General features: G+C 33.6%; 12 protein-coding genes across 28 annotated transcripts in view; 7 read left to right on the forward strand and 5 right to left on the reverse strand.

Annotated features, from left to right (window-relative positions):
* Nucleotides 1-1,067, reverse strand: part of NDPK1 (nucleoside diphosphate kinase) — a 1,802-nt gene extending 735 nt beyond the window's left edge. Inside the window, exons 1-3 of the mRNA XM_068622139.2 lie at nt 945-1,067; nt 490-538; nt 1-212 (exon numbers count right to left, since the gene is read on the reverse strand). The exon at nt 1-212 is cut by the window's left edge and continues 20 nt beyond it. Coding sequence (XP_068478240.1) covers nt 1-212; nt 490-538; nt 945-998 — 315 coding nt within the window. The 5' untranslated portion in view covers nt 999-1,067. The remainder of the gene's footprint in view (nt 213-489; nt 539-944) is intronic.
* A 12,103-nt stretch (nt 1,068-13,170) lies between these two features.
* LOC137818632 (Tetratricopeptide repeat (TPR)-like superfamily protein) lies at nt 13,171-16,311 on the reverse strand. Of its 2 annotated transcripts, XM_068622166.2 has the most exons (3): nt 15,818-16,311; nt 14,798-14,876; nt 13,171-14,693 (listed from the first exon to the last, which is right to left on the reverse strand). In XM_068622166.2, the coding sequence occupies exons 2-3, from the start codon at nt 14,810-14,812 to the stop codon at nt 13,437-13,439; spliced, it is 1,272 nt and encodes a 423-aa protein (XP_068478267.1). In that variant the 5' UTR covers nt 14,813-14,876; nt 15,818-16,311; the 3' UTR covers nt 13,171-13,436. The 2 variants fall into 2 exon arrangements, with proteins under 2 accessions (XP_068478267.1, XP_068478265.1); XM_068622164.2 differs by lacking the exon at nt 14,798-14,876 and having other exon boundaries at nt 15,818-16,305.
* Nucleotides 16,312-17,614: 1,303 nt separating this feature from the next.
* Nucleotides 17,615-39,844, reverse strand: ALG12 (homolog of asparagine-linked glycosylation 12). Of its 5 annotated transcripts, none has more exons than XR_016516294.1 (19): nt 39,626-39,783; nt 39,500-39,541; nt 39,351-39,396; nt 38,542-38,628; nt 37,931-37,986; nt 37,729-37,846; nt 36,791-36,849; nt 35,364-35,435; nt 34,210-34,273; nt 33,985-34,088; nt 32,596-32,671; nt 31,303-31,389; nt 31,141-31,208; nt 27,248-27,316; nt 27,093-27,175; nt 25,653-25,749; nt 18,938-19,003; nt 18,106-18,199; nt 17,615-18,013 (listed from the first exon to the last, which is right to left on the reverse strand). XR_016516294.1 is itself a non-coding variant. In XM_068621861.2 (19 exons), the coding sequence occupies exons 1-19, from the start codon at nt 39,842-39,844 to the stop codon at nt 17,930-17,932; spliced, it is 1,587 nt and encodes a 528-aa protein (XP_068477962.2). In that variant the 3' UTR covers nt 17,615-17,929. The 5 variants fall into 5 exon arrangements, 4 of the variants coding, with proteins under 4 accessions (XP_068477962.2, XP_068477963.1, XP_090152571.1 ...); XM_068621861.2 differs by having other exon boundaries at nt 32,596-32,667; nt 39,626-39,844; XM_068621862.2 differs by lacking the exon at nt 38,542-38,628 and having other exon boundaries at nt 32,596-32,667.
* A 7,346-nt stretch (nt 39,845-47,190) lies between these two features.
* Nucleotides 47,191-50,733, forward strand: LOC137818456 (pentatricopeptide repeat-containing protein At1g71460, chloroplastic-like). 2 transcript variants are annotated; one of them, XM_090296519.1, is made up of 3 exons: nt 47,191-48,714; nt 49,183-49,258; nt 49,361-50,733. In XM_090296519.1, the coding sequence occupies exons 1-2, from the start codon at nt 47,283-47,285 to the stop codon at nt 49,209-49,211; spliced, it is 1,461 nt and encodes a 486-aa protein (XP_090152645.1). In that variant the 5' UTR covers nt 47,191-47,282; the 3' UTR covers nt 49,212-49,258; nt 49,361-50,733. The 2 variants fall into 2 exon arrangements, with proteins under 2 accessions (XP_090152645.1, XP_090152644.1); XM_090296518.1 differs by having other exon boundaries at nt 47,192-48,948.
* Nucleotides 50,734-53,491: 2,758 nt separating this feature from the next.
* Nucleotides 53,492-55,922, forward strand: LOC137813452 (pentatricopeptide repeat-containing protein At3g26782, mitochondrial). Its single transcript, XM_090296051.1, is given in 4 exon segments — nt 53,492-53,928; nt 53,930-54,056; nt 54,097-54,799; nt 54,802-55,922. Coding segments are annotated over 4 exon segments (2,388 nt in total).
* A 1,434-nt stretch (nt 55,923-57,356) lies between these two features.
* Nucleotides 57,357-62,456, forward strand: LOC137818890 (elongator complex protein 4). Of its 6 annotated transcripts, none has more exons than XM_068622532.2 (9): nt 57,357-57,485; nt 58,347-58,512; nt 58,645-58,865; nt 58,950-59,025; nt 59,796-59,952; nt 60,852-60,930; nt 61,171-61,330; nt 61,417-61,508; nt 62,069-62,456. In XM_068622532.2, the coding sequence occupies exons 2-9, from the start codon at nt 58,383-58,385 to the stop codon at nt 62,234-62,236; spliced, it is 1,083 nt and encodes a 360-aa protein (XP_068478633.1). In that variant the 5' UTR covers nt 57,357-57,485; nt 58,347-58,382; the 3' UTR covers nt 62,237-62,456. The 6 variants fall into 6 exon arrangements, with proteins under 6 accessions (XP_068478633.1, XP_090152630.1, XP_090152631.1 ...); XM_090296505.1 differs by having other exon boundaries at nt 57,428-57,485; nt 58,645-58,809; nt 62,069-62,455; XM_068622533.2 differs by lacking the exon at nt 57,357-57,485 and adding an exon at nt 58,099-58,204 and having other exon boundaries at nt 62,069-62,455.
* Nucleotides 62,457-63,099: 643 nt separating this feature from the next.
* LOC137819388 (pentatricopeptide repeat-containing protein At1g15510, chloroplastic) lies at nt 63,100-67,061 on the forward strand. The gene has a single exon (XM_068623222.2). The coding sequence runs from the start codon at nt 63,260-63,262 to the stop codon at nt 66,908-66,910; it is 3,651 nt and encodes a 1,216-aa protein (XP_068479323.1). The 5' UTR covers nt 63,100-63,259; the 3' UTR covers nt 66,911-67,061.
* Nucleotides 67,062-69,143: 2,082 nt separating this feature from the next.
* On the forward strand, nt 69,144-75,150 carry LOC137818892 (elongator complex protein 4). Of its 5 annotated transcripts, none has more exons than XM_068622535.2 (9): nt 69,144-69,268; nt 70,144-70,309; nt 70,440-70,660; nt 70,746-70,821; nt 72,942-73,098; nt 73,998-74,076; nt 74,317-74,476; nt 74,563-74,654; nt 74,753-75,150. In XM_068622535.2, the coding sequence occupies exons 2-9, from the start codon at nt 70,180-70,182 to the stop codon at nt 74,918-74,920; spliced, it is 1,083 nt and encodes a 360-aa protein (XP_068478636.1). In that variant the 5' UTR covers nt 69,144-69,268; nt 70,144-70,179; the 3' UTR covers nt 74,921-75,150. The 5 variants fall into 5 exon arrangements, with proteins under 5 accessions (XP_068478636.1, XP_090152634.1, XP_068478639.1 ...); XM_068622538.2 differs by lacking the exon at nt 69,144-69,268 and adding an exon at nt 69,298-69,338; XM_068622536.2 differs by lacking the exon at nt 69,144-69,268 and adding an exon at nt 69,479-69,611.
* Nucleotides 75,151-76,801: 1,651 nt separating this feature from the next.
* Nucleotides 76,802-77,761, forward strand: LOC137813460 (uncharacterized). The gene has a single exon (XM_068615726.1). The coding sequence runs from the start codon at nt 76,802-76,804 to the stop codon at nt 77,759-77,761; it is 960 nt and encodes a 319-aa protein (XP_068471827.1).
* A 12,469-nt stretch (nt 77,762-90,230) lies between these two features.
* Nucleotides 90,231-93,372, forward strand: ECB2 (Tetratricopeptide repeat (TPR)-like superfamily protein). Its single transcript, XM_068623076.2, has one exon. The coding sequence runs from the start codon at nt 90,360-90,362 to the stop codon at nt 93,015-93,017; it is 2,658 nt and encodes an 885-aa protein (XP_068479177.1). The 5' UTR covers nt 90,231-90,359; the 3' UTR covers nt 93,018-93,372.
* Nucleotides 93,373-98,485: 5,113 nt separating this feature from the next.
* Nucleotides 98,486-105,160, reverse strand: LOC137818709 (Nucleotidylyl transferase superfamily protein). Its single transcript, XM_068622279.1, has 11 exons — nt 104,770-105,160; nt 104,576-104,695; nt 103,517-103,702; nt 102,929-103,046; nt 102,475-102,561; nt 102,107-102,199; nt 100,365-100,445; nt 99,656-99,727; nt 99,444-99,512; nt 99,228-99,338; nt 98,486-98,781 (listed from the first exon to the last, which is right to left on the reverse strand). The coding sequence occupies exons 1-11, from the start codon at nt 104,988-104,990 to the stop codon at nt 98,731-98,733; spliced, it is 1,209 nt and encodes a 402-aa protein (XP_068478380.1). The 5' UTR covers nt 104,991-105,160; the 3' UTR covers nt 98,486-98,730.
* Nucleotides 105,161-109,003: 3,843 nt separating this feature from the next.
* Nucleotides 109,004-124,821, reverse strand: OVA5 (Lysyl-tRNA synthetase, class II). Of its 2 annotated transcripts, XM_068622307.2 has the most exons (14): nt 124,502-124,821; nt 123,798-124,016; nt 123,229-123,340; nt 117,886-117,994; nt 117,405-117,462; nt 116,362-116,430; nt 115,407-115,514; nt 114,849-114,941; nt 114,180-114,284; nt 112,331-112,537; nt 112,043-112,137; nt 111,648-111,738; nt 110,067-110,237; nt 109,004-109,289 (listed from the first exon to the last, which is right to left on the reverse strand). In XM_068622307.2, exons 1-14 carry the CDS (start codon nt 124,721-124,723, stop codon nt 109,197-109,199), a joined length of 1,752 nt encoding a protein of 583 aa, XP_068478408.1. In that variant the 5' UTR covers nt 124,724-124,821; the 3' UTR covers nt 109,004-109,196. The 2 variants fall into 2 exon arrangements, 1 of the variants encoding a protein (XP_068478408.1); XR_016516344.1 differs by lacking the exon at nt 111,648-111,738 and having other exon boundaries at nt 124,502-124,799.
* Between the last annotated feature and the right edge of the window lie 19,358 nt (nt 124,822-144,179).

The raw sequence follows: 144,179 nt of genomic DNA on the forward strand, positions 1-144,179 counted from the left end.
GTCACCACGAATAGTTCCAGGCTCAGATTGAGCTGGGTTAGTGGCCCCAATTATCTTTCTCCCAGTAACCACAACATTCTTACCCTCCCAAATCATGGCAACAACAGGGCCAGAGATGATGTAATCCACCAATCCACTGAAGAAAGGCTTGGCAGATAAATCAGCATAGTGCTTCTCAGCAAAAGGACGCTCCACAGTAACAAGTTTCAAACCTGAAACCAAATCACATTAAAACAATCATTTGCTAATAACAATTTCAAAACTAAAAAAAATTGTCATAACTCATACTAAGACCAAGATTGTGGTGTTGGTAATCATGTGTCTAGATATAAGAATTCAATCGAATATGATGTCTAAGCAAAAAACACAAGCATGAACTCTAGCTTTTTAGTCTATATCAGAAACAAAACAATACGTTCTGATCTGAGGTTGCTCTCACAAGTCACAACAAAAATTCAGTATACTATGAAGCAGTTAACTGAAGATTACCTTTCAAGTAGAAACCTTTCTTCTCAAATCTGGCGATGATCTCACCAATCTGAAACAGAATCACTAATCAGTCAAATAAATCACATGCATGAACCTTTAAATTAAAAAACATCGACATTTAAAATCGAATTACCGACACAAACAAATCATTGCCAAAACAACAATCAGCAAATCTTCTAAAAACTCAAATTTCCCAAAGCCCGGAAACTCGTCACCAAACCAGTCAACCCATTTTCTGAAAAGACATAAATAGCAAACCCACCTTCACAAAATTCCGCAAAACCCAAAAAAAAATCACTAACAGTCATTGACCCATTTCCTGAAAAGTCATGGATAGCAACCCCATCTTTTCAAAACACGCAATTTCCTAAAACCCAGTTCAGAATAAACAACAAAAATTAAAAACAAACACTATAAAACCAGAAACAAAAAAGTTAAGAGAAAACTAAACGCACAAGGCCTCTCTGAACGCCATCAGGCTTGATCATGATGAAGGTTTGCTCGGCCATCTCTCTCTTTTGATGTTTTTTTCGGTGTTTTGGTAGTGAGTGAGTGAGATGGAGCGAGAGATATACGGTAGAGGAGTGAGAGAGAAAAGGGGTATTTATATACGGTGCTGATGAAGAACACTCCAACCCTAACCCTAATTTTCACGAACGAATATTCTCCCTTTGGCCTTGGGAATCATTTTCATGTTCTTTTACTTCTCTTACCTAAATATATTCTAATTCTCTATTTTAGAAGACTTTTGTAATACCTACATAGTGATTCTCTCCTTTTTTATAATTCCCAGTAAATAAGTTTGTATAATTTTCTTTTCCAATAGAAAAGAATAAAGTTAACACAAGATATTTTGATTATATACTTAAAAATATATAATCCTAATACTTGAAATACATGAAATATAATAAGTTTAATGTGTAATACATGAAGAAAAGGTATGTTGTTAAACAAGATGTTTTGATGTCTTAAAATTCAAGTTAAAAACTTGAAGAACTTGTTCATAGAAGTTAGTGTTGTTTGGTTATTTTGAAACTTGTTAATAATTTACTTCTTAAGATGATTCAAGTTCAATTAAATATTTACCTTTTTTAAAAGATGGGTTTTTTTAAAAGGATGTGAAATTTCAACCTGTTGAACTGAGTGATTTTTAAAATGGTTTGGAAGAGCTTAGCTTTGTTTTGGCTTTGCTATCAAACAGATTCAATAAGTTGTTTCAATAAATCAACTAGTTATTTTTTTGAAAACCTTAAAAGAATTATGTTAAGTGATTTTAATTAGTTTTAAATGATTCTAATAGCTTTTGGTTTTTTATTTAACTACTTTGACTATTTGATTGGGGTATATAAATGTTGTTTTATGCTCCTATGCATTAATTAAGAAAGAGAGATTAATCAAAAATAGTTTTCCAGATTTTCAAAGCTTTGGATCATCTCAAGTGTGTGGAATAGGATTGGATTTTGTACTTCTGAACCTTAAGCTTTGATTTACCCAGATGTATTTTATTCCCTTCTTTCTTGAACATTCTATTTTTTGTGTGTTCTTGTGTAAGGCAGTTTAAAAAGGTGTTCCTGGAAACTGTGTTGTTTGCCAAAGAATGGTGTGTGTTCTTGAAATGATCAAGATCATCACTCTTGGTGTGAGTTTTGTAATCTAGGGTTGATTACATAGTGAATTCTCAGAAGTTAGCTGAGGACTGGATGTAGCTATTGGATAAGAGTGAACCAGTATAAACATCTTGTGTGATTCTCTCTCTTCCTACACTAATAAACTATTTTAACATTGTTTTTCAATTCTGCTTGCTGGTATAAACAACCGGTTGTTTCGTGAAAACAACTGGTTGATTTTCTGGAATCAAACTTAAAACGGTTTTTTATTGGTTGAACAGTATTTTCAATTGAGTGATTCTTCATAACTTTTCACTCTACCTTCATTTTTTGCGAAAATCATTCAAAAATAATTTTCCCCCCCTCTTGTTTAGGCCTCTAATTCTAACAATTGGCAACAGGAGTTGAGTTCTTGAAAGTTACTCAAGTTTCGATTCTAAAACCTTTTTTAAAATGGCTAAAAAAAACTACCCTTTGGGGAGGGTGCTTCTATAAACAAACCACCTTTGTGTTTGTGGACTGAACTATCAATTTTGCAATGTTAGAATGAAAATTTTTGTTGAATCAATTGATGAAGGAATCTAAGATGCTATTGTAAATGGCCCTTTTATACCCAAATTTAAAAATAGGAGATGTGGAACATTCTTGAGGTTACCCATGAAGACACAAACTGATGAGAGGAGGGAAAGGAAGCATGCCTAGGTCCAAGAATATGAAATGTTCAGAATGCTTAAAGGGGAAACCATCTCAGATGTGCAGAAAAGATTCTCCCACATAGTGAATCGCCTCATCAGCCTTGGCAAGATCTTTGAAAGGGAGGAGCTGAACATCAAGATCCTCAAATGCTTGGATAGATTATGGTAACCAAAGGTCACTGCAATTTCTGAATCCAAGGATTTGACCAAGACTACAACCTCCTTATTTGGTAAGCTAAGGGAGCATAAGCTTAAAATGAACCGGCTAAATGACCAAGAAAATGAAGAAAAACATGTGAGGAGCATCGCTTTAACAGTTGTTGGTTACAAGGATGGTTAAGACTCAAGTGAGTGCAGTGATGGTGAGACTTTCAACTTGCTCAAAAGGAAGTTTAGCAAGTTCTTGAAGAAGAAGAACCGGGACAAGAATCAACCATCAAACAGGTATAATAGTAAGAAAGTGAATTTATTCAATTCTACAAACTATACTTATTTTGGATGTGGTAAGCAGGGTCATATTAGGGTTGATTGTCCAAATAATGAGAGCAAGGAGTGAGGGTCAAGCAAGAAGCTTGAAAAGAAGGGCAAAACAAGAAGATTGAAAAGAAAGTCAAAACAAAAAGAGCCTACATTACTTGGCAAGATAATGATGATTCATCCTCTAGCTCATCATTAAAGGAAGATGAAGAAGTCAATTTGTGTTTGATGGCCAAGGAAGGAAGAATCAGAAACCAGTAGTGTAAGTTCTAGCACTTCAATTAATTTTTTGAAAATTATAGTCAACTTCTTGATTCCTTCAAAAAGACTCATGAAGAAGCAAATAGATTGGCCTTTTTGAATAACCGGTTGAAAGGTTTAAACAAATGGTTGGAAAATAGAGTCAAGACCTTGGAAGAAAAGTTGAACAATTCAAAAACTGATTTTGAAAATTTGGAAATGATTTACAAAGTCTCTTTTTGCAAGTGTGATTCTAGCTTTTGTGAAAACTGTGAAGTTCTTCAAAAGAAAGTCCATTATCTTTTAAAAACTATGGACAAGTTTTCCAAAGGCCAATCAAACCTTGAAACTTTTCTTGCATCATAAAATTGTGTTTTTGGAAAGGCTGGATTGGGATTTAACTAAAACAACAAGAATATATCAGTTTCAAAACCCTTTTCTAGTTTTTTTGAAAAATAATTGATTGTTTTGTCGAAACAACCGGTTGAAACGTGCTTTTACTGCATGAAAAGGAGCCATACTGTTAGATTTTGTAGAGTAAGAAGGTTTTATGTTTTCATAGGTGTTTTAAAGTGGGTTCCTAAAAATTCTAAGGTTTCTAATGTCCAGTTAATGCCCATTGACCCAAATTTGTAAGGGGACCAAATCTTGCTTCTTGATCTTATTTCTTGCAGGGTTCTTTGATGGCAAACCAACACCTATGGTACCTGGACAGTGGATGTCCCAAGCACATGACAGGAGATAAAAGCAAGTTTGTTAATCTACCTCAAGCAATAAGGTCACGTGACATTTTGGGGACAACAACAAAGGAAAAATTCTTGGAAGAGGAACCACTGGCGACAAAGAATACCTTCTTGATTAATGATGTGCTATTTATGGAAGGTCTAAAGCATATCCTCCTAAGCATAAGCCAGTTTTGTGACAAAGGTTATCAAATAACCTTCAAGCCCAACACATGTGAGATAAAGTTGTCCAAATCATAGGAAGTTTTGTTGATTGGTAAAAGGATCAACAATGTCTATTTACTTGATATCTCACATTTTGCATCTATTGACTGCCTTCTAATCAAACATGAGGAATCATGGTTATGACATTGAAGGATAGCATATATCCACATGCATCATCTAAATAAGTTGATCTCAAAAGATCTTATAGTAGGTTTACCCAAACTCAAGTTTGAGAAAGACCACATATGTGAAGCATGTCAAAAGGGGAAGCAAATCAAACACTCTTTCAAACTGAAAAATGTTGTTTCAACTTCCAAACCCCTTGAATTGTTGCACATGGATTTGTTTGGTCCTTCAAGAACCATGAGTCTTGGTGGAAACTACTATGCATTTGTAATAGTTGATGATTTCTCTAGGTTCACATGGACACTATTTCTGGAATCCAAGAGTGATGCATTTTCTACATTCAAAAAGCTTGTCAAGAGATTACAAAACAAGTGTTGCAGTAACATTTGTGTCATTCGTAGTGATCATGGGGGAGAATTTTAAAATGAAAAAAATCAGTGGTTTTTATGAAAAACTTGGTATTTTCCATAATTTTTATGCTCCTAGAACTCCCCAACAGAATGAGGTTGTGGAAAGGAAGAATATGTCTCTTGAGGAACTTGCTAGAACCATTTTGAGTGAGTCTTCATTGCCAAAATATTTTTGGGCTGATGTTGTTAGCACAACTTCCTATGTGATGAATATAGGGTCCTCGTTAGACCAATTTTGAAAAAAAACCCCTTTATGAACTATTTAATGGCATAAAACCCAACATTAGTCATCTAAAAGTGTTTGACTGCAAATGTTATATTCTTAATAACGGAAAGGAAAACCTTGACAAGTTTGATGAAAAAGCAGATAGTGGTATCTTTCTTGGTTATTCCTTAACTAGTCATGCTTATAGAGTGTATAACAAAAGACTTATGACTGTGGAAAAGTCCATTCATGTTGTCTTGGATGAAACTAACCCTACAAAACATGACTTTATGAAGAATTATGCAGAAGACGATGATCAGAACATCATTTTGCAAAAGCTAGAATCCTGTCCAGAAAAACAACTGGTTGATTCTGCGAAACAACTTGTTGAAATTCTGCATTAGGATGATCTTCTTAAAGAATGGAGAATTCCAAGAGACCTTGATGTGGACAACATCATTGAACAAATTGATAATGGGACTCTCCACTCGAAACTCTATCTCTAATTACTACAAACACATGACTTTTGTGTCTCAAATTGAACCTAAATCCATTTATGATGCACTTAAAGATGAAAATTGGGTTGTTGCCATGCATGATGAGCTGAATCAATTTACTAGAAATGATGTGTGCTTTCTTGTTCCTAAAACTGATTGCATGGATGTCATTGGAACTAAGTGGGTGTTTAGAAATAAAGTGGATGAATATGGTGTAATAACTAGAAACAAAGCTAGGTTGGTTGCTAAAGGTTATTATCAAGAAGAAGGCATTGATTATGATGAAATATTTGCACCTGTGGCTAGATTAGAAGTTGTGAGATTATTGCTTGCATTTTCTTGTATGAGTGGGTTCAAACTTTTTTCGGATGGATGTGAAAAGTGCATTTCTCAATGGATTCATCAATGAAAAAGTCTATGTTGTTGAACAAGATGCTTTGATGTCTCCAAATCCAAGAGAAAAGCTTGAAGACCTTGTTGTTGGGTGTGTCTGTGTTGTCTAGTTGTTTGAAATTTGTTAATTCACTCCTTAAGATGATCTAAGTTCATTTGAATCTTTAACCTTTTGAAAAGATGAGTTTTCTAAAATGCTATTAAAATTTCAACAGGTTGTTTTTTCGAAACTACAGGTTGTTTTACCTTAGCAGTTTTTGAAAAGGTTTTGAAAAAGCTTGACTTTGCTGTCAAGTCAAATCAATCGATTGTTTCGACAAAACAACCGATTGTTTTTCTGAAAACCTTAACAAAATTCTGTTAAGCGATTTTAATATGTTTTAAATGATCCTAACTAACTTGGCTCCTTTATTAAATGCTTTTGACCACTTGATTGGTCTATATAAAGGTGGTTTTACGCTCCTAATCTTGATGTAAGAGAAAAATTTTATCAAAACAGTTTTTCCAAGATTTGAAAGAGCTTTGGATCATTCTTAAGTGTGTGGAATAGGATTGGGTTCTAATTCTGAACTTTAAGCTTTGTAATACCCAGGTGTATTCTATTCCCTTCTTCCTTGATTATTGTATTTATGTAGTTGTGTTGCCAAGGAGTGTTGTGTGTTCTTGAGGTGTTCAAGATCAACATTCTTGGTGTGGTTCGCCAAAGGTAGTGTGTTTCTTGAGGGGTTCAAGGTCACTACTTTGGTGTGTGATGTTTGTAATCTGGTTTTGATTGCATAGTGGATTACCCAGTGGTTTCTGGGGACTGGATGTAGCTCTTGGTGTAAGAGTGAACCAGTATAAATCTGTTTGTGTGATTCTCTCTTTCCCTGATCTCACATATATCTATTTTAAGTTGTTTTTATTAACTGCTGATAAAAACAACCGATTGTTTCGACAAAACAACCGGTTGATTTTCTGGAAATCAACTAAAACAACTTTGTGCATTGCTTTCCTTGATTCCTTTCTCTATAATTCTTCATTGGCTTTCATTATACCTTCAAAGTTTGCGAAAATCTCTTATAAACAATTCACCCCCCTCTTGTTTAAGGCCATATATTCTAACATATGTCTCATAACCTCCCGGATTTGAAGATCACCAACATCTTACTCATGTGTAAAAAGGCTTTGTATGGACTCAAGCAAGAACTAAGACAGTGGTGTGAGAGGCTTAGCAATTTTCTCTTATCTCATGGCTATGAAAGAGGCAAATTTGATAAGACTTTTTTTTATTAAAAAGTCAAAATCTGTCATCATCTTGATACAAATTTATGTTGATGATATCATCTTTGGAGCTACTAATGATTGCCTATGTGAGGAATTTGTTGAAGCTATACAGGGGGGATTTTAAATGTTTATGATGGGGGAGTTATCCTTCCTCTTAAGGTTGCAGGTCAAGCAATTAAAGGATGATATATTCTTGAGTAAAAACTAAGTATTGCAAGAAAATTCTCAAGAAGTTTGAAATGGAAAACTACAAAGAAGCATCCACACCAATGTCAACTAGCTGTTACAAGGATGCTGATTTGGCTGGAACAGTTGTTGATCAAACCAAATTCAGAGGATTGATTGGTTTCTTTCTTTAGCAGGCTCGACATCATGTTTTCAATTTGCCTATGTGCTAGATTTTAATCAAATCCAAAAGAATCACACTTCAAGGCTGCCAAACGAATTCTGAAATATCTCAAAGGCACAACCAGTGTTGGTTTATGGTATCCCTCTCACTCTCCTATAAATTTGGTTGGATACTCTGATTCTAATTTTGCAGGGTGCAAGCAAGATAGAAAGAGCACAAGTGACATTTGTCATCTTCTTAGAGCAAGCCTCATATCCTGGCATAGCAAGAATCAAGCTTGTGTGGCTCTCTCAATTGCAGAAGTTGAGAATATAATTGTTGGCAGTTATTGTGCACAAATACTTTGGATCAAAGAGCAGCTAGAAGACTTTGGCTTGAAGGTTAACAATGTGCCCTTGCTTTGTGAAAACACAAGTGCAATCAACCTCATTAAAAATCAAATTCAACATTCAATGACTAAGCACAATGAGATTCGCCACCATTTTATAAGAGATCATTTTGTAGAGCATGGGAACTTTGATGTTTCAAATCCATGATGAAGCTTGAAGTTGTGTTGCTTTTGGTTTGGGTTTAGATTAGAATGTTTAAAATCTATGTAAAGATCAATTTTTGACACTTGCACAAAGCTTGCCTAAATTTGTTTTAAAAAAAGAAAAGTGTTTTTCTAAGAAAAGAGAAAAACAACCGGTTGAATTATCGAAATAATCGGTTGTTTGTCACCTAGCTGGCTTATAGGTTTTAAAACTGTTTTTGACTTGGTTATGTAATTGCCTAACCAATTCAACCGGTTAAATCGTCTTTTCAACTAGTTGATTGTGACTTTCTCTAACATTTTTTTGAAAAACTTGTTATTCTATTTTGGGTGTGATCAAAACTGCTTTAGGTCATTAATGTTGCCTTGAACGGCTAGTTTTTAAGTGCTATAAATATAGCCTTTCTTTTAAAACAAAAAACAACAAGTTTTTACACAGTTTGAAATCAAAGAGAGATTGAGATTAGTTTTTTAAAGAAGTTTTCAAAATATTTGCAAGATTGTTGTTAAGCTTTGCACTGGTACAAGATCTGATTATAGGACTTCCTGGTTTGTGTAATCTCATGTGTTTTCTATTTCTTTCATGATTCTTGTAATTGTACTTTCATAAACTTGTAAGTGTGTGTGAAATCCTGCAAATTCAGAGAGTGTTCTGACTTAAGGTGTGCGGTGTTGCAAAGAGGGTGAGTGGGTCTTGTGGTTTTCAAGGTCACCTCTTTGTGGTTGTGTTTGGTGTAATATGTAAGTGATTACTAGTGGAACTCAGAGGTTGTTCTGAGAACTGGATGTAGCTCAAGGTTGAGTGAACCAGTATATAATTTGTTGTGTAAATCTTTCTATCTCTAACTCCTTATAACTATTTGTTTTAATTCTGGTTTTGTTGCTGATATAAACAACCGGTTAAAACGTGATTTTAACCGATTAAAATTCTGAAAACATTTTTTGTATCATTGGTTGATTGCTTTCCTTAATTACTTATATGTGATTGTTTGATAAAGGTTCATTCTTAATCAATCTTTGACAAACAATTCACCCCTCTCCCCCCCTCTTGTTTAAGCCATCAATTCTTACACATGTGAGCAATGGGGATTATGAAGTTCAGTTTATTGAAACTGAAAAAGAAACTTACAGATATCTTCACTAAGCCACTGCCTCGAGAAAGGTTTTTCTTCTTAAGATATGAGTTGAGTATCCTTGATTCTTAAAATCTTTCTTAATCCATTCTCTTATTGTATTTGTGAAGACAAATAGGGGGAGAAAATGTGGTTTTGTGTTGTAGTTTTGCTACTCTATGGTGCTATATTTTATCCTGTTGTTGTAGATATAGCTTTGATGGTTCTGCTACACATTTTTTTGCTGCCACACACATTGATTTTCTGCATATGCATGCGCAGATTTGTGTGTGTCTTCTCAACTTTGTGTTATCCTGTTGCTATATATGTTTTGTATGCTATACAATTTTGTTTTGCAGGATCTTTCAAGTTTAAAAATTACAACACCAGCAAACCAGAAATTTGTCTTCATCAAATAGGGGGAGATTGTTGAAGAAGATGCTTTGATGTCTCCAAATCCAAGTGGAAAGCTTGAAGACCTTGTTGTTAGGTGTTAGTGATGTTTAGTTGTTTGAAACTTGTTAATTCACTCCTTAAGAGGAATCCAAGTTCAATTGGATCTTTACCTTTTTGAAAAGATGGGTTTTCTAAAAGGGTGTGATTTTTCAACCTGTTGAAGTATCGATTCAATCTGTTGTTTGACACTGAGTGGTTTTTAAAATGGTTTGGAAAAGCTTAGGTTTGTTTTGGCTTTGCTGTCAAATAGTTTCAACCGGTTGTTACGATAAATCAACTAGTTGTTTTCGTGAAAACCTTAACAAAATTTTGTTAAATGGTTTTAATCTGTTTTAAATGATTCCAACAACTTTTGGTTTTTAATTTAACTGCTTTGACCATTTTATTGGGGTATATAAAGGTTATTTTACGCCCCTATGCATTAACTAAGAAAGAGAGATTAATCAAAAACAGTTTTCAAGATTTCAAAAGCTTTGGATCATCTCAAGTGCGTGGAATAGGATTGAGTTTTGTACTTCTGAACCTTAAGCTTTGATTTACCCATATGTATTTTATTCCTTTCTTCCTTGAACATTGTAATTTTGTGTGTTCTTGTGTAAGAAAATTTCAGAAGGTGTTTCTGGAAACTGTGTTGTTTGCCAAAGAGTGATGTGTTTTCTTGAAGGGTTCAAGATCATCACTCATGGTGTGTTTAGTAATCTAGGGTGTTGATTACATAATGAATTCTCAGTGGTTAGTTGAGGACTAGATGTATCTCTTGGATAAGAGTGAACCAGTATAAACATCTTGTGTGATTCTCTCTACCCCTACACTCATAAATTGTTTTAACATTGTTTTTAATTTCTGCTGGTATAAACAACCGATTGTTTCGTGAAAGCAACTAATTGATTTTCTGGAATCAAACTTAAAATAGTTTTTTATTGGTTGAACAATATTTTCAATTGATTGATTCTTCATAGCTTTTCACTTTACCTTCAATCTTTGCAAAAATCTTTCAAAAACAATTCATCTCCCCCCTGTTTAGGCCTTTAATTTTAACACATGTAACAAACATTAAATCAAATCATAAATACATATGGTTTATTTGATTGACGATAGGGTTAAGTTTCATTTGTCCATTCAGAATATAAGTACAAATCAAGGCTTCTAAAGTTACATGCATAGGAAATATTTTAAAGCTTAAACATGAAGAAACAAATAATGTTTTTTACGTTTGTACCAGGTGAATTCATGTCAAACAACAAAATACAAAAATGTATAAAGATATTAATTAAAGTTTAGATTACCAAAAACTTCTCTAACAAAGCTAGTTTAAACTCTAACTTAGTTGTCTATCTCGTAAAGTGTACACTTTTAACCAATATTTAGTGTAAAAGGATTTGTTACCGAAGAAAATAAGTATTGTCAGCTATCAGAGAAGTTGTGTAAAGAAGAAAAGAAAAATTAAACGTCGTGCATTTAATGTTTCCCAACATAAGGGCTCATGATGATGATAGAAGAAAATGAAAAGAGTTAAAGTTACTAAACGACCAAAAATTATAATGCAATGTAAAGGCTATAAGAAAACATGCTTTGAAGAAAGATTACGCAAGAAAGATAGGCATAATTTGCAAGTACGACTGTTGAAATTTCTTTGTGCCCTATTGTTTGTGTTCATCTCCTCCTATGAATAAAGAGCTTAAACATCATATACATCAAAAGATGCTACATTCTCTAGTGAGCAAAACCAGTGATCAATTGATTATTTAGATCTTGTATATGTGTTGAGCTAAGAGTGATTAATGTCAAGAATACTTAGTAGTGGCTTGATCAAAGTAGTCATTTGTACTTTGCAACGGAAGACGGCTTAGTGGAACTTGACTAGTAGGTCAAAAACTAAAAGTAGTCTTTTTTTTTTCTTAAATCTTTTACTTTTATTCTTTTTAACTAACTAAAGAATGAAGGAAAAAATAAAACAAAATTTTACAAAGATTTCTCAAACCTTCTATTTATAAATTTATCATCTAACAACATATAAAAAGACTATATTAGCGAAAAATTGCAAACAAAATTCAAAACACAATTCAACACCACTTTCTTGTGTTATTTTCTGTTTTTCACAAAAATAAATTTATATCTAAATTAAAATAAAAGTACTTAAGTTAATTTATATCATTTTTTGTCCATAATCTAAACTTTAAATTATCAAGGTACTTGTAGTATGAAAACTATTGGAATAAGATTGACAATAGACGACGTTAATTTTGTTTTGATGTGGCAAATGGAATGTTAACGTGAACTATTTTTTGACTTCCACAATATATTTACAGGGAGAAACGAAGGAAAAAACAAAGAGTTACAAAGTTCATCCCCTTTTGTCTTAGTTCACTATGACATTTGGGGACCAATTCGTGTTAAGTCTATCTTGTGTCATAGTTTGTTTTCATATGAAATATGAGTGTAGTCTTTGAATTGCACTTCCATTAGTTTCCTTTGAAATAAAATTTGCAAACCAAATTATTTGAGTATCTTTCTTATATTACGTTATACAATAATAAATATTTAATTTTAAATAAAAATAAAATTCTCACAAAATACATCCATGGAGACCAAATATACAAACTAACAAGTGTGAAAATGGTATTTACAAAATAACTTTTTTACCTTTGAGATAAATAAGTTAAATAGCTTACTTGTAGCAAAGTAGAAAGAAAGAAGTAAGGATTCTAATACATTTATAACAAGTGTACATGAGAAGAAAAATAAGATTTAATTTCTAGAAGAAAAAAACTATAGATTATAAACTAATTTTAGTTTATGAAAAAAAATATTTATTTTTCACATAAATTGTTTCAATTTTTAATTTTAACTTACACATAAGTTAATTTTATCTTAAGAATGAGTTTATTTTATTATTTTCTCCTAAAATTCTTTAGAGAAATTTGTTTTAAAGCCCATGGTTTAAAGCCCAATCCATCATTAATGATGAACCTAAACTACCATAGGGTGTTTCTTACTACACCCCATCATTTTCATCCTTCATTTTCCGAAAAGACTATTTTACCCCTCTTAAAAATGACTTTCAAATTATTTTTTCCTAAATGTTTCCGAAACATACTTTTCGAAACACATTTTATGAATTATGGATTTACAGAAATTAAAAAAATGTGTTTAAAAAAATATTTCAAAATGATTTTTTTTGTCTTTCGAATTTCCTGCTGAAACACCTTTTGCTCACACCTTTTGCTTCCACAACACTCCTATTCCAGAATTACCCAAAACTGTTATGGGTAATTTGGGTATTTCGAAGAGTGTAGGGTTGTAGGAAGAAAAATAAATGTAAAGGTGCAGGAAGAAAACACCCCTACCATGGTTCAAACACATACAAAATCAGATCGAAAAGGACAAAAATTCATACATATCATACATAAAGGTGACTTCAAGATCACATATATCATTGATACAAACATCAATTCGTATGAAAAGCAAAACATCACATACCATTGTAGCATAAACATTCCAAAATAAGCTACACTTTCTAACAATTATAATGAGACAGAGAATCCATGAAACTTTACTGAGATCATACTCGACCAAAATCCCTTGCATCTTCTAGCAAACCATTTTCCAATACTAGAAAGAAAGATAGTTAAGTATCAAAAGCTACTCTCTAGTTCGTTCAACAACATTTCAGACTCACCATCCATGTCTTCTCTGTCGTGGATATCATCATTTCTACCTATTGTATCAATCTTGCTTGATAATCCATCACCAGATGAGCCAATAAGTGATGCATAAGTTTTATGTTTACTAAATTTGGACAGCTTCAACAGTACAATAAAAGTCTCAGCACTTTCCATGTCACCTTGTTCTTGGCAAAGCTCAAGGAATGCAGACAAGTTCAAGGGCTTTGGTCTCCAACTCCTTGAATTATCAGCAACCATAAAAGCGTCTTTCAAGCAGGATAAGGCCTCAGAAATCCTCTTATCTGCAATGTAGCCCTCCGAGAGAATCTCCCATGTATTTGAATTTGGAAAACCACCATCCTCCTTCATCTGCTTGAAGAAACTCAAAGCCTTATGAATATCACCTGCCTCAACATACCAGCCTAGGAGAAGGTTTCCTACTCTAGGATCATAACTTGACTTTACAGAAACCCATTCCTGATAAAGTTTTTCGGCACCCGCAATATCATCCAATTTAACCAGAGAAGCAATAATAGCATGGTATCCCAAGTTTGGTGTATTTTTTGGAAAAACTGTTTTGTACGAATTCCAAACTCGATAAACTTCGTCTTTGTTTCGAACACGTCCATATAAACTCAGGAGATAATGAAAAGGTATTCTATCACGACCTTTAATTCTACTCTCAACCTTTCTTAAGCACTCTTCTGCTTTTTCAGTCTGATCCATCCTAATGTACATTGAAGCCATTGTGCTGAATGTAGACCAGTTAGGGATAATGGTAGCATCTTTTTCCATCTGTTCAAACACTTGTTCCATCTTCTCTATAGATCCTTGGGATCCAGAAGAAGATAACCAGATATTATATGTATAGATATCTAGCTGTATCTTTTTTTCCATCATTTCAGAAACCAGCATATCAACTTTAACATATTCCTTTACGTTCATGTACAAAGTCATCATTACATTAAATGGTAGTGCATGTACTACATATCCTTTACTCCTCATTGTGTCAAATAAAGATTCTGCCTTTTCCTTCAATCTGGAATGCACATATACATTCAGAAGGGCACCATAAGTCCTCTTATTTTTTAACTGATCTTCCAGACTCAGAAAAAATACTTCTGCACTAGAAAACCCACGAACCTTTGCAATTAGATCTAACTGAATTGCTGCATCACTCTCAGAAACTCTAAACCGCTCTGGTCTATTGTTTATCCAATCATATACCTGAACATTTGTTCATTGGTTTAAAAAATTGTACATGGCTGATATTAAGACAATTGAAGCAAATAAGAAAACCCAATCAGAAAGAGCAATATTTTCATAATAACCTCCAAAGGAAGCATGCCATTAAATAGAGTAGTGGCCCAAAAATAGTTTTCCAGATTATGCAAATTTTACTGACAGTATCTGCAAATCAGGAATTAACAATTAAGGATGTTATTATAGATGTTATTGTATACTTATCCCATAAAACCAAGTGCTAAGTAAATAGTAAATAGTAAAAAGGCAGCCTAGCTGAGATGTCAAGTAGCACATAACATGAAAGCTTTTTATAAAAAAAAATAGTAAAAAGGAACATTTCTAATTTAATCAAAGGTGAAACTTCTCAACAAAATAAAGGAAAAAGCTCTTGAACATCAACTATGCCTAAAATCTGATGAAATAAACTCAAACAGCTAACACTCCAACCTCCCACTGATAACGCATTCCACCACTAATAACTACGTATCACAATCTCTTCGGTAAAAAGTAAAACCACACAAACTCACATAAAGAGATAAAAGCACCCTAAATGAAAAAGTGGTTGAAAGATAGAGTTTTAACCTAGAGTACAATTTAAAACCCTGGACCAAACAATTAGCTTAACCAAAAAACAAAACCACAAATCACAACCTCTTCCGTAAAAAGTAAAAAACACACACAGATAGCCCCCATGTTGGAAGATAGAATTTTGACCACAGGTGGAAGTGCAATTTAAATCCTTAGACCAAACAAAAAAAAAAAACTATTCAGTTAAAAAACAACACAAACACACACAGTGTAGGATTGCAGACCCCAAATGAAAAAGTGGTTGAAAGATAGAGTTTTGACTTCAAGTGAAAGTGCAATTCAGATAACTAGTTTCACAAAAAAAAATATCATTATCTCATCAACCAAATGAAAAAGAGATTGGAAGATAGAGTTTTCACTTCAAGTGAAAGTGCAATTCAGACAATTGGCTCCCCCAAAAAAGTAAACTAATATCACTATCTCTTCAGCAAAATGAAAGAGTAAAAAACACAAACACATAGAGAGCGAGAGATTAAAGCACCCCAAATGAAAAAGAAGTTGGAAGATAGAGTTTTGACCTCAAGGGCTCTCCGAAACTTCTTGTACTTCCTCAACTCCTTGACGACTCTGGAGAGTTCCCACTTGGTGAGGTGTTTGCCTTCGTTCTCCCACCGGTTGAGCACCTCGGCGGAGCTCATGTCGGGGTCCGGGTTGAGCGTTATCCGGCGGTACACTTCGTTCCACCGCACAATGGGGCGACGCTCGTAGTCCACGGTGCCATAGCTGTGGACCTTGGAGACGGAACACGTTATCAGAGGGAGGCACGTGGCGCGTGTAAGAGCGAAGGGGAGAGTGGAGGAAGAGAGCTTGAAGGGGAAAGAGTAAGAGAGCGAAGAAGAGAGAGAAAGGGTTTGGTTGTGAAGAGAAGATTCAAGTCTAAGAACACTCATTTTTCTCTCTCTCTCTTTCTCAGTCAGTGAAATGAAGTAGTTGCAGGGAAATGGTGGGTTGAAGATAACGGTAACACTCTTTTACGAGTTTCAACCATGTCAATAAATATATATCTAAAATAATTGATTTTGATAAGTTTGATTTGCTTTTAATACAATCTACTTTTTTTATTTTACTTTTGTGTATAAATAAATTTTAATTTTAATACTTATTTTTTAGAGGTTATTAATAGTTTAAAAACTCTTATATGACAATTTAAAACATTTAAGTTATTGTATTAAATATATTTTATTTATGACAAATTTTAGTTATAATAAATTTGACAGTATATGTTTATTATGAATTTTAATTATATGGAACTAGCCACTTTAATTTTTTTAAATTTAAGAGTTGGGATATGTTTGTTGGTAAAATTAATTACAAATTTGCACTTTTATTAAAATTAATTAAAAAAATATGATTTATTTATTTGTAAATTTTAATCGTTTATAATTAAAATATTGTTTCAAGTATTATCTAAGAATTAATTAACATGTGAAAAAAATATAAATAATGTATAATTGTCAAAACATGAAAAATTATTAGAAAATGTATTATTTCAATTAAAAAATTTAAATTTGTAAGTGTAAAAGGATGTGCGTGAAAATTTGGAAATACATTTAATTTTAATAAGTTAAAGCGAAATTTATTAATAAAGTGCACATGGAACGAATATTAAAAAGAGTACATTAGAATGAAGAATATATATATATATATATATATATATATATATATATATATATAAAGCTCATTATAATAATGTTCTAGAAAATAATAAATATACTCAAATATTTATCATTTAAAAGAGTGAAAAATTATGAAGTTCATTCGTCTTAATTCTTCTATGGATCCTGTGTACTGATATTCATAAGGTTATAATGGACCTATATTAATTGTTGTGATTAGCTCCACCTCCATATGTTCTTATGTAATATTTCGAATTATATAATTTAGAAGTCTTTTTTTAAATTTGTAATTTTAGATTTTTTTTTCAGATACATGATTATTTTCGAGATTACATAATCCAGAAATCTTTTTTCAAATGCGTGTCCGGATTACATAATCCGAAAACTACTCTATGGGAGTGACACAAGAAGGATAAAAAAATATTTTCATATTTTGTATAAGAGTGTTTTGTATGGGGGTGGCAGAAGAACCTATAGAGGAGCACGAGAAACAATCATAGCCTTTGTATCCTCGCCCCTACTAGTACAGTTGATTAACAAAGGAAAGAAATAAGAGACTTAAGGCTAAAGTATATTTTAATAATTAACAGCATACAGAATTATATTACTAAATAATTAAAATGTGTAACTAAATTAACTACCATATCTACCTATGAAAAATGTGTTATTCATATATGCATGTTTATATGGCACCAATGCTTTCAAAAGTTATTTGTCATGTACTTCATTGATAATGAGAATGTACATACGAGTACAATAATTTTTCTTGTAGTATTTCGAACATTGATTCCTCTGATGTAGCTATATCAGATTTTTCAATTAGAGTAGATTCATACTGGTTCAACAATCTGATATGGAATAACTTGAAAGCTTTTGTTAGTAGGGGTCACAATACCAACTTTAGTCAAAATTACTCACCGCTCTTCCTCATTGGTATCTAAGAAAAAAAGGACAAAAAGGATACCCACACCCTTCAAACCTGACGATCTCAAACAGACTAACATACCAGACAAATCATAATGAGCAGCCAGACCAATTTTGGCTGACAATATTCTGGTTTTCTAAACTTCCATGGACATAAACTTTGGGCTCTTTAACCTGCAAAGGGTGAAAACAAGGATCAATAATTCTGGAATGAACAAAGCATTCATTGTTTGAGCTGGTTGTGAATACTGATAGCAACTGCCAACCAGTAAAATGGGTGGAAAGCCAGATTTCAAGCGGACTCTTGAGAATCCATCTTCAGTAAATAGGCACTTGAATCCATTGATCACAGGATGTTCACTGTTAAAAGATCAACAAGGAAGTCAGATAAACCGGAAAATTTCTTGCAATCAGGCAATGCACTGACATATGAAAAATCTATATAACTTGCAGTTCAAGATTTCCAAACGTTCATTTCATTCCTCTCTATCACGGGCACTTCTACACAGAAAGATGACCGAAGTCATAAAGAAAATTTATTCATCCAAGCACCTAATGTTAAATATTATGTCTGTTAGAGATGTAATACAAAATCATTCATGCATCTTCGCTTAATTAGCTTAAGCTTTTGGGATAGTAGGTCCATAACATGGTATCAATACTTCCAAACCAAGTGTTACAGATTTCAGTCCATGCTGCAACATTCTTGCAATAAATATTAAATAAATTTCAGCACAACGTTGGTGGGATTGCACACTGTTTATGATTCAAGCCAAAAGAGATGATGCAAGAAATGTATTCTAGATGTAATATAAAATTATTAACGTGCCTTTAAACTATACATAAGCTTCAAGAAAGTTGGTTCATGGCAATGACCATTATGAACACAACATATGGTGATGAAGTCCTTGCCAACACACATACTCTTCAAGGGGATCTAATGTATCAAGTTCATCAATTTTATTTCACACACTTGCTCACTTGACAATACTATCTTTTGGCAATATCTCTCATCATAAACATAGCATGTGCCATACAATTTATGTTTGGTCAAGTACTAGTCTAGAAGTAATATACCAATCTGTTAATATAACTCACTTTATAAGAAAAGTAAAATTTCTATGGTGAAATTCTTCCAAACTAATTTGTTCTTCTTTAGAATACCTGCACCAAAGAATTCAAGAAAGTACATTAGAGTCCGAAAATAGTGGGAAGCAACATGGTCTGGTCATCACGAATTGCAAGCAATCAACATAACAATAATAAAAAGTATACTAATAATACCTTGTTAACACTTAAATCTTTCCCATTACTATCATAGATCATGTAAACAGCATATGCAAAAAACAATCTGCATAATCATCATGAGTTAATAAATGTTAGGAGGAGTCCCCCTCTTAACATTCAAATCCAGAATTGGACTTGCTACAGCAACAAATAGTATAGAAGGCTGTTAGGAACCCAGAAAAAGAAAAAACGAGACACAGAAAGATAGAGATAGGATGCTGAGAATTCCTCTGTTTATTGAGATTCACTGTTACAGGAAGTCAAACCTTCAAAGGGAACAACCTCCCTTTCTCACAGGACTATTCCTGTTGACACAATCTAATCCTCTCCAAAAACTCCCCTTCCCAAAACCTGTTGGTCTTTATTTAAAGACCAACCATACCCCCACTAACCACTAACCGCTCCCTTAGCGGTTCCTAATGTTTCTCCTATGGTACACCTTTCCTGTCATTTTCCTATTCTTATTTTCTGTCCTAACATTACTCCCCTCTGATACAGCAACCTTGTCCTCAAGGTTGAATTCAGGAAATTGTTCTTTGATTGTTGTCATGTCCTCCCACGTAGCGGTGTCCCTCTCTCCTTTATTCCATTTTATCAATAGTTGTGGAATATATGCTCCTTGGGTGAACAATCTTCGTCTATCCAGTATTTCCGTTGGATGCCATTCCTCTGTCGGACCTTGCAACTCCCTAGGGAGCTCGGGTTGAACTTCTTGTGTCCCTATTGCTAACTTCAGTTGCGATACATGGAAGACCGGATGGATTCGAGCTGTTTCTGGCAGCTGTAGGCGAAAAGCCACCTTTCCTACGGCAGCCTCCACTTGAAACGGGCCGTAATACTTGGCTGCCAGCTTTGGATGTAATCTGTTTGGCATTGACAGTTGTCTATGGGGCCTGATTTTTAAGTAGACCATATCACCTACTTTAATTGGGGAAGGTCTCCTATGGCGGTTGGCGTATTTAGACATCATATCCTGCGCCCTTTCCAGGTGAAATTTGAGTTGTGAGAGAGCCTCATCCCGGTTCATTAGATCCTGTTCCACTGCCTCTACCATCGTCTCTCCGGGAATAAAGCGTGTCAAGGATGGTGGGGGACAACCATACACTACTTCAAACGGTGTACACTTGGTCGCTCCATGAAAGCTGGTGTTATACCAGTATTCCGCCCACGGAAGTAACGTCGCCCATACATTAGGTTGTTCCGAACTAAAACAACGTAGGTATGTTTCCAACGTTCGATTCACCACTTCCGTTTGACCGTCTGTTTCGGGGTGATAGGCCGTGCTCATCTTCAACGTCGTCCCTTGCAACTTAAACAATTATTTCCAAAACAGGCTTAGAAACGTTGAATCCCGATCACTGACTATGGATGTGGGAATGCCATGTAATCTCACTACCTCCTTAACAAAAACCTCCGCAATAGATCTCGCCGAATATGGGTGTTTAAGGGCGATGAAATGACCATACTTGCTAAGGCGATCCACTACCACCAGTATTGCGTCCTTCTCGCATGATTTCGGAAGCCTGACGATGAAATCCATACTTATCTCCTCCCACACCGTTTTCGGAATAGGTAGAGGTTGTAGCAATCCTTGTGGTGAACACGCCTGATATTTGCTCTGCTGGCACACTGCACAGGCGTGGACGTAGTCCATCACACTCTTCTTCATGTTCATCCAGTATAGCGACTGACCTATCCTTCTGTAGGTGCGGAAAACTCCTGAATGTCCACCCAACGGAGTCGTATGGTATTCGTGTAGTAACTTGGGTATCCAACTGGAAGACGCCGGCAGCACCATTCTACCCTTGTAATGAAGTCTCCCATTTTCCAGGGTGTAATTCCCATGTGACTCCGGGTCGCTCTTCAAGTCCTCCATGATCTTCTTTAGGGTAGGATCTTGCTCGTTTTCTTCTTCCACTAATTCGATGTCCCTCCAATAAGGTTTGGACAAGATATTCATCTCCTTAACTCTGTCTTCCTCTTCCTCCAGCCTTCGAGACAGCGCGTCTGCTACCCTATTGGTCGCTCCCGGTTTGTACACAATATCAAAGTCGTACCCCATCAACTTTGCTAACCAATTTTGTTGGTTCTGGGTGGTTATTCGTTGTTCCAAAAGGTATCTCAGACTCTTTTGGTCAGTATACACTGTGAACCGCCAACCTATCAGATACGGTCTCCAGTGTTGAATAGCCAACACTAAGGCCATTAACTCCTTTTCATATACAGATTTGGTGAGTGAAGTCTCAGCTAAGGCCTTGCTGAAGAAAGCAATAGGTTGTTTGTTCTGAGATAACACTGCTCCAAGTCCTGTCCCCGACGCATCACATTCAATACATAAATCTTGACTGAAATCTGGCATCTTCAGCACCGGAGCTGTGGTGACTGCTGCTTTCAACTTGTGTAACGCTTTCGTGCTTTCTGCTGTCCAGACAAAAGTTCCTTTCTTTAATAGTTGTGTCAAAGGCCTAGCCATTTTTCCATAGTTATAAACGAATCTCCTATAGTACCCCGTGAGACCCAAAAAACCCCTTAGGGCCTTCAAGGACTTAGGTATTGGCCATTGCAGTATAGCCGAAATCTTCTGGGGGTCCATTTGAACCCCTTGACCAGATATGACGTGACCCAAATATTGTATCTCCCGCTGGCCAAAATCGCACTTCTTGTGGTTGGCATAAAACTGGTGGTGCTGCAGGGTTTCTAAAACTTGCTTCAAATGGTCCAGGTGTTCCTCCCAAGTTTTGCTGTAGACCAAAATATCATCAAAGAAGACCAAAACAAACCTCCTTAAATAAGCTTGTAGAATGCTGTTCATGGTGCACTGGAAGGTGGCAGGCGCGTTTGTCAACCCAAAAGGCATTACCAGTGACTCATAATGTCCATGGTGGGTGCGAAAAGCGGTCTTCTGTATATCCGATTCATGCATGCGAATTTGGTGATATCCTGCCCTGAGGTCCACTTTAGAAAAAAATTGCGCCCCATATAGTTCGTCTAACAGTTCTTCTATCACCGGAATAGGGAATTTATCTGGAATAGTTGCCTTATTCAGAGCCCTGTAATCCACACAAAACCTCCAGCTGCCATCCTTCTTCTTCACGAGGATCACCGGACTAGAATAGGGGCTGTTACTGGGTCTAATTATTCCACTCTTCATCATTTCCTCTACCTGTTTTTCTATCTCTGTTTTCAGCACATAGGGATATCTATACGGTCTTACATTGATAGGATCCGTTCCAGCTTTGATCGGAATCTTATGGTCAATTTCTCTGTTGGGTGGTAGCTGTTTGGGTTCTTCAAAAACCCCTTCATACTCCTTCAGGACGTTCTCCAACTCTGCTGCTTGTGACCCTGTTAATTCAGCAGAATCCTGGATAATTCTGGATTGGTCTAAGACTGAAACTTCAGCATTTTCTATTCCCCACACAAGGGATACTGCTTCAATTTCTTTCTCTTTTTTTAGAGCTTTTGGCGTCACCAACATTCGAGCTAATTTGGGCTCTCCTCGGATGTGCACTTGCTTTCCTCCCCTGCAGAAACTCATGGTCAAAGTCTTCCAATTAATTTTCACTTCCCCCCGAGTCGCCAACCATGCCACTCCCAAAATCATGTCCACCCCTCCTAGCTCAAATACGAAGAATTTCTCCTTGATTCCATAAGTTCCCAGCTGTACTTCCACCTCTGGGCAACATCCGCTTGCAGATTTTTTGTAGCCATCCCCTAGCCTCACCGTATAAGTTGGTGTTGCTTCAACTTTTAAACCCAATTGACTTACTAACTCTGTTGAAATAAAGTTGTGACTGGCCCCACTGTCAATTAGCACCAGTGCGGTTCTTCCCTCCACGGTGCCTTGTAATTTCATGGTGTGTGGTTGTGTTAAGCCCTCGGCCGAGAAAATGGACAGGTCCATTTCTGGGTTTCCCCTCTCTTCCTCCTCATCATGACCATTCTCTTCACTCAAATCCCCCTCCTCTTCCGCACAAATGATCACCCTCAGATTTTTCTCTGGGCAGCGGTGGCCCGGGCTATATGCCCCGCCACAGTGGAAGCACCTGCCCTCTTCTCTCCTTCTAACGTACTCGGGGTACGGAAGCGTCCTCGACCCACGGTTCCTGGTGCTCTCCCCTGGCCGAGCCTCCCTGTTAGTCGTGATCGTCTCCTTCCTGGCGTTACTAGCCATGCTCGTTGCACTCGATCCACCGCTTCCCCTCGTCACGTCGGCGCGACTCACTATTCCCGATCGACTGAAAGTGGTGGCGTTCCGATAACCGCTAATCCCCTTAATTTCCTCGTTGAACGCTTCCTCTACATCAAGAGAAATCTCCATTGCTTTCATCACTTCCTTCGGATCATGGGGTCGGATTTGATTTCTAATCCTAGGTTGTAGGCCCGCAAAGAAATAGCCCAGCAACTGTTCTTCTCCGGTTTGTGGGGCTTGAGATACCAATCCTTCAAATTCTTGGATGTACTCCTCCACTCTCCCCTTCTGTTTGAGCTTGGCCAATTTCTCGAAAACGGAGCTCCGTTCTTTTCCCCCCAAATCTGCGAATCAGAGCTAAAGAAAACTCCTCCCAAGATTGGTTCTTGGAATTCTTTCTCCAGAAAATGAACCACGAACTAGCGCTGCCTTCCAGGCTGATGAACGCTAACTTTAATTTTTCCCGTGCTGAAATATTCTGTACCTCAAAGAACTTCTCGGCCCTAGCCAGCCATCCAATCGGGTCTACTCCCTCAAACATCGGAAGTTCTATTCTCCTCGACCATGGTCTTCCTTCGCTTTCGTCCTCATACTCCGATTTGCTACTCTGTTTTACCCGCTCATCCCTTCTTTCTTCCCCATTTACTGAACTTTCTCCTCCGTCCGATAATCGGTCCCCCTTCTTGAGGTTCCGCAGCATTTCCTTGATGTCTATGATGTCGTCCTTCAACCCATTGATATCATTTCTTAATTCCATCATCACTCTTCCTTGATCGCTGGTCAACTTCTCCAATGCACTCGTCCTCTGTTCCATCCTCCACCTCTTCTTTCTCGCCCCCAAGCTTCCCTTCGGATCTGGCAGGTCGGACCAATTGTTAGGAACCCAGAAAAAGAAAAAACGAGACACACAAAGATAGAGATAGGATGTTGAGAATTCCTTTGTTTATTGAGATTCACTGTTACAGGAATTCAAACCTTCAAAGGGAACAACCTCCCTTTCTCACAGGACTATTCCTGTTGACACAATCTAATCCTCTCCAAAAACTCCCCTTCCCAAAACCTGTTGGTCTTTATTTAAAGACCAACCATACCCCCACTAACCACTAACCGCTCCCTTAGAGGTTCCTAATGTTTCTCCTATGGTACACCTTTCCTGTCATTTTCCTATTCTTATTTTCTGTCCTAAGAAAGGCACTCACAAGTAAATGTTTAAAAATGTAAACCCTAGAATCACAATGATGGCTCATCAACTAGAGATAAGGTGTTAACTAATAAACTTGAATATGGTGAGCATCAGGAAAAATAGATCAAGGTTCATTGTGTTTTCATTAGTCCAATGAGAAAGACATTCACTAATCATTCTCACTATGCTCAGAAAAAGCCTGCAGTCAACCAAATACCTACATACTTCAGCAACATTATCAAGGCCTCCATTACATGCCTTCCCACAGGAAATTACCTCTATGTCATACTCAATTACAGTTTCAAGATCCAGAAGCAGCTTGACCTTGGGTCCACATGAGTATCACTTGGAAGACAGTCAAGCATACTAGTCTTAGTGAAGATGTCCAGTGCATATTTTCTCAGGGAAATGACAACGTCATCATCTATGATGATGTTGTCATCAACATTCACACCAAATAAATGCATAATCAGGTGAACAATGTAGGGAAAACAGAGTAATTAGTCTTACAATGACTCATACCAAATTGGATTAAGGTAGAGTTAAAGCATTCAAACCAGGCATGGGGAGACTCTTTCAAGTCATTCAGAGGGTGTCAAAGGTGGCATACAAGGTGAGATCCACCAGAGATGATGAAAGCTTGATATTGTTACATGTAAACCTCTTCTAGCAACTCTCCATGTAAGAAGAAGGCATCCTTAATGTCTAGTTGGTTAAGCAGCCAATAACCGATGACAACCATTGCAAGAATTAGACACACAAAAGTTATTTGGCAACAGGGGAAAGATGTCACCATAGTTGTTTACAAAGATCTAAGTATAGCCGTTAGCCACGGAGCGAACTTTGTACCAATCAATATTGCCATCCAGTCCAACCATCAGAATATACACCCAATGACAACCAACAACAGGCTTCATGAGAGGTAAGGGAACCAACTCCCAAGTAATTGTGCATTACGAGCACATACATGATTCTCTATTTAAAAGGAAAAGAACAACACAATGAAAAGAAACAAGAAATATAAAATGTAATCCCTAAATAAAATTAATGCTGTATAATATTTCCTTACATAATTATATCTTTAACAGGATCCATGCAATTAACTTGATGCATTATTAGTACAGCGCAAAAAGAATAGAAACAAAATATACCTCCATGGCAAATCACTTTCACAAAAGCGAGATATCCCATTCATGGCTGAAAATGTATCAATGTGCACCAACTGTTCATCTGTGTCATTATGAAAACCTGCAACAATTAAAAAAATTAACACATACATCAAAAGTAATGACAAGGAGCCATATGAAAAGGATCATCCATGTAGCATTCAATTTTTTCATCCTTTGTTGAAATTTCCTTTTTTTAATTTAAATGAGAATATTTTTCTGGCTTGGAATTATTCTAGGTCTCAAAGACTGCTCCTTTGACTCCTATTAAGATGAAAGGAATTTGGAGCAAGAAAATCAATTGTACACATCAAAACAATCGTGTTACATCAACCGAACACCAGAAAAATATGCTTAAATGATACATTGAGTGTAGAAATAATAATAGTTTCTTTCTAACACAACTCACCAAGCTAGAACATTAGCTTATTTGTGACAAAGGTAGTTTAAGAAGATATCATGCAATGACTTGTCAAGGGCCAGGGACCTCAAACAATATTTTGTGAAAATATCTGCTTGTTGAGCATTTGGATTGACAAAACAAGTTATCATGTCTGTAGAATGGATATTTTCTTATAGTGACAATCTACATCATTGTGCTAAGTCATCCCCCTAGAAAACAAGATTGGAAACAATATGGAATGCTTCTTTTGGTTATCACAATAAGTATCACAAACACTGCCTTTGTATTGTCCTTGAGAACCACTATTGCATCTTGGTCCATGAATAAATTACCAAAAGCTCTGAACGCCAAAAGGGAAAGCTTAGGCATATTTATTGTGACTATAATTGTTAAATATTTTGCTCAAACCCCTGACCAAAGAACCACACACAGTTTATTCTAAATATCCTTTTGAGAATTGGGATAGAGATTATCATTATTTTTTTGGAATACTAGTAAGAGAATAAGTCTCAATAAAGCACATCAAAGTCACACATCACTTAATTTAATCCAGAAATGTCACATAAGAGTGTACATGCAGGAACTGTGTATCAGACGACACATACGATCCTCTATTTATAATTACTAGTAACTATACAATTGGGTAAAGAAAGAAATATCTAACATAATCCCCAAATGTAACCTATATATTTTTTCCATATTTACATTATCATATCTTTATCATCATACAAAATGAACCATACCATGAAAATAACTTCTAGAAGAATAAACTGTGACCAAAATATCAAGCTCAGTGACCCATATTAAAAAAAACGATACTTAGTAATCCTATGAGAATCCAACAGTCCAACAATATTAACAACTTTTAACAGAACTTGCCACTGTTAATTGTGAAAAACAGAAACTACAACACACTATTTTTACCAAATGAAGGATCAAACAAGAAGCAGTTTCTCTCTAGGAAAATTCTAGCAAAATACTTTGCAGCCAAGGCATGGATATTTCAGGACTTATGTACTCACCAATTCCGTGCAATTCTTTTAAGGCATACCCACTAGGATAGTTCCAGTATGATGCCATGAAACTTGTGATGGTGCCTGCAAGACTGCAAGATAGAGAATAAGTACAAAAAAATTATATATCCACTACCAATGAAACAAATGACTATTGAACCAACCTCACTAAAAGTAATGCCAACAAAATGAGGAAAAGCAAGTTCCAAATCATCTTTTTCCTATTGTTGTAACTGAAACATTTGAGGATGCATATTAATGAAGATTAGCAACTTAAAAGGGTAAGAAACCAAAAAACAGATATAACTACTAAAAAAGTGAAACATCTGCAATTTTCATCTCTGTTTATACTATATAGAATGTAAATACAGTTCAGTTCAATCATCACTTCAAATATACCCTGCATTTCTCATCCTGATTACAACTCCTCCATTCATTCTTCAACCAATCTCATCAACAAGCTACACAGATAAGCAAAGTCATGGGATTTACAAATATATTGAACACAAACTGGATCCAGACTAAAGTTATGTATTTTGCTTCTCTTTTGGCACTCAACTCAAATTGCAGCAGCTTCAACAGTTTGTACCTTGCATAGAAAAATTGACCACCTGTGCTGCTTTCTTAGTTTTCTCTTTCCTATTCTCCTTTGGTTCCAGATTTCTAGTTTAGCTGGATCAATTGTCCTCGTAATTATTCTTTACTTGTTTTATATCTAGTTAACTTGTTTCTCTATAAAAATGGCTAGATGACAATGAACATAATAATGTATTCCATACTATTTGCATCCCCAACTAGTAGGTTAATGGTTTTTTTGTTGTCATTGTAAAACTATAAACATAAAGACAATCATTGAGCTGAAACTGTGTTTCTATGACAGCATAAGTGGTTTATTTATATCGAGAAAAAGAAATCAATACAGTGAATAAAGGAGATTTCATATCCTTTTATAATAAAGATAAGATCCTAGAATAATACATCTTGATATTTCTGATGGTCCTAATATCTGTAATTATTATAAAGATATGATTCTTATTTCTTTAATCATAACATTTTCCCTCAAGCTGGAACATATAAGTCATATGTCTTCAACTTGCTACAAATGTGATTGATCCTTGTTCCTCGTAGAGATATAGTGAATATGTCAATCAGATAATCACAAGAGTTGACAAATCAAGATTAATTCATTAGTGAAATGCTGTCAATTTTGTGCCATTCTCACTCTTTACCTAAACTCTCTTAGGAATAGGCTTTTAATCTTCAAACCTTCACCTACAAAGGGAGTAGGCCGAACCACTCCTACTCTTCATACTTCTCATGCACCACCTCCAAGGCTATCACAACTCCTAGGAGAGCTTTGTTCCACCATCAAACCATGGAGCTTCCGCATTCCTCAACAAAAACCGCAAGAAAGGAGACACAAATCCATCAGATATGATATCTCCAAACTTCAGTTTTTTCCTTGTGAAATGATAATCTACCTCAATGTGTTTGATTCTTTCATGAAAGATAGAATTAAAGGCAATGTGTAATGGTGTCAAGTTGTCACAACACAACATATAAAATTTTCTACAAATTTAAGCTATTTCATTCAGATGCTGCTTCAACCATATGAGCTTCCAGGTGCTAAAGTCATTGTCCTGTATTCTGCTTTTGCATTTGATCTTGCTACAATATTTTATTTCTTACTTTTCCAAGATATTAAATTACCTCCAACAAGAACACAATTTCCTAAAGTAGAATATCTATCAGCTTCAAAATACCTAACAATTTGAGTACTCCCCTTATCTTTGTAAATGAGGCAATTTGCTAAGGACATTCTTAATATATATTAGGGTTTGTACAACTACATTTTGACAAGGAGAACTCAAAAAATGACTTGCTTCGCTCACTGCAAAGGCAATGTCATGACGAGTCAAAATGAGATAATTTAGCTTGCCAACTAACCCTTTATATATCCTAGGATATAAGGCTCTCTTTGGCCTAGTACCAGTTTGACTCTTTGGATCCATTCGTGTGTCTAGTGGCTGTATTTAACATCATTGTTTCTTCTAAAATATCCAAAGCATATTTCCTACGTAATGGTGTCCAGTTGTCACAACATATAAGTTCTTGTAATTATCACAGTCATGTTGAATTTGAAACTAAATTACATGAGAAAAATGAAATTTCACACATAAATGACCTCAAACCACCTATTGTTGTAAGTGCAATCAAAATGTCAAATGCTTTGGGTTCATTCAATGATGTTAATTGTCTTGTTGCCTTCACTTGGCAACTAACAAAATGAATAAACATATATATTGTATTGTTAGAACTTATATTACTGAAGCACTATTTGTGAAGCAGAAACATGGCTCAAAACATACACTTCCCCATGTTGGAACCAAATTAGACATGACACAAAAGTAGCATGGAAGCGGTGTCGGACATAGCCTAGTCAATGACCATGTCGATGATGACACAACCCAACCTCTTACACGGACACAACCCCTCATTCCTTTGGTAATACTCTTTCAATCGTTTTTTGCTTCTACCATGTATCTTTTACTCTTGTTGAAGTTGTTTTGCTAAGAGAAGCAATGTAAGCAAGACAAATAAGGAGAACTTTCTTATCATCATGGAGGTTGGACCACAATCACGACTCTCATGAAGAAGCTCTCTAATGGCTACTGTGTCTTTGGAAGATCCATGGACAATATTGTTTTTGTCTCTCAAACCAAGCTTTGGGCTCTACGTTTCTCCTCTCAATTTGATGATTACCAAAAGATTTTTTACTCTATTGAAGCTTCACTCAGTTCCTCAATTTCAATTCTATAACTTCTGTACCTCAACAAGAGGAAAAGCAATGATGTTTGGCACTTGAGGCTCGATTACTCAAGCATCTTTGACAGATTCAGGAACCTTGACATTGTTGTGCCTCTCGAGGAGCTAGTTGATGATTCTATAGAGAAAGATAGCTTCCCTACACAAGAAGTTTGCTTTGTAAGTTTCTTTTTTCTTTCATTTTTGTGTTAGGGTTTTAACTTTATGTGACTCGGAATAATGAATGTGCTTTCATTTTGGTGTTTTACTTAGAATCCCTATTCAATTCAGGAATTTTCGTTCTTTGAACTAGCATTCAATTCCGAGTCTCTTTCCCTTTTGAACACTTTGTCACTTCATGAACCAAATTTAGGAGTTGTAATTTTAAGTAATGACCAACAATTCATAGTATTTATCTTTTTGTAAGGCTCTTTATTATGATGATTTTCGCTAGATTTTTGTTGTGGACTATGATGGAATATGATGCCTCTTACTAATTTGTTTTTGAGACTTAATAAGTTACTATCATATCCTTTGTCATTTTCAGATTATATGTGTGTGTGGGTGTGCATGTCCTATCTCTCTGTCCTATGTTTTTTTATTTTGTTGTGTCCTTGTTTCCATGTAGTGTCTGAATTAATGCTACATAGAGCGTTATACCAAGCCCAGTCCAGAAGAACCAATACATATAGAGGATGAGAAAGAAGCTTTGTAAATTGAAATAACTTGCTCCAATGTATTATAGCAAATGCTAGTTATTCAATTTTTCAAGCTACAAAGGATAATGAACCTCAACCCAAATTTTACATAATTTAAGCAAGGAATATGCATGATTCTTGATAAACCATACAATAACCTCATACAACCACCCGTAAGGCAAAATTCAAGTTTGTCTGAAATAAAAGGGCAACTTCCACTCAAGTCCTCACAGTCAAGAATTGCCATTTGTGACCCAAGCTTAATGCCTTGGTCTAATGAGCCTCGCGACAGGCTGACGCAGCATTAAAAATGTTGAGAATATTGTTCATAATCCAATAACAAATGACAGAGAATACATGGTAATGCCATAGAAATAAGGAAGGGATAGCAAATTCATTCATGTTTTAAAATCCCAATTACTTGTTTTCCCCTAATATCCATTTTTGGTTGCACTTTAGTATCCGTGATCACACAGTGCAATAAGTTTAGAAAATAAAAAATAGAACCCAATTAAATTTTAAAGACATGTATAATACTCATAAAGAGAACTTACATTCTATTAGAAGCAATTGAAGCAGAGACATTAAATATTGGAACTGAACTAATGATAAAACGAAGCTCCTGCAGTATGCGTCAGAATAATATTGAATATATGTTTCAGTTTGAAGACAGACACACAAATTAAGCATCGGATTTCACATTATAAATATAGTACCTTGTGAGGAAGCTTAGAATAAAGCAAAATAAAGGCAAGAACTGGAAAAGTGAAAGTTCGTACTCTTCTGTCTAGAAAAAGGCCAAACTGCAAACAAGAACAGCATGTCAAGAAACTCAAATTAGGATGTAAGAGAGGCTTTCTTCTTTTTCTTTTCCCAATTTTTTTCTTTTTACTTTTTCAGTTCGAGGAAGGTAGAAAAAGTGGTCTTTTCTAACAATCAAGTGATATGAATCAGTTCACCTCGTAAAAGATCTTATATGATATTTGTAAATAGGGAAACTTGTAATTTTTCAGATTTTATTCATGTATTCCTTATTTTCCTTTAATTACAAATAAAGATTAAATATGTGTAGCAATCATACAATTCTTGTAATCCTTTTTTACACACCTAAAGCACTCTTCTAAGGCTATCTCTGATTGGGTTTCAAATATTCTCTAAACTAAAGAAAATAAAATCTAAATATTGTTCCAAATAACATAAGAAACTCAAAAGATATTATAACCCAATGATAATTAAAATCCAAGTTAAATATAAAATCCTGGCTAAATACTAAGGAAATATTAATTTCCTAAAATGTTAAATCCTAATCTAACTAAATTAAATAGGAAAGCTATGAACTCAAGAAAAAAAAATGAGAAAGAGAACAATCTTAAATAAATAGATAAATAAATGTTAAAACAAAAACTCAATTAAAAAAATCTGATGTATCCCACAAGTATTAACATTTGAAACACAAATTAATTAGTTGCTCAACGTGAGATAGGTTTATGTACAAGACAAGTATATAAACTATGAAAAAGGAAGTCCAAAATAATTAAAAATGACACAATTATAAATCCATCCTTTATCGCCAAGTATGGCCCAACACATTTGTCTAGAAAAAGTCTGATCTTCAGTGCATTTACAATGACTATCCACAATCCAAATATCCTGTTATTAAACTAGGTTTTAAAGAAGATACATGGTTAAGTATATGCATTTTAGATATTTGAACTGACTCAAAACAAATAGGGAACAATGCAAACAGGTAAAAGACATTCTCTATTAATTGATAGCTCAAGCATAAATCATTGGAAAAAAATTAATTTTAAGTGGTAGCTCAAAGTAGACAGCAAAATTTGGGTGCTACCTTTAGACAGATTTGATTTTAAGGAGAAAACCCAAATTATTTCATACTTAAGTTACAAATTATTAACATATCAATGAAAGTAGAAGAAACTATGTCAAGCTAGAAATCTACATAAGGAACTATTCAATCATTAGAAGATATTGGACAATCCAAGACTTACCAGTGAAAGTGGATATGCAGCAAGTAGTGAACGAGGAAGTGCTGAAGTGAAGTACCAGTGGAAAGCATTTGTCTAACAATAACCTTGTCAAGGAACGTAGTAATATATGAAATACAAATAGGACAGTGTTATCAAAAGCAACAAGCAATATGCAGATTTTATATGATGATGAACTCATTATGCCTTGTCCCCAGGAAAAACAGATAAAATTCACAAAGATCAATGAAGATTAGAAGAAGTATTAGCCACTGAACATCCAACCATCCAAACCCTAATCCCAATACACCAAAATCCTTGTTGTTGCAGAAATTTACTAATTCCTCCATCTCATATTACTTGTGTTTTAAGAGAATACACATTTCTTAAGAAAATTAATAAAGACAAATTACTATGATAAAAGAAAAAAACTTTTTGTTCAGAACCTAATCTTATTTAACAAGTAAGAATGTATTTGTGAATTCATTCAAGTATTTAGGAAGATACCCATAAATGAAGTTATTGATGAAAAAAAGTAATTAATGCTCTCTTGATTCCTGAAGTGACAAATATTTTGAAACAAAGTACAATACCCAAAGAGACATGCACTATGAGACAAAGGGAAGTACATATCTGTTCGAAAAATCCTTATTGGGTCACAGATGGCTTTCAGGTACTCACTTCAAAACAAAGATCTTAGTATTCCCAGGATTTCCAAAAGAAGTAGTAAATCATTACCTCCCAATAGAACTCCCAAAACAGTGAAATTTCACAACATCCAGACACAATTATAGCTATCCACATTTAAACAAGTCAAACCACTTAGAAGAAGTAACCATCAAATCAAATATGTCTTCCAAAAATATAATATAAAAAACATTCACAAAGCTATCATTATCCTCTAAAGAGAGAATTGTATGATTGTATCATCAGCAAACTTAAAATAAAGACCATAAACTCTTGTAAACAATAAGCCACCTCTAATATCCTTAATGATATTCCTATCCGCAGACAGCATCTGAACGAACTCAATTCATAACATCAACCTCTAAAGTAAACAACAAAGGTGACAAAAGATCCCCCCTCCTAACTCCCTACTAAACCAGGACTTAACCTCATCATTCAGCCACAAAAAAAGGGTAGCAAAAAAGGCCTGCTTGGTAAAAAATATTTTATGCAAGAAATAGTGAAAATGGATTTTTGTTCTCAACTTTCCTGTAGAAACAAACCCTTCCAAAAATAAAAGAAAGTGAAAAAACAAGGTGTCCTTTTTGTAATTATTCCCAAAAACAAAAAATGGTTTTTCAAACCAATCAGAACCAGAAGAAAAATAAAAATACCCTGATCATGAAATTTGTATAACATATTTTCCATATTCTACAGCCATATAACATATCACTTGGTGAAGGATACTCCCCATTCAGAGCTTTTGTTTAGTACAGAGTTAAACCAAAAGACTTCAAATTCAGGCCACAATAATCGTTTCCACATAATTGAATCAACTATTATGGTTAGACCTGTATTCAGAAGACCATAATGTTAGAATCAAATTTAAACAGCACAGTCTCCTATCATGCATAATTTTTTTTATTTAAGTTACAGATTAAATTTAAAATAAAAAAAATGTACATCACCAACCTATGCAGAAGAGGGCCATCCCAGTGCAGTGTTTCAGAGCACCCCATACTGAAATTTTGTTTGTCTTCCCTTCAAGAGATGAATTTTATTAGGCACAAAGCATGATCATGTTACCATGTCAAAAATAAATTTCCAATTTTATAATAACTCAACCAAAATAGCAAGGTCCGAAAAAGGATAGAAAAAATTCATCAAACAGCATAATTAACTTCAAATGCCAAATATAATAAACACTGTTCTCAAAACATTGATAAACCAGGCATGGTTAAGCAATGAAGTTCCACATTTAAATGTTAAATGAACATTAAATAATGTCTTGCGGACTGGACTGAGAAGAACCTAAATCAACTCTACAAAAAAGGCTTATAAGGTTAGAACTGTACAAGCTTTATAAACTCTGTTTAAGTAATATCTAGTCAATGTGGGAGTAAGTACATCCCAAGGCTGCAACTAAGGCAGCCCAAAGAGGCCACAAATAAGGCAGGCCGGGAGTGACTACAATTAAGGCATTTTCCAACATAGGAATTTTATGGTGACCCAAGTGAACATTTCAAACACCTTGTTGATTATTTTATAACCTCTAAGACAGAGACAAAGCAACAGAATTTCTCACAAATTGGAAGCCTTAAAATTGAAATACTCAATAAAATAAAAGTCCAAAGCAGATTTAATTTAAATTATGCTGAGAAATGTTGACATCAATATTAGAGCTGTTGCCATGACAGCTCACAGATTATGTTCCCTACTAATAGTAATTTAGGAATCTGTTTCCCATTATTTGCTCTATTTCATAACCCATTATTCAATATTTCCTAACTATTAGTTTTTATATCCGTTCCCATCTAACTAATTATCAGGTCCATAAATTTAGAGAGTAATTTTACAAAATATATTATGTATATATTCGTAAAAAAGTGAAATAAAAATATAAATCAATAGAATTTGTTCTCTATATTTACAGGAAATGTGATCTTTATTATAAGTAACGGGAAGCATCATAACTCATTGGATATCCTTCAAACCAAACAAATTAAAGAATTGACTGATATCTTACATGGATGTTAAGCACAATGGAAACCTGACAATATCTATATCAGTAGCTCAAGCATTTAAGGAGAAAAAAGAAAAGCAGGTTACAGAAAAGCACAACATACCAAAAGAAGTTGCAGCCCAATGGAACAAAGAAGCAACAGCATGTCACATCTGAATACAGTTGTAGCAAAGATCTGATGATCCGAAAGTACAAAGAGATTATTTTGAGAAAAGGCAAAGTATATCAAGCATACTATGATATTTAGAATTAAAAGGGGCCACTAACTCCAGAAACTATTCTAGGTATCAATAATCAATGGTAAAAGGATTACAGTCCCTCCTGTCTCACTGTGTGTAAGTGCATACATGAAAAAATAATATATTAAACTAGTACAACTATGAAAAAAAATATTACCATTTTCATAAAATGATTTAATTTCAAAATCATTGGAAACAAAATGATGCTAAATAATAGTAACATAACATATTATAAAAGCTTGATCACTTGAATCAAAGAATGTTTCCAGAATTGATATGCACTTTATAAAAATTCCCACATCTAGTTCTAGTTAAAATATATAAACATACATATATTATATATATATATATATATATATATATATTTCAGGAAGGTTATAATCCCTGATAATTCTCATGTTTCAGCTAAATACATTCAGAGTGAAGGAAGGAGGTGGGTTTTGTTTCGTTATCAAAATGGAATGTAAGAGACATCACATCATTGATCATCCATTATCACTTACTCCTCCACCCTAACCACACACCACTGCCACTACTGTCTTTGCACCGCAACTTAAACTACTCTAACAGCCCTCTTAAGGAACTCGTGAAGTTTTCTCTCAAAGTTGATTAGGGGCAAGAATAGCATTCATAGAAATATTCTCACAAGATAATTTTGCCCTTGCATGCTTTCAGAAACATGTAAGTCCCATGTACAGTCCACTTTCGTCACCCCTAAAAATATTATAAAATGTTGATAAATTGTATGCTTCCCTCTATTCTGGTCAAAATGGACCAAGAGCATCTCATTCTCACCTTAACTATTCTTCACTCCTTTCTTTTTTAATTTCCCACACAAAAAAAATATAATCAAGGGCACTGAATTTGTCTCTTCTAAGCAGAAAATGACAAACACACATGTCCATGGAATTCCCATGTGTTATTACATGGGCAACACATTCACATACACATACAAACGAGAAATGAGAAATTTCGTCAAACTAATAGAATTGGTTCAGAATCAATATTAAGTAAAGATCTCTGAAAAATAAAGAAATAATATCCATGTAACTGGTCCCAACTAATGGAAAAAAAAAAAACTTTTTTTGCAAACTTGATAACATGAAAAATTAAAATTTTCTCTTTAAAAATAGAAATCTTACATGAAGCCTGGTTCAAAAAACTGATTCCAACATCTAGCATGGCAAAAGATGTATATGATAAAAACTGGAAAATAAAAATACAGAAGAGTTCGTGATATTCAACAGAGGAATGCTGTATTGAGATGAACCTTAAGCAACAATATACATACCAGAGAGTTTAGAGCTGCATAAAAACGTCCCTCAAACCAGTATCCATATGCCAAATTCACTGCAAAAATAAATCCAGAGAAAATCCAGCACCATGACATTGACTAGAAAGCAAGAAAAATTATTTAAAAGAATTCTAGATGTAAGTAAGACAGAAAACTAGAATAGGGTATAGAATATAAAACTCAATGAATTAATGCAACAAAAAGTTGTATTTAATAATTTATAGAATTTTCTCAGTGTCCTTCTAATTTATTTCCCTATCAACATGTTATAAAAATTTCTTGCTAACTTATCAAAAATCAATCTAATCTTTTAAAAATACACATCCACATGTTGCATATTTGAAAAGAAAAGAAAAAAAATCTCATTAGGGTCATTTGTGTCTGTTATTAAATTAACGTGATGTCAAAGAGTAATCAAAGTGTACTCCTGTATTAGCACTCTGTTAGTCCTTGGTTCTGCCATCTTTCTGTTTGTATTAAGGAAGGATTAGTTTTTATAATGATTCAGTTACATTAATCACTATCATGTAACCAACTGCTGAGTCAACAACTGGATAATCCCTGGGCAAAATTTATCAGAATTTACAGTTTCTAATTCTGGCTTTCTCAAGTCAGAATCTATCCTCTCTCTACTCTCCACTAGAATCATAACAATGTTGTGTACTTCAACTTTATTCCATTCCATATTGTATTTGTATATATCATTTTTTCTTTGAAACATACAAATTCTCTGTAGAACCATTATGCCTTTATCTACAATCAGATAGCGACCAAGGCAATGATTTCCTTCCTTTCTGAGCTAAAGGTCCCCATATATAAATCCAGCATTCTGGGTCTGCCCCCTGGTGTTATCTAGTTTCACACTGCCTTTCATCATTAAAAACAAGAGAAACACTATCAAGAATATAAAGAAGCAAGACAAGCTAAGTAGTTACCTAGGCCCAGTGCAAGAATGTTAGGAAGCGGACGGGTACAATAGAACAGAAAATGAAACTGTATGGCAGTTAATATTACAAAGAAGGCCTCTACTTGATGCCCAAATTTATTCCTTATCTGCATATCAAGATTATTATTAGAATATCTTCTTTATTGGTCATGAACAGATATCAATAGAAAAAAAGAGACAAAGGTACATACCTGGTGTCGGAAGAATCTTAGTGTATATAGTATGATGCACCCTAGAGCCATTCGAACTAGATATCAACAAAAAGATATATTAATGTACTTCCCACCACGTTCTCAAGAAACAGAGAATGCGAGAATGAAAATTGAAGGCATTTTGAGATATTTTAGCATTTTGAGATCACCAATGATAATAGACTCAGCTATGAATTCCAAATTACTTTATTTGATATGTCAATTCAATTATGCACATACAACACACACATTGGTCTCTAATAAATGCCCACAGACTAACACAATTATGTAGTGAAACAAGAATTTGATCAGAACTATTTTTCAAGCATTTTTTTCCAGCTAAAGATAGCGTTTTATACTTCAAACTTCTTGTAGTGTGTTTTTTTTCTCATCCACACAATTTCCAGTAATCCAAACAGAAAACTAATAACTTGCTTCTTAATGCACTACCCAGTAGGAAACACACCACGCTTTATCATTAGTACTAGTCTATCTCAATTTAAACCAAAAGGAAGGCAAAATCCAGAGATAAAGAAAAAGATAAACAGCATTGAAAACTATGATGAGCAAAAATCATAATGCACTGATTGTCAAGTATGAGAGAAGGATACCAATGACAAGAGCATAAAACTTTGGCAAATGCAGCAAACTTGCAGTCAACACAAAAGGAGCTGCAATGATTGACACAAGCAAAGCACCTAAAACAAAATAACAATGACAACAGCACTATCAGATAACATCTAATAATAAAATAAAAAGAAAGCTACGCTGGCAGGCACCAATTTATACTAACAAAGCATGGCCATTTGACAATCCAACTAAACATCAGAACGGTTAAATTTCCACAGCTAAAACTAAACAAACTTGAATCACGTTAACAACTCATACATAACACATGGTACTCACAATCTCAGATTATTAAATGGAACCATTCACATTAGGCACACAACCAATGCAACTTTATAAACAAGTCCTTAATCCTCATTTATTTAATTCTACATAAAAAATTATTATCTTCCATAATAAACCACAAATACCTGCCTAAATACCTGCCTAGTGTTAAGGGTCTTTTCCGACAAGATTCTCCATAAACTAAAATTAACTTATGTATGCATAAGCAAATTTGTATAAAAAATAAAAATAAAAAATAAAATAAGTTTTTCCATAAGCTAAAATCAGTTTACGTGTAAGCTAATTTATAGAAGTTCACTGAAATAGTTTCTCTAAATTATTATTTTTAACATGGACATGAGCTAAACTTAGCCTATGCTCATTTCATATTTTCTCTCTTACAAGTGTTAGTGAAAAAGTTTGTACAAACAGAGCCTAAATGCGAAAGCATAACAAAAAAAATCTTTATGACCAAACAAATAATACACATATTTTGAAAGAAATTGCCAGAAAATACAAAAAAAAATACCTAAGAAAGTGCGAGGAACCACCCCAGGGAATTCCAGATGATCATACTATTAACAGAAACGTTAAAACATCATCAATTGAGTCCAATAACATATCAATTAATCAATTAATAAAGTTTATAAAGTTAACAACAGCACAAAGTAAACTCACATTCTCTAGGTTAGTCCAGTGATAGAGAATATCGTGCATTGCCTTTAAGAAACAAAGATAAATAATAAATAAATAAAAATAAGCAAACAAATTGAGGAAGAAGAAGATGAAAAGAGAGAGAGAGACCTGAACATTGAAGCTCTCTTCGACCTTAGTGTAAGGAATGGTGAGAACGTATAAAGCAGCGATTGACGCCAACAGCAAATCGTAACCATATCGCTGCAGAAAAGTCTCCGATTTCGAATTGGAAGCCATTGTTGTTCGGTTTGTTGCAGAGTGAATGCAGAATAGACTAGACAAACATGAAATGAGCTTGTGGGCCTTTCTGAAGAATTGGGCTTTCATTTCTCACACTTAACCTCGGCTTTTGCTTCCTGCACCTCCATAATTTCTTGGCGCACCCCATAATTTTTAAAATGATATTTTACCCTTCTTTAAAGTCACTTTCAAATTACCCATTTCAAAAAATTTCCAGCTTTTTACAATTTTCAGAATGTGATTTTCAAAACAGGATTTTCAGAATAAGATTTCCATAATTTCTGAATATATTCCAAAACAAGTTTTTAAGAACTTATATAATATACTTTAGAATGCATTTTCTAAAATGAGTTTCCAAAACGAGTTTTTTTACAATGAGTTCTCTCTTTCTTCTTCTTTAATGATTTAAAATAAACACTTTGTATCGCGTTTTTTTAGCGATGCACTTAATACTAATAGGGTACAAGAAGCAAAAGTTTAACTTTTGTTCTCGAACGGGGTTGGAACTCAGAGAACTATTGAGACTCCTTCTTGGTCGGTCGATCGGCGTGCACTTCAGTTACTCTCCCCACAAGCTCCTTCCTCTTCTCTGCTCGCTCCGTTCCTTGACCTTCTCATAATTCAGACTCACTCGGATCGTACCTGCACTCTAACGCTCAAGTCAGTAAAGGTATTCGATACTCGGTTGTCAGAGCACTGTACCTGATGATGATCCCCTGATTCTTGCAATGTGTGTTATTTATATTACCTTAGTGTGTCTTCCTTATTGGTTCAGATTACGGAGTTGGACCGTGATTAGGGTTACATTACCTAGCTCTTAATCATGGATTAGCTTCGCTGATATTGTTTGAGCGTAATTGGACTTATGTTGTCGGTCGACCTTATAGACGTGGGTCGTTAGGTCTCGGTCGGCCCAGTGATGGGACCCGAGACATGACATCGGTCGTACGACCTTACCAATACAGTGGGCCTTCCTTATTGGGCCAGATTAGGGAGTTGGATCGTGATTAGGATTCCATTACCTAGCTCTTAATCGTGGATTAACTTCATTGACTCTGCTTAAGCGTAATTGTCGATCAGCCCATTACGTGGGTCATGACATTGTCGGCCCATTACGTGGGTCATGACATCGTCGACCCGTTGATGTGGGTCATGACATCGGTAGGTCCAGTAATGGGGACCGAGACATGTCATTAGTCGTACGACCCTTACCGGTACACTTGCCCTCCAGGCTCGATGATGATTAATCCGAAGAGTCTTTGAGAGTAATGTGACGGTCGGGCTCCGGAGATTTGACGCGGAGATCTAGTTTTTAGTTTTGTTTCCTTTGACCGAGATGTGACCCTTTCTTTTTATCCTGAGGTCGGGGTGTGGCCTCCACCGGCCGAGATAAACGATAAGTTTTTATGCATTTACTTGGACCAAGTTTTTAGGGTGTCGGTAGGGTATGCTAGTTAAGGCTACTTCCTTGACCGAACCAAGTCTTCATGGTGTCGGTAGGGTATGCCGGTTAAGGCTTCGTCCTTGACCGAACCAAGTTGTTGTGGTATCGGCAGGATATATCTGTTAAGGCTTCATCCAAACCGAACCAAGTTGTTGTGGTATCGGCAAGGTATGCCTATTAAGGCTTCATCCAGACCGAACCAAGTTGATGTGGTATCGGTAGGGTATGTCTGTGAAGGCTTCATCCAGACTGAACCAAGTCTTTAAGGTGTCGATCGGCAAGATTCATCATCCATCTCTAGTGTGAATGTCAGTCGGCCCATTGATGGGACCATGATGTCGGTCGGCCCGTTGATGGGGATCGTGACATGTATGGCATGTCGGTAGGCAAGATTCATCATCCATCTCCAGTGTGAATGACAGTTGGCCCATTGAGGGGATCATGATGTCGGTCGACCCATTGATGGGGACCGTGACATGTACGACTTGTCGATCGGCAAGATTCATCATCCATCTCCAGTGTGAATGTCAGTCGGGCCATTAATGGGACCATGATGTCGGTCGGTCGTTGATGGGGATCGTGACATGTACAACTTGTCGATCGACAAGATTCATCATCCATCTCCAGTGTGAATGCCAGTCGGGCCATTGATGGGACCATGATGTCGGTCAGCCCGTTGATGGGGATCGTGACATGTATGACTTGTCGGTCGGCAAGATTCATCATTCATCTCTAGTGTGAATGCCAGTCGACCAATTGATGGGACCATGATGTCGGTCGTCCCGTTGATGGTAACTGTGACATGTATGACATGTCGATCAGCAAGATTCATCATCAATCTTAAGTGTGAATGCCAGTCAACCCATTGATGGGACCATGATGTCGGTCGGCCCGTTGATGGGGACCGTGACATGTATGACTTGTCGATCGACAAGATTCATCATGATGTCGGTCGCCGAGCACGACTCGACCCTGAAGAAATCACGACTGGCGTTCGCCATCAGAATCGAAAACTTGTCCAAAAATTCAGCGATAAAGGTCTCGATCGTAAAGGTGGAGGTGATCCTAGTTACCCTAAGGTCCACCCAGTCAATCTTTGGTGGGGAGACGACCTGCTTGAGGGAGTTCGATCGGTCAATAGCACCGCCCGGGTTGTCCCCCCTAACCACCTCCACAGGGGGCAACACTTGGATTGCGACGACCGATCTAAGCTCGGTTGTGGAGGATTCGGAGGCAGAAGAGGAAGTGGACGAACGAAGACGAAGACGAGGGACGCGCAAGACAAGGGGGATGAAGGGGACGAGAACCCGAAGAAGAAGAGGAGGTAGGTCAATACAAAGAAGACATGACTAACCTTACGAAAGCCGGAACACAGCAACTTAGGATGATGATAACCGTTCAGGTCTCAGAGCAAATGTTTGAGTAATAGCGCAGTTTCTCGACACTGTTGGGACCACTATTTATAACCCCAAAGGTCTCGGGAGGCGAAACTTCACAACCATCTCAACTATTAGATTTTTTCAATCCAACGATTTTTGTCAGCTCCTGCACAGAAAAACCCCTCATCAATGCAGGTCATGTCAATCGCCGCCTGCCATCACGTCAAACATCGAGAACCCCAACCGTTACACCAAACCCAGAATCTCGACCGACATATCACTCTCATAAGACTCTTCGGATTAACCATCCTCAAGCCTGGGGGGCAAGTGTACTGGTGAGGGTCGTACGAAAGATATCACGTCTCGGTCCCCAACATCAGGCCGATTGAATGTAGTCGCGACACATGTCCGTTGGACCAACCGATAGCTCAAGTCCAATTATGCTCAATCAAGGTCAGCAAAGTTAATCTGTGATTATGATCTAGGTAATTCAACCCTAAACACGATCCAACACTTAACCTGGCCCAATAAGGAAAGCTCATCACAGGTAATATAAATAGCGCATACTTCAAGAAACAAGTATGTCATTATCTACAGTACTCTGAGAACCGAGTGTCAAACCCTTTTGCTGACTTAAGCGTCAGGGTGTCTTCTGCAAGTACCCCCCCCCCCCCAATTCGGTGCTTACAAGAAGACCGAGAACCGAGGCTACGAAGGAAAGGTGAGGAACGAGCAAAGGAGGTTGAAGAGCAGTACGACGACCGACCAACAGGAAGGAAGAAGGTAAATCCTCTCAATAGTTCTTCAGGCCCCAACCCTCACACGAGAACAATTTTTTTTCATATGTCCATCAACTTAATGTTTCAAATTTACCTTATGTTGTTCAATTTAAAATAAGAAAACAATATGTATTTAATTATAAACTTTATGACACCTTAAAATATAATTAATGAAAATGTAATTGCCAATAAATATTCTCACTATTTTTACTCTACTTGTTTTACTAATAATTTGTCTCTAGTTCTTAAAATTATTCTCAATTCTATAATATCATAATTTAAATTGATGTTTTCTATATATTGTATTTAAATTGTTTTATTGTTTTCAATTTACTATTCCCTACAAAGGTCCAGTATAAATATTTTATTGTTTTCATTTCTTTTATTTCCAAAACTATTTTAAAAATTAAGTTAAATGATAATTTTTTATAAATATACAATTGAAAATTTATTTTAAAAAATTGATAAATTTAAATTTTTTATATATTTATTATTCAAGAAAAATATATTAATAGTGATAGAAGTTGATTTTAATCCTTTAAATGATTATTGATTTATTGTTCACCATTGTATATGTGAGTGTGGTGGCTAAGAGAAGTTATTGAAGATAAAAATGTGTGTAGAATAATCACTCTAATACTGCACTAAGTGTAAAGAAAGTGAAAGAATCATCAATATGCAACATTATTAAATTAAGCAATTTTGTCCAAGATTTTTACATATTTTTAATTGAAAGTTACTTGATAATTGGAGACTCAAAATATTGATAACTTTTTGCTTTCAAAGTATGATACAAATAGTGATAGTTGGTTTTTTTAACTTATAACTAATATAAACTAGTCTTCAAACAACAACAAAAACTTGATAATACAAGCAAGTTTTCTCATATATCAATGTGTCAATTACTCAACAACATCTACAAGGCTCTATACAAATAGAAACTCCTAGAACAACATGTATTTCCTTTCATTCATTGGTGATTTGACTAGGAATATATGGATATATTTTATTAAAAGGAGTCATAAAGTTCTCAAAGTTTTAAAGAAATTCAAGAGATTAGTTGAAAAGAAAAGTGGTAAGATGATTAAGATCCTAAGAATATATGGTTTGTGAATTCATAAAATTATATGAAAGTGGGGTATTAATTCATGAAGTTACGCATTCTTAGACACACCCTAAGACTATGGTGCAACTGAGAGAATTAACATAACTATGTTAAACATGGTGAGATGCATGCTAAAAAGCAAAAGCCTTCTAAGCTTCATATAGGGAGAGGCAGGTTAACTCTTGTAATCAAATTGAATAGATCTCCCACTAAAAGATTGGAAGATATCACACCAAAAGAAGCATAGATTGTAGCCAAACCAAATTTTAATAAGAATATTTGGTTCAATATGATAGAAACATGTCTGTAATCAACTAAGGGGGAGCTTGATAATAGATGCACAACACATATTATGATTGGTTATCATTCAACTAGAGGTTACTAGATGTATGAACTAGAAAATGGTATAATTATTTATTATTAAAGATGTTGTATGTGATGAGAACGGAAGCTAGGATTGGAATTCAATCTTCGATGAAGCTCAACTAGACCTACTACCGGCAGGTCGGCCCATAAACCCACTAACATTTAGGCAGGACGGGCAAGTCCGCTAGCTCACCCATATTTATTTTTTATACTTTTAAATAGGAATGTCATGCTTTTGAAATCAAAATTGGTGATGATCAACATTTTATATAAAATTTTATTTACATTAATTTTTTTATACATAAATTTATTCATTGAAGTATTCTTGATATTTATTTTATTTTGTCATATATTAAACCTTCTTTGATTAGAATATTAAAGTTTGATTCAATTTTATTACTCTTTCTAGCATTTTTATTGTCTAAATAGTGATATCAATGGCTACAACTAAATAAATAGATCCAAACAAAAAAATTACAAAAACTTTAAAAAGTGGCAGGCTTGCCAACCCACCCCATGACAGGACAAGTTACTAATTTTAGCCTGTATAGTCTTGGCGGGTCAGTCTAGTCCACCCCTCTTTTGGCGGACCAATGGCAGGTCAGACCAAAACGAGTCGAGCTGACCTATTTTACCACCCTTACATTTGAGTGATTAAATAGTCAACTCAAAAGAATAATTGGTTCATTTTGCACTTATGGCAAAAGCTAAACTTGTTAAGTTAGACAAGCCAATGATTAAGGAAGAATGACTAACAATTATGAAGGATCAGATACAATCTATATAGAAGAAATTCATGAATCCTCCTTTAAATAAGAAACCTATAACACTAAAATGGTTTAATAAAGTGAAAGTTAACAAAAAAGGAGAAATGGTTAAGCTCTAAGACCAAACTTGTGGCGAAATAAATTTTGCTAAAAACAAGAATCAATATGATAAAATTTATACATTGTAGCTAGAATGGAAACTATCAAAATGGTTGTAGCTATTGCAACTAATGATAATTTTATGCATCAACTAGATGTTCAACCACAAGGATTTGTAGTTAAGGATTCCAAAAATAAGGCATACAAATTGAAGAAGACATTGTATGGCATTAAACAGACACCAAAAATTTGTAATAAGATAATAGATAATTTCTTGTCTTAAATTATCTTTGAGGAATGCACCTCAAAACATGGATTTTATATGAAATTCTCAAAAGATAATGTGAAATAAAAAAAATTGATCATATGCTTGTGCTTTAATAATATTTTGATTATTGATGGTAGTGAGGAAGTAATTGTTGACAAGACAAGTGATGAATGAGTTTGAGATGAGTAAATTTAGACTTTTCTTTTACTTTTTGGGAATTGGGTTTAAAATAACCTAGTATGGGACAATTTTGCATCAAACCAAATATGTAAAGGATCTATTAAAGAGGCTCAATATGCAACAAAACAATCCAACATGAACACTAATAGAATACTTGTGTCGTATAATGAAACAAATGAATATATAGTTTATTCTGAAGATTGTTGGATGTTACAAGGTCAAACTTGAACTTCACGGACTGTAAATTATCTCACTTGTTAGTTGCGAAAAGGATATTGAAGTATGTACAAAGAACAATTTATTTTAGAATCTTATTTCAAATGGTGAAACTGATATAAAAGAAAAATTGATTGAATATTTTGATTCAGACTAGTGTCGAGACAAAAGTGATAGAAAAAACATTGTTAGGTACATTTTCTATAGACGAGCTCTAATCACTTAGTTCTTTATAACGAATCATTTTGTAAAATTATCATCTTGTAAGGTTAGACATACAACAACATCTAAATGGCATGCCAAGCAGTTTGGTTAAATGCTTTGATGCAAAGATTACAAGTGAAAACATTAATCAAAGTAAAGTTGTTGGCAAACAATAAATCTAACATTGATTTAACAAAACATTCAACCTCTCATGAAAGGAACAAACATTGAAGCAAAAATTTACTTCTTAAGAGAGCAAAGTCAAAAACAAAAAACTGAAAATTAAACACAACAAAACTCAAATTTAACTTATAGTCATACTTACTAAGACTTTAAAACTATAAAACAATAAATGTTTAAACATATAAGAAAATTTGTTAAAATTATTTGTTTAAATACAACTTTTGAATAAATGAGAAGTGTTAAAAATAATTCAAAGTTTAAAAGTTCCTAGTAACTTTATAAGCAATACTAAACCCTAAACTTTATAAATTTCACTTTTAGTGCAATGCACATATTCTATCAAATATACAATTTATTTATTTATTTTCATTTTATGAGTAATAGTTAACACCTAAATCGATTTTTATTTTTTAAATAGGTTTATTGAAAATAATAATCCACGTACATGGTGCGACCAAATCAAATGTTTTATTCCAACAAAATAAGCCTAACTATTTGCGGCCATTGTTGGTAAGGTTGTCCCAAAACCGCGACAATGTTCAGCGCGTGTCCCACCAACGCGGCGACGCGTCCATGCTTCAAATATTCTTCTGAAATTCAATCCTCTCTCTCTCTCCATCCTCACTCGTTCCTTCTAAATCCCGCCACGCGCCACTCTCTCTCACTCTCCACGCGACAAAACCACGCGCCTCCCTTGCCTCCGCCGCCGCGTTTGGATTACACCCCTCCCAACGAGACGCGTCTGAACAACTTGTACCTCAAGCGCGGCAAAGTCGAGTTTGCGCGCCTAGTGTTTGATAAAAGTCCCAAACGAGACGTTAATGCATGGAGGTGGAGTACCATGATTACCCGTTTCGCGCGCAATGGAATGATAAAAGAAGTTTTGGGGTATACGAGGTTGATGTTGGTAGAGGGAATAAATCCAAGTTTGGTTTTAATGACTGTTATTCTTGATGTTATAGGGAAAGCTGGTGCACGAAACTTGGGTAGAGAAGCTCATGGTTTTGTGGTGAAGAATATGTATTTCAAGGAATTGTCGATTCTAACCGCATTGATCGATATGTATCATAAGTGTGGCGATGTTGGGTCGGGGAATCGAGTTCTGTTTAGTGTGATGAAGTGGAAAGGAGATTTTTGGATTGGATTGGTTTCGGGGAGACTTGAGGTTCAAATGAGATCTGTGATTCGGTTGAAGAGGTTCCGACCTGGTGCTGGTGCGGTTGCCTCTTTACTTCCCATTTGTGCACAGTTGAGGGCTCTGAAGCAAGGGAAGGAGATTCATGCTTATGCTTTGAGACATTGGCTTTTGCCTAATGTGCCAATCGTGTCTTCTTTGATGGTGTTGTACTCTAAGTGCGGTGAGATTGAGTATTCCATTAAACTTTTTGATAAAATGGAGTCGAAGAATGTGGTTTCTTGGACTGCCATGATTGATTCATGCATTGAGAATGGGGGTGTGTGTGAAGCCCTTGGTGTCATGAGGTCAATGACATGGATGACCGAGCATAAGCTGGATACTGTTACCATGGCTAGGATGCTACATGTGTGTGGGGAGATGAAAGCTTTAAAGCTTGGGAAGGAAGTTCACGGACAAGTATTGAAAAGGGGTTTTGCATCAGTCCATTATGTTGCTGCGGGACTCATTGATATGTATGGGATTTGTGTAGATATTGATAAAGCAAAGTTGGTATTCAGTGTGGTTCCTGATAAAGGTTCAATGGCATGGAGTGCTCTTATAAGGGCCTATGGGCATAAGGAATGGTATCAGGAGGCAGTTGATCTTTTTGATGACATGATTTCAAATGGTTGCTCTCCGAATCGCTTCACTTTTGAAGCTGTTCTATCTATATGTGATAGGGCTGGATTTGTTGAAGATTCTTTTAGGATCTTTGATTTGATGTCGAGATATAAAATTGAAGCATCCAAAGAACACTGCACTTGCATGATTCGACTCCTTACCCGCTATGGTAAACTAGACGAGGCTCTAAGATATTTAGAAATGAGTTCTTCCTTATAGCTGAGGGCAAGAGATAATAGATTGTTCTTTGGATGTTTTATTAGATTGTTAACATTCTTAAGCTATGTTTATTTTCAACATACCGAACAGCTGTTAACTCCAAACTCTGTTTAATAAACAATGATCACAAATGCAGAGAGTACTAGAATCCCTTCCATCTGAAAGAGAGTCCTCTTTCCCACAGGTACTACTCATAAAGGGCAAATAAAAAAACTATCAATTTTATATGTTAAATTACTTAATTATAATCAATAATTAAAACTTAATTTAATTTGTAAGTGTTTTTCGTTCTGTTTTCTCATCCATAATTTTATGATTGTTCTATCTGTACATTGGTACCTTCTGCCTCAAGTAAAGTGCATTCCTTCATTTGCTCTTCCCCGTGTACTCTGATCTCACTGTTTTTGCTTTGTTGCAGAAACTGTCCAGAATTTCGAGTTCAGCTAACAACTAAAAGCAGTCTATATAGCTTCTCTGAAAGAAATTAACACCTGGTGATTGTCTTTCTGTGCCTCCATCTTCCATTACATATTTTTGGTTGAATTTGGGATCTTACGAGGTTGCATGATTTGTTGGCCTGGCATTTTCATGTTCAGGATGCAAGATGCCACTGCTGACGATTGATTTTTGTTCGCTGATGGACTTCTCAATGCTATTAACATTAAGTGTCAACTAATTTGCTCTGGCTTTTGGAGTCTGAGCAATATAAGTGTAGTTTCTCAAGCGATGGTGTTCGAATTTGAAGTTTAGCTCTAGCCAGCAGGGTCATGGTAATAATGCTATGCATCAACATTCAAATGGCAGAAATGGATATTTGCAAGGATATATTCTGCTACTCATCAATTCTACTCAAATTTGGACCAATGGTGAGAAACGATAATATCTAAGTGACTCCTCTGTTTCTATGTCCACTAGGATGGTGAGGAATGAGAAGATGACCCTTGTGTTCTATCTCCACAAGGAAAAGCCTTTATTTTTTGCAATTTACATGCAAGTGAGTTGCTTTCTTCCATGTATAGGCTTATTGAAATAATACAGAAAGAGGGAATGCAAATTCAGATATTTGCCATTTTACAAATCCAACATTTAGGTTCTCCATTTGATCATGTTCTATAGTACAATAATTTATGCAACTTGATTAACTTTGTTTAATGCACTGTAAGTTAGGGTTTGTCCCTGTTTATCTCCTTAAAGCCAGGGCTGTAGAGGATTTTATTAACCCTATGAACCCAAACACTCCACAACACAAACTCAGAAACAGCGTTGACCCTAAACCCTACACACAAAGCCACCAATTTTTATCCCAAAAAAATGAACAAAAGATGCATTTGTATGTAGATTTAACCCAAAAAGTGGAAAACCCAGATGGATGTACATGTAAATTAACCCTATGAACCCAAACACTCCAAGCACAAACTCAGAAACAGCGTTGACCCCAAACCTAAATACAAAGCCACCAATTTTTAGCCCAAAAAAAATGAACAAAAGATGCATTTGTAAGTAGATTTAACCCCAAAAGTTGAAAACCCAGATACATGTACATGTAAATTAACCAAAAAGAAAACAAAAACAAGAAGCATGTAGATGTAAATTAAGAAGCCCAAATTAGCAACAACCAACCATGATTAAAATTTGATGGTAAACAGTAACATAACATCAGTAGTGATTGATTACACACCAAACAAAAACCCTTCTTTCTTGGATCCCTGGTTTCACCCCACCAAAGGGTGTCGTAAAGCTTTTTCAGTGGTGTTATTCATGAGTCCTTGGAGGAAGGCGTGCCTTGATCGGAGGACTTGGTGATGGCGGCGGCGGTGGTGGTGGCGGGAGGAGGAGGTTCACGGCGGAAGCGGGTGGCCAAGATGTTTAGGAGGCTGTAGAAGTGGTAGAATAGCTGTGCACTAACCAGCACTACCAAGCAAAAAACGACGAAGTCCATTTTGGAAGAAGAGGAACAAGAATATGCTTGGATCGATCGAAGACGAATATGAACAGAGGAAGAAGATGTTTTAATATTGGGAAAATTACATCTTTAATGAAAGGGACATGTTGGTCTTTTTCCCTATTTCATGTCACTTTCATTTCTCACATTATTCTTATTATATTTAAATATTACTTTACTTTTATTATGATTAGATGAATGATTATATTATAATAATTAAATAAAGAGATTAGTACAATAAAAAAATTAGTGAGGAGGAAAAGTTATACTAAGATTGGATAATAATTTTGTTATTATTGTAGTTCAATCTCTTATAGAATAATAACACGTTACATAAGAAGTGTGTTATAGATACAAGTTTCAAATTTATAATCTTGATTATAATTTTTTCTCCTTTAAGTAGTTCAAATAATTTTCGGAGAGATGAGATTTTATAACATCATTTTGGATGGATTAACAAATTCATAATAGTGTCATAAATTAAGTAAATTTAAAATATTTTTTTGGTTATTGTGCATTAAAATCAAAAGTGATACTTATCACAAGTTTATATTTCAAAAATGTTAAAAGTGAAATCAAGATTTATGGATTAAAATGTTAAATTATTGTTTTGAAGATGATGGTTTGGAAATAATTATTTTTTTAATCATACTCTTATATATAAATTTGTATTTAATTGAAGTGTCATGATTCATGTGAGAATTTTATCTCTTTTCTTATCATACCTTATTGAAAAAGTTGTTCATTCAACGTGATCCACAATTCAACCTACAAAATTTAAGATTTTATCTTATTAACTACTAATTTAGAGATGATATTTTATATTTATACTGAAACTTTGATAAAATATTTCTTAGGTGCTCAAATGAAAAAGCCTTTATTATCTTCAAAATCATTTATCAAGATAAAATTTTAATTTTTATTAAAAATAAGATCATTTTTTTTCCAAGTGCATCTTCACGTAGACATGACCACATCGTTATAATAGAACCTCTAGCATTATTTTATATGTGTGTGGTCTCTCATACTTGTGTGGACTCAATCACATCCTTATGGTCGCATGTGTAATTTTGTATGTAAGTGTGTTTCCCAAACTAATGTGGACACACCCTTTGATGACCATCAATCACAATTTAATATATTAGCATATCTTCTACATGAGGGTGGACACAACCACAATCCTCCGATCAAATCTCTCATGTAATTTTTCATATATAAGCACGTGTCTACGTGTCTCGGTATCAACGTGGACATAGTCACACCCCTTGAACCGAAACTTTGACATTAATGTGAATTCATGTGAATATGACAAGTTAGACAAAAATTAAAAATTACATGTAACTTTAAAATTTATTTAAAATTTTTTTTTTCATAAAAAAAAGAGAGGTCAAACTTAATAAAAACAAAAGTAAGAAATTACATAATTTAGTTATTATTTTGTTATTCTCACACACTAAATGTTAACTCAACTTTTTTGGAAATTCTTTTTACTTATATTAGAGGGAAACATATTTACATTGTGAGCAATTTATTTTATTTTATTAGAGGGTAAGAATTTACCATGAAAAAAATATTTATTTTATATGCATTATGAATTTATATCCTAAAAAATTGTTTTAATTATTCATTTAGCTTAGATTTACAAAGACCTAATCACATTTTTATTTCACATGATGTAACTGTAGAACTATCTTTCTTATGCCCATATTAATGCTGATAAAAAAGTTTATACTTTCTTTTATTATTTCATAATTTCACATGAAATACAAGAATCATTGACTACTTTATTTTTTACTTACAAAAACCAAATGATTAGAAATTCATAATAAATTATCAACATGGTTAAAATTCTGAATTGTTTACATTGCATTTTATGTCATAATTAAATACAAGATATGTGAATTTACACTATTTTCAAGAATTTCTCCCCATTTAAATACGAAAATATAACAAGTTTTTTTCAATAGTATCAGTGAAATTAATTCAAGAACTCACTTGAAAAAAGGAAGAAAATGTAGAAAGAAGATGACTTGAAAGTCCTTTTCCAATATAATTATTTATAATAATAATAATAAAAGCATTTTCTAATCACCTTCTTCTAAGGGAAAGGTAAAACGAAATTAAAAATGACTTAGTAAAAGGAAATCTGTTTCTATAACTACTAAATTAATTTAAGAGAATTTTTAAATTTAAAAAGAGAAATATCAACCTTTTAAAATATCAACAATAAAAGAAAATACGCATTACACATTATATATATTCAAAAAAATTATACTTTCACAACTCAATTAGTTATATACAACCCCTATATCACAGTTTAAAAGATATATATAAAAAAGTAAATTTATAATTAAATAATTTAAAAAATAACATTAGAAGTTGTAGAACTGAGTAGAAAAAAATTGGTAGTCAATGTATTATGGTTGTATATACTCTTATCAAAGATGAAAATAAGAAGGGTTTATCCTCTCTTTCTTATCTATTTTCTAATGCATAACATGATAGTGACCACATGAATGAACTTCTCTGAGATTTAACTCATAACGAAACACAAATTCTTCACTCTTTGTTACTCCTAACACTCCATTCCTCATCTTCTCCTTCAGCCTCATTTCTACTCCCCTATTAAACCAACATCATCACTCATCTTCTGTAGTGGAAGTTTAGGCTCTTTCAAGAGATTGGTGTGTGGGGGGTGAGAAAGCTCCATATGAAGCTTGAGTTTCAATGTTCAGTGAAAGAAATGTAAAGGGATGTGCAAAACCTACTGAATGGTTAAACTAAGATGGTTACAACCAATTCCTACCTCTTTAGTGCTCCTTCTTCTCTGCTTCCAATCTCAATTCATAAGTTTCCAAACTCTAGTAAGCACCACTCCCCCACTTTGGCATTCACTCAACTTAAACCAAAACCAAAACCAAATGTGTCTTCCATCAAACAACACATCAACCTCAATGAAACACAACAACTCCAAGGTCACTTCATGAAAACCAATTTCAATTTGAGTTGTAGACTCCCTTTTGCAGCATTAGAATATTATTCTAGCAATGCAGCAATTCATAGCTTCCTAATTACATCTTACATAAAAAACAACTGCCCTGCAGATGCGGCAAAAATGTATGCCTACATGCGTAGAACAGACACTGAAGTTGACAATTTTATCATACCCTCGGTTCTCAAAGCCTGTTGTCTTATCCCTTCAATCTTACTAGGACAAAAGTTGCAGCTTTGTAATGAAAAATAGATTTCATGGGGATGTTTTTGTGTGTAATGCTTTGATCATGATGTACGGTGAGGTTGGAAGCTTGACATCGACACGACTGTTATTTGATAAGATTGAAAATAAAGATGTTATTTGCTAAGATTGAAAATAAAGATGTTATTTCTTAGAGTACTATGATTAGAAGCTATGATAGGGGTGGTTTGTTTAATGAAGCATTGAACCTTTTTAGCGATATGCTTGTTATGGGAATGAGGCCTAGTGAAATTGCAATGATAAACATCACACATGTCTTGGCAGAATTTGCTGATTTGAAAATGGGGAAAGTCGTGCTTGGTTATGTAATAAGGAATGTGAAGTATGGAAAATCAGGAGCTTTTCTAAGCCCAGGTTTGATTGATATGTATGTTAAATGTGGAAATTTAGCTTGTGCAACAAGACTTTTTGATGGCTTGTATGAGGCTAGTATCATTTCATGGACTGCTATGATTGCAAGCAACATTTATTGCTATAATTTGAATGAAGGTGTAAGACTCTTCATCAAAATGCTTGGAGAGGGTATGTTTCGAAATGAGATTACAATCCTTAGTTTGGTCAAAGAATGCGGCACAGTAGGAGCTCTAGAACTAGGAAAATGGGTGCATGCTTTCACATTAAGAAGTGGATTTACAATGTCTTTGGTTCTGGCCACTGCTTTTATTGACATGTATGGAAAATATGGTGATGCTAGAATTGCAAGATCTATATTTAGCAACTTCAAGAGCAAAGATTTTATGATGTGGAGTGCCATGATTTCAGCTTATGCACGAAACAATTGTATAGATGAAGCCTTTGATATCTTTGTTCAGATGACAAGTTGTGGAATAAGGCCAAATAGATAACCATGGTTAGTCTCCTTAGGATATGTGCAAAAGATGGATCACTTGAAAAGGGGAAGTGGATCCATTCTTACATAGACAATCAAGGAATTCAAGAAGACATGATTCTTAGAACATCTTTGGTGAACATGTATGCCAAATGTGGAGACATAGACGTAGCTCATAGATTGTTTGATGCAGCAATGGACCGCGAAATTTCAATGTGGAATGCCATGATATCTGGTTTTGCAATGCATGGTCATGGTGAGGTAGCATTTAAACTCTTTGAAGAAATGGAAGCACTAGGGGTTGTCCCTAATGACATTACATTCATTGGAGCTCTTTATGCTTGTAGTCACCCAGGATTGTTGAATGAAGGGAGGAGGCTGTTTCACAAAATGGTTCATGAATTTGGGGTTGTCCCAAAAGTTGAGCACTATGGTTGTATGGTGGATCTTCTTGGTAGAGCTGGAATGCTTGATGAGGTAAATGAACTAATTAAAAACATGCCTATGAGGCCAAACATGGTTGTGTTTGGATCTCTTCTTTCTGCCTGCAAGCTTCACAAAAATCTCAAACTAGAAGAATGGACAACAAAACAATTTCTATCATTGGAACACTACAAAAGTTGATATAATGTTCTAATGTCAAACATATATGCTTCAAAAAGTAGATGGGGTGATGTTGCACATATAAGGAGAGGTATGAAGGATAAGGGAATTGTTAAAGTAACAGGTGTTAGTTCCATTGAAGTGAATGAGTCACTTCATGAATTCACAATTGGAGATAGAGATCACCCAGATGCTGAAAAAATTTATGAAATGATTGATGAGATGAGAGAAAAACTGGAAGATGTTGGATACATCCCATATGTATCTTGTGTTCTGATGAACTTGGATAATGAGGAGAAAGAAACTGCACTTAACTATCACAATGAAAAACTGGTAATGGCATATGGATTGATTAACACTGCTCCTGGTGTTCCAATTAGAATTGTGAAGAATCTTAGAATTTGTGATGATTGCCACAATGCAACCAAGTTGCTTTCCAAGATGTATGGGTGGGAGATCATTATGAGGGATCAAAATCGTTTTCATCACTTTCAAGAAGGATCTTGTTCTTGTTGTGATTATTGGTAGGAAAAAGTTTAAAAAGAGAAGACTCTATACTTAGATATTCAATATTCAATGGTAGGAATCAAAATGTAAATTTTAGTCTCACATCGATTGATGGCAAATAACAAAGTGCAATAATATATAGAAAATCTATGAATACAATACTTTTAAGTTTTAGATTAGAGATTGTGTTATATATAAATAATTTTTCTAAAATACCCAACATTAACCAATATTTACAACTTCTTCCCCAAAACAAAATTAACAAATGTTTTCCATGGTATGTTGCTACAATAAAAAACAACTAAAATATAATGTGTTCTTATATAGGTGTGAAGGGGTACTTCTATTGCTGTTAACTACACTTATCTTTCTCTATAACACTATATTCAGTTTCGGACAGTTGGAGTGAGTACCTGCAAAATGTACTTGTCTAAATTAGAATTCAATGTAGGATAGGTAAAAGTAACAAATATTATTAAATGATACGTACCTAGGTGTAGTGTATATTTATAAAATGGATCCTCAATTCTGGACCTTTATTAGGATAAGTCGCAAAGTTAATCTCAATTCTAAAATATGATTCCATATCTTTGATGAGATTAATTGTAACTTACGAAAAGTTAGTTGTTAGTTCCTTAATCATTAGATTCGACCATAATACTCTGTGAGGTCCGATCTTCCAATTGAGTAGAAATTCAGCCACCTCACCTTCTGATGTCATTTAGTGATTGTTACTTTCAAAAAATATTAATTAGAGTGAGTCATAATCATTATTTAAATTTTTTGTCCTTTCAAAATCAAATACAAATCTTCTCCAACAAATTAATTAATGTGTGCTGTAAATTGAATCACTATTAAATAATTTTATCAATAACTTAACTATAAATAGTGGAATAAAATTTATATCAAATACTTAAATTTAAATAAACCCTTTTCATAATATTTTAAAAAAATGGCATGAGTAAGCAGTAGCATGGGCATTGAGACAATTGTTTTAATTTGTCTGAGTATAAGGATTTTCATTTTTTTAATATTTGTCTAAGCATAATGAAAAGTGTGTTATTTGGATTTGCCTTATATTAATTACTTTAACAATTTGTATTAATTATTTTATTTATAATTAATTATCATTTTGGCTATTAGGTATTACTTTTTGCTCTAAGTAAACCTTAAACTAATGAAATTATATAAGTGATTATTAAACATTGAATATCAATTTAATTTTAAATTGATATTTTAAATAATGTTTATGAACTACTTTAAAAAAATTCATTGATTTCTAATAGTGAAAGATTTCATTTTAGTTCCGAAAAGAACTTAAAACTTTTAGTCTTTATGTATTAAAAAATTACATTTCTTCAAATTTAAAGAATTTAAATGATTTATTTTCAATTTGAAGATCAAAATTGAGTTAACCTAAAATTTAGATACTAAAAGCTTAATCAACCCTTTTGTAAATATGATGAAATGGAATTATTGAGTTATTCTTGCATATAAGGAGTGTAGTGATTGTGTGAGTGAGACCCAACGGAGCCATAAATTCCTTCGCTTTGCACAAAAACTCAGAACTCACTGCTTTTTAAGGTGACCCTCTCTCTCCATCTTTCACGTTTCATCATTGTGTTTGGATTCTTCAACTGCTTCATATTTCTATGTGTGTGTATTTCTGAATTGAGAAATTTAGATTGGTGTGCTACGTGTAGGGAAAACCGAAGTTTAGGTTGCTTGCACGACACGTGTTTGATAATATGCCTGCACAAAGCTTCATTCGTAGTTTTGTAAATTTTTTGTGTCTGAAGTTTTGTCTGACTTGGAAGTTTTTGGATATCTCCGTCGGTTTGAACTTACATGGAATTGCTTCCTCTAATTTCTTTCGTGTTGTAAAATGTGGATACTTACTACTGCTTCTAATTAATTAGTGTGTCTGTAAGCTGTTTGTTATATGGTTGTGAAGGCCTTCTTACTTCTTTTTACTGCTATTTGATTATTTGTTGTATTCGGGCTTAAATGTGTTTTTTGTTCCCTCTAAATATTACTATTTTTTCTTCGTTTGGTCTGTAATTTTTGAAAAAGTTGTAAGAAAAGGCATCCCTGTGGGTTAAATTTCCCTAATCTTGTTTGGACAAAAGCACTATTGAGTTTGGTCCCTTTTAGTGATTGCAATTGGCAGACTTCAATTTCTTATTGTGTGGTTTAGACTCACTTTTTAGTTTTGAAATCGAAATTGAAATTTGAAGGAAGCTCACTTATGCATTTTAAACTTTAATTGCGAGTTTGAGCCTTCATATTAATTCCACTTTTGGGTTAGTATATTTGTTTAATTTATTTGTGGCATTTATAAATCACAGTTTTTATGATGTTTCATGTGGTCTTCGAAACGTCCTTTTGACATGAGTTGCAGCCTATTCAGTAGACTCACGTAAACATGTACTCTTGCTTCCTCAGGTCTCTGAGTGGCATATTATAAAGTTTTGATGCAGAATGACCACAACTAGGGCTCGAGTTAGTAGTTTCTCTCGCAATGTGTCAACTGTGACATCTCAGAATCCTGGACTTAAGCATGGCCCTAATGGGACAATGCTCATTTCATCTGGGATTCCTGATCTTGACAGTAATTATCTCTTTGACTTCCTTTTAACTGGCTGTGTAGTAAATGAATTAGTTATATTGTTTTATTTGATTCATGTGGAGTTTTTTTTTTCATTGAAGATTCTCCTGCTTGCTTTTCCCCCCTTTTGAATAGAGATTTTAGGTGGTGGTTTTCCATTGGGTAGCCTTGTCATGGTTATGGAAGATGAAGAAGCACCTCATCATATGCTTTTATTGAGAAATTTTATGTCTCAAGGACTTGTACAAAAGCAACCACTTTTGTATGCTAGTGCATCTAGAGATCCTAAAAGATTTCTTGGTACGTTGCCTAGTCCGGCATCACCCAAAGGGGATAAATCTTCAGATCTTAGCCATGTACTTTTGTTCATCCTTTTCTCTTTGTGATGTAATACTTTTTTTTATGGTAATTTGGTTTATTTATTGTTCTTATAATTACAGGAGAAGGATATAAGAATTGCTTGGCAATACAAGAAGTACTTTGGTGAGCCTCAGCTAAATCTCAACTCTAATAATGGTAAGTCTGTACATACCCTTCTCTCAATTGTTTGTTCTTCAATTATTACTGTTTTACTATAACTTCTTCTCTGTATTAATTTTTTTTTCTCTTTTGGTAAGTATGCAATACATGCCTATCTCATATCAATACATCATGCCTCTTTTTCTTTTCAACAATCATCATGCCATCTGACCAATTTTCCTATCCAGCAGCCTCCGTGTCCTTGTGCTTTTTTTTTTTGCTTTCTGGTAACTACCATGCCCTCTGATCATTTTGCTCTCTGTATTAAAGAAATCACTTGTTATTATTTACTTTATTAACACCAACAACCAATTGACTTGCATGATTCTCTTAAGGTTCTTGTGTTACTGACATTTATAACAAGCTTGTTTCATATGATACCTGTATTCCAGGTTGAGGGGGAGTGTTAGAAATATGAATTGATTACTTTAAATCAGGAGATTTGATACGGGAATATCTTATCAAATCTTTTCCATTGTTGATATTGATTTTGTTTACTATTGTATCTCTTCTTCATTATAAATTAGAATACTTATGTGTACACAACATACGAAATTCATTTTATTCCTTCTCGGTCTTTCTCTTCTCAACATGGTACCGAAGCGATACCATTCTCCATGACTTGTTTTGTCACTAATCCTTTCAACAATTAATAGGCATTTGTGATCAATTTTTACAGTGTCCTATGGAAGAGAGGAATTTGTAAATTATTGAATATGCCAATAATTTAATGTAAACTACTGAGTTGAAGCTTACTTACATTATAGGTGGTCAGCAGGATTACTGTAACGATTTTGATTTGAGGAAGCCCCTGGATCGGCATTTTTTTAGTGGCAACAATGTAGATTGTGCTAGCATCAAAGATTCTCCAAACCTTAGTTCCCTTCAAGACCATTGTGCTGGATTTCTGGGTAAACTCTCAAGGTGAAGTGATCTATACCCACTATGTTATAAATGTATTCTTAGAGATATAAGGTGATTCCTCCTAGGCCTCTCCACCTAAGGTTCTTGACAGTATTGAACTGTTTATTCATATTGCCACACCTGGTTGAGTCAAGTTTTTCTGAATAGAATAAAATCACATGAGCTTAAATTGGACATGATCTACTGTTTGGATTTGATCATAAGTGTATAATGCTTTTTCTAAACCAAACTTTATTAAATCTTTTGATAGATATATTTTAGCATATGCAATTTAAGATTTGATAGAATACAATGGTGTCATTTGACCAAGGTAGCTGTCTCCACCCAGTGGGTAAGGGCTTTAATTGTTGTATTCAATTTAGGATTTAAATAAATTTTCTCTATTCTTAGTACTTTTTTGCTATAGTTGGCAGTTCATTGTTATGGTTGATGGTCTTACATAGGTAGCTGTTAGTTATTCTTATTTTTTTTTTATTTTGATGTGCATTTTGTGATCATAAATACAATATAGGGATTATGCATCTAGGAAGCAAGAAGTATTTGCAAGTTTTGCAAATGCATGCAATTGTGATAATTGACTTTGGAAAATATTTTTTTATCACCATCCCATTCTTTTGAATGCTGGAGTAAAAGGGATGATGAAGATTGCAGTATTGTTAATTTTGAACTATATTTGCTGTTGCTCCTGGACCATCACATTAGATAGTTTGGCGCTTTATCAAGGCAATTAGAGTTTGACTATTTCTTTAGGGAATTTCTTAATTCCCTCTGAATTTCTTGTTTTGCATCAATTAGGTTGTGATAAAGACTATGTTGATGTTTTTTTGAAAATTTTTTCTTAAGGTATTCTTGTTTCTGCCCACTTTTTCATTTACAAACATTATGGATGTCATCAACAGAAATGAAGGCAACATTTCCTCTGCTGGTCGTATTGCAATTCAATCATTTTGTTCTCCACAATGCAAGTATTCAACTGAGGTGAGTTAATGTATTTCCTTTTTTTTATAGTATTTTGAAATAAGTTTCTCCTTTGCCTTTGAGCTGTCCACTTTTTCTTTATTATTTTTATATCCTTCCTCTATTTGAATTAGGATATAGTTTACCTGCTTGCGGATCTGTCTTGCGATCGTAGTTGAGTCTCAGACATTGATACCGTTCTTCATTGTATAAAGGTTTAATATTTTTCTAATACGAGATGTCTTAATATTTCTTTTGTAGGAGTGGCATATGCTTTCCTTTATTAGGTCCCTAAAGAGCATGACCCAGTCTTCAAACGCTGTTGTTGTTGTAACCTTTCCACCTTCACTTCTTTCTCCATCTTGTTCACTAAGATTGCAGCATATGGCAGACACCTTACTTTCTGTCAGAGCCATTCCAGGTTCATAGACAACTCTCAGGTCTTATATTTCATGTGTTTATTTATGAATTATCTCAAGCTTCAGTAGAAAACTATATTTGTTTCAGATGAGGACAAGGAACTGGCAAAACTCCTCACTGGTTACCAGGATATGATTGGGCTTTTAAACGTACACAAAGCTGCACGGTTAAATACACAGGTTATATTCATACATTTTCATTTATCTTTGAATTACTGCTTTTGTGCACCCATAGTTCCCCATATGACATGCAGACAACTGTTTACGTCCATTTACCTCGATTGTATTTGTACCCCATTTTGACATGTTTTTACTCTACCTATCCTCCTTTCTTCCTCATGCAGTCTTAGCACCTGCAATCTTGCATTTATGGCGCACGCACACGCAAGACTCTTTAGCAATAGCTTTTAGCACTAAGTACATTATCGGCCTTTAATAAATGTGTGTTTGAATTTAAATGGAAAACCTGCATAAGTCCATCTTTTCAACTCAATTTCACTAAATCAGAGAAGCTTCTGGGAGCTGCTTTCAAATTTGACAGTATAAGAATTTGAACAAAAGACGCAGTAATTTGTTTGATAAGTATTAGTTTTTGGTACATGCGATAGATCTTGCCAGTCTTCTTGTAAAGTTCATCGGATTGAAAATTTTATTGGAGGAACAATGCATTTGTAGAAGCTACTTTTTCTTTCATTCTTGACACATCTGCCTATGCCAATTGTCTGATTTTCATCGTGCAGGTTCCAGTGATTTTGGAGGCTACAACGTTCTCAATAAAATTGCACAAACGGAGATTTTTGGTCTTAGAATGTCTAAATCAAGCCCCAGTTGACGGATCAAGTGGAAGTTCATATGGCACATCTGGCGGTTGTTCTGGCTCAACTAAAGTTGGGACACTTGATTTTTAGATTATACCTCATTTATAACTCAACATTTATTGTTGAAGCCAAAGATAATTATTTTTTTATTGTATAATTTGAAAATATTTGTATTTATTTATTGAAATTTAGAAAAAATGTATGGAGGTGGAAGAAGAAATACCCGTAAATAAGTTAAACTTGAACCAATGTGTTTGATAAGAGATCCATCAAGGTTGAGATGAAGAAGAAAAAGGTTTTTATTTCCTGCATCTCATGATTATTGTCTAGAAAGAAAAAAAAGATTTATGTTTATACAGTGTTCATGATTGGTTATTCCTGAACACTTTTTTCAATTATCCCATCTAAAATATATTTTCGAATTATAGATTTTGAAAACATTATAATAAAACAGTCCGAAAAGCATATTATAGACTTTAGATTAAGTATATATATATATATATATATATATATATTCTATATATTCTATAGAATTTCTTCTAGAAGGTTTGTAGAATAAGTAGTCTGACAGTTATTATTGAAATGATTGTTGACAGGATTAATTAATCAAGACAAAAAAGATAAAAAAAAATGGAAACTTTCTTAATTTCTGTCACCAATGGCTTCATTCATTAATCAAATGACTAAATGGCTGCAGGATAAAATGTTTAAAAACAGAAAAAAAAAAGACAAATGGTTTATTTTTGTTCTTTTAAAGGAAGATTAAAAATAAAAATTTATGAAAAAAAAAAGTTGTTAAATTAAGGAATAAAATTTCTTCTATACGAAAAAAAAAAACACAATACAAATATTCTGGTAACAATCTAATAAATTAATATTATAATTATATTTATTTTAATTTTTAATTTAAAACATTATTATAAAGAGAGCAGTTAAGATTGCGGTCTGAAAGAATGTTTATTCTTAGCCGAAAATGTTATGGATAAGATGGTGCTTATCGTTGGCAATGGTAATGACAATGGCAATGGTTGATGGTAATACTGCAACACCACACAGCAGAATTTGACATTGTCGTGTTGCGTTGAGTTTGGTTTTAACCATAAACTCTCATTCATGTTCTGTAACTCCCAAATGGCGGCGTTTGCTAAATCCTCCCAACTTCATGCTCAAAGGGATAATCCCCTTCTTCCTTCTCCTACTTCCACCAATTGCAACCTCAAAGCTTTCACTTTTACGCACAACCTGCACACCCTTCATCCCCCTCTTAGAAAAGTTAAACATGTTTCTGTTTCAAGTTCTGCCGCTGCCACTACCTCCCTCAGCAACCACCACAGCCACGACGCAAACTCTGATATTTCCCAACTGTGCCTTCTTGGGAACTTGGACCGTTGCATGAGCTACTTAGACTCCATGCACCAGCTTCGAATTCTCGTTGAAGATGATACTTACGTTGCCTTGGTACGACTATGTGAGTGGAAGGGAGCAAGGAAGGAAGGGTCTCGTGTTTATTCCTATGTTTCCATGTCCAGGACCCTTTTGAGCCTTCAACTGGGGAATGCGCTTTTGAGTATGTTTGTGAGGTTTGGGAACTTGGTGGATGCTTGGTATGTTTTTGGGAGAATGGAGAAAAGGAATTTGTTCTCTTGGAATGTTTTGATTGGTGGGTATGCTAAAGCTGGCTTCTTTGATGAGGCTCTTGACCTCTATCATAGAATGTTGTGGGTTGGTGAGAGGCCTGATGTTTACACTTTCCCTTGCGTTTTGAGGACTTGTGGTGGCATGCCTAACTTGATGAGGGGTAGAGAGATTCATGTGCATGTTGTAAGAAACGGGTTTGAGTCAGATGTGGATGTGCTTAATGCATTGATAACTATGTATGTGAAATGTGGGGATGTCAGTACTGCTAGGTTGGTGTTCGAAAAAATGTCTAATAGAGATAGGATTTCGTGGAATGCCATGATTTCAGGGTATTTTGAAAATGGGGAGTGTTTGCAGGGATTGAGACTGTTCGTGATGATGATTGAATATCCTGTTGATCCAGATTTGATGACCATGATCAGTGTGATTACTGCATGTGAGCTTCTGGGTGATGAGAGATTGGGGAGGGAGATTCATGGTTATGTTCTTAGAATGGGGTTCGGGAGAGACCCTTCAGTTCAAAATTCCTTAATTCAGATGTACTCATCTGTTGGACATATTCAGGAAGCTGAAACAGTTTTCTCTCGAACAGAATATAGAGATGTGGTGTCATGGACTGCAATGATATCAGGTTACGAGAATTGTTTGATGCCTCAGAAAGCACTTGAGACATATAAAATTATGGAAGCAGAAGGTGTCATGCCAAATGAAATCACCATTGCCACTGCACTCTCTGCTTGTTCTGGTATATGCAAATTAGACATGGGGACAGACCTTCATGAGGCGGCCAAACAGACAGGTCTCATCTCTCATCCGATAGTTGGAATGAAAGTCACCAAACTCAAGCCAAAACCAAATGTGTCTTCCATCAAACAGCACATCAACCTCAAAGAAACACAACAACTCCAAGGTCACTTCATCAAAACCAGTTTCAAATGGAGTTTTAGACTTCCTTTTGCAGCACTTGAATATTATTCTAGCAATGCAGCAATTCAAAGCTTTCTAATTACATCTTACATAAAAAACAACTGCCCTGCAGATGCGGCAAAAATGTATGCCTACATGCGTAGAACAGACACTGAAGTTGACAATTTTATCATACCCTCGGTTCTCAAAGCCTGCTCTCTTATCCCTTCAATCTTGCTAGGACAAGAGTTGCATGGTTTTGTGGTGAAAAATGGATTTCATGGGGATGTTTTTGTGTGTAATGCTTTGATCATGATGTACAGTGAGGCTGGAAGCTTGGCATCGGCACGACTGTTATTTGATAAGATTGAAAACAAAGATATTGTTTCTTGGAGTACTATGATTAGGAGCTATGATAGGAGTGGCTTATTTAATGAAGCATTGAACCTTTTTAGAGATATGCTTGTTATGGGAGTGAGGCCTAGTGAAATTGCAATGATAAGCATCACACATGTCTTAGCAAAACTTGCTGATTTGAAAACGGGGAAAGCCATGCATGGTTATGTAATAAGGAATGTGAAGTATGGAAAATCAGGAGTTTCTCTAAGTACTAGTTTGATTGATATGTATGTTAAATGTGGAAATTTAGCTTATGCAATAAGGCTTTTTGATGGCTTGTCTGAGGCTAGTATCATTTCATGGACTACTATGATTGCAGGCTACATTCATTGCAATAATTTGAATGAAGGTGTAAGACTCTTTGTCAAAATGCTTGATGAGGGTATGTTTCCAAATGATATTTCAATCCTTAGTTTGGTAAAAGAATGTGGCACAGTAGGAGCTCTAGAACTAGGAAAGTGGTTGCATGCTTTCACATTAAGAAGTGGATTTACAATGTCTTTGGTTCTAGCCACTGCTTTTATTGACATGTATGGCAAATGTGGTGATGCTAGAATTGCAAGATCTGTATTTAGCAGCTTCAAGGGCAAAGATTTTATGATGTGGAGTGCCATGATTTCAGCTTATGCACAAAACAATTGTATAAATGAAGCCTTTGATATCTTTATTCAGATGACAAGTTGTGGAATAAGGCCAAATGAGATAACCATGGTTAGTCTCCTTAGGATATGTGCAAAAGCTGGATCACTTGAAATGGGGAAGTGGATCCATTCTTACATAGACAAGCAAGGAATTAAAGAAGACATGATTCTTAAAACATCTTTGGTGAACATGTATGCCAAATGTGGAGACATAGATGCAGCTCATAGATTATTTGATGCAGTGATGGACCGAGACATTTTAATGTGGAATGCCATGATATCTGGTTTTGCAATGCACGGTCATGGTGAGGCCGCATTGAAACTCTTTGAAAAAATGGAAGCACTAATGGTTGTCCCTAATGACATTACATTCATTGGAGCTCTTTATGCTTGTAGCCACTCAGGATTGTTGCATGAAGGGAGGAGGTTGTTTCACAAAATGGTTCATGAATTTGGGGTTGTCCCTAAAGTTGAGCACTATGGTTGTATGGTGGATCTTCTTGGTAGAGCAGGAATGCTTGATGAAGCAAAGAAACTAATTGAAAACATGCCTATGAAGCCAAACATGGTTGTGTTTGGATCTCTTCTTTCTGCATGCAAGCTTCACAAAAATCTCAAACTAGGAGAATGGATAGCAGAACAATTTTTGTCATTGGAACACCATAAAAGTGGGTATAATGTTCTAATGTCAAACATATATGCTTCAGAAAGTAGATGGGGTGATGTTGCACATATAAGGAGAGGTATGAAGGATGAGGGAATTGTTAAAGTAGCAGGTGTAAGTTCCATTGAAGTGAATGGATCACTTCATGAATTCATAATGGGAGATAGGGATCACCCAGATGCTGAAAAAATTTATGAAATGATTGGTGAGATGAGAGAAAAACTGGAAGATGTTGGATACACCCCAGATGTATCTTGTGTTCTGATGAACATGGACAATGAGGAGAAAGAAACTGCACTTAACTATCACAGTGAAAAACTAGCAATGGCATATGGACTGATTAGCACTGCTCCTGGTGTTCCAATTAGAATTGTGAAGAATCTTAGAATTTGTGATGATTGCCACAATGCAACCAAGTTGCTTTCCAAGATTTATGGGAGGGAGATCATAGTGAGGGACCGAAATCGTTTTCATCACTTTCAAGAAGGATATTGTTCTTGTTGTGATTATTGGTAAGAAAAAGTTTACAAAAAGGAGACTGTATACTTAGATATTCAATGGTAGGAATCAAAATGTAAATTTTAGTTTCACATCGATTGAGTGCAAATAACAAAGTGCAACAATATATAGAAAATCTATGAATACAATACTTTTATGTTTTAGATTAGAGATTGTGTTATATATAAATAATTTTTCTAAAATACCCAACATTAACCAATATTACAACTTCTTCACCAAAACAAAATTAACAAATGATTTCCATGGTATAATGCTAGAATAAAAAAAACTTAAATAGAATGTGTTCTTGTATGAGTCGGAAGGGGTACTTTTAGTGTGTGTAACTGCACCTGTCTTCCTCTATAGCACAACATTCGATCTTGGACAACGGGAGAAGAAAATGTACCTGTAAAAGATACATTGATGTTTAAATTAGAATTCGGTATAGGGTAGGTGAAAATAATAAATATTGTACAATGATGCGAACCTTTGCATTAGATGTAGTGCATACTTGTAAGATTCTAATGAGTCATCGATTCTAGACCTGTATTAGGATAGACCAAAGCTAATCTTAATGTTAAAATATGATTTCATACCTTTAATGAGGTTAATTGTACCATATAGAAAATAGTTGTTGGTTCCTTAATCATTAGATTCAATCATAGTATCTGCATGTGTGAGGTCCGATCTTCCAATCGGATGGAGATTCGACCACCTCACCTTGTGATGTAAGTCAACCATTGGTAAATGAAAGAAGTATTAGTTGGAGTGGATCTTAATCACACTTTAAATCTTCTGCCTCTTCAAAATCAAATACAAATCAATGGTAGGAATCAAAATGTAAATTTTAGTTTCACATCGATTGAGTGCAAGTAACAAAGTGCAACAATATATTGAAAATCTATGAATACAATACTTTTATGTTTTAGATTAGAGATTGTGTTATATATAAATAATTTTTTCTAAAATACCCAACATTAACCAATATTACAACTTCTTCACCAAAACAAAATTAACAAATGATTTCCATGGTATAATGCTAGAATAAAAAAAACTTAAATAGAATGTGTTCTTGTATGAGTCGGAAGGGGTACTTTTAGTGTGTGTAACTGCACTTGTCTTCCTCTATAGCACTACATTCGATCTTGGACAACGGGAGAAGAAAATGTACCTGTAAAAGATACACTGATGTCTAAATTAGAATTCGGTATAGGGTAGGTGAAAATAATAAATATTGTACAATGATGCGAACCTTTGCATTAGATGTAGTGCATACTTGTAAGATTCTAATGAGTCACCGATTCTAGATCTGTATTAGGATAGACCAAAGCTAATCTTAATGTTAAAATATGATTTCATATCTTTAATGAGGTTAATTGTACCATATAGAAAATAGTTGTTGGTTCCTTAATCATTAGATTCAATCACAGTATCTGCATGTGTGAGGTCCGATCTTCCAATCGGGTGGAGATTCGACTGCCTCACCTTGTGATGTAATTCAACCATTGGTAAATGAAAGAAGTATTAGTTGGAGTGGATCTTAATCACACTTTAAATCTTCTGCCTCTTCAAAATCAAATACAAATCTTCAACAAATTAATGTGTGTTGTAAATTGAATTACACTATTAAGTAATTTTATTAATAAGTTAACTAGAAATAGTGGAATAAAATTTATCATCAAATACTTTAAATTTAAATAAACCCTTTTCATAATATTAAAAAATTAATAGCATGAGTAAGCAGCTACCATGGGCATTGAGACAATTCAATTGTTTTAATTTGTCTGAGTATAAGGATTTTCATTTTTTTAATGTTTGTCTAAGCATAATGAAAAGTGTGTTATTTGGATTTGCCTTATATTAATTACTTTAACACTTTGTATTAATTATTTTATTTACATAATTAATTATCATTTTGACTATTAGGTATTACTCTTTGCTCTAAGAAAACCTTAAACTAATAAAATTATATAAAAGATTATTAAACATTGAATATCAATTTAATTTTAAATTGATATATTTAACTAATGTTTATGAATTACTTAAAAAAAATTCATTGATTTCTAATAGTGAAAGATTTCATTTTAGTTCCTAAAAAAATTTAATAAAAATATGTTTTTAGTGTTTATGTATTAAAAACTTATATTTCTTCAAATTTAAAGAATTTAAATGATTTATTTTCAATTTGAAGATCAAAATTGAGTTAACCTAAAATTTAGATATTAAAAGCTTAATCAACCCTTTTGTAAATATGATGAAATGGAATTATTGGGTCATTCTTGCATATAAGAAGTGTAGTGATTGTGTGAGTGAGACCCAACGGTGCCATAAATTCCTTCGCTTTGCACAAAAACTCCGAACTCACTGCTTTTTAAGGTGACCCTCTCTCCTCCATCTTTCACGTTTCATCATTGTATTGGGTTCTTCAACTGCTTCATATTTCTATGTGTGTATTTCTGAATTGAGAAATTTAGATTGGTGTGCTACGTGTAGGGAAAACCGAAGTTTAGGTTGCTTGCACGCCACGTGTTTGATAATATGCTTGCACAAAGCTTCACTCGTAGTTTTGTAATTTTTTTTGTGTCTGAAGTTTTGTCTGACTTGGAAGTTTTTGGATATGTCCGTTCATTTGAACTTACATGGAATTGCTTCCTCTAATTTCTTTCGTGTTGTAAAATGTGGATACTACTGCTATTGCTTCTAATTACTTAGTGTATCTGTAAGCTGTTTGTTATATGGTTTGTGAGGGCCTTTTTACTTTTTTTTACTGCTATTGATTATATGTTGTATTCGGGGTTAAAAATGTGTTTTTTGTTCCCTTTTAAATATTACTAGTTTTTTTTTTCTTTTGGTCTGTAGTTTTTAAAAAAGTTGTAAGAAAGGCATCCCGTGGGTTTAATTTCCCTAATCTTGCTTGGACGAAAGCACTATTGAGTTTTGTCCCTTTTCGTGATTGCAATTGGAAGGCTTCAATTTTGTATGGCGTGGTTTAGATTCACTTTTTGGTTTTGATCGAAATTGAAATTCGAAGGAAGCTCACTTCTGCATTTAATCTTTAATTGCGAGTTTGAGCCTTCATATTAATTTCACTTGTTTTTTGGTTAGTGTACTTGTTTATTGTTTTGTTGCATTTATAAATCGCATTTTTTATGATGTTTGCAATTTGGTCATGTGGTCTTCGAAACGTCCTTTTGACATGAGTTGCAGCCTATTCAGTGGACTCACGTAAACATGTACTCTTGCTTCCTCAGGTCTCTGAGTGGCATATTATAAAGTTTTGATGCAGAATGACCACAACCAGGGCTCGAGTTAGTAGCTTCTCCCGCAATGTGTCAACTGTGACATCTCAGAATCCTGGACTTAAGCATGGCCCTAATGGGACAATGCTCATTTCATCTGGGATTCCTGATCTTGACAGTAATTATCTCTTTGACTTCCTTTTAACTGGCTGTTTGGTAAATGAGTTAGTTATATTGTTTTATTTGATTCATGTGGAGTGTCTTTTCATAGATGATTCTCTTGCTTGCTTTTTTTCCCTTTTGAATAGAGATTTTAGGTGGTGGTTTTCCATTGGGTAGCCTTGTCATGGTTATGGAAGATGAAGAAGCACCTCATCATATGCTTTTATTGAGAAATTTTATGTCTCAAGGACTTGTACAAAAGCAACCACTTTTGTATGCTAGTGCATCCAGAGATCCTAAAAGATTTCTTGGTACTTTGCCTAGTCCGGCATCACCCAAAGGGGATAAATCTTCAGATCTTAGCCATGTACTTTTGTTCATCCTTTTCTCTTTGTGATGTAATGACTTTTTTTTATGATAATTTGGTTTATTTATTTTTCTTATAATTACAGGAGAAGGATATAAGAATTGCTTGGCAATACAAGAAGTACTTTGGTGAGCCTCAGCTAAATCTCAACTCTAATAATGGTAAGTTAGTATATAACCTTCTCCCAATTATTACTGTTTTACTATTACTTCATCTCTGGTATTAATTTTTTCTCTCTTTTGGTAAGTATGCAATAAATGCCTATCTCATATCAATACAGACCATTGTGTATACTTGAAGTTGCATTGTAGTTATTTTAATTAAGTTGTTTGTTGAAATTACATGGTCGTAGGTGTTGAGGGAGAGAAGAGAGACTTTGTATGATATTTTATTATGTAATGAAATGCATTCTAATGTAGTAGTATTTGTCGTTTCAATAAAACCTGGAGTGCTATCCCTTCTTTAGATTAACTGTAGCCCTAACTAATTAGGAAAACAAATCATGATGAAAAAAATATAATAAACGATTCTCTAATAGATAATAAGGATTTAGGGAAGCTAATCCTTAAGAATAATATGAAATGTGATAAGACATTTTGTATATTTTCAACACCATAATCTTTTTTTTCTCTCAAAGGCACTAAAATTAAAGTAAATGTTAGAGATATGATTTGATTGTATTAGAGACATGATTTGATTACTTTAAATAGGGATATATTATATGATTTGATAGAGAAATATCTTATGAAATATTTTTCATTATTAGATATTGATTTTGTTCCTTATTATTGTAGCTCTTCTTTATTATAAATAAGAATACTTATGTGTACAGAACACACAAAATTTATTATATTCCTATATGTTTCTCTATTCTCAGCATGGTACCACAGTGGCACCATCCTCCACGGTCTATTTTGTTATTAATCCTTTCATCATGGTATCAGAGACTAACAAGATGGGAACCCTAATCTTAGTTTTCCCTGTGGCCCCACTGCTCATAGGTGTAAATTTTTTTAGAAGCTGTGTATATTTCTGGTTTCTATTTTTTAAGAAACTGGGTAAGTATTTTTTTAGACTATTCATCTTCAGTGTTATTTTTCACTATTGGTGTTTTTTGGTGATATTTTTCTGGCTGGCGATTGCCACTACTAACATTTCCTAGGTGTGTAGTGATTCACCTTTTGCTTTTCAACAGTCACTATGCCCTTTGACCAATTTTGCTTCCTAGCAACCTCCATGTCCTTTGTGTAATTTTTTTTCCCTCTCCTCCGGTAACCACTGTGCCTTCTGATAATTTTTGCTCTCCGGTAGCCATTGCACTATCGAAGAAGTTTTTGCCTGACTTTTGTAGCAAGCTTGACTCATGCTCCAACATGAAGGGGAGTGTTAAAGATATTGTTTGTTATTAATCATTTCAACATGGTATAAGAGCCTAACAAGAAAGGAACCCTAATCTGAGTTTCCCCTTTGCGCCCACTGCTCATAGGTGTAATTCTTTTAGAAACTGTCTACATTTTTGGTTTCTGGTTTTTAGAAATTGTGTTTTTTTTACTATACACTGTTGGTGTTACTGTTCATCATCATGTTTTTCTGGCTGGAAACCACCATCTCTCGGACATTACCTAGCTTTGTGATGACCATTTTTTGCTTTTCAACAATCATCATGCCTTCTGACCAATTTTCCTTTCCAGCAGCCTCCGTGTCCCTGTGCTTTTTTTTTTTTTGCTTTCTGGTAACTACCATGCGCTCGAATCATTTTGCTCTGTGTGTTAAAGAAATCATTTGTTATTATTTACTTTATTAACTCCAACAACCAATTGACTGACATGATTCTCTTAAGGTTCTTGTGTTACTTACTGACGTTTATAACCAGATTGTTTCATATTATACATGTGTTCCAGGTTGAGGGGGAGTGTTAGAAATATGAATTGATTACTTTAAATCAGGAGATTTGATACGGGAATATCTTATCAAATATTTTCCATTGTTTGATATTGATTTTGTTTACTATTGTATGTTTTCTTCATTTTAAATTAGAATACATATGTGTACACATCATACAAAATTCATTGTTTTATTCCTTCTTGGTTTTTCTCTTCTCAACATGGTACCGAAGCGATACCATTCTCCATGACTTGTTTTGTCACTAGTCCTTTCAATAATTAATAGGCATTTGTGATCAATTTTTACAGTGTCCCATGGGAAGAGAGCAATTTGCAAATTATTGAATATGCCAATAATTTAATGTAAATTACTGAGCTGAAGCTTACTTACATTGTAGGTGGTCAGCAGGATTACTGTAACGATTTTGATTTGAGGAAGCCCCTGGATCGGCATTTGTTTAGTGGCAACAATGTAGATTGTGTTAGCATCAAAGATTCTCCGAACCTTAGTTCTCTTCAAGACCAATGTGCTGGATTTCTGGCTAAACTCTCAAGGTGAAGTGATCTGTACCCGCTGCATTAGAAATGTATTCTTAGAGATATAAGATGATTCCTCCACCTAAGATTCTTGACAGTATTGAACTGTTTATTCATATTGCCGTACCTGGTTGAGTCAAGTTTTTCTGAATAGAATAAAATAAAATGAGATTAAATTGGACACAGTTTACTGTTTGGATTTGATCATAAGTGTATAATGACGCTCTTTCTAAACAAAACTTTATTAAATCTTTTGATAGATATTTTTTAGCATATGCAATTTAAGATTTGATAGAATACAATAGTGTCACTTGACCAAGGTAGCTGTTTCCACCCAGTGGGTAAGGGCTTCAATTGTTGTATGCAATTTAGGATTTAAATAAATTTTCTCTATTTTTAGTACTTTTTTGCTATAGTTGGCAGTTCATTGTTATGGTTGATGGTCTTACGTAGGTAGCTGTTAGTTATTCTTATTTTTATTTATTTTGATGGGCATTTTGTGATCATAAATAAATACAATATAGGGACTATGTATCTATCTAGGAAGCAAGAAGTATTTGCAAGTTTTGCAAATGCATGCAATTGTGATAATTGACTTTGGAAAATATTTTTTTATCACCATCCCATTCTTTTGAATGCTGGAGTAAAAGGGATGATGAAGATTGCAGTATTGTTAATTTTGAACTATATTTGCTGTTGCTCCTGGACCCTCACATTAGATACTTTGGCGCTTTATTCAAGGCAATTAGAGTTTGACTATTTCTTTAGGGAATTTCTTAAATCCCTCTGAATTTCTTGTTTTGCATCGATTAGGTTGTGATAAAGACTATGTTGATGATTTCTTTAAAATTTTTTCTTAAGGTATTCTTGTTTCTGCCCACTTTTTCATTTACAAACATTATGGATGTCATCAACAGAAATGAAGGCAACATTTCCTCTGCTGGTCGTATTGCAATTCAATCATTCTGTTCTCCACAATGCAAGTATTCAAATGAGGTGAGTTAATATATTTCCTTTTGTTATAGTATTTTGAAATAAGTTTCTCCTTTGTCTTTGGGCTGTCCATTTTTTTTTATGATTGACATATACGCTTCCTCTACATGAATTAGGAAATAGTTTACCTGCTTGCAGATTTGTCTTGCGATCCTAGTTGAGTCTCAGACATTGATACCGTTCTTCATTGTATAAAGGTTTAATATTTTTCTAATACGAAATGTGTTAATATTTCTTTTGTAGGAGTGGCATATGCTTTCCTTTATTAGGTCCCTAAAGAGCATGACCCAGTCTTCAAACGCTGTTGTTGTTGTAACCTTTCCACCTTCACTTCTTTCTCCATCTTGTTCACTAAGATTGCAGCATATGGCAGATACCTTACTTTCTGTCAGAGCCATTCCAGGTTCATAGACAACTCTCCGGTCTTATATTTCATGTGTTTATTTATGAATTATCTCAAGCTTCAGTACAAAACTATATTTGTTTCAGATGAGGACAAGGAACTGGCAAAACTCCTCACTGGTTACCAGGATATGATTGGGCTTTTAAACGTACACAAAGCTGCACGGTTAAATACACAGGTTATATTCATACATTTTTATTTATCTTTGTTGAAGCTACTATTTTCTTTCATTCGGACACTTCTGCCTTTGCCAATTGTATGATTTTCATGGTGCAGGTTCCAGTGATTCTGGAGGCTACAACGTTCTCAATAAAATTGCACAAACGGAGGTTTTTGGTCTTAGAATGTCTAAATCAAGCCCCAGTTGACGGATCAAGTGGAAGTTCATATGGCACATCTGGCGGTTGTTCTGGGTCAACTAAAGTTGGGACACTTGATTTTTAGATTATACTTCATTTATAACTCAACATTTGTAACAACCAAACAGACGCTAACAATAGTGAGTCAGGCTCAATGTTTTTCTTAATGCTTGAAATGTTAAATTTTTGTTACTTGTATCTTTTTGTTCCTTTGATATCACTATTGGTTCGCCTGCAATGTACAGATATTTTCCTTAAAAGATACTGTGAGTTCAATGTTGACTGTGGTTTTCTTTAAGGATGACTATAGTCGAAGAAGATAGTTAAGTTGGTGGAAATTATTTGGATTGTATAATTCCAAAATCAAAGATAATTCGTTTTTTATTGTTGAAGCCAAAGATAATTATTTTTTTATTGTATAATTTGAAAATATATTTTATTTATTTATTTATTGAAATTTAGAAAAAATGTATGGAGGTGGAAGAAGAAATACCCGTAAATAAGTTAAACTTGAACCAATGTGTTTTGATAAGAGATCCATCAAGGTTGAGATGAAGAAGAAAAAGGTTTTTATTTCCTGCATCTCATGATTATTGTCTAAAAAGAAAAAAGATTTATGTTTATACAGTGTTCATGATTGGTTATTCCTGAACACTTTTTTCAATTATCCCATTTAAAATATATTTTCGGATTATAAATTTTGAAAACATTCTAATAAAACAGTCCGAAAAGCATAATATATTCTTTAGATTAAGTATTTCTATATATATATTCTATAGAATTTCTACTGGAAGGTTTCTAGAATAAGTAGTCTGAAAGTTACTATTAAAATAATTGTTGACAGGATCAATTAAACAAGATAAAAAAGGATAAAAAAACACATCGAAACTTTCTTAATTTCTGTCACCAATGGTTTCATTCATTAATCAAATGACTAAATGGGTGTAGGATAAAATGTTTAAAAACAGAAAAAAAAGGACAAATGGTTTATTTTTGTTTTAAAGGAAGATTTAAAATAAAAATGTCTGAAAAAAACAACAGAAGATGTTAAATTAAGATTTAGCTAAAGAATATGATACCTTGACCCCAAACACATATAACAAAGAGTCTCGATATGTTGACACCCTCTGCACATGACACACATTTGACGCCGCAGAGGTGGCATAGACGTGGCCGAGTGATATAGCATTGCGTGACATGGCAAAGTGAGATTGCGTTAAGTGATCTGGCAAGTTTCCAACGACGAGTGCTTTACATCGGTTGGTAGTTTCAACCGATGTAATATTTGTAGTTTTTTTCGACCATAGTTCTACATCGGGTGGTTGTGACAACCAATGTAGTATTGTAGTTTTTTTCGGCCATAGTTCTACATCGGGTGGTAGTGACAACCGATGTAGTATTTGTAGTTTTTTTCAACCATAGTTCTACATCGGGTGTCACTACCAACCAATGTAGTATTTGTAGTTTTAACTTATACGCTTACATCGGTTGGTAGTCACAAACAGTGTAATATATTGTAGTTTTTAATCATATGACATATTACAGTTGTGTTTTCCATATAACTGATGTAAATATTAAATGTCCTCTGTCCAATCGCTACCACCGAGCGACCTGCTCTGCTCGATCGCCCCCGCCACACTCGTTCAGAGAAGACGCACCACCTCCGCACAGAGAAGACGCAACGAAGCATCCCTAGTTTAGCGTTTGGCCAGCGCCGCCGTCGCAACTCTCTGCGACGCCTAGTTCCTCCAACGCCAGGCCAGCAGTCGCAGCCTCCAACGACGCCTCCACCACTGGGAAGCTGGCCGTGAAACCAGTGGTCGTCGTCCAGCTGCGAGAAAGACGGCGACGAACCCTAATAGCAGCAGGTCCAGGTTACGTAAATTAACGAAACTGAAACCCTAAATTGAAGATTTGGGGGTTTTAGGGTTTCCTACTACAGGTTCGGACTTGTTAGCCTTTTAAAATGGCGGAGGGCTCTGCGGGTTTCCTCATTCCATGGACTTGTTTGATCGATCGAAAAGTCTGTCCTGATAATAAAGTATATTCCATGTCCGGTCAAAGGAAGACTTGTGCTCAGGCTTTGGGAAATACATGTGACATTCCCTTGTTCCAACTACCTACCCCTTGTATTAAGGGTGACATGATTGCTGTCCAGATTGATGAGGCAGATTACTTGGCTGGTCTTGAGGATTGCAAAACCTATCTCCATGGTCGGGTTATTCTATCTAAGGGGGATAAACCTCTCACACACCTGGATTTAACTAAAAAGTTGCAGCCGGTGTGGAAAGCTCTTGGACCATGGAAAGCAATTCCTCTTGGAAAGGGTTTCTATGAGTTTGAGTTCGCTTCTATAGAAGACATGAGATGGGCCCTCGGAATGGGTTCCCTCAAGTTATCTCCTGGTTTATTGAGATTGTTTGCCTGGACAAAAGACTTTGTCCCAGCTACCATGAAGAATACCAAAACTCAGACATGGGTTAGAATCTACCATTTGCCTTTGGAGTATTGGAAACCAAATACAATATATTCCATCGTTAGAGGCCTTGGTACTCATTTGTCTTTGGATGAGCATACTATGAGAAAGAATAGGGGTATGTTTGCTAGAGTGTTGGTGGATATTGATCTTCTGTCCCCTCTCTCCGATCAACTTTTGGTTGAACGTCCAGACTTTGCTTTTGTAGCTGGTGTGGAATATGAATGGCTCCCTCCTTTTTGCTCTCATTGTAAGATGATTGGGCACGAGCTTGCTCAGTGTCGGGCGATCCATGACCAGGGTCGTGTTCTTGGGCCTCAACATAAACCTTCTCAGAAGGCATTTTCTGATGAACGGGACCAAGGGAGGATCGTGATTCCTAAACAACGTAAAGAATATAGGAAAAAAGATCCAGAGACAAAACTCGTGGAAGGCCTCATTGATAAGTAGAAAGTTGATGAAACAGGTGGAGGGGAGGATGTTTTTGCAGATATGCCTCCTCTTGAGGATGCTTCAGATCATGATAGGTCCTCACCCAAGCAGGGGTTATCCACTCCCACTTTGGATTCACTTGCTGTTATGCAAGCTAAGGACTCAGAGTCAAATTCAACAACTTTTATTGATGATCATCATGTGGAGGTATCTGTTCCTGTGATTGTACCATCTCCGTTGCGTACTACCTCTCCTCGAAGGGTTAAATCACATGCGGATACTAATGCACCAGTTCCTAATGTGGAGGTCTCTGCTATTGTGACTGTACCATCTCAGTCGCCTCATCCCTCCCCTCGAAAGGCTAAATATCTTGGGGATGTTAAAGCAATATCGTTGGTCCTTCAAAATCACTTTTCTTCTCTTGATGGTTTGGAAACTACAGATGTGGGAGTTGATTCTCATATTGGAGCGTCAACTATTCCGCCTACCATTATTGGAATTAATTCTGATCATATTGAAAATCAGGTTGTTTCAAAATTTTGGACTGACTCTAATGACATGGAGGAGGATGACAGTGATAATGGGGAGGAAACAGTTTGCACTAAAAGAAAACCAGGGAGACCACCTAAGGGGACTGGTAAATCCAGGAAAACTGCTAAGGCAGTTCTCTCTACAACGTCGCAATGAAGGTCTCTTCATTTTTTTGGAATGTCAGAGGATTGGGGAACCACAAAACTGTGGAGATGTTGCTTAGTTTACTTAACCTACATAAACCTCTCCTGGTTTTTCTTGCTGAACCCATGATGTCGTACACTAATGCTTTCGACGTCCTTTTCAAATCTGTTAATATGCATTTGGTGGCTACGTTTCCTATTGTTAATAAAGTTGCTAAGCTTTGGTGTTTGTCGGTTCCTAATCTTGTCCAAAATTTCTTGGTTAATGATCAATTTATCTTTGTAACTTGTCGTCTGCAGGATAAAAGTTTTAGCTTTGCAGGTGTTTATGGTGCTAACACATACTTGTCTAGACGATTTTTATGGAGGGATCTTAGTTTCTTCACATGGCCTTGGTGTATTCTGGGAGATTTTAATGTTGTGCTCTCGGCGGATGACTGTAAAGGGGGGGTGGCTCCTAATCAGGTTTCTTGTAATGAATTCCTGGACTGGATTAATACTAATGATCTTTCTTGTATGCCTTTTACTGGATCTTGTTATACTTGGTGTAACGGAAGGAGAGGGTTGCATAGAATTCACAGAAGACTGGATAGGGCTTTATGTAATGGAGTGTGTCTGGATGAATGGGAATCTTGTTCTTATCAGGTTCTTGTTAAAAATTGTTCTGATCATTCCCCTATTCTTGCTAGTCTTGCTAGTAATTCTTTGCGGAAGGTTAGCAATTTTCGTTTATTTTCGATGTGGCTTTAGGACACTTCGTGTCTAAAGCCTATTCTTGATTCTTGGGCTAATCAGGTTGTTGGTTGTCCTATGTTTATCTTGCAACATAAGTTAAAAAGGTTGAAGCTTGAGCTCCGTGACTGGAATAAAAATTCTTTTGGTAATGTTCATAATGGAGTTCTTCTTAAGCAGGGCATCCTTCTTGGTATTCAAAAAAGCTTAGAGACTGCTAGTTTGTCTGATAGTGATGGACTTCTCTGTCAAGAAAAGATTGCTAAGGAGGAGCTTGATCATGCTCTTCACTGTCAATATTTGTTTTGGAAAGAAGGGGCTAGGATGTTATGGTTCAAGGATGGAGATCGAAATACTGCTTTTTTCCATGCGGTGGTCAAAAGGAGATATAATTCTAGTGGGATTCATCGTCTACGGATTGATAATGAGGTTACGGAGGATCCTAAAATCATTGAGGATCATATTTTGGACTTTTATAAAAATCTTTATGCTGAGTCTATTTCTAATGTTCTGGATACTGATAATATGGAAGATTTTATTGGTACTTATATTCCTGCGATGGTTTCCTCTGAGGAGAATATGATGTTGATTAAGTGTCCAGATTTCTCTGAAATTAAAAATGTTGTTTTTAATCTTAACGATAATAGTGCTCCTGGTCCTGATGGTTTTGGTGGTGTTTTCTATCATTCTTGCTGGGAAATTATTGGGACAGATGTTTGCAATGTTGTTCAACAGTTTTTTAAACAAAACTGGGTTCTCCCTGGAATGAACAGTAATGTGGTATCTCTTATTCCAAAGGTTCAGGGTGCTGATTCCATTAAAGATTACAGGCCAATTGCTGTTGCTAATTTCAAGTTTAAGATTATTTCCAAGATACTGGCGGATAGGCTTGCACTTGTGGCTGCTAGAATCATTTCTCCTAATCAATATGGATTTGTGCAGGGTAGACAGAATCAGGATTGCATTGGTATTGCTTCTGAAGCTATTAACCTGCTTTCTAAAAAGGTTAGAAGAGGTAATGTGGCTTAGAAAGTTGATATTCATAAAGCTTTTGACACTCTAAGTTGGAAGTTCTTATTATTAGTTTTAAAACGCTTTGGTTTTCACCCCTCATTTGTCGGTTGGATTAGTACAATTCTCCGTTCAGCTATGCTTTCTATAAGAATAAGTGGTAGTTTGGTGGGTTTTTTTCCTTGCAGTCGAGGGGTAAGACAAGGTGATCCATTGTCTCCTTTACTTTTCTGTCTTGCAGAGGAAGTTCTTAGTAGAGGTCTCTCTAAGCTTGTGAATGATAAGAAGATTTTAAATATGGCCATTCCGCACGGTTATCTAACTCCCTCTCATATTTTGTATGCTGATGACATATTTATTTTTTGTAGGGGGGATATTAAGTCTCTTAAAAATTTGAGTTCTTTTCTTAAAACATATGGTGATTTTTCTGGTCAATATATTAATAACTCTAAAAGTAGTTTCTTCACCATGGATAATTCTCCAAGATTTGTCACCAAAATTCAAAATATTCTTTCTTGTAGTCATGGTTGTTTGCCTTTCCATTATTTAGGAGTGCCTATCTTTGTTGGTGCTCCAAAGTGTCGGTTTCTTCAACCTTTGGCTGATAAAGTTAAATTGAAGCTAGCATCTTGGAAAGGTAAATCTCTTAGCATGATGGGTCGAATTCAGCTGGTCAATACGGTGATTACTGGATCTCTAGCTTATAGTTTTAATATGTATAAGTGACTTGTTTCACTTATTAAGCAAGTTGAGCAGTGGTGTCAGAATTTTATTTGGACTGGTGATATTATGAAAAAAGGTATTTGTTCACCTCTTGAGGATGGAGGCTTGAATATCATTAATTTTCATCATGAAAATAATGCATATCTTCTTAAGCTTGCTTGGAACTTTGCTTATAGCGACAAACCTTGGTCTTTACTCTTGAAAGCCAGGGTTCTTAAATCAAAATATGAATTTCGAACGGTTTATAGATCTTCCTCTCTCTGGCCTGGAATTAAGCAATTTTATTCTACCATACTTGACTATACTTATTGGACTGTTGGTACAGGTTCTTTTATTAATTTCTAGAATGATAAATGGTGCTCTACTACTTCTTTAGCAAATATTGCAGGGTTATCTGATGGTGTTAGCATTCCGGATACAGTCTCTCAATTTTGAACAGGTTGTGATTGGAATATTCCCTTCTCTTTACAGCATATGCCTCTTTTTTTTAATCATATCATGATTAGAGAGGAACAGGATATTCCTAATTGGATTCTAAATGAGTCTGGTCGTTTCACTCTTAAATCGGCTAGGACTTTTTTCTTGGAACCAGGAGTTCCAGGTGGTTGGGGTAAATTCATTTGGTCTTCATCTATTCCGCCTTCCAAAACTCTAGTACTCTGGAAAATATTTCATGGGCGACTTCCTACAGATCAACATATTCAGAATAAGGGTTTGCATATATGTTCTATGTGTTCGCTTTGTGAAAAGCAAGAGGAATCTATTCAACATCTATTTTTTGAATGTTCTAACGCATTGCATATTAGGAGTTGGGTACGACAAATTTTTCTTACTTCTCATTTCTCTAATAAGGATGATCTACTTTCTTTTATTAAGAGTGATGGTAGTCCTTTGGTTAAATTGATTAAGCTTGCGGTGATAACCTTTTCTATATGGATGATATGGCGTATGAGGAATTATGCTAGATTTCAGGATAAGATTGGGGTTTCTAAGGCTATTTCGATAATTAAAGATTTAACTTGTCTAGTGGGAAATTCGTCTAAAGCTTCAATGAAGAATGATATGTTGGACTTCAACGTGATTAAGTTTTTCGGTATTAAGACTCGTAGTGGTAAAGTTCTTCGTCCTCTTCCTATTAGATGGGAATTTCCTTCACCAGGCTGGGTCAAAATTAATACTGATGGGGCTGCTAGGGGGTATCCTGGTCTTGCTACTTGTGGAGGTATTTTTCGTGGGAGTATGAGAGAATTTATTGGTGCTTTTTCAGCGTTTCTTGAAGTTCAAACTGCTTTGGTTGCTGAGTTTTATGGAGTTATACATGCTATGGAGGAAGCTCAAAACATGAGACTTACTAATGTCTGGCTTGAATGTGATTCTGCCTTGGTTTGTGTTGCGTTTACTGCTAGGACTAATGTTCCGTGGATGCTTCAGAATCGATGGAATACTTGTCTTAATTTTTGTGGGACAATCAGGTTTAGGGTAACTCATATTTTTCGTGAAGGGAATGCGTGTGCTGATAAGTTGGCTAATTTAGGATTTATTCATAGAGAATCTTTTCATTGGTATAATAGACTCCCAGCTAGTCTGTTCTTAGAATTCTTTATGAATAGGTATAATCTACCTATGTATCGTTTGTGTTAACATATGAGTTTTGGTCTAGTCCCCCCATATTTTTGTATTTTCTTTCTTTTTTCTTTTTTTAATAATATTTTTTTTCATGTGATGACAGATGATTGTTGTTTCTTGAGGTGTCAGCTTAGCTGAGATGTCAAGTTGCATAGTGATGCCTAACACGAAAACTTTATAAAAAAAAAATATAGTTCTTCAATGCATACACCAACAAGGTGATCAAACGTTCAATGAATGTAGTTGTTGGTTGCCTTCACAAACGCTTTCCACACACTCAAAGTTTTGCTGTGAGAATTATTGTGCAGTCAAAGTTCTTGGTGAAAAAGAGCAGAAGTGGTTTTCCAATGGCTGAGAATCATTCGCAATGAATGTGTAGAGTGAGCACTTAATTTTCTTCTTACATAGTGTTTCACTTTAACATAATACGAATTAAATGGGGGGCAGAAACAAAAAAGCACATGTCACTAAAATTTAATGCAGTCGTGCCTTACAAGTTTTGGATACCTGCTATAATGTCATTTCTACTTAAAACATGTGTTAAGAAGTTCTTATCATATTACATCGGTTATTATGCATAACCGATGTAAAATATTAGCCCGTACTAATATTACAACGGGTAAGACATCCAACCGTTGTAATGTATGACATTGTAACATGTTACCATATGTATACAACATAGCTGACCACTTATACTAACACAAATAACCATTTTCATGACCCTAAACCAACAAAGTTTTCCGCAGACCCAAAAGTGCGTCTGCTCACATACAAAAGCACAAGTCAATCAAATCAAATTTAATGCAGTCGTGCATTAGAAGTTTCTGACACCCAAATGTCATGTCCACTTAAAGAATTTATTATTTAATTAATGCATTTCAAAATTTAAGCATTTACAATAGATCAATTATGTAAACTTATTCAATTTTTAAAGTGTATATAAATGAACGAAATTAGAACGAAAGAAAATGTTGAGGCCAAACTTAAAGGTCATTCTACTTGAACTCATCCTCCGTAATAACGACTAAGAAGGTGATGGTTTTCTCAAACATCTATTTTTTGAGTTTCATATAATGAGTTCTTCGTAAAAAAATGTCATGTGAAATTATTTTGATTTTTAATTGTTATTTTATCTTATTTTGTATTACACAATGAAAGGTGGAAAGAATGGAATCCTGGGAGGAACTTGATATTGACACCAGCGATCTTGCTGCCTTTGTACAACGTTGCAACACAGACATAACCACACACTTAATTCCAGGACCGACTTGCAATGTTCAAGCTGTTATACTAAATCGGAATTCAACACAACCACAGAACACACAATAATTTATGAACGAAATTACTTACTCAAACCATGAATGTGATTTCAATACCAATCTGTGGCGTTGAGCAGAACAATTTATTCAATTTCATGGTGAGAATAAATTAATTTATAACGCAAAAATAGTGAGATCTTTTTATGTTATCCCTCAACATTGATCGACTTTCAACGTAGAACTCCTTGAAAAGTACACAAGTATTGTCATTGATAAGTTGTATTGTCAAAGCCTGTCAACCGAACGACCTAGGAGACATGACAATAACTATCAAGGTTAGAAACTATACATGTATATAAACCTTAAAATATTACAAATACTATACATCTTAATGAAGAAATGGAAATGCAGGATCCAACCGAAATTTGTAAAGCCAGTGTTCATCACAAAGTCTTGCAAGATAATGAAATTTGATGTCTTAATCTTGAAAAAGGTTATTTTCAATTACATGTGCAAGTTTTTTTGTTCAAAATAAATAAAAATTTATTAACTACTTTCTACAATAACAGGTCGCGGTTTTCAGTCTAAACGACATCCAACACTATATGAACATCACAATAAACAACATAGTGAAGGTAAACTGTACTAATCATAAAACTTCACAATACTATTAACAACAATTTGAAATAACTTGGTACTTGTAAAATACATTCAGGTATTCAAACATGACATTGGTACACCGAATGAGGAAAGGCCAACACCAGTAATATGTGCATAAATCATTCTCTCATGTCATTATCAAACATGAACACCTACCCATAACACAAACTTACTTGTGTTTTTATATCTATGCAGATCCAAAATTAATGGCCATGTTCAATGACGAAAATAATTGATGCCCATATCCAGTAACAACAACAATGACAATTAATTATGATTACTTACCTATTCTTCTATTGTACTCTGGAATTACTACTAAAATGATGTAATTAAGCTGACATATGCCATTAAGCATGTTTTTGTCTTTTCGACTAATAAGTAGTCCAAGGTGTTTTTTAATGCACGACTTTTAAACCGTTGTCTAGGATCATTCTCCCTTCGTGTGTACATATTACTTCTTTCCTTCACCGCAAACGATGAACCTTCCATATCATTGTAGCATTTTTGTTCTTCGTAACCGAACTTCACATGCGAATAATCCACTGAAATTGGTTCAATGATTGCACACTCATCATCAACATGATTTTCATTGTACATATTAGATACATCACCTTTTTGCCATTTTTGTCTCTCCGCTAACACTTCTTCCAAATGACTAACAACTTTCTCTAGCGTACCAATGACTGCCACTTGATGATCAAGTGCGCGACTGAAGGCCTCGTTTTCTTTAAGAATTTGTGCTATTTCACGCATTTTTTTCATGTTCACCTTTTTTCGAGTGGAGGGTTCTTTCAACACCTCTTCCACAACTTCTTGACAAAGGTCTTCCTTTGTCAAATCGACCTCAACAATAACCTTTTCTTGAACATCATAAGGACTTCAAAGAAACCAACACAAAAAATGCAACATATTATATAGGCTTAAAATGAAAAATGAACTCACTAAATTTTTGTTCAGAGCATAACCAAGTGTACTGTGAGAAAATTTGACATCCTTCCAAAACAAAATTCGGGGGAACGTGCCACTCCTACTTTAGCTTTTCATCTTTGCGATTAACACGTGCTCCAATGCCCATATCTAAATCATTTCAAATTAACGACAAAATATTGATTACCACAAACATTCATTATAATACAATGGTTCTACTTAATATAAAATATGATACTTTCTATACCTGCAACAAGTAAACACAGCCAACAATGCATAAATAGTTTGAATGTCCTGTGCTGGTAATCGACGTCGAAGCACAACACAAACTAATAACCAGATAGTCATAAACTACACGACCCCAATCGTAATGATGAATACACTCAATGTTATCAACTATCTTAAACAACCCTGAAAATATTGTCCCCGTTTTATTTGGCAAAAGAAACTCTGACAAACTTAACAAAAGTATAACCTACAAAATTTATCAACACTAATTCGTTAGAACCATTCAATCGTTTCATTAGTTCATCATAGATAATGCAAACACTAACATTTCTACTACGAAATATGGTGCTAGTATGACAATCGTTATCTTCGTTACACAACTCAATGTTCTGTCCAGCAACCCTCAAATCCAAACTGACACACACATCTAACAATGTAAATGGAACAAATACATATCAAATAAAAAAAACCACCCCTCCTCTCAACCCATCTCAAACATAGCTCTCGCAACAAAGTGTTACTCATTTTCACTGTCTTTCTCAACGACAACAACCACGCAAAAGGGGTTGCTTCAATACAACTTTTTTGTTCCTCCCTTATCATGGTATTGATAACCCGTAAATACTTTGTTCTACAAAAGTGTCGCACTGCAACCTAAATACACTAACCACAACAAAAAAACAATTTAAGACAACCAAAATAAAAGGGTAAACAAATGGACTGAATAGAGTGAAATAAATATTGACTAAAACCTGCTCCTCACAGTCCGATTCACGGACATCACTTGAATTTCTTCTGATGTCCAACCTGGAACCAAACACAAAATTAAGGCGCTGCACAAAGGACCCAAATTCAAAAAACTGGTTACCTATTCAGAAAACTAAGGGGGTGCAATCTGATTCAGGGTAATGGAACCCACAATCCCATAAATCATGAACACACACGCACACAATGCACAATACAACACAACACAAGGCCACGCCCCTACCGAAGGGCAGCCCATGCACTCAAAATGAAAACTGGTCACCCAAGTTCACAAAATTGGTTACCTATTCACAAAACTAAGGGGGTGCAATCTTTTTTATGGTAATCCAACCCACAATCCCATCATTCATCAACTCGAATGCAAGCCCACCAAAGTGTAAAATTGGGCCAACCATTAGAGCCATGGCTAAAAAGCTTCAAGAAGATTGGAATACTGCTACTGATGGTAGAGAAACCTTCTTATACATGTTCAAGACGCCATAGACTCTAGTGTAGAGTAGCATTTAAATTCTTGTCAAAATTAGCATAGGAAATTTCATTTGTAATTTTTGTTAAAATGAATTGGTACCTAAAATACCAACCTAGGTTTAATTAGGGTTTCTTAAACTTCTAATTAAACCTAGGTCGGTCCAAGGCAAGCCCATTAGGAGTGCACGTTCTAGATCCTTGAACATGCCTTCCATGTGCTTCCATTTTAGGTGCCAATTTCGAAGTAGTGTAGTTTGAATTTCCCTCCTTTTGCTTTGATGTAAATCAACCCTCACTTTCTATATAAGGAGTGGCTTGGCTTATGTTTTCACAAGATTAATATAATAGTGAATTGCTGCCAAATTTGAGCCAATATCACTACTTGTCAAAAACCTATCAAGGTTAGACTATTGATCTTCGAATTCCATTCTACCAAAGAGAGAGATGGCCTCACCACTCTCATTTCCTACCTAACATGCACCTCCAAGGCATCAACATCTCCTAGGAGAGCCTTGACCGTAGACCTCCATTGAGCTTTCGCCATTTCCACCAACAAAACTCTAAGGATGAAGGCACTCTTCCATCAAATACACACGCACACAATACACAATACAATACAGCACAAGGCCAGACCCCTACCGAAGGGCAGCCCATGCATTCAAAATGAAAACCAGTCACCCAAGTTCACAAAACTGGTTACCTATTCACAAAACTAAGGGGGTGCAATCTGTTTTATGGTAATCCAACCCACAATCCCATCATTCATGAACACAAACGCACACAATGCACACATAAACACAACACAAGGTCACGCCCCTACCGAAGGGCAGCCTATGCACTCAAAATGAAAACCGGTCACCAAAGTTCACAAAATTGGTTACCTATTCACAAAACTAAGGGGGTGCAATCTTTTTTAGGGTAATCCAACTCACAATCCCATCATTCATGAACACACACGCACACAATGCACAATACAACACAACAAAAGGCCAGCCCCTACCGAAAGGCAACCCATGCACTGAAAATGAAAATCAGTCACCCAAGTTCACAAAATTGGTTACCTATTCACAAAACTAGGGGTGTGCAATCTGTTTTAGGGTAATCCAACCCACAATCCCATCATTCATGAGCACACATGCACACAATGCACAATACAACACAGCACAAGCCCGGACCCCTACCAAAGGGCAGCCCATGTACTCAAAATGAAAACCGGTCACCCAAGTTCACAAAATTGGTTACCTATTCACAAAACTAAGGGGTTGCAATCTGTTTCGGGGTAATCCAACCCACAATCCCATCATTCATGAACACACATGCACACAATGCACAATACAACACAGCACAAGGCCACACCCCTACCGAAGGTCAGTCCATGCACTCAAAATGAAAAACCGGTCACCCAAGTTCACAAAACTAGTTACCTATTCACAAAACTAAGGGGGTGCAATCTGTTTCAGGGTAATTCAACCCACAATCCCATCATTCATTAACACACACGCACACAATGCACACATAAACACAATATAATGCTAGGCCATGCATTATAAAATGAAAAGTGGACCCCCAAGTTCCAAAAATCACTAACTACGGCCAGCCCATGCATTGTAAAATGAAAAGTGGACACCCAAGTTCCAAAAACCATACATTGCAAAAAAAAAACACTTCATTACTTTGTCAATAGACAAAGACATTTACGTTTACCTCATGTCGAACGCCGTAGACAAGAAATGACACCTTTTAGGGTTCTTTCACCCTCCCTCCAACAACAGTACCGTTATTTCTCCCTCCCTCTACCAAGTCGACAACGTTACGAATGTTTCTTATGTGCTTTGATTCAAACTTTTGCGGTTCTTTGTCCCTCCCTCTAGCGCTATGGTTCTTCTTTGTCCCTCCCACCTCCGACAATAATGCTCTTAGTAAACCCTTTGCCTCCAAATTCTCCCTCTTCCACAACAAAGTAAAAACCAAAACCCACGCTCAAACCCTAAAGTTACCATTCTACCCTCATATAAATGAATTTTTACACCGATTTCCCTTACAAACTGATCTAATATAACAACACAACTAAACTGCCCTCAGTTTCAAATACATGTATTACATTGGTTTCTTCTACAAACCAATGTAATATTCCAACGCCTTCAAATTTTAAATGATGCATTACATTACATCGTCCTCTTCTACAAACCGATGTAATATTCCAACGCCTTCAAATTCGAAAAAGATGCATTACATTACATCGACCTCTTCTACAAACCGATGTAATATTCCAACGCCTTCGAATTTGAAAAACATACATTACATTACATCGACCTCTTTTACAAATCGATGTAATATTCCAACGCCTTCGAATTTGAAAAAGATGCATTACATTACATCGACCTCTTCTACAAATCGATGTAATATTCTAAGGCCTTCGAATTTGAAAAAGATGCATTACATTACATCTGCCTCTTCTACAAAACCGATGTAATATTTCAACGCCTTCGAATTTGAAAAAGATGCATTACATTACATCGGTCTCTTCTACAAACCGATGTAATATTCCAATGCCTTCGAATTTGAAAAACATGGCTTACATCGGCTTCCTCTACTAAACCCTAAACCCCACGAAACCACCATTAGTTTAAGAGCTTCACATACGGAAGGAACAACCAGGGGGTTTTTTCTTATTTGGCACAACGAAGACGTTTACTAAGTCCATCAGTTTAAGAGCTTCACAAACGAAAGGAAAAACCAGGGAGTGACGATGACACTATGCAATTTGGCAAGGACAAACAAATATGTTTACTTACATCAGTTGGTTGTGACGACGTTGTCGTATTCGGTACGTGCGAATCACTATTACACCTATTTCTTAACATATCTGCATTGTCCTTATTGTCACATCACTACCAGGACAATTACCATAAACCCCATTGTCACATCGTCAATTACTTCCACGCAAACGGTGTCAACTATATGTTAATGGTAAAGAGTGTTAATAAAACATTTTCGTATAACAAAATATTGATAACTACATAGTTGACATAGATTTACAACTATGATATATTTCAATGTAATTTTAAAATTATTTAATTTTTTTAATATAAAATTCATATTTTAATAAAAAATTATTTATTATTTAAGTTGTAATATGATGTAACATATAATTAAAACAATAATAATATATTTACAACCTCTTTCAATATTTAATTTGTGATTCATGATATATGAAAAAATGATATTTTTATCATTATACGTAAAAAAAAAAAACTAAAAGAAATAGAGATATAAACTGTGTGGAAGTTGTTAATATATATTTTTATAATTAAAACATTATCTTGACAATCTATTAAATTAATTTTTAATTAAAAATATTATAATAAAGAGAGTTGTTAAAGAATGTTTTCTCTTAGCAGAACATGTTATGGATAAGACGGTGGTTATGGTTGACAATGGTAATGGTAATGGCAATGGCAATGGTAATACTGCAACACGACACAGCAGAATTTGACATTGTCGTGTTGTGTTGAGTTTGGTTTTAACCATAAACCCTCATTCATGTTCTGTAACTCCCAAATGGCGGCGTTTGCTAAACCCTCCCAACTTCATGCTCAAAGGGATAATCCCCTTCTTCCTTCTCCTACTTCCACCAACTGCAACCTCAAAGCTTTCACTTTTACGCACAACCTGCACACCCTTCATCCCCCTCTTAGAAAAGTTAAACATGTTTCTGTTTCAAGTTCTGCCGCTGCCACTACCTCCCTCAGCAACCACCACAGCCACGATGCAAACTCTGATATTTCCCAACTGTGCCTTCTTGGGAACTTGGACCGTTGCATGAGCTACTTAGACTCCATGCACCAGCTTCGAATTCTCGTTGAAGATGATACTTACGTTGCCTTGGTACGACTATGTGAGTGGAAGGGAGCAAGGAAGGAAGGGTCCCGTGTTTATTCCTATGTTTCCATGTCCATGACCCTTTTGAGCCTTCAACTGGGGAATGCGCTTTTGAGTATGTTTGTGAGGTTTGGGAACTTGGTGGATGCTTGGTATGTTTTTGGGAGAATGGAGAAAAGGAATTTGTTCTCTTGGAATGTTTTGATTGGTGGGTATGCTAAAGCTGGCTTCTTTGATGAGGCTCTGGACCTTTATCATAGAATGTTGTGGGTTGGTGAGAGGCCTGATGTTTACACTTTCCCTTGCGTTTTGAGGACTTGTGGTGGCATGCCTAACTTGATGAGGGGTAGAGAGATTCATGTGCATGTTGTAAGAAACGGGTTTGAGTCAGATGTGGATGTGCTTAATGCATTGATAACTATGTATGTGAAATGTGGGGATGTCAGTACTGCTAGGTTGGTGTTCGACAAAATGTCTAATAGAGATAGGATTTCGTGGAATGCCATGATTTCAGGGTATTTTGAAAACGGGGAGTGTTTGCAGGGATTGAGATTGTTTGTGATGATGATTGAATATCCTGTTGATCCAGATTTGATGACCATGACCAGTGTGATTACTGCATGTGAGCTTCTGGGTGATGAGAGATTGGGGAGGGAGATTCATGGTTATGTTCTTAGAATGGGGTTCGGGAGAGACCCTTCAGTTCATAATTCCTTAATTCAGATGTACTCATCTGTTGGACATATTCAGGAAGCTGAAACTGTTTTCTCTCGAACAGAATGTAGAGATGTGGTGTCATGGACTGCAATGATATCAGGTTACGAGAATTGTTTGATGCCTCAGAAAGCACTTGAGACATATAAAATGATGGAAGCAGAAGGTATCATGCCAGATGAAATCACCATAGCCACTGCACTCTCTGCTTGTTCTTGTATATGCAATTTAGACATGGGGACAGACCTTCATGAGACGGCCAAACAGACAGGGCTCATCTCTCATCCGATAGTTGGAAACACACTCATTGACATGTATGCCAAGTGTAAATTCATTGACAAGGCTTTGGAGGTTTTCCACTCTACTCTTGACAAGAACATTGTATCGTGGACATCAATCATCCTTGGTCTTCGGATCAACAACCGGTGTTTTGAAGCTTTATTTTACTTCAGGGACATGATTCTTAGACTGAAGCCAAACTCTGTTACTTTAGTTTGTATTCTGTCTGCATGTGCTAGAATAGGAGCTTTGACATGTGGAAAAGAGATTCATGCCCATGCTTTGAGAACTGGAGTAAGTTTTGATGGTTTTATGCCCAATGCAATTTTGGACATGTATGTAAGGTGTGGAAGAATGGGATATGCGTGGAAACAATTTTTCTCAGTTGATCATGATGTTACTGCATGGAACATTTTGCTTACAGGATATGCTGAGCATGGAAAAGGAGCACTTGCTTCTGAGGTTTTTCAGAGAATGGTAGAATCAAACATTAAACCTGATGAAATAACATTTATCTCCATATTATGTGCTTGCAGCCGATCAGGTATGGTAGCCGAAGGCTTAGAATACTTTAACAGCATGAAGTATAAGTACTCTATCACACCAAATCTGAAACACTATGCATGTGTGGTTGATTTACTTGGCCGTTCTGGGAAATTGGAGGAAGCTTATGAATACATACAGAAAATGCCACTGAAACCAGACGCAGCAATTTGGGGAGCTTTATTAAATGCATGTAGGATTCACCATCATGTTGAACTTGGAGAGCTTGCTGCAGAGAATATCTTTCAATACGATACAACAAGTGTTGGATACTACATTCTTCTCTCCAATCTTTATGCTGACAATGGTAAATGGGACAAGGTTGCTGAAGTAAGAAAAACAATGAGACAGAATGGGCTAATAGTAGATCCTGGATGCAGCTGGGTGGAGGTTAAGGGCACAGTGCATGCTTTCCTCAGTGGTGATAACTTTCACCCTCAAATAATGGAAATAAATGCTCTTTTGGAGCGGTTTTATAAGAAGATGAAGGAAGCTGGTGTTGAAGGGCCAGAAAACAGTCAGATGGACATAATGGAAGCTTCTAAGGCTGACATATTTTGTGGGCACAGTGAAAGACTGGCCATTGTCTTTGGACTTATTAATTCTGGCCCTGGGGTGCCTATTTGGGTGACAAAGAACCTGTACATGTGCCAAAATTGCCACAACATTATCAAATTTATCTCTAGGGAGGTTCGCAGAGAGATTTCTGTAAGGGATGCTGAACAATTGCACCAGTTCAGAGGAGGCATCTGCTCTTGCATGAATGAAGGATATAGGAGTTAACCTGATTACCAGGAAACTGTAAGATATGTAGCATCATGGTGAAAAGTAAGAATCGAAAGAAATTACTTCAACATCCCTGGATATGAAAATCATTAATAGGCCTACGAATCATTTATCGACCCATACATTGCATGCTACACTGAGACTGGAAAAAAAAGGCTGTTATGTCTATTGCACATATGTAAGTATAAAATTTATGGTGTATACATAAATTACTTTTTCAACAGTTTCACTCCCTCACCCCAAAAGAAAATGTCTGTTCTTGTGATCCATGATCTCATTGTAACCTAAAGTGATATAATAGATTTTTGGTGGAGTAGAAATGTATATGGTAGATTCCTTGGTTCTTGTATAATTGAAGGTTCTATATGGTGTCTTTTAACTGACATACTAGTAGAATTAAACAGTCTTGAATGTAGGAAATTACAAGAATAATAGTTCTAAGATTTAAACATGACTTCTCATATATGACGGGATTCATTCCCATTAAGTACCAAAATGTTTTTATGACATTTAATTAAATGAGATGAATTTCATTATTTCATAAAAACACGAATAAAGAACTTGAAACCTGGGGCATGATTATTTAGAAAGTGGAATGGCTTTTTTACAATAACTTTCAGATATCTAGCACAAGGCAAAAATGATTAGTAGAGAAACTGCCTTTTTGCTGTAAAAACAAGCTGCTATCCCATATTTGACAGTTAAATAACCTTGTAAGCAAATTGAATAATATAATGCATATATTCTACACACCTATTCCCTCAATTTTATTTCCTTCAAAAGAAAGTTTTCATTCAATCATCCAGCATCAGTCAATATTGTAAAAGTGTAAAACAAATCTTCAGATATCTGTTCATAATTTCACAACTTTCTTCAATTCCATTTCTCCATGTTCCCTTTGCCATGATTCCTGCAAATGTCTTTATCTTACTCAGTTTTTGTTACTTGAATATTGGGGGAGGGGGGGAATATCATGATGCCAATTACATTCACTGATTTATAGCTTTTCATGTTCTTGTTCAGTTGAGTTTTCTTCCTCCAATACAAGAAGTTATCTTCTGTACTCTATACTGTTATTTGATGTTATTTCAGCTCCTTTTCCTTTTCTTCTTGCTTGTGTTCTTTGTTTGCAAATAGGTTATCTTCAAACTCTGTTTCTTCTCTAATAGCTCTATCAGTTCCTTGTGCAACGTTGTTCTTGGCCTGATCCTAGATAAATACATAACAAAGGTTTGATGTCTCAGTCCTCAAATATGGAATCATCACATTTCTTCTTTGTTTATACTTCCTGTGAATTTCTTTCTCCGTAGTATCACAAATTGCCTTCGTGCTTAAAGCTAGCCATTGGTGCATCAGTTGCAGCGGGCATCAATCTTAACTGTTCCTTATAAGACACTCCAACCCAAAGGAAAAAGTCATCTGCTTTGACCAGGCAAATTGCTCTTACTGAGTTTCTGATGAATATTGTCTCTAATAATTTTCTCTACCATGATCCATAAGAACATTGAGCCTCCAATACCTGCCAGCACTTTTCCGCTTTTCCCTATGCTTTGTGAGTCCCACTTCCGAGTCCTGGATAATGGGTTCTTCTTTTGAAGCTCTATTTCCTTATCTAGCTTCTACATGTCTGTTTGCAGTGGACTATTGAGTTTTCCTTTCTTTGCTTTAGGAATCTCTGGCCATGACAATGGCTTGGTACAGGTTTATATCATATTCTGGATCTTCATTTTGTTTCAAAATATTGCCCTTGTTTTTCCTTAATGGTACTGAAACATGAAAGGTTGACGGCGCCGGTCCGAAGTAAAGTTCTAAATCCTCTCAATATATTCAAACAAAGAGAATTATTATTGTCTATCATGTACTAACCAAATGCTGGACAGATTGGCCTCAGTTTCATTTGGGATCTATTATGGCAACTACAGAAAGGCCAACTTCATTCAATCCAGAGAAATGTTTTAGAGAAGAATAAGACTGTTAAGAGATATGATTTGAAAGGATGAATGTTGAAAGGACTAGTGACAAAATAGGTCATGAAGGATGGTATTGCTCTTGTACCATGTTGAGAAGACAGAAACCCTGAAGGAAAATGATGAATTCCATGTGTTGTATACATACATAAGTATTCTTATTTATAATGAAGAAGAGATACAATGATAAGAAACAAAATCAATATCAATAATGCGAAATATTTGGTAAGATATCTATCAAATCATATCATATCTCCCTGTTTAATATAATCAAATGATATCTCTAACATTGAACATATGTATCATTTGAGACAAGTTTGTTACAAACATTATCAGTATAAGACCCTGAAACATATCAGTCAATTTGGTTTCTCGAGCTAATAAAGTAAATAATGACAAAATAGATATTTTCCCATATATGACTTTCTCTCTACCAAAGTGATGATAAACTTCAATATGTTTCGTACTTTCAGATCATATTTCTAACAAAGACTGTAAAGAGTACACTTGTTGTGAAGCATTTAAGTCATAACAAACATAGAACTTGCTTTCATGCGTATACCAATGCCTAATCCCAAACGTTACTTGACTGAGATTCAGAAGCTTCAAGGAAGTTATATAGAATGAATGGAGGACTCAACCAAAGTGACATTTGGTTAGTTGAGGGGATACCAATAAGAAACCTAAGCAATGTAGTGGACTTAGTTGGGGATACTAATATGAAAGCTACAGAATGAGGTGGTTTAGGTCTCTTAAATCTAGTCAAATCCTATCTTTTTAATGAAACTGTGCTATCATATAGAAACTGAGAACTGAGAGAAACTCTTCATTGTACTAAGGAACTTGTTGGTAGGTATATATAATAGAAGTACTATTAGTAGTATATCAGAATACTAATGCTGCTAGCTAGACTCATAATAAGAGTGTGGCAGGTTGTGGTGGCTTAATGGAAAATTTGGGTTTTACTTCACCATATGTGGCTAAATTCTGGGTTATGCTGAATGGATTAGTTGGCTTGGTCCTTGGGTTTTGGTAAGCTTGAATTGTGTGTATAGTAAGCATTAAAGGGAGGAACTTACTGGGGAATGCTTCAACATAATTGGTAAGTAAAAATCATGCATGTTTTCAAAGTGGCAAACAAGTGTGCAAATTTGGTTTGATAGTTTACGATTGTCCTCCTCCTAATAACTTGACTTCTGTCATAATGTAATTTGGTATGAAAGTTTTCACTCTTAGCTCTGCATAATGTAATTTGGTGAGAGTTTTCACTCTAAGCTCTGCAAAATGTAATTTTCCTTTTTTTGGGCTTTAGTCTCCTTCATTCGCACACTAAAGTATGAATGAATAGAAAAAACACACACAAATGTATGAACTGTTTTTATTGTGCTGCATCTGTTAGCTTCTTTAGCTGAATCGAAATTTGTCAGATGACTTGGTTAGTAGCTGATTTTTGTTAATGTGTTTTTAATTAGAAATTTAGCCTAATTTGGTCATTCTATTTTCTGTTTTGAACAATGGAATTCTTCAACCATCTTAGATTCAATTAAGATTTGAGTGTAGGACTGTGGAGTCAGTATGGTTTTAGTAAAACATCAATGATTGTTAGATTCTTCTTCATTCATGATACCATGCATCAACTCTTACCCATAGGGTAAAACATGTGACTAATTTGAAATATATTTTAAAAATTTCAAATTTCAAATTGTGTAGTTGTATAATTCAGAAATAGAATTAGTAAATGTATTCCAAATTGTACCATTTATAATTACATTTATGAATTTTATAATTTAAAATAAATTTTCGAATTCAGGATTGCACTATAATTTAGACTTTTCCTACACACCTACAGAGGTGGAGGAAGAAAGGAAGATGGTAAAAGAAATACCTGAACATGGTGACGCTGGATTTGTAGCTAAACTCTCTGGGTGAAGTGATCTATTTCACTATGTTTAGATGTATTCTTACATATATAAGATGATTCTTAGGCCTCCACCTAATAGCTACAGATTTTGTATATAAAAAAAAGGTCTTCAAAGTATTCAACTGTTTAGTCATATTGCCTTACCAGGTTGAGTAATTTTTTTTGTAAATTGAAATAAAAGAAAAGGAGATTAAATAGGACAAGGTTTACAGTTTAGATTTGATCATATTGTATAATGTTCTTTCTAAACAAAATTTTATTAAATATTTTGATAAATATTTTTTAGCATATGCAATTTAAGATTTGATTTTGATAGAATACAACGATGGCCAGCAGTGGGTAAGGGCTTTAATTGCTGTGTGCAATTTAATTTGTAGTACTTAATTTTTAGACGGATTCTTCCTTCAATTCCATTCTTCTAGCACCCACACAATTTTCTTATTTTCAAAAAATGTCTCCCAATAATATTTTGGATTACATAATCCATAAATCTTTTTCCAAATTCATAATTAGCTTCCACATTATATAAACTGAAAGTCTTTTTCAGATGAATGATTAGGTTTTAGTCCATAAATCTTTTCTAATATGAGATTAGCTTCCAAATTATATAATTCGAAAACTTTTTTTTCAAATACGTGTTCGGATTACATAATTCATAAGTTATTTTCGAATTTGAGAATAACTTCCGAATTATGTAATCTGGAGTGATGGTATAAGAAGAATAAAACTGTATTTTTATGTTTTATATAAGTTATTTTCGAATTTGAGAATAACTTCCGAATTATGTAATCTGGAGTGATGGTATAAGAAGAATAAAACTGTATTTTTATGTTTTATATAAGGTAGCAGAAGAACATATATGAAGTAGGAAGAAACAGTCTAATTTTTATTATAGTTGGCACTTCATTGTTATGCTTGATGGGTACTGTGGTCCTAAATAGAATGCATGCAACTGTCAGAATTGGTTTCGAAAATATTTTTATTTTTTCAAACTTAGTCGTTTGTGGAAGATTAACTTATATGCATCTTTTTAGTTACATAAAATAAAGGTATCAAAATAAACACTACTGGACTTAAATACAAAAAAATAATAATTAAATTCATCCAATTAAAATAATCAGTTAACATTATTTAATTTTACCAGTCTCAATTAGAAAAATCTCCAATTATTCTTTATTGAGCCTTGATACAAGAATAAAAGAATGAAGGAAAATAGGATTACAATTAAATAAAATGTTTAAAGAACAAAATCATTATAAAATTAACTCGGAGTACTTAAATAAATCCATAAATCATAACAATCTTTCACTTAAATTTGAATCCAGATACTGTGAATCAAAAAGTTATACTAAGACATTTACACATTTTTGTTACTGGTTTATAGATCATAAGCATAAAACTGTACTAATTTTTTTCATTTGACTCTAAATTCAAAAGCACTTATCAATCGTCTTGCAATTGTAACTGACAAGATAATGTCAATTACATAATCCACTATAGCATTTTATAGAACTTCAATCATACGTTAAGCAACCCGAGCCTAATTAAACTGCAATCTCACTGTGATGGCAGAGGTCTTCCAATGCTAATTCATTTTTTTTTCCTTTAACATAACACGAACCTTACACTTCAAAGGAACGAAGTTCCTTTCCATTTTAATTATCAGATGGTACTAAAAATGGGTACAAATTTTGATGATAGCAAGTCTATGCAACAAAATCGTAGTATAAAAAACCATTTTTCATGCTGAGGAAAAAATAAATAAAGATCTTGTTATCAAGAGGATCTCAGCAATATTTGGGCAAACAAAAGTAGGATGACTTCAGTCAAACATGTGGGGAAGTGGTCTGACAGCCATAAATGCATCCACCATCTGAAAGAATCATGGAAAAAGAGAATATGTAAGTTTTGCACCATAAACATGAACACAGCCAAACATGTTTTCGTAAAACAAGCTTGATTGAACAACTGCTTCCAAACATGTAGTGTGCAGATTGACCATGTGCCATCATGTTTTGAGCACTAATAGATGCTAATTTTTCTATTATGTGTAGAGACACACACGCACATATAGATATTAATTTGTTGAATGGAGGCAGTTTTTCAGTAAACAAAATCTATCTCAGAGTAACCAGTTTCAGGTGTTCTATCAATATTCCACCCGAGACTTTCCTCTGACCCAGGTTAATAATTGGTTTCGGCAATACTCAAGATTATGTAATTAACAATCGAAATGTCAACTTATTTTTCCTGTACTATTATTTCACTCTTATAGCATAGTCATCTACGCAATAACATCTATTATTGTTGAATGCATACCTCTTCAGTCACAGAAGCCCGAGCCCTACGATGTCTCTCCACTACTTCAGTCAAGACTTGAACTAGCCGTTGCTTTACCTCACCAGTTAGCATGCGCCCTTCTCCATATTCCTACAAGAGCATAACAGAACAAGTTAGGGGGAAAAAATCAAGGAAAGCCTCATTCTGCTATTTGTATTATTTAACAAATTGGGGAAAAAAAGATAGAAATCAGACCTTCTTAATGTGCTCAAGTTCAGCATCATCTTCTAAGAAAAAAGATAGGTATTTGATTGGTATATCTACCTGAATCATGTTACAAATCGTCAAAATTCTAGGACTGTAACAGGAGGTAAAGACGGAGTGATGGACGTTAAATGAACGATGGACGTTTATACATCCATTACATGTAAACTGCATTATTTATGAACCCACAAGAACTCTGTTACCTCAAGATTTGCCCCCAATTGCCTATGCTTCTCAATAGAATCTTGCCCACCCGAAAATGCATGCTTGTTTACCTGAAGAGAGCCACACGTACAATATTGGTGAAAATAACCAAATGAAGGTAGAAAAAACGAGACAGATGTTGCTTAGAAAAAACAGAGAATATTAGGGTGACGTGTGCAAAATATTAGGGCCTACTTGCATTTAGAAAATGAACTGTTTTTATTTCTTATTTTACAAATAATTACAAAAATACCACCTTGTTTTTATAGTTTCGTGCTTTCAAAGACTTCTAGATTTCCAGTGTTTCCTATACAAATCTTTGAAAACAAAGATAAAGTAAAAACAAGACGGTAATTTGTAACTATTTGCACAAACAAATAAACAAAATAAGAAAACAGTACTCAAACCAAACAGGAAGCAAGATTTACAAATGAAATCTAGTATATGGTAATAAATTGGAATGAATACTTTCCAGGGGAAAGAGAAAGAAAACCATTCAATATTTTTTTTGAAAATTATACACATTACACAGACACCAATGTCAACAAGTAGATTTACCATGTCACCCAAGATTCCTCAACAAAACAAGCAATTAAAGAAAGAAGAATCTACTCCCAATTTTTGTCACAATGAACAAATAAATCTACAAGACTTGTAGGTAAGCAACAGAAAAATAAAGCTTTAAAGAGAGTAATTTCAGTAGCACACCTTGTTCTTTATATCTTTTGCGGAATCAGTCACATATATGGCAGAATTGGGATCACTGGCAGACATTTTTCCTGTTTCCCCCTGCAAACATATATATTTTAAAGATGTGAGATCATGGTTGACAGAATCACATTCACATCCCAACCCAACATGCAGAATTATATGAGTATATTGTTCTGGCTCCCCTCTCCACACTCGTTCATGAACAAAGACACCATGGGAAATTGTGGGAGCAATGTCTCTTTTTGTGTTAGCACATGTTAAGTTTTTAGATAGTTTTGGGGTTTTGAACTCCAAATGACTCAACATCCACAACTAAATTTAGGCTCCTTCATACCGCCCATGGAATGCGTGCAAAGACCAAAACACCCCTTTGCCTAAATACAAAACTAAATAAACCCTATTCTCTTTGCTGTCTACACCTCCATACACATTGTATCCAAGCTTGTGCCATATGCATGAACCCTGCTGACCACTATAGTTTATTTTGGTCCAATAGTGCCACCCCCATCAACATGGAAGAGATAAGATTTTGTGCATTGTGATTTGTTGAGGGACACTCCAGATTGCTCAATCTGGGAGTACATTCCAGATTAATCTGGAATTAGAAAAATAGATAGAAGGTTTTGAATAGGGCTATCCGAACACTGTTTAAGTAATCTGGAAAATTATCCTATAAGTCTATATATTGTTAATGTTTTAATTTAATAATCTGCATTGAGCTATCTAGAATGTTTTTCCTAATATGCTTGCATTTCTTTTATGTGCAAATTGCGTGATTAGGAAAAATGATAGTGGTTCTCGATCCAATGGACGCTAAAGACCTGTTGCCTGACCTAGTAATGCCAGTCATGAAGTGATGAGAATGTGCATGCAAAGATGCACAAGCATAGTAGGTACGTCTTGACAAAGCCTAACGGTCCAAAAATACCTCTTTGTTGACAATGTACAGAGATCAAGATGTGGGATGGAGTGTTAAGAAATTATATTTCATAAAATTTATAATTAACATAATATTATATTTTGAGTTTGTTCGTAATAAGGTATTTATTATGGGCTTTTGCAGGATAGTGGGCGACTGAGGTTGGCATCCCATGGGCACAAACTAAATAAACTTGCAGTTGAGAACTCGTCATAACTGACTGTGCAATAGGTAACAACCCAAAATTCTATTCTAACTTGCAACCTCAACACAATGGGTTGTACATTGTCTGCACAGAGGTATATTTCCGGAGAATGCTCCACCAACATGTACCTGTTGTGCTTGTGCATCCTCTGCATGCACATCCTCACCGTTCTTCATGATTAACTCCGCCTCAGATCTTTTTCTTATTCTTCACTTCACATCTTTTTTATCTCAGTTTTTCACATTCTTCTAGTCCTATAAAGCTCTGTTTTTTATGTTTCTTTTTAACATGATAAGATGCTCTCTGTTTTTCACACACTATTCTCAAATTGTAGTTTGACAGTCAGATGTCAAACCCACCTCTGCCTGCAGCTGCTGGTGGCAATGATGCCTCCTCTCAACCAGAGAATGTGCATTGTAAAAGGTGGCCAAGAATGCTTTTGGCAGCATTATACTTAACCCAACAGCTTATGCTTTTGTGAAACACGGTTAATAATAAAATAAAACAAAATTGAGTGGAGAGAATTAAGAGTTTAATTAGGTTAGCAGAATGATGAATATCAGTAGCTCTCTGAACCAATTTGATAAAGTAGCATGTTTTGCAACATAAGAATACCTGTAATGCAGGGAAGAATATTGATTCAATCAAGGCTGGCTTGTTGAAACCCATTCGAGGAGCAACATCACGTGTCATTCTAAAATATGGATCCTGAATATGTTATAAAAAAAACTATTACCAAGAATAAGATGAATGCTAGAAAGAAAATAATAGACCATGATGTTCACATGCATTTGAGAAATTTTAAATGCTTTAAGTTGTAACAGATCCTTTTTATGACATTTTTCTTTAAATATTTATAGGAATGAAGAGAATTTGGACAAGAATACATTTACAGATACATAGTAATCAGATCTGGCCATTGCCATACACATTAATATTCAACCAAATCAACTAGAATGTAAAAGCATTGATGTCCAACTGACCTGGTCAATTGCACAAGGAATTAAACAGCGGAGATTCTCTTTTCCAGAAAATAGGTGAGGAAATGAACTGGGAAATGATGGAACTGCCTACACATACAAAAGAAGCACATGCAGTCATCACCATGTAAAAAATTCAAATATGTACTATAATTAAATTAAATGGATCCAATTATAACTAGAAAAGGCAAACTTACACAAAGCATGAGGAATATATATAGTTTCTTTATCATGATTTCAAGTTCCATTGTCAACAATTGTTCAAAAATATGTTAAAGTTCCATTGTCAATAGTTTAAAAATATGTTATAGTTCCATCATACAAATAACTTGTAAAGAACAAACTTTCACGAACCTATTTGAACAAAATATGAATAGTGCCACTATTGCATGCCTGACTACAGTAACCAAAAAGTAAAGGCAGGAATCATTCTGTAAAGAGAAGAAATGGACCATACCTGCACAGGAGGAAAACTAACTTTTCCAATATGATCTTCCCCAGCAAACCCAAAGATGCCAACAGCCTGGTTATAAGTTACACGTGTTGCAACCTCACACATGTTCTTGTAGAAGGAACTGAAAAGGAAAATTATCCTCAGATGACAGAAGATTTGCTTTGTGTAGAATAGTTCACAGTAAAACAGTAAAAGAGTTCGGGAAATTTCTCCTGCGACATTATATTTCATAACAAAAAATATTTACTCAGTATATTCTTTTTTAATTATGATGTGTAATAAAAAGCCCCTAATTAATTTTAACAGTTATTCATTATTTTTTAATGAGCAAGACCCAAAAACATTAAAAGTGCACATTTGTTTGTTGAACTTCAAATTTTTATGAGAAAACTTCATCTCGAAAAAAAAATTCTGTACAATGTTCTGGATGAACTGGAGAACTTTTTGCTGAATAAGAGAAAAGCATGCCTAAGATTCAACTAATTTTAATAATGTATAGCTAAACATTCTCAATAAAATCCCTTAAACTTAAACTAATCCATGATTTAATAAATCTGCATATATCAGGGAAAAACTGCATTTATAACTCACCCGCCAACATAATTAAAATCAGAGAAGATGAACGTCTTTGAAATGTCAAAACCACAAGCAATGATGTCCTTTGCATTCTCCCTTGCAAGTCTTCGGCACTCCTCTACAGTAAGATTTTTCCAGAAGAACTTTTCATCATCAGTGAGCTGTATAACCAGAGGAACCTTAAACACATCTTGCAAATACCTACATACCATTTTCCACCACGTCAACAAACATCCCCAGCAATCACAAGAATTGTGAGACTCACCTTCATTTTCAAGCTTGACCCTAAACTTAAGCATCTAATTTCAATCAATTATCATGGTAAAACTCTCTTAACCTATCATTTATGAAAATCACTACATCAATACAAAGTACACTAACACAGAAATTGCCTACACATTGAGGTTATACGCATTGAATCCACACTCTTTCAATAATAATAAAGTCGTGATTTGATAAATCACTTCCCAAGTTTATGATTTTTCATCAAATTTTTATTTTAAAAAATGAAATGGAGTACATATATACTACTCAGTTCTAAACAAAGGCCACTAGTGTTAACCTATTTAAATAAACAGAAACCGATTTAAATCAATCGAAACTTTTGGAGACCAGAACAAGCACTGCTTGTAACATCCAACATACACAATTGCATAATTTGCTTGTGACTAGATAATTAACACACCCCAATTACAAATTCCCATTAAGTTTCCATTTCAAAAAGCGAAATGGAGTAAATATACACAATTTACCATCCAAGAAACAAGTAACTAGTGTTGACCAAATTTGAACAAAATAAAAATTTACTGAGACCAAAAACAACATATTAGATTCACAATTTTTCATCAACTATATATTTTAAAAAATAAATAAAACACTATAAAACTGCACAAATTAGTCCTAGAAAGAAGCCAACAGCGTCAAACAATTCAGGTACTAAATTCTGAACTCTGCTCCCTCTCTAAAATCCACTTGTAATCACAAAAGGCTGCAACACACTAGATCTACAAATTTAAATCAAAATTCATTTTAAATTCTCGAAAAAAGAAAATGGAGACACTCCAACTCACTCACTTAGTGAACATGAAGGGAATCAAATGTCCCAAGTGCAACGCTTCGGAGGAAGGCCCGCGTCCGGTGTACAAGTAAAACTTATCGCCTCTCTCGTACGCATCCAGAATCTCGGCGACATCGCTGCAACACAGAAACGACACTCTCAAATCACCGTTTAATAAAATGAACGGAGTGAATGAAGGAAATGGAGGTACCGGTGGGCGAAGAAAACGCGGCGTCGTAGGAAGACGTGAGGAGTGCGCGAGGTGAGGCGTTCGATACGCGAAATGAGAGCATCGTCGAGCTTCTGGCAACCGAAACGGTCAATGAGTTTGTCGTAATCGATTTTTCCTTTTGAAGAAACCTCCCATGGATTCACCACTTGTTCCGCTTCCTCTTCTATACTGTTCTTCTCAATCTCTGTGGTTGCTGCCATTGAATTTCTTCTTCTTCTTCTCTCTCTTTGGAATGTATAGAGAGAGGGAGGGAAATGGAAACGTGGTGTTTATGGAGAGAGACTTAACCAGTGTAGGTGCAGTAGGGTTTTGATCTTCACACCTTTGTTGTTATCCTTTAAAAGTGTTTTTTAGTTTAGATGTTAGAAGTGTTTACTTGTGCTTTTAGTTAAATTTCTTACAGTGTTGTATTATTTTGAAACATTAAAAAATATTATGACTAATTTAGTTGTTTGATGGTATGATTTAGTTTATAGAAGTATATATATAAAAAGATATTTTAAATGAAGATATTAAATTTTTTTTTTTGTGTGTGTAATTCAATAATATAATTTAATTTTATAAATTATGAAATATTAATATATTAAGAATAATAAATTTTATAATTTTATAATTTTATAATTTTATAATTAGGGATGGCAAAGCGGGCCAGCCCGCCCCGCGCTTGGCCCGCAAAAATGCGGGACGGGTTGGCCCGCCCCGCAAAGTTATTGCGGGCTAGAATTCCCAACCCGCCCCGCATAAGAGCTGGCCCGCAGGTTTGCGGGCCAACCCGCGTTCTTTTTTTTAGAAAATTAAATATTTATTTTTTTACATTTTGTTATTAAAAAATTGTTAAATTAAACTTATATATTTGTTATTATCAAACCTATTTTTTTTTCCTTCCTTTTCAAATATAGTCAAACATCAAAACATTAAGATAAATATCAAATATCACTATTCTTCCACTTCCAAAACATTAAAAATACCTAATTCCAAAACATTAAACATAAACATTAATTCATAAACATTATTGACATTCTTCCATTTCAATAACATTGGATGCCACCTTAGTAGAACCTTTATCCATTTTTTCATAATTATAATCTTCCCCGTCATCTGCATATATTAAAACAATGACAATTAATTAATTAATTTTTCATAAAAATAATACAATAAAAATAAGATAATTTTTGGCTTGGTCATGGGTAACTTCTAAAATACCCTCTGCTTACTTCTCCTTCTCTAACTGGTGTCTTGCTCCTTTATCGTGTTTGAAATTGATTTAATTGGCATGACCCAGTTTAGGTTGGCCTGCTGCTACTAAGTGTCAATATTTTTTTCTTGCGGGTTTGCGGGTCAGCCCGCCCCGCCCCGCAACTGGCCCGCGTGGGTTGCGGGCTAATGCGGGGCGGGCTAATGCGGGTTAGCGGGTTGAAAAGGTCATCCCGCCCCGCGTTTTTTACCTGCGGGCTGCGGGCCGGCCCGCCCGCCCCGCTTTGCCATCCCTATTTATAATTTTATAATTTTATAATTTTATCTATACTTATATATAATGGGGATTCCCACGTTTCTTATGTACATCTATGCTTCCATAACTGTTTTTTATATATTATTTTTAGTTATTTTGTAATTTTGTAAATATTAAAACAGTTATCAGGATAGAGTTATTAACATAAAACAATTTTGAATTTAGTTTTTTGAAATATATCTTTATTTCTTCAGTTTTCACTCACACTTTTTTTTCAATTTGAATTTATATTTGGAATTTTTATTATCATTTTTCTCTCCTCCCTCTTTCTCATTTTATCTCTTCTGTTCATATCGCTTTCATTAGATAAAAAGATAATGAGTTTTCTTTTTTTTTGTTTAATTGTTAATATTACTCATTTTTATTTTCATTTTCGTACACCGAAGGCGGAATACTGCACAGGTACAGAGTTATCTTGATACTATTGTTGATGTGGGCATCGACGGAGAGGATGAATGCGTTCTGAATATGACATTCTTGAAAGGGGTTAGAAAATAAATATTTTCTTAAGGTTTGTTATGGAGTTTCTCATCTTATTCTTCTTCTTTTTTTTCTTTTCATTATTATATTTCTTTTTTTTAGTTTTATGTTTGTAACAACAAATCAAAATTAGTGATGCACAAGAATGATGACTTAATTTCTTTAAGGTACAAAGCGTTATTGTTGACGTGGACATGGGAGGATGAATGCTTTCTGAACATTCTTGCATAGAAGAGGAAAGAAATTGGAAAATAAATATTTTTTTAAGGTTTGTTATAGAGTTTCTTATCTTATTATTCATTTTTTTTCTTCTTTTCATTATTATATTTTTCTTTTTTAGTTTTATGTTAGTAACAACAAATCAAAATTGGTTATGTTTATTGTGTTATAAATTTAAATTTGTTTAATATATTTTTTACTGCAACTTAAATATTAAAATAGTAGGTTAAAACTCATAAATGATGAGCGAAAATGTTTTTATCTTCTTTTTACTTAATGATATTTGATATTTAAAATATATGAATACACACAATAATATACAATATAGTAATAATAAAAAAAATCGGATGCACAGGCGCTAAATCGCCTGTGTTTCCGCTAGTAATTATAAAAGAGATTCTTCATTTTAATCTACATACATTTTTACCGTTTTAACCTCCAAGTAATCGTTTTATGAATTAAAATAATTATCTACGTAAGAATTACTTATAAAATGAGATAAAATTTTAAAAATTTTAAAAAATTCTAAAAATTATATCTATTTATTTTTAATTGGATAATTTTACCTTTTAATAAATACAAAATAATTTATTTATTTAATAAAATATATAATTGAATAATTTTTCTTTATTTAAAAATAATACCTATATAATATTTTTATATTATTTTACAAAATTATATATTAAATTATATTATTTTTTAATTAATTAATCATAAAAATAATAAATATTATTTTTAATATATATATTATAAAATACATTATATATCCTCCATCATCACCATCCCTTATTCTTAAGGGTGTAAGCTTTTGGCTCATTTGTTCTTTGTTCTCTCGATCCATTTTCTCACTCTTCTTTCGCTCATAGACTAATGCGTCTCCCATTTTCTTCTTAAGCCATCTCTTTTTCATAGACTAACCCTCTTCACTCTCACCGACACACTTTTATCTGGTACGTTTTTTTCCCTTTCAATTTTTTATTCAATGAACAAAATCTTACTATTGTGTTTTTGTTGTTGTTTTCTTTAATAGTTATGTTATAAGTTTGATTAAATTGTTGTCTTCGTGTATTTTATGGCGTTATTTGTGTCAGTATAATAATAACAATATTGTAATCATACAATTCCAAAGACATGCATAAATGAATAAAAAAAAAGTAAATTCAAACATTGTATTTCCATCTTCTCCTTTATAATTGAAAAACAACACTTATTAGTTAATTTCGTGGTTCTAGAAAGAAACTACGACTTCTGATATTTTGAATATGAAAATAGAAAACAAAAAAGATGTTTCATGAGATAAGAGTAAGGATGAACAGGAGAAAAAGATGCAATTGTGCAATGCTCCTCTTCAAACCTTACTTTGCAATATTTAGTTTTGAATTTAAAAATTTTAAAATAGTATTATCTCTTTTGTTATCCTCTTGAGATATAAAATTAAAACTCCTCACATGACAAATATCTTAATTAACATATCTTTAAAATAATAAAACAAAATATAAATATAAGAATAAAATAAAATAGGAAAGAGGGAAATTTTCTTTATATATGTATAGATAATCTATACATATGAATTTTAATATATTATAATAAATAAATAGTTTTTAAATTTAGTATATTCTGATGAAATTATTCACAGGAATCTTTGCTTCATCCTATATAATTTTGTCCTATTGGGAATCATATTTCTACGAAAGTTATACCTAAATATTGATTTTCATATACGTTTTTTTTATTGATATTTAGAACTTTAAACAAATAAATTTTTAATTAAAAATTGGAAAAAAAAAGTGAAATGGAAAGATAGAAAGAATGCACTTGGATGGAAAGTTATTGTAAGATATGTGTTTTCTCATTTAATTCGGTTTTTAGTTAAAATGACATGAAATTAACAAATTACAATAACTAGAAGTTCAATTCAAATTGGATTATCCTTTTTTAAAAAAACAATTTATCCAATCTAATAAAAAAAAATTATTCGAATTGAATGATAATATACACATCCTCTCTTCCAAATAACTAATCCTTTCTTGATATTCGAAGTGACATGTTTTGCCCTTACCACAAATCAAAACTCCAAAAGGTAATTTGAGGGAATAATAAATAACTTTCATAATGAATTTAAATATAATCAAGGCTGCGCAACAGTGAGATTTAGCAAGGAGAAAATAGTAAGCACAGTGACCTCACAAACCTATCACTATTGCTGCAGCTTGAGTACTGGGAAGGCGATAACATCTCGAATACTGGGAGAATTTGTCAAAAGCATCACGAGCCTATCAATTCCAAGTCCCTGGATTTGTAAATGCCAATTAAAAAGCTACAACAGAAAATGAAAAACAATCTTCTATTCTAACACTGTGGGGCAAATAATGCTCACAAAGATTAGCATTACAATTCAGAGAAGTGAAAACATTAACTTTCATACACCATGGTTGTAGACTATTATTACACTATTATGTCACTCATACACATGCATTGAAATTCCGGTAAATAGTTTATAATTCATTCATTTCTAATACATATGCTCTTCAACAAGAAATTCAATAAACAACTGAAACATAAATTTGAAGATAAAAAGTAAACATGACGATACACACTGAAAATCATAATGGACCTTTACAATTATTAAAGTAATCTTTTTGAAATGAAGATTGATTACAATATAAATGGAACATGATGATTTTTCTCTTAAAAATGTTATAAATCCAAGTAAGAGTTGAAATTTCAATACTGAATAATGAGAAAGTTTAGAATAGAAAAGAGAAAGTTTAGTGACAAAGAAGGAAAAAAGACCAAAAAAAACAGTGTTAAAGATTTTGAGTTGAAAGTGATATCATGTTATCTTATATGGATAACTCATTCCTCAGTGGTTGTGAATCTCCCCAGTCTATCCGAGTAAAAAAATCCCAACAAAAAAATTGACACTATATGAAATTTAATTTGTTATCAATTGCATTGGACAGAATCAGTGCCTTCAATTCGTGACCATGTTAATACCACAAGAAAAAAAATAAAGGTCAAGTCCCACAGCTACACAAAGATACACAATGCAGACTAATAACCATACCATTCCCGAAGCTGGAGGCATTCCGTATTCCAAAGCTGTGAGAAAGTCATCATCAAGAGTTACTTCATATGAGTCATCTTCATCTTCCTTTCCTTCCTTTTTATCTTCATTTGCTGAAACAGCTGACCTCTTCTTTTCATGCTGTCTAATTTGATCTTCCAAGCGTCCCCTCTACCATGTTGAGAAAAAAAACCATTTTATTGCCATCAAAGTACTCAATCACCATAATTAAATTGAGACAGTTAATTAAGTTGACCAGAAATAACCATTAGAGTTCATTCTTTTTCCAAACAAGTGGGCATGGACAAAGTCCATTTTCTATTTCTGGTAGTATTTGGAACAGATTAACGAACACATTCAAATCTCTGTGCATGTCTGGTTTCCAAATACCTAACTTGGTTATCCATTTGAAGTTGAAGCAGATATTTATAGCTTCGGCGTGAACTTAAAATTGGATGTGAAAAAAAATATGGAGAAACGCACGTAGCTAATGCACAATAACAAGCAGTTCTGCATACATTAAATAAGCACCAATTTGATTATGATGCAGCACCAAGTTTGACCTGTTTTCCTGTTGATACGTCATCAAATTTTCATAAATGATGTTGAACTTATCCAATATGTCATCTATCTAGTTAATCTTTTGACGAAACCCCTAAGGAGAAACTTGATTTTAGAAACATCAAGGGAATGGGACTTAAGCTACTCACAAACAAACAAGTGATGGAAATCAACCTTTGTGATTGGAGATCCCATGAATAAGGTTCATATGGGTAAAAACAAATCACTTGTTAATTCTGCTAGCACTAAAATTGATTTAAAATCAACTTTGTCCATTCCTATGGTGTGTCAAAGAGCTAGATACTGCATCATTGAAAGAATAAACTTTGTAGCTAAATTCTATGTAGTATAAGGAATTTTAACTTTGAACAAGGTTTTCATATCCCTATGGGTGACCTAATTTGCAGCATACCATTAATGAAATCACCTATACAAGTGTCGAGTGTGGCTGCTTGCATGTGATCTTGGCAAGATCTCTAAAACCACTCAAGAATATCGAGCACACGCATAGCCTTGTAAACGCAACACAACAATAACAACAATTGATTAACCCCTAGCACGCACTAAGTGTTTTTGGTTCATATAGTTTGATATACCAACTACATTGTGTGTTAAGTTTCTGATTCATATACTTTGTTATACCAACTTCGATACATTACATCTTATATGAGGCCCAAGATTTTTTTCTTTCTCTCTTGCCTTTTGCAATATGTGGAGGATTGTTGTAAGTTATAAGTATTACAAAAGGCAGATAGTTCCGCATTCCCTAAATTACACACTCTCGAAGGATTTATATACCAAGACACTCCTTAAATTTTCAAAGTGGATAGCAAAGGAGGTGGGTCCGCATGCATGAAGGTGTGGCCTCATTTGGGCTTTCTATGCTACAGCTTTCTTATTTTCCCCTTATCAAGTGGTTGATTATGAGAAACAATTGATGACAAACACATTATATATAAGGTACAATAGAACAAGCTATGCAGCTTGGATCTGAAAAGTTTGAAAACTTTGGGATCTTACCTGATCTATAGGATCAGTCAATTCGGAGAATGCATTGCCCAACTCACGACCACAAATGAAAAGTTCAAATCTCTCGGTCAAACCTGTGGATCTAAATGTAGGATCATGTGTAAGATAGAAGGTGGATCTAATGTAGGATCATGTGTAAGATAGAAGCTAATATCTAGAAACAGAAAATGTGCATCTTTTTCTTATTGATATTGGCTAGGATGCCTTTTTTAAAATATATGTTTGGAAAGTACGTAGTACAACATTTCCAAGTTCATAGGGAATGAGTTTTAATCTGTGAAACAGATATTCTAAATTCAAAAAGATTAATATTTTTATAGTAGGTAGGATAAAAATACCTTCAATAACAGCAAATAACATTATTTGATATTTTGAGATGTTTCTACCTTCTGTGTGGTTTGGCAAGTGGAGATATCTCAATTGGATAGTCTAGAACAAAGGTAGGTTGGATGAGCTTTGGTTCTACAAAAATCTCAAAAACCTAAATAAACAAAACAAAAACAATCTGGTTAGCGGCTGCAAATCAAATTGACAATATAATAAATGCAAAAAGTGCAAACACAAAGGAATATCAATAGATCATCAATTAAAAGGAGAAAAAGTGTAATTACAAAAAAGAACTAAATTTATCAAATGAAAAGAATAAAAACTGGATGTTCGTGAATAAAATCTACCTCATTAAGAAGGAGGCCAACGGATTGGCATGCTTCAATGGAACCTTTATCCTTGTTATCAAGATTCTTTCCAAGGGTATCCTGAGTAACACGCTTTGCAACCTCAAGATCATCTCCAAATTCACTGAAATCGACCCCAGCTATTTCTTTAACAAGATTGTGCATAGTGTCCCTCCTCCAAGGCTTTTCTAGACATATCTCGACTCCCTGTAAGGAATCATTACATCACCTTCAACAAATTTGTTATAAGGAAATAAATTTCACTAAAATGTCATCACTCATCAAACAACAGCTGATATTTACAATTTTTAAGTTAATGCTAAGCCATCATTGAGGGAACTACATGAGAAAGAAAATGTCCAGAATATATAAAAGAACTTCATTTTAAGTTTTAAAGCAATATTGTAAACATAATATCCTCTGTTGGCAGGATGAAATCAGAAGGGCAGCAGGGAAGAAGAATGAGCAAATTTAAAGATAAATATATAAATTTGGTAGTACGTTCAATTAAGATTAGATACATAAAATTGGAAATTTGAAAGTAATTGATAATATGAAAGTTTTACTTAAATAAGGGATGTATCAAATGAGAATTCTTTACTATTTTGAAAAATAAAAACTAAAAATTTGGACTATAAAACTAGACATGGGCAGTCAAGATTAAAAGTTAGCTAGTGGACACATCACCACTTAAAAAGGTCATGTGATTTTTTCTTAAAATCTTGGCCATAAAAATACAATTCTTGACCATACAATATATCTCATGTTTATATTTCCAGTTCTTATTTCTCGTTGTAACAAAAGTTCTCACATGGCATGTTACCTATATGTACACACCCCCGCACACACATATATACACATATATGGGTACATACACCCATATATGTTTATATATAAACATTCTTTGTAATTATATAATGGCTAACTTTTATAAATATAGATTACAAGTATATGAAGATTAGAATTTTAAGTTTTATAACTGATACAATAATAAGAAGCTTCCTCTTATATTCTAAAAATTTCAAAATCTACCTATGTATAGTTGAATCCAATGTAAAAAAAGAAAAAAAATATTGAATAAATAAAACAAAATTGAGAACTTACTTGCCTTTTTAATAAAATGATAAATAAATAAACTTTTAAAGAAAACACTAATGTATTGTTTTGGAATTTATTCATGTTCTGATCTCGTTTATGACAATTTTTATTTTTATTTTTTACTTTAGAGCCATTATTTGATATTGCTTTTATATTGAGTAGTCGTATTATATTGGTAAAAGGGTAACATAACATACTATTATAAATTTTAATGATATTGTAAATTTTTAACAACATTTTTATTAAATTTGAATAAGGAATTTTCTATTATGCCTGTAGGCACAATATAAGAAGTTTAAATAGAAAGGTTTTGTTGGAAAACAAAATATTTATAATATCAAAAACACAAAAAATATACCATACTTGTTTTTTCAAGGGATTTAAGTATTTACAGATGTGTCTTTAGTACTCTTATTATATGCCAATAGACAGCTCCTTTGATTAATAATATATTTCTTTAAATTAAGCAATCAGAACCAATAATTGTTTTGTCAAATTGAACATCCATATATTTAAATATTATAATTATAATATGGTGGTACTCCTAGCCCTCCCTTGCAGCTCAAATTCCCAACATTTGGCCCCAAAATCGGGGATCAATCAAGGAGGGAATAGCATGACCCTTCCTCTTTAAACATTGAACAATAAACAATACTGTAGCATGTTTTATCCATTCCGGAGACTTAAGCATCCCTTCTGACATATCTCACCAATTCAATTCTAGAATATATTTAGTAAGAACAGTGTCTACCTGATAATCAACTGTAAGCTTCCCATGAACTGCAAGAGCACATCGAGTGACAATCTCCTCTGCGAAACTCATCATGCTTTGATAATCCGAGTATGCTTCGTACATCTAAAGTCTAACTAATATCAATATTTAATGGAATGCAATTCAAGATATAGTGAAAAAGGTCATGTGCAAATTGAAATATCAAGCGACCACTATTAAAACAATTTGAAAGCCAAGATATGGGGAAATGTTATGTATGTCCACATCAAGTACTAAACACTAACTAAATATTACTATGGAAACCTCACCGAAATAGAGAACAAAAACTACAAAAGAAACCCAAGACTGTCACCAAGCTAGTGCAGTGATGCTCTAAACCACCACCAAATTTTCCATATCCACTTCTCTTCCCCCACCCCCATTTTTCTCTTATGTAACATCTCCCTTCTCCCCCTCGAGTCCCAAATCTTCTCACATGCCACCTGTCCCAATTTTGTCATGACATTCTCTCTCTATGCTAACTGAATTTTCCACCTCCCGCCCTCTTCAGTTATTCTTCTTTCTCCTCTCATATCAACAGCTAGTTGTTATTGGAAACAGGTTTTCCGCTTCTACAATTGAAATGCACTTTGGGCCTATGTAACGGAAGCTTAAAAATTCACCTCCTGAATCTAAACTTTTACTCACCTCTATAGTTGTAAATTCAGGATTATGACGAGTTGAAATTCCTTCATTTCTAAATATTCGACCAATCTCGTATACCTTTTCAAAACCACCCACCTACCATAAAAAAAATAATTAAAATGGTTAATGACACTTCACTAGAAAAATAACATCCATATTAATGTAGCCAGTTTCAAATTTATAGCGTGAAGAATATATGCTATATTCAACATGAAGAAATTTCAAAAAAGTTTGGAGCTAAAACGAATGAAATTATCCTTAAACAGAAAAGATAACATTTTCTAATTGTTAGTATTGTCAAGAGTAAAATTTCAGGATTCCCATAGCATTTTCAAAATTTGATAAAAGAAACAAGATTTTGACCAGTAATTTTATTCATTTGCACCATATTCAGGATGGATACATACTGTATCTTCCTTTGTTAAGCAAAGAATTACACCCCTAACATGTGAAGTAAAAAGAGGCTAACCCCTCGATACTTCCTTCCAGTGCAAAATAGAATGCTTTTGTGAGCTCTTTCCTGAGCAGGACTTCACAAATAACAATTATGTCAAATCTCACCAGCATTCTCTTCAGATGTAATTCAGTTGCAATTCTCAGATATAAGTCTCTTCCAAGAGAATTATGGTATGTAATAAAAGGTCTGGCTTCAGCTCCCCCAGCTGCTCCCTAGTCAATGAAATTAATCAGTTTCAGGGAAAAAAAACTTCCATGTACAAATGTCAGACTCCTAACGTACCAAATTAATAAAATTACAACAAAAGGCATTTCAGAGAGTAATTACATCATTTATCACTTAGTAGTTGCTATTGAAAGTTGAGACTGAAAGAGCATATGGTATAATCCATAGACAAGGTCCAAAATTTTAAAGGTTTACTATTTTGAAAAACTTCATATAATTTCATTACTACATTTGAGACACAGAAACACTCAAAATAATAATTATAAAAAAAAGGAGTTGGTGAATTGGAACAGAAGCACACATTGAAGCATAAGACATAAATACAATTAAACATGATGACAAAATAAATTTCTAAAAACAAATGGCTATTAGATAAATAATTAGCAATAGCACAACTATAGTTATCATCAAAGGTTTGGTACTTGGTCTTGATTGATAATGAAGGATTCAAACAAGTTCCGGAGACAAGCAAAACTGAAACAGATGTGACTTGGATTGCACTTATAACCCAAATAGTTAGATGCTTGAAAACAAAGCCAACAATGATATGATAAACAAGTCCAACAAGTTCCACGATGCCATTTAATCTTATAACCCCTATATCAATCTGACTTGCATGAGATCCAGTACAATACATAAATATGAAAATAACCAAACAAAAAAGATCATGTCTATCAAGCTAGCCTGTTAGATCAAAACTTCTGAAAGATCCGTGCTCTTTGCATAAATATAAACAGCATATATCAAACAAATAGTAGAGTCCTCAACATTTGAAGATACACTTTTATGTAAATAAAAATGTGTAGCCAGTGTAGGTACATTAAAACAACAAACCTGCAAAACTGGAGTTTCAACTTCAATAAAACCTAAAGAATCCATAGTCCTCCGTATCTCTGATACAACCTATTTGAATGAAATTGATTAGAAGATCTGTTTGAATCGGGTTCCTTGCTCAGGCAATACATAAGAGAAGTTCGTTAATCAGTCTAAATGGACAGAAGGTGAGCCTATGATCCCTGAAACCAAAATTCTAAATCTTCTTTCAAATCAAATCCAATCAAATATATAATTAAGGAAAAAATGAAAAAGTATCATTAAACTTACAGCCACAAGGTTTCAAGAAAAATACATGTAAACATGTGATAATGTATTACAACCCAAAATAGACATACTGAACATCATTCTTTTACCAATAATAAAGAAAATTAAGTACCACAATGCCATAAGGCTCCTTGCTATGTGATGTTATGCAAGAGGGTCATTAGCATATGCGAAAAGATTTTTCTGGATTCGAATCCATTATGCATGACCAAACAAACTGGTCACCGAGGTTGAACTTTACCGTAGTAGTTTTATCAAAATTCTACCCCAAACAACATGATGCCTATAATTTTTTTTCTTTTTTAGTCTAGTTTATTTTGGAGGAGAAAAACATTAAAAGTGTAAGGCATTCTATATCTGAACTGAAAACACTCTCCTAGGAACTCAAAGTACAATTAATTGACTTTGTTGTTCACTCCACTGAGTCCAATACTCCTTTCACTTTTGCTTAAGAATTGTAGTTTTGACCCTTGATATCCTCCCATGAATTAATAAAATAAATTGTTCTGCTTGATCTGTTCCTTATTCCACATCTATAGAAAAGAACAATACTAGATAGAAAATAGGCACAGCACAAGAAGGCGAGAATAAGATATCTCAATTAACTCAATACGAAACATGGAAACAAAAAATAGTTATTATAACTCAATTAAGAGACATGGGAACAGGAGAGAAAATACACTTAATGAATCTACAACATTACAATTATCTAAAAACAATTGAATACCATTTCGTTTAAACTCTTAAGAGATAAAAAAGTTTGGAAGATGAACCACCTTTGCTCTTTTACGGAGAACATCTGCTACCTCTGGATTTGCGATCATATCTACATACCTAACCACAAGTCCACAACAAACAGTGAAGAAACATTTTAAAAGATAGGCAATCAATTTATAGTCCAAAAGTGTGAGGGACAATTAGAGAAGTCATGCAACGAAGAAGTAATAAGAAATGATTGAACAAAAATAAAAAGAAAGAATAAGATATAATACAAAGTCATACTTCACAAAATAAGAAATAAATAAAAATATAATCTATTTAAAAATTTGAAAGATGAAGATGTTTATTTGAAAAGAAGAAAGAACACGAGTAGATGTAGATATCCTATTACAAAAAAGAGAATGAACTACAGAACAGGGAATAAAAACTAGTGTGGAAGAATTGTAATCATGGTCACTAATAAAATAACAAATGCATTAGTATTTAACAGATTTCAATAGGTAAGGAACAAACACAAATATTAAATTATGAGCTTACCTCTGTCGATAACGTTTATCCATATCGGTTAGTCCATGATATTTGTCAGGAAGTGGAAGCAGAGATTTTGTAAGGATTGCAAAAGATAGGACACACACAGAAAGTTCTCCTGAAATAAGACCAGAAAAAAACATGAGAAGATGGTCAAATGTCTCATAACAATCAGGCTATCAGCTGGCATTTGTCAAAGAGCATATTTGATCCAGTAGATAAAATAAAGATATCAATCTCTGTTAGTGTTAATATATATGTTAGTCTGTTATAGTCTTTGGGCAGTTAGTCTGTTAATACAGCTTGGGTAGTTTCTTCTGTTATTAGTTTTGTTGCGTCTGTAATTGGTGATCCTATATATTCTGGGTTATATATTCTGCATGAGTACGCAATTACATAGTCAATAATATTCTTTTCTTCTCTTATCTTCTTATTCTAAAATGGTATCCTAAGCCAAAAAAAAAAAATTTCTATCATGTCTTCTTCCTCACCTTCTTCCATCACTGCATGATGACCACCTCGATTTCCGTTCATCACTTCCACACTCCCATCTCTCTGAAGCTTACAAATGACAACTTCCTTGTATGGAAACAACAGGTTAGTGCCACCCTACGTGGTCTCCAACTGATGCACTTCTTGGATGGAACCAAGGTCCCCTCTGAATTCCTGACTCAAGAAAATAAATCCGTGACAAATCCTGAGTTTTGTACCTATCAGCAACAAGATCAACTACTGGTGGCATGGCTTCTTGCTTCCATGTCCTCTTCTCTATTAACCAAGATGGTTGGTCTGGATTCCTCTGCTGAAATATGGTGTTCTCTTCTCACTCACTTTGCCTCGCACACCTGAGCCATGGTTAAAAAGTTTCGGCTTCTCCTCAAAACTCCAAAGAACGACAAATCTATCACAACATACGTCACGGACATCAAGAAAATTGCTGACTCCCTTGCTGCGGTTGGATCTCCAATAACTATTGCCGATCATGTGGATGCAATTCTCGATGGGCTTTCTGCGGAATATGATGGCTTCGTTACCGCAATTCTTTCTCGTCAAGATCCATAAACGGTGGATGATCTTGAAGCCCTTCTCCTCGCACAAGAAGAACGTTTTGAAAGGCACAAACTGGCTCAAGACTCCATTCTTCAGGTAAATACCTCCTCCTCCTCTTGGAATCTTAAAAACCAATACAAAAAGAAACCGTTCCACTATAACTCTCGTGGAGGTCAATCACCACATCCTACTGGGTTTCGCCCATCCAATCCGCACCCTCATGTTCGTCCTCCACTCAACCCTGATGCTTCTTGGAATTCTACAAAACCCATCTATCAGATCTGCCACAAACCTGGTCATACGGCAGATGCATGCTGGCGCAGGTATGATTCCCCGGCCACTGAGTCTTATAATGCCAATCTATCTCACTACACTTCTCCAATTGATTACGACGCTACTCCGTCAATTCTTGGGGCACCTTCTACTATAAAAGATCCCCTCTAGTTTCCTGATACTGGTGCCACACACCACAAAACCAAAAACTCCAAGGTCTTTACTCAAAAACAACCTTATCAAGGCCATGATGATCTCAAGCTCGGCAACGGACAAGGTACCCATATAGCTCACACAGGTTTTGTTGTCTATATTGACCCTAATTCTCACACTATGTTCAACCTTCACCATATGTTGCATGTTCCTGCTATCACTAAAAATCTTATTAGCGTATCTCAGTTTGCCAAAGATAATAATGTTTACTTTGAATTTCATGCTAACGTGTGCTATGTCAAACATCAGGAAACCCATCAGATTTTACTTCAAGGAGTAATTAAAGATGGACTTTATGCCTTTCCGCCATCTCTCTCCATGCATACTCACTCTGTTCAATATGCTACTTATACACCTAAGATACCCATTCTACAGCTTTGGCATAACAGATTGGGACACTGTAATTTTACTGTTGTTCAGAATGTTTTAAATGCATGTAAAATTTCTTACACTTCTCAAAAACAGTTATGTGCTCCATGCATACGTGGAAAGCTTCATCAACTTCCCTTCCACTCTTCTCTTACTCAATACACTGAACCTTTGCAATTAATTTTCATTGATATATGGGGTCCTGCTCCCGTCTGTGCTTCCAATGGTGCTCGTTACTATATTTCTTTTTTAGATGCTCACACTAAATATAATTGGCTTTTCCTTCTGCATAATAAGTCTCAAGCTTTAGACTCCCTTATTCGCTTCAAAACTTTTGCTGAAAATCAAACTGGGTTTAAGTTACGTGTTATTCAAACAGACAATGCTAAGGAATTTTTATGCTTCAAATCCTTTACTCAATTGCATGGTATTCTTCATCGCCTCACCTGCCCTCACACACACAAACAAAATGGATCTATTGAACGCAAGCACAAACACATCTCTGATATGGGTCTAACCCTGCTTGTTGCTGCTTCCTTACCCATAAAATTCTGGGGCGAAGCTTTTACCACTGCAACATATTTAATTAATATTTTACCTTCCCCTGTTCTTCAAAACAAATCTCCCCATTTTTTACTTTTTCACACTGCACCAAATTACACTCTATTAAAAACCTTTGGCTGCGCCTACTACCCGCTTCTTCGGCCTTACAACAAACACAAATTAGATTTTAAATCTGCATGTTGCTTGTTTCTTGGGTACAGCCTACACAATAGGGGCTACATATGTCTCTCTCCTACGGGTAAGATCTATATGTCTAGACATGTTGTCTTTAATGAAAATGTGTTTCCTTACAATATACCTGAATATAACTTCATCCCCAACCCCACCATACAATCTGAATCTGGCTGCTCTAATCATCATCTTACGGTTCTCCGTCAACCTGTTGCCATGCCTGTGCCTGCGTCACATAACAACACGGAACTGCCCTCCTTTGTTCCTCGTGATCCTCTTCCTTCTCCTTCGCTGCCTCCCATACAAACTGATACGGGTTCTACAAATAAACACTCCATGACAACTCGCTCCAAGGCTGGTATATTCAAACCAAAAAGTTTCATGTCTCACGTCAGCAACACTCCACCCATTCCCACCTCCATTAAAGAAATCGTGTCTTCTCCTCCTTGGTTGCAAGCTATGACTGATGAATATACACACTTGGTCCTTAACTTCTCTCCCTGCTGGTGCCAAAGCTGTTGGATGCAAGTGGTTATTTAAAAACAAGTACAATGCAGATGGTTCATTCCAACATCACAAGGCCAGGTTAGTTGCCAAGGGGTTCAGCCAAACAGCTGGGACTGACTTCACGGACACTTATAGCCCCGTTGTTAAACCTGCAATCATCCGTCTTGTCTTATCTCATGCCATCTCCGCCAACTGGCATATTCATCAAATTGATGTCAACAATGCCTTCTTGAATGGAGACCTCAAGGAGGACGTCTACATGGTCCAGCCACCAGGATTTGTGTCCACCTCTCCACAATTAGTGTGTAAACTACACAAAGTGTTATATGGGCTAAAACAAGCCCCACGATCCTGGTTCCACAAGCTAAGTACAACTCTTCAATCCTTTGGTTTTCATTCCACCAAAAGTGACGTTTCCTTATTTGTTAAATTCCATTCCTCATACACAATATTCATTTTAATATATGTGGATGATATTATAATTACAGGGTCTTCCATGACAGCAATCCAGCAACTAATCTCGAATCTCAGTGCCTGCTTTGCTCTAAAAGATCTCGGACCTCTTCACTTCTTCCTCGATGTGCAAGTCACGCGTCTCAGAAATGGTGGTCTCCATCTATCGCAACAAAAATACATCAATGAACTTCTTCATCGCACAAAAATGGATGCAGCTAAACCCCTTCCCACACCCATGCAAACTAACCTTCATCTTCAAAAAGATGCTTCCTCCGCCATGCATGATCCCTCTCTGTTTCGGTCTGTCGTTGGTGCCCTCCAATACGTGCTTATCACTCGTCCGGAACTGTCTTATGTTGTAAACAAGGTTTGCCAATACATGCATAGTCCACAAGATCATCATTGGAAAGCGGTCAAACGCATCCTCCGTTACCTTGCTGGTACTCGCACCCATGGCTTGATTATTCAGCAGTGCTCTTCTCCTTCCATTCGTGCCTTCAGTGATGCTGACTGGGGAGGTGACGTTGATGATCGTAAATCCACCACGGGTTACTGTGTTTTTTATGGTCGCAACATCATTGCGTGGTCTTCTCACAAGCAGCGAGTTGTATCGCGTAGCAGCACAGAAGCTGAGTATCGAAGCATTGCAGCAGCTCTCACTGAAGTTCTTACATGAGTTGCACCTACCCATCCCGCAACCCCAACTATTTTCTGACAACTTAGGTGTTGTCCTTCTTAGTGCCAATCCTATAATGCACTCACGCACCAAACATTTCGAATTGGATCTTCACTTTGTCAGAGACTACGTCCAACAACACAAAATCAGTTTAGTCCATCTCCCTGCAAGGTTTCAAATCGCCGACATTCTCACCAAGTCTATCTCTGGCCCTGCATTCTTGGACTTCCGGTGTAAACTTATGGTTGGTGTTCCACCCACATAAGTTTAACGGGGGGATGTTAGTGTTAATATATATGTTAGTCTATTATAGTCTTTGGGCAATTAGTCTGTTAATACAGCTTGGGTAGTTTCTTCTGTTATTAGTTTTGTTGCGTCTGTAATTGGTGATCCTATATATTATGGGTTGTATATTCTGCATGAGTACGCAATTACATAGTCAATAATATTCTTTTCTTCTCTTATCTTCTTATTCTAAAAATCTCAGGTGTTAACTATTTCTCAGTCTGCAATTATCATAACAAGTTCCTAGTAACTTAAAAGAGTAATTACAAGTATATGACATATACTAGAAATCTTCAGTAAATAGACACTCATAAGACAAAAAAAAAATCATATATGAAACCAAAGATGGCTGAGCAAACTCCAGTTGAACATAATAAAACAACTACAAGAAAATATTGTAAAAAATTATTTGGTTTAATAGCTTGAGACTTCCAATTTGGGTAAACATGTTCTTTACATTTGTAACCTCTTTTACCTTTTACCTATCCCCTGAACTCTCATATTTGCTAACATACTAGAATTTGTGTATGTATAACATCAGCTGCAAACTTTCAGTATCACAATTTTTATATTATCTTAGCAAGAGCATATGCATGTGAGTTTACAAACATACAACAGTCACAGAATTACTGAAAGTTCTTACCTTTTATTCACACTGAGATAACAGATAATAGGGATGGAAATCTGGGATAAATTATAAATTTTGGGCACAAGATATAGCATGTTGCAAATGCAAGCCATATCAATTTACTAAAAACATATTTTTAGCCTAAAAAATCATTTAATACCTTTTTCTGTGCGTTTTATTGTTCCTCTCACACCTAATATATCACCAGTATCAAGATGCGCCTTTAACTGTTCAAATTGATCGCCTATGAGTCTCTCCTTATCACAATAGAGCTGAAATCATAGATTTTAAAAACTTCAGTTAGCAGCTCTCTATATACCATTCACTTTATCGAAGGACAGTAATTTCTATCCTCTACATGAATAAAATATGCATATAACAATTAAAACTAGATTAAGAACAAAGAAAAATGATAACATACCATAAACTTACAAAAGCCCAACATGTCTTGCTTAAAGTTACTGTTAGAGATTACGTAAATATCCTATTTAGGGTTTGTCTCTTTTCAAGAATTAGACAACTTGCTGACAAAATAAGAGAATGAGAGACATGTGTGAATTCGTTTAATTTACACAATGGGGGCTCTTATTTATAATATGCTTCATAACTACAACGAATAATGGTTTCCTAATTTACATAAATACAGACAGCTCACAATAGCTAATAAATGTCCCCACTTACAATATTTACAGACTCTACCTTGAATGTATAAAAAGAGTAAAACAAAACCTGAATTGACCCAGAATCATCTCTTAGTGTGAGAAATGCAAGCTTTCCGAATACCCTCCTGGCCACAATTCTTCCCGCAACAGATACGTGGTCACTCTCGCTATTTTTTTCCTCACCATTTGCCAAATCTATGTAGATATCTTGCAGCTGACTAGCACCGTGAGTTTTGTCCCATTCATAAGCATAAGGATCAAGCCCCTTGCTTCTCAATTCTTCAACCTACAATCAACCACAAAGAAGGATTGTCAAAACTGATAAGCCTTTCTCCAAAAGAGAAGACAATCTAAAAATAAAGACCCTTAGCTTGTTAGTCCTCTGACAAACACTACATCTCAACCAAAATATTTACATTGTCCAACCATGCATTCAATTTTGCATCCTATCCCCCAGCAAAAAAAAATGCTGCTAAGCAAAATTAGTCTTAAACTTTTCCTTTTTTACACACACGATATTCTCATTTTGCTAGAACTGTAAACAAGCCGGGAGAACAGATAAATATAAAGAGAAGTTTTGATAACAAAATTAACTACAAGGCAATTAATATCATTCCTACATTGAAGTTCAACGAAAGACCATATAACGCAGAATTTTCCAATGTAAAACTCAACTTCAATTCAGCTTTAAACTCATTCATACACGAAACACGGCAATTAGAAGAATACGGAAGAAAACGACACCGTTGCAATTGAGCGAGAGCCACGTACCTTCTTCAAGCGAATGGCTCGAATGGCATCCCTATCGGAAGTCGAAGTGGTGGACGACGACGCCGAGCTCCGGCGATTGCGACCGGCAGCCCTGGTATCGGCGGTGGTGGAAGTTGAGCAGGCGCGGAAAACGAGCGTTCGAGGTGTTCGACGAAATGCGTGAGAGTGAAAGAAGTGCTTCAGTGGGTTCCATGTTAGAGTGCACAGTTTTAGCGCTTCCATTCTCTCTTTCACCACTGCGTCGTACCAAAGAAAGTCTGTTTATTTATCTTTCTGGTTTGGGATGTAGGTTCGACACAACAGTTTGAAATATCTAAATTATTATATTTTAAAAAAAGGATTTCTTTAATATTGAACTTAAAATTGAGTATACATAAATAAATAAATAAATTATTGAAAATGTGTAATAAAAAAAAAAAGTAGTAATATACACACAAAATTTGGTCATTCAATCACAGATTATTTTATAGCTTAATAATCACAAAACATTTAAAAATAACTTTTAAATTAAATATTACTAATGTTTATATTTCATCTTATTGGTTAAAGTCTTTATTGAGGGTAAGTTCAATTTTTTAATGGGAGATTTTTTAATTTATTTAAATTAATATTAAGATTTTTTTTTATAACAAGGTATTTGTATAAACAGAAGTTGTGATACCATAAACATTGAAGTAATGAGAAAATTTTGTAACACTTTAAAATATACAATTTTTTTACAAAAGGAATTAAAGTAAAACAATGCTTTTTAGTCCTGTGTATCTGCACATATATATGCCGGTGTATAATATACTCATTATATTCATACACAAACAATAATACATTCAAGAAGAAAAAAAAAAGGAACATATGAAAATATGAATAAAAAAATCAATTAAATTAATGATTTGTATATATAATTTTATTTTTATTTTTCCATTAATCATAGTTGTATAATATTTAATATCAATCATCAGAATCCAACTATATTCCAAAATTATCATAAAAAATCATATGAATCAAATTATCAATAATAATTAATACTGACTATTTATATCTCAATTTGTCTAACGGTATCTTGATTTTTTTTTCAATTCATATTACTTTTGATTTCACTTAAATCGTAATGATTTCATATGGATCTATTGTTTTCCAAGAGACTCATTAAGTATGCATCTACTAGAGACTAACATCTAATCTACACATTTAGGATCAAGGTAAGCTCAATCCAATATTGTGTGTCTCTGCAGATCAAGTGTGTATGAACTTCCTCTTCGACTTCTCAACACCTGATACCTTAGTCTATGTGACTTAGATCATCAATGAAGCTAGAAGATCTATGTTAAAACAAGGTTTTTCATACTTAATGTACCATGCATAACATCTCATATATTATCTCAAATGTATGACATCAATTTCATACAAGTTTCATCATACAATATCATTCAATCACTCATATATCATTTAAGATTTTTCAAATACATCACACATATAATTTAGAGATTTCACAATTCAATCGATAATACAACTCATATTCACTTTATATTTATATATAAAAATATTCAAATAAAACTCAACTCATTAAAGAGGCAATAAGAAAAGAAAAGAAAGAAAGTTTTTGGCTAGCTTTAGCAAAAATTTCTAGCTTAAACAAGAATGGACTCGCTTGGACAAAAATCCTTTTACTTAAGCAAAAATAAATTCAATAGCAGGATAAATTTTCAATTATATTTTTGCTTGAGCAAAAATTTGTTGCCTTGAACAAAAATATCATAACTTAAGTAACATAACCGACTTAATTCTAAATCTTCATCCAGAATCAACATTCAAAAACCCATTAAACATAAAAAAACACAAATACTTAACTATCAAAATCTAATGTTTTTGCATGTTTAGACAACATATCATCAAATAATATCCCTACAAGAGAATTTGCAGCTTGAGATCACATTCCCTCCACATTTAGATCTCTAGCCTATGGTACTATTAAAAGAATAAAGTTAGTTTCCCTTACCTGAAATCCTTTATTCCAATAGAAATTTCAGCCCAAGTAGGGAAACCACTCCAAAAACCTAAAGTATGTTATCCAAACATCACCAAATTTCAGTATAAGGTAAAACAAGTTGAAATGATCATTTTCTCATCTGTCCCCATCAAGAATGATGGCTAAATCATATGGACAAACAAAGAATAAAGAATCTTTAAAATAAAAATGAACTTACTCTATTTGAAAATCTGATCGGATAGAATTAATCCTTAACTCCTCAGCTACGACACTGTATGATCAGATTTTGAAATAAATGGAAAATGGAAGAAGAAATTACAAGAGATGGAAGAAGGATAGACATGGGGGCGTAGTGTGCAGAACGCCACAAATATAGTTTTCGTTAACTATTGCTTAATTATATGATATATATTGAGAAACATGTATTTATATTTTAAAATTTATTGTAACTTGATGATAACTTCTAGTCATAAAATCATCCATTGAATTGTGACTTTTATTTATTTTCTAAAAATGATTATACGTAATTCAAAGAAAAAATATAACAAATTTTTAGTTGTCATTATACTTCTTGTGGTGCATAACATTAATTAATTTCAAATTATTAACTTTATTAATGGAGGAGGCTATTTTTGTTAGATTATCATAAGTGCCACACTTTTTTATCAATATATCTCTTTGAGTCATTGGTGATGAAGAAAAAGTATTTTAACATTTATGTTTTGTCCTTTTTGGTACACTTATAATGTAATGTAAATTTTTTGAAGACTTCCCTCAAGTTTGCAAAGATGGTTCAACAGGCTGGGATGTTCTTGATTCTTAGAATAGGTTCATTTTTTACTGCATAATGGAATTTTGGGTGAGTAATAGTTTCTTTGCTATGATTTTTTTTTGGGGTTCTAAACAATAGCTTCGAGTTACAAATTTTTAATTAATTTAAATTTAAAGTGAAAGAAAACTCATATTTTATTATTCAAATATATGTTGAGATAAGTGTAAATTTATAAATTTACATTTTAAATCTTTAAAAAAAATAAAAAAAAAATCTCACAACCATCGTAACACTCATCAACTTCAATATGTTTTCCTCACGAATACACTATTCAACATACTTCAATCTAAACAACATCTTTTTCTTCTCACTCTTCTCTCAAATCCTTACATATCCCTCTTCAATCTGAACACACTCTTTCTTTTTGTTATGATTATAAACAAATATGCATTTCTCAACTTCTAATTTTAATTTTCCATCATTCACATGAGAATAAGCTAATGAATCCTAAATATATACAAAATTAATTTGATGAAGAACATAATCATATTTCTAATAATTTGATGAACAACATATTTTCCCTCTAAAATTTTGCAATCAATAGTTGTACAAGGTTAAAAATTTAATTAACTAATTAATGGTGATAAAATAATTTCAATGTCTATAAATTAGACATACAATTAATTTATTCCTAAACTTTGATTTAATTAGACTCCCAACTAGTCTGTTCTTAGAATTCTTTATGAATAGGTATAATCTACCTATGTATCGTTTGTGTTAACATATGGGTTTTGGTCTAGTCCCCCCATACTTTTGTATTTTCTTTCTTTTTTCTTTTTTTTAATAATATTTTTTTTCATGTGATGGCAGATGATTGTTGTTTCTTGAGGTGTCAGCTTAGTTGAGATGTCAAGTTGCATAGTGATACCTAACACGAAAACTTTATAAAAAAAAAAACTTTGATTTAATTTGTTCGTTAATATATTTTTTAATTATATTTAATAAAATGTAAATTGAAATATGAAAATTTATTGCATCTAATGATATACACTTTTAAATATTTTTAAACATAAAAGATTAATACTATTAAATAAATATATACGGCAGAAAAATATAAAGTAAGAATTACGTATCCAGTAATTATTGAAAAGGTTAAAATATTCGTTAATTGTGTTTTAATCAAGATCTTGAAGTATTGTTTTTATTGAGTCCTTGAACTTGTCTATCATTTTACAACAACTTGATTCGAATTTAAGAATTAATATTATTTTTTTAGACCATAAATATTTTCCATAAAAACAATAATAACGTAGAACAATTATATAGGTGATAAAATATTTTTTTATAAAATATGTATAGGGTACATATACCTAGAATTACATACCTTCATACTAATAATTACTCATTTAATATAATATTTTAAGACATAAAAATCGGATTATAATTTGATTATAGCAATTATATATTAGATTATTAGTGCAAAATTATTTATATCTCATGATAATTATTTAATGTCTTCTTAATCGTCTGGATTCAACAAGACTTATAAATAGATGATAATTTTCAGAAAATACTCACTCAATCCTTCATAATCTTTTATACTCTCCTGTACTCACAAACATCTAATATTCTTACTGAATTGAGTGTTTCAGAGTCGAGTTTTTTTACATGGGAATCTTTCTTATTTTCTTGTAATCAATCAACATCATAAAGACCGATCTAAAGAGAAGTTTTCTTTCTTCTACCTCCTGATTTTCCTACTCATTTTCGGTAAGAACCTATAACATAGAAAATGTCATATTTTTCAATCTTTGCCCTTCATGTTATATTATTTAAGATGTTACTACTATTACTTATTTTCTTTATTATTTTTTATATAGATACTTTTTGTAATAAATTTGGTGTTACAATTTTAAGATATTATTACAATATATATATATATATATATAATATACCAATAAAAGAATCATATTATATAGTACAATATATATAAATAAAAACACATGAATTATACATAAAAAAAAATCTCATTTCTTACAAAACATCAACTCGTCACTCTTTTCAAAACACAATTTATAGAAATGTAAAATAGTGATATCCTAAAAGCAGCTATTACAAATTTAAGGATCAAACAATAAAAAATATGTATAAAAAGCAGAATTAATATGTATTTTTTTATTAATGGATATAGATTACAAAATGTTTTAAGTAATATTTGAAAAAAATAACTTTGTAATTCTATTTTAGAATTTTATTCTTATAATAACTATTCCTTATAGCGGGTGATATTTTTATTATGTTTATTTACATTTTTATAACATTTTAGTTTTACTATTTTATATCATTATTTATTAGTTATTTATTATTTTTCTGAAGATTATAGTATTGGTTTACTATTATTTTACTTATTATTTTTTAGTACTCTAGTGTTATTTTGATTTATTTTATATTTGTTTCAAATTTATATTACTACTATGCATTTATATTTTGCATATTTTAATAACAAATTTGTCTATTGTCTTAAATAAACGTGTATGATAATTTAATGTTTTGTTTTTATATCATATTAAATTTCTATTAGTAATATTGTTAATATTTATGAATAATCTTAATTTGCATGATATACAGGGTGTGAAAGAAAGAATGAGTTCAAAACACAGTAACCAAAAGAGTGGAAAGAAAACAAACTTTTTCAAAACTATATTTTCAAAACTCTCAAAATTTGGGAAGAAAAAATCGAATGCTCCAAAATCGGATGCTCCAAAATCGAATGCAACAAAAGAGGATGCTCCAAAATCGGATGCTCCAAAATCGAATGCTCCAAAAGAGGATGCTCCAAAAGAGGATGTTTCAAAAGAGGATGTTTCAAAAGAGACCGTTTCAAAAGACACAACTTCAAAAGAGACAACTCCAAAATTTATAGAAGAGACCATTTGTGTTTTTTCAGACTCTTGTGACGATGATGTAAAGGAAGAAGATTTGATAAGAAGACATGTTTCTCCTCCAAGATCCTCTAGAACATATCAATACAATGAAGAGAGGTCAGGAGAGGGTTGCCCTAATAGAATAACATATCCAAATTCGTATAATGGAGAGAGATCGGGAGAGGGATACCCTATGGGAGGAACATATCACTATAATGGAGAGAGGTTGGGAGAGGGATACCCTATGAGAGGAACATATCAATATAATGGAGAAAGGACAGGAGAGGAATATCCTATGAGTGGAACATATCAATATAATGGAGAAAGGACGGGAGAGAAATATCCTATGAGTGAAACATATCAATATAATGGAGAGATGTCAGAAGAGGGATTTCTAAAAATAACCTATTACTTTAATGATCATAACGCACAAGGATGTTCTATTATGTAAATGTGCACAATTGAAAGTAATTAAAGTTATTATATTAGTTTAAGAAGTTATTTTAAATATTTTTAGAAATTTTATTTTCATTTCTAATAATTATGAAGTTATGAAATTAATTTATATTATTTAAGAGTAAAAATTGTTTTTTTTGCTTTTTATTATCTCTTCTTTAACAAGTTCCAATCATCATTTCGCTTTTTATTTTGCGCCTTAAATCTTTGTATAGCCTTAAAAAATGTTGCTATTGAAGCTTTATGTATCTTCTTTCTTCAAATAGTTGTTAGATGGTCAAATTAAAAACTTTGGTTGATTCTTCTGCATATTGAATATGAGTAATTCAAATTGTTTCTTTTTATTCCTGTTTCTTTTATTCTTCAAATATCATTGTAACGTTAATCAAATTGTGAAATCTGGTAGACGTTTGAAATAGAAGCTTGCTTTTATTTGATATTTTAAATTGTTTTTTACATGCTCAAATTCTAACGGTCCAGGTTTGATTTTTTTGGACTCATTAAATGCTCAAAATGGAATGTTTTTATATGAGTTTTTATGTGTTGAATCACTTGTTTACACTTCAAAACATGTTAGCTTGTTGTATTTTAGCATCTTGAAATGACTTCAATCTTCATTAGGGCAAATCTTGCTTATCAACTTCATCTCTTTCCTTTAAGTGCTTAATAAAAAAAAACTTTAGCTTTTACTTTCACACACGCCTTTATGTCATAATAAAGTAAGAATATCTTTAAACTAATATCTTTTAATATTTTTTTAATTATCAAAAGTTTCTATTCTTATATTTTTTTTTAAAAAAACGGTTTAATATAAAAAAATACACATGTTTTGTTTTCTAAAACTTTTCAGTTAAAATATTGTTTATTCAAAAAATTTCTAATACAATTTTAAACTTGATATTTAATACATAATTATATTAAAAATATTTTATATTCAATATATTTTATACATAAATCAATAAAACATATCTATGTACAATATTTGTACTTTAATTATAGATATTGTAAGTATATTTTCATTAATTTTAAATATATATTGAATATGTTATTTTTGTTGGGTTTAATAGTGCCAAAGTTCAAGAGGGGGTGAATTGATCTTTTAAAAGTTTCTCGCAGAATCAGTATTTATCACAGTGTACAGAAAATAAATCGATTTATTTGAAATTGAACAGATTTATTTTGGCACTGTTTGTGTTTGAAAAACGTTTATACAGTCAAGTTAATCACAAGATTATGCAGATTGATTTTTCCAGATACACACACTGATATAATGAAGAAAAAAAGTGAATCACAAAATTGATAGCTTGACAATTACTTGAGTAACCTATTACAATCAATCTATTTTAGTGACTTTTTAACAGGTTATTTATGTTCTTCTTAAAATCAAACAGTTTTCTAGAAATTAAGAACAGTATGTCACAAGCCCAGAAAGAACAAATTATTATTGATTGAACAGATTTATTTCTTGACAATTTAACAGTTATGCAGAAATTTAAGTGCAGAGATTAAGGGAGAATGAACACAAGGCAACTATACTGGTTCACTCAACTGAGCTACATCCAGTCTTCACCTAAACCAAGGTGAAATTCACTAAATCACAATTCAAACAAACACAAATCCCACTGTTCTTGAACCCTACAAGAACTTAGGTACACTTGCTGAAAAACCCTATTTCAGCACACACACTCTTCAAGAAACCCTATCAAGAAGAGTGTACAACCAAACTTTTACAAGAAAAGAAATGTGAAACGACTACACCTGATTGAGGATGCAGAAATCTGCCTTAAACCAGTAGAACAAATTGCTAGAACAGTAGCAACACCTCTCACTAAGCTTTTGGAACCAAACAAGAACAAACACTTTGTGATTTTTGAAATCTTTTAAGAACATATGCTAATTCTTTGTAAACTCTCAATTCTCTGGTGCAAAACTTGTTTTCTCAATTTGATGATCGATGTTTAAACTCAGAAACAAGTTTTCATTTTATAGAAAACCAACTTATAACAGATTTTTGAAAAACAGTTAAAGCTGTTATAAAATGAACAGATTGAAAATAAAATGAACAGATTTATTTTCAAAAGCAGTTGGAGAATTTGTTATGTGAGGAGACTTAGTCAACCATTCTGGAGCAAGAACAAAACTGAAAACCGTTTAAGATAGACATTGCACCAGAGTCAAAAAAGAATCTATTCATTTACAGATGAATAGATTTATTTTTCAAAACGAAAACAGAAGAAGCTTAACTATTAGAACACATTCGTTTTGAAAGGTAGAAGACTTAGTCAAAATGTTTGATGCACAAAATCTAATTTTCACAAGACTTAGCCAAGGCATCAGTTTAAAAAATAATCTGTTTAATTAGAAAAGAACAGATTTATTTTTATGCAGTAAACGTGTTTTTTGTAAAACATGTGAAAAACAGTTTAAGAAATTTTGTGCTTGTTCTTATCACATGGCCAGTGGTTAGGAGGTGAGTTACTCAGCAAAAAGCCTACTCTTAAACAACCTCTAAACACTACCTAAGACACACTTAAAGCAAAAGGAAATATACATGAATTGTACATAAAAGTCTTCATCAAACACATGTCTTGAAGGGGCAGCAACCATCTTCAACAATTTTAACATTTTTTTTTTCTTTTCAATTTTCAACATATTTACACTACTTCTACACTGTGGAAAAATTCTTTTGGCATCTTATGGATTTGTTGTCATTCTGCACATACATACTAAATAAAATAGTGAAGTGCAAATATATTTTATAGATATATTTTTAAATATGAGTAATGAAATATATTTAACATCTTATATTTACTTATTTCTAATAATATTAACAACTTGTATGGGTCAGTGTTAATCAATACCAATTACTCATCATCAACTTGTGATTTTTTTTTCATAAGAAAACTAACACTTTTATTATTATGAGTATAAATAAAGTCAAAAGTTTCTTATTCAATTATTTTTTTTATAATGTAATTCAATATCAAGAAATTCATTGGTCTATACAATTTAATTTATTTCTTTTTCTTTTTATAGAATTACAACAACTTATTTAAGGTTGTGAGAGCTTTCTATCTATTATTAGGAAGAAACTACAATAAATTGTATCAAATGGAAGTCATACATCCTAATGTTATTAGATTAAAAATCATGATTGTAAATATTATGTAATGCATGTAGACAACTATATTCATCAACATTGATGACTCTGAAAGAATAAAATATAGAAATAATTTAATTATTAAAATGTGATTTTTTCTTAATGAAATTAAAGTTTAAAATAGTAGATAGTACTCTTCTTCTTCTTTCAAGGATAAAATTGTATCATTTTATGAATGTTAGGATCTTTGTGTTGTTAGTATGTAGGTGTACTTTACATTTTTAATTTTCATTTAAGTCAAGCTATAAATTTAGAAATTGTCTATTGTGGATAATAAACAAATAAAGGAATAAATAGAGCATTTAACACATGTGGAACAGATCAATTGTAGGCATGAAAGGATGATGAGAAAAAAATCTAGAATTAAGTGACTCGTGAAAGGGGATTTGAATACCAAGTTCTATCATATAACTACCAAATGGAAGAAAGCAAGGAACATGATCAAAGGGGTCAATGGTGCAAGGACCATGGGTTGATGAAAGAAGAAATACAGCTACATTTTGAGGAGAGACTAAAGGAGAGGTCAAACTTTAATATTAAGTTAGGAAATGTTGATTTTAGCACAATAACATATGAGAATAATATGGAACTTTTAAAAAAGATTTCAAATGAGGAGATTAGAATGGTTTTGTGGAAATGTGAAATGAGTAAAAGTATGGGCCCTAATAGGTTCAACTTTACATTTATCAAAACATTCTAGGAGACAATTAAAGAGGATGTAGTACTAGGGGCAAGCTTCTTTCACAAAACAAGGAAATGACCTAATGGAAGTAATGCTTCATGTATAACCCTCATAACTAAGTGTGATAACCCACAACGGATGGAAGAGTTTAGACTTATCTCACTTATGGAAGCATGTACAAAATAATAGCAAAAGTGTCATCTCTATGGTTGAAAGGGGTATTGCATAGGATAATTGATCAAACGTAAACAATTTTCTTGTAAGGAAGAGGTTTGCTAGATAGTGTTTTGGTGGCAAACAAGGTCATAGATGAGTTTGGACGTAATAACAATAAGAACATTATTCTTAAGATGGACTATGAGAAAGCATATGACTATGTTAGGTGGGATTTCTTATTATATACGATGGAGAGGTTAGGCTTAAGTGATAAGTGGATCATGTGGATAAAGGAATGTTTATAATCCACATCGATCTTGGTGTTGGTCAATGAAAGCCCAACGAAAGAGTTCATACCCACAAAAGGACTATGAGAGGGAGATCCACTAACTCCTTTTTTTGTTTCTCATAGTAGTTGAAGGATTGGCAAGATTGGTTACAGAAGCATTAAAGAAAAACTCACTACATAGGATTAGGGCGGGGAAGAAAGAAACAGAAGTATGTTGGGGCAACATTAAACTTTTTTAAAATCTGGGGTATGGAATTGATTTTTGACCTTTAATATAAGGTTTAAAAGGATAATTAAGCCTAATTTGTTCAATATAACCTCATTACAAAAAATGGAGAAGGAGGCTATGAATGACCAAGGAGGGTCTATAGAAACAAATCTTAGAATCAAAGTATGCCTCTAGGCGACAATTAAATAAAAGAGAGGACATAAGGAAGGAGTCATGGTGGTGGAGAGATATTATGTGGGCTACGTGTAATAATGATAATGGGGGATGGTTTGAAGAGAATGTGGATTAGAAAATTGGAAAAGAAAAGTTTATCAATTTTTGGAATGACAAATGGGTAGGAAAACAGGCACAAATATATAAATATCCAATGGTGTATAACAATTCCAACCAAAAAGATACAATTATGGTAGAAATGGGAACATGGTTTAATGTGAGGTGGGAATGGAGGAGGGAATGGTTTGATTGGAAAATAGAAAATTTCACAAAAATGTTGGAAGAAGTACAAGATCAAAGGTTAAATAATGAGAATGAGGATATGTGGGAATGGAAAAATGAACTCTCAAATACGTACACAAACAGGTCAACTTATATTAAGCTAAAGAAATCAACTATAGAGGATGAGGTGGAGGTTTTTGAAAATATAAGGAGTCTTGAGGCTCTCCTATCAGTTCAACCCTTCACCTGGAGAGTTATTTTAAATAAAATAACCACTAAGGATAACCTAAGTAAAAAAGGGATCATGCTTGACAATAAATTATGTGTTATGTATGGGCATGAGATGAGACAATGACACATGTGTTTTTCACATGCAAAGTAGCATAGGTTGTTCATAATCTGTGTAATAAATGGATAAGAGAGGTCTAACCACATCACTACCAGCCTGAGCAACACTTGTTAAAGTTTTACACATTGAGACTAAATAAGAAACATAACAATGTATGGAGGAATGTATGGTTGGCAATGGTTTGGGTAATGTGGAATCACAAAAATAATATCGTTTCAAAAAACAAAATAGCATATGCATATGAGATTTTTACATTGGTAGAAATGAAAAATAGGGTTGGATAAAAAATAAATATCCAAAACTGCATTTTGCTTACTGTGATTGGTGCACTAATCTTATTACCTATATAAAATATATGAAATAATCTAAGATTTAAAGAAGTCAGTGGTGAAGTATAGGAATAATGGGCAAGATAATCAATATTTTTTGTTTAAGAGACACTATGTTTAGGAAGTGTTCATTAAAGATTTAATACAGACAAATAATGGTTGTGGAAATAGTATTGTAGTATTAATATTGTAGGTAGTGGTGGACATCAAGATTATGAGAGTACACCTAGGCATGGATCACCAAACATCATCAGCAACATATAAGGGAACATGGGAAGTAGTCTTGGTCTCTATGCTTTAGATCATTTCCTAGGATTTAAAGCAGATACAAAAAGCGACATGAATCTTTTTACTATACTAAGAGTGCCTCAGTCACTGATAGGGAGGTGTATAATTATGCCACAACTAACCTTTAACACTGTTATATTCTTAGTAAGGCACACAAACCCAATGACCATAATAATTTAGAAGTACTCTCTGTTCGTATTTTGAAATAGGCAGGATAAACATGCTTTCTTCACAGTTTCTAAATACTGACAAAACTCACATATTAAAGCTCATATGCAACACACTTTTTATAGACTATAATTAATCATGAAATGTATTTTGAAGGATATATGTTGTAGATGATACATTGATATGTATCTATTTTAGGTTTGGATTGATATTGATACAATACATTGTACTTCTTTTTATAAATGGATTGAATCATTCATTTGTACTTTCTATTAATTTATTCTTTGTGACATGCAAATGCAGTAAAAGGAGACGAACTCAGAGTGCAAACGCGAAACGAAGGCAAAGACGAGAAAGAAACTATGAAATTGTGTGTGGCGCGTTTCAAAATATAGGGTAAAAAAGGATTTACGAATGCGGCTAAAGGTAAAACCGCATTCGTAAATCAAGCGCTTTGATTTACAAGTGCGGCTATACAAATAGCCGCATTCATAAATCAAGCGCTTTGATTTACAAGTGCGGCTATATAAATAGCCGCATTCGTAAATCAAAACTATTTGATTTACAAGTGCGGCTATACAAATAGCCGCATTCGTAAATCAAAATAATTTAAAAAATGCCACCGCGTTTTTTACGAAAGCGGATAGCGCAAAAGCCGCACTAAATGAAGAGTATCATTTTCTTCTTTTTACACTAGTGCTTAATCGATCATGAATTTTTTTGTTGTGCAATGCTTGTTTTGTTCCTGTAGGTGGTAAGGTGTGGTGGTGTTGGAAAGAATAAGTTGTGATCTTCAGGTGTGCTGGAAAGGATCTGAGCTTCTTCATTAATCCAACTTCAAGTATGTTTTTAAACTTTGATGCATGTGTTCCAGTGTATTGCTAAGCTTTGATGGTTATGTGTGTGGAAACAATATTGGGGATGTCATTGTTGATGAGTAAATTATAAATCCACTAGGTTAAATTATAAATTCTTGAGGTTGATGATATGATGTTTTGTTATAAATTACAGTGAAACACATGTTTAAAATTGAGCCTTATTTTCTTATTTACTGATTAATAATTAATTTTTGTTATACAAATAGACTTAATAGATTAATTGTTTATTTAAATTTAAATTTGAAAACTTTTTTTAGTAGTATGCATGTTAAAAATACGTGGGAATTGATGTGATTGTATGTGTTATAAACATATTTAGAATAATTTTTATTTTTTTCTGAAATTACCTCAACATATTACCCAAAATAATGTTTTAATTACCAAAAATAACTATTTAATAGAAAATAATTATATTTCAGATTTTTATTTAAATAATATACTAATTATTTAGATTTTATATTTATTTAAGATTTTAAATATTTTATGAATTTTATATATTTCATATTTTTATTTAAATAAAATATTAAATATTTAGGATTTAATATTTTACGTATTTTATATTATTCAAATTTTTATTCAAATAAGACATTGAATATTTAGGATTCGCATTTATTTAAGATTTTGAATATTTTAATTTTTTTTATATTTCAAATTTTTATTTAGATAAAAGTTTAAATAAGTTTTTTAACAATTATAAATTTGTTTGGACAACTTCAAATAGTACTGAAATAATATTTTAATTAAAAATAATTATAATTTACAAATAAGCAATCAAATTATTTTTTTCAATAATTTTAAATTGAAAATTAAATTTGTAATGTTATAAATATCTCGTATTTTTCTGAAAAATAATTATTCAATGGTATTATTAATAATTTACATTATTTTAGGATTTGTATTTATTTAAAGTTTTAAATATCTTAATAATTTTATATTATTCAATTTTTTATTTAAATAGAACATTAATTATTAGATTTGTATTTATTTAAGATTTAAAATAATAGAGAAATTTTATAGATTTTAGATTTTTATTTAAATAAGATTTTAAACAATTTTCTTGACAATCGTAAACATGTTGGAATAATACTTTAATTAAAAATAGTTATAATCTACAAATAAATCAATCAAATTAACATTTCAACAATTAATAGTAAATTTGCAATGTTATAAATGATTCAATTTTTTTTCAAAAATAGTTATTCAAAATGGTACCAAAAATAATTTACAATTTTGTAATTAATTTAAATTTAAACAAAAAAAACTCATATTTCATTATTTAAATTTTTTGTTGAGACAAGTGTAAATTTATAAATTTACATTTTAAACCTTTTATAAAAATTAAAAAAATCTCATCATTATTGAATCACTCAAAATATTTAATAAATTTTATTCACAAATACATTCCAATACATACTTCAATTTAAACAACAATTTTTTCTCTTCATTTTTCTCTCAAATCCTTACAACTACTTTCTCAATCAGAACACACCCTTTCTATAATGATTATAAACAAATATGCATTTCTAAATTTTCCCTCTAAAATTTAATTAACTAATTCATGATGATAAAATAATTACAATGTCTATAAATTAGACATACAATTAATTTATTCCTAAACTTTGATTTAATTTGTACGTTAATATATTTTTTTAATTATATTTAATAAAATGTAAATTGAAATATGAAAATTTATTACATCTAATGATATACACTTTTAAATATTTTTAAATATAAAAGATTAATACTATTAAATAAATATATACGGCAGAAAAATAAAAAGTAAGAAATACGTATCCAGTAATTATTGAAAAGGTTAAAAATATTCGTTAATTGTTTTTAATCAAGATCTTGAAGTATTTGTTTTTTTATTGAATGCTTGAACTTGTCTATCATTTTACGAACAACTTCATTAGATTTTAAGAATTAATATTATTTTTTTAACCATAAATATTTTCCATAAAAGCAATAATAACGTAGAACAATTATATAGGTGATAAAATATTTTTCTACAAAATATGTATAGGTACATACCACAATTACATATATTCAGAACAATAACTAATTATTTAATATAATATTTTAAAATATAAAAATCATATTATAATTCGATTATAACAATTATAGATTACATTATTAATGCAAAATTATTTACTCGTGATAATTATATAATGTCTTCTTAATCGTCTAAATTCAATAAGACTTATAAATAGACGATAACTCTCAGAAAATACTCATTCAACACATTATATTCTCTTATACTCTCTTGTACTCACAAGCATCTTATATTCTTATTGAATTGAGTGTTTGAGAGTCGAGCTTTTACAGGTAAATCTTTCTTATTTTCTTATGATCAATCAACATCATAAAGTTTGATTTAAAGAGAAGTTTTATTTCTTCTACCTCGTAATTTTCCTACTCATTCTCGGTAAGAACCTATAGCATAAAAAATGTCATTATGGTAATATCATGAAATTTTTATCATATTTTTCAATATTTATCTTTCATGTTATGTTATTTGAGATGCTACTACCATTACTTATTTTCTTTATTATTTTTTATATAGATATTTTTTTTATTTATAAATTTGAGAAACATATTATATAGTACAATATATATAAATGAAAACACGTGAATTATACATAAAAAAAAATTTCATTTCTTACAAAGCAGCAACTCGTCACTCTTTTCAAAACACAACATTTAGAAATGTAAAATAGTAATATCTTAAAAGCAGCTATTACAAATTTAAGGATCAAATAATAAAAAATATGTATAAAAAAACAGAATTAATATGTATTTCTTATTAATGTAGGTAGATTATAAAATATAAGTTTTAAGTAATATTTGAGAAAAAATAACTTTGTAATTCTATTTTTAGAATTTTATTATAATAACTATTCCTTATAGCGGGTGATATTTTTATTATGCTTATTTACATTTTTATAACATTTTAGTTTTACTATTTTATATCATTATATATTATTACTATAGTTATTTATTATCAGATTTTAGTGAAGATTATAGTATTGGTTTACTATTATTTTACTTATTATTTTTTAGTACTCTAGTGTTATTTTGATTTATTTTATATTTGTTTCAAATTTATATTACTATGCATTTATTATTTGCATATTTTAATAACAAATTTGTCTATTGTCTTAAACGTGTATGATAATTTAAATGTTTTGTTTGTATTTTATTCTTATTTATTTTATAACTGTTTCAAATTTATAGTATTAATATATATAGTATATATTAATAAAATTTTGGTTATATATTTGAATTGTTTTAGTCATATTTAATTACTATTACTAACATTGTTAACATTTATGAATAATCTTAATTTGCATGATATCCAGGTTGTGAAAGAAAGAATGAGTTCAAAACACAGTAATCAAAAGAGTGGAAAGAAAACAAACTTTTTCAAAACTATATTTTCAATATTTGGAAAGAAAAAATCAGATGCTCCAAAAGAGGATGCTTCAAAAGAGAGAGCTTCAAAAAAGGCAGCTGTTTCAAAGAAGACAATTTCAAAAGAGACAACTCCAAAATTTATAGAAGAGAGAATTTGTGTTTTTTCAGACTCTTCTGACGATGATGTAAAGGAAGAGAGGTCGGGAGAGGGATGCCCTAATAGAAGAAAATATCCAAATCCATTTCATGAAGAGAGGTACCCAATGGGAGGAACATATCAATATAATGGATAAAGGATGGGAGACGGATATCCTATGAGTGGAACATATCAATTAAATTGAGAGAGGTCAGAAGAGGGATTTATAAAAATAATCTATTAGTTTAATGATCATAACGCACATGAATGTTCTATTATGTAAATGTGCGTAATTGAAAGTTATTAGAGTTATTATGTTAGTTTAAGAAGTAATTTTAAATATTTTTAGAAATTTTATTTTCATTTCTATTAATTATGAAGTTATGAAATTAATTTATATTATTTAAGAGTAAAAATTGTTTTATTAGTTTTCTTTCTCATTTGGTTGTTTTTTGTTATCTCTTCTCTAACAAGTTCCAATCATCATTTCGCTTTTCTTTTTTTCACCTTAAACCTTAGCTTTCAAAACTGTTACGGTTGAAGTTTTGTGTATATTTTTCTGCACATTGAATAATTATTATTTTTTATTCCTCAAATATCATTGTAACTTTAATTAACTTGTGAAATCTGGCAGATGTTCGAAATGGAAACTTTTGCTCTAATACAATCTTCGTATCTTTAAACATATATTTGATTTTTTAAACTATTTTTTTACATGCACAAATTCTAACTGTCTGTGTTTTTGGACTCATATTCTCTCTCAAACACTGTTCATATTAGATGCTCAAAATGAAATGTTCTTATATGACTTTTTATGTGCTGAATCACTTGTTTACACTTCAAAACATTTTAACTTGTTGTATTTAGCATCTTGAAATGACTTCTCAATTTCATCTCTTTCTTGTTTTTAATAAGAAAATTTTTTAGCTTCATACGTCTTTTTATCCTATTATGAGTATTAATGAATTTAATAATTATCATAATAAAATAAGAGTATCATTAAATTAATATCTTTTAATATTTTTCAATTATCAAGACCTTCTATTTTTATATTTTTGTTAAAATAGTTTAATATAGAAAATACACATGTTTTGTTTTCTAAAACTTTCCACTTAAAATATTGTTCATTCGAAAATTTCTAATACAATTTTAAACTTGGTATTTAATACATAATTATATTAAAAATATTTTATAATTAATATATTTCATACATAAATCGGTAAAACATATCTGTGTACATTATTTGTACTTTAATATAGATCTTGTAATTATATTTTCATTAATTTTAAATATATATTGAATATGTTATTTTAACATTTTTTTTTTCAATTTTCAACATATTTACACTACTTCTACACTCGGTGGGAACACTTATTTTTTGCATTTTATGGATTTTTTGTCATTCTGCACATACATACTAACACTACAGGAAAATCACTAAATGAAAACTAATTTTAGAGATAAAAAATAATTAATTGTTATAGTGACTAAATTAGAAACCATTTTAGAGACTAAATTATTTTTTGGTATAAATTAGTTAATATTATTGATAAATAGTTTCTAAGTTGGTATCTAATTAGTTACCAATTATTTAGATTCTAAATTTGGTAACAAAAACCTTGGTGGCTAATTAGATACCAATTTAGAAACTATTTATCAATAATAGAAACTAATTTAGAAACCAATTTTTTTTAGTTTCTAAAATGGTCTACAATTTAGTTAATATAACAACTAATTAATTTTGGTATTTAAAATTGGTTTCTATTCAATGATAGATAGTGGAGTGCAAATATTTTATAGATATATTTTTAAATATGAGTAAAGAAATATATTTAGCATCTTATGGCCATTAACAAGTATACAATTTTTAAATTAATTTTTATTAATTTATATATTTACTTGTTTCTAATAATATTAACAACTTGTATGGGTCAGTGTTAATCGACACCAATTATTTTTTTGTTTTTCATAAGAAAACAAACACTTTTATTATTATGAGTATAAATAAAGTCAAAATTTTCTTATTCAATTATATTTTTTTAGTAATTCAATATCAATAAATTCATTGGTTTATACAATTTAATTTATTTCTTTTTCTTTTTATAGAATTACAACAACTTATTTAAGGTTGTGCGAGCTTTCTATCTATTATTAGGAAGAAACTACAATATATTCTATCATGGAAGCCATATCTCCTAATATTATTAGCTAAAAATGATTGTATATATTATGTAATGACATATGTAGACAACTATATTCATCAACATTAGTGAACGGGTAGGAATCCTTTGGACAGACCTTGTTGAGGTCTGTGAAGTCGACGCACATCCTCCACTTCCCGTTAGCCTTCTTTATCAGCACCACGTTCACCAACCACTCAGGGTATTGGATCTCCCTGATGTGGCCAACCTTGAGCAGCTTCTCTATATCTTCTCTGACAACCTGACGCCTCTCGTCGTTGAATTTTTGTCTTCTCTGGTGAACAGGTCGGACCTGGGGGTCCATGGTGAGACGATGTCATAGGAATTCTGGGTCTATGTCAGGCATGTCTAAGGCAGACCATGCGAAAGCATCAAGGTGTCGGGCTATGACCTCGACGATCTGATCCCGTGTCTCTTGGCCTAAGGATTTGCCAAGCTTGAACATCTTCCTGCTGATCTCCCTCTCTAACACGTCTCTGACAGGTTCGGATCGTCTCTCCCGGGCGATCTCTACACGGGTGACCCCTTCTTCCCTTGGAGGCTGAGTGCTAACATCGAACACTCCTCTATTCGTCTTGAGGCTATTCTCGTAGTACTTCTTAGCCTCTTTCTGATCAGAGTTCATGGTGATCACTGTACCCTCGAGGGAAGGCAGCTTCATCTTCATGTGCCTTGTAGAGGCCACCGCTCCAATCCTGTTCAAAGCAGGTCTGCCAAAAAGTATAGTATAGGCTGACGTAGTGTTAACAACAAGGTACCTGATGTTTTCTATGCGTGAAGTTGTGCCATTTGTGAAGGTCGTCCTCCGCTCTATGTGTCCACACACCT

The sequence above is a fragment of the Phaseolus vulgaris genome, chromosome 10, assembly GCF_051622355.1.
Source record: "Phaseolus vulgaris cultivar YP4 chromosome 10, ASM5162235v1, whole genome shotgun sequence".
Classification (NCBI taxonomy): Eukaryota; Viridiplantae; Streptophyta; class Magnoliopsida; order Fabales; family Fabaceae; genus Phaseolus; species Phaseolus vulgaris.

What these genes read in the sequence shown, in the direction of transcription:
- LOC137813460 (XM_068615726.1), top strand. Translation starts at nt 76,802, where the DNA reads ATGGCGGAGGGCTCTGCGGGTTTCCTCATTCCATGGACTTGTTTGATC.
- LOC137818456 (XM_090296518.1), top strand. Translation starts at nt 47,283, where the DNA reads ATGTTCAGCGCGTGTCCCACCAACGCGGCGACGCGTCCATGCTTCAAA.
- ALG12 (XM_068621861.2), bottom strand. Translation starts at nt 39,844, where the DNA reads ATGAAAGCCCAATTCTTCAGAAAGGCCCACAAGCTCATTTCATGTTTG. An exon ending in ACTGGACTAACCTAGAGAAT is followed by an intron (nt 39,397 to 39,499) that starts GTGAGTTTACTT and finishes TTCTGTTAATAG; the next exon opens with TATGATCATCTGGAATTCCC. An exon ending in GATGGCCCTCTTCTGCATAG is followed by an intron (nt 34,089 to 34,209) that starts GTTGGTGATGTA and finishes TTCTGAATACAG; the next exon opens with GTCTAACCATAATAGTTGAT.
- LOC137818632 (XM_068622164.2), bottom strand. Translation starts at nt 16,189, where the DNA reads ATGAGTGTTCTTAGACTTGAATCTTCTCTTCACAACCAAACCCTTTCT. An exon ending in AGTTTCGGAGAGCCCTTGAG is followed by an intron (nt 14,694 to 15,817) that starts GTCAAAACTCTA and finishes ACAAATGTTCAG; the next exon opens with GTATATGATTGGATAAACAA.
- ECB2 (XM_068623076.2), top strand. Translation starts at nt 90,360, where the DNA reads ATGTTCTGTAACTCCCAAATGGCGGCGTTTGCTAAACCCTCCCAACTT.
- LOC137818890 (XM_068622532.2), top strand. Translation starts at nt 58,383, where the DNA reads ATGACCACAACTAGGGCTCGAGTTAGTAGTTTCTCTCGCAATGTGTCA. An exon ending in AATGCAAGTATTCAACTGAG is followed by an intron (nt 60,931 to 61,170) that starts GTGAGTTAATGT and finishes TTTCTTTTGTAG; the next exon opens with GAGTGGCATATGCTTTCCTT. An exon ending in CTGCACGGTTAAATACACAG is followed by an intron (nt 61,509 to 62,068) that starts GTTATATTCATA and finishes TTCATCGTGCAG; the next exon opens with GTTCCAGTGATTTTGGAGGC.
- OVA5 (XM_068622307.2), bottom strand. Translation starts at nt 124,723, where the DNA reads ATGGAAGCGCTAAAACTGTGCACTCTAACATGGAACCCACTGAAGCAC. An exon ending in TTCTCCGTAAAAGAGCAAAG is followed by an intron (nt 116,431 to 117,404) that starts GTGGTTCATCTT and finishes TCATTCAAATAG; the next exon opens with GTTGTATCAGAGATACGGAG. An exon ending in TTGGCCTCCTTCTTAATGAG is followed by an intron (nt 112,138 to 112,330) that starts GTAGATTTTATT and finishes TTGTTTATTTAG; the next exon opens with GTTTTTGAGATTTTTGTAGA.
- LOC137818892 (XM_068622535.2), top strand. Translation starts at nt 70,180, where the DNA reads ATGACCACAACCAGGGCTCGAGTTAGTAGCTTCTCCCGCAATGTGTCA. An exon ending in TTTCTGGCTAAACTCTCAAG is followed by an intron (nt 73,099 to 73,997) that starts GTGAAGTGATCT and finishes TGTCATCAACAG; the next exon opens with AAATGAAGGCAACATTTCCT. An exon ending in AATGCAAGTATTCAAATGAG is followed by an intron (nt 74,077 to 74,316) that starts GTGAGTTAATAT and finishes TTTCTTTTGTAG; the next exon opens with GAGTGGCATATGCTTTCCTT.
- LOC137818709 (XM_068622279.1), bottom strand. Translation starts at nt 104,990, where the DNA reads ATGGCAGCAACCACAGAGATTGAGAAGAACAGTATAGAAGAGGAAGCG. An exon ending in AATTGGGGGCAAATCTTGAG is followed by an intron (nt 99,513 to 99,655) that starts GTAACAGAGTTC and finishes AACATGATTCAG; the next exon opens with GTAGATATACCAATCAAATA. An exon ending in GGGCTTCTGTGACTGAAGAG is followed by an intron (nt 98,782 to 99,227) that starts GTATGCATTCAA and finishes TGATTCTTTCAG; the next exon opens with ATGGTGGATGCATTTATGGC.
- LOC137819388 (XM_068623222.2), top strand. Translation starts at nt 63,260, where the DNA reads ATGTTCTGTAACTCCCAAATGGCGGCGTTTGCTAAATCCTCCCAACTT.